Source organism: Oncorhynchus nerka, linkage group LG11 (genome assembly GCF_034236695.1).
Source record: "Oncorhynchus nerka isolate Pitt River linkage group LG11, Oner_Uvic_2.0, whole genome shotgun sequence".
Lineage (NCBI taxonomy): Eukaryota > Metazoa > Chordata > Actinopteri > Salmoniformes > Salmonidae > Oncorhynchus > Oncorhynchus nerka.
Window position 1 is genome coordinate 52,549,656 of NC_088406.1, and position 140,212 is coordinate 52,689,867.

General features: G+C 42.4%; 4 protein-coding genes across 8 annotated transcripts; all 4 read right to left on the reverse strand.

The window, feature by feature from the left end:
* Positions 1-2,470: 2,470 nt before the first annotated feature.
* Positions 2,471-74,434, reverse strand: arhgef12a (Rho guanine nucleotide exchange factor (GEF) 12a). The gene is given in 42 exon segments (XM_029673202.2): positions 2,471-3,431; positions 3,519-3,594; positions 4,776-5,002; positions 5,608-5,856; positions 6,062-6,289; positions 6,583-6,662; positions 6,792-6,869; positions 7,118-7,205; positions 7,509-7,676; positions 7,998-8,073; positions 8,327-8,404; positions 8,773-8,873; positions 9,753-9,867; positions 10,297-10,422; positions 11,139-11,224; positions 11,430-11,450; positions 11,453-11,575; positions 13,259-13,413; positions 13,681-13,713; positions 14,018-14,162; positions 16,432-16,638; positions 16,946-17,054; positions 17,165-17,279; positions 18,265-18,297; positions 18,510-18,647; positions 18,892-18,997; positions 19,786-19,828; positions 20,574-20,672; positions 20,870-20,980; positions 21,229-21,327; positions 21,634-21,771; positions 21,987-22,103; positions 23,466-23,585; positions 24,334-24,411; positions 24,652-24,854; positions 25,102-25,159; positions 25,623-25,672; positions 26,742-26,840; positions 27,590-27,646; positions 33,891-33,985; positions 34,723-34,743; positions 72,748-74,434. Coding segments are annotated over 42 exon segments (4,392 nt in total). The 5' UTR covers positions 72,780-74,434; the 3' UTR covers positions 2,471-3,420.
* Positions 74,435-75,590: 1,156 nt separating this feature from the next.
* LOC115137121 (TLC domain-containing protein 5-like) lies at positions 75,591-91,684 on the reverse strand. 4 transcript variants are annotated; one of them, XM_029673208.2, is made up of 3 exons: positions 91,666-91,684; positions 83,242-83,444; positions 75,591-77,391 (listed from the first exon to the last, which is right to left on the reverse strand). In XM_029673208.2, the coding sequence occupies exons 2-3, from the start codon at positions 83,435-83,437 to the stop codon at positions 76,835-76,837; spliced, it is 753 nt and encodes a 250-aa protein (XP_029529068.1). In that variant the 5' UTR covers positions 83,438-83,444; positions 91,666-91,684; the 3' UTR covers positions 75,591-76,834. The 4 variants fall into 4 exon arrangements, with proteins under 4 accessions (XP_029529068.1, XP_029529065.1, XP_029529069.1 ...); XM_029673205.2 differs by lacking the exon at positions 91,666-91,684 and adding an exon at positions 87,531-87,620; XM_029673209.2 differs by lacking the exon at positions 91,666-91,684 and adding an exon at positions 86,313-86,406.
* On the reverse strand, positions 86,430-91,659 carry LOC115137123 (TLC domain-containing protein 5-like). 2 transcript variants are annotated; one of them, XM_029673210.2, is made up of 3 exons: positions 91,390-91,659; positions 87,286-87,488; positions 86,430-86,970 (listed from the first exon to the last, which is right to left on the reverse strand). In XM_029673210.2, the coding sequence occupies exons 2-3, from the start codon at positions 87,479-87,481 to the stop codon at positions 86,438-86,440; spliced, it is 729 nt and encodes a 242-aa protein (XP_029529070.2). In that variant the 5' UTR covers positions 87,482-87,488; positions 91,390-91,659; the 3' UTR covers positions 86,430-86,437. The 2 variants fall into 2 exon arrangements, with proteins under 2 accessions (XP_029529070.2, XP_064880717.1); XM_065024645.1 differs by lacking the exon at positions 91,390-91,659 and adding an exon at positions 87,531-87,620.
* Positions 91,685-91,962: 278 nt separating the features above from the next.
* On the reverse strand, positions 91,963-119,299 carry oafa (OAF homolog a (Drosophila)). Its single transcript, XM_029673211.2, has 4 exons — positions 118,482-119,299; positions 107,384-107,518; positions 106,744-106,924; positions 91,963-94,604 (listed from the first exon to the last, which is right to left on the reverse strand). Exons 1-4 carry the CDS (start codon positions 118,710-118,712, stop codon positions 94,327-94,329), a joined length of 825 nt encoding a protein of 274 aa, XP_029529071.1. The 5' UTR covers positions 118,713-119,299; the 3' UTR covers positions 91,963-94,326.
* Between the last annotated feature and the right edge of the window lie 20,913 nt (positions 119,300-140,212).

Sequence of the window (140,212 nt, forward strand, 5' to 3'; positions counted from 1 at the left end):
TATTGAGTACATTTTTGAGTCATTTAGCAGACGCTCTTATCCAGAGCGACTTACAGGAGCAATTAGGGTTAAGTGCCTTGCTCGACATGTTTTCACCTAGTCGGCTCGGGGATTCGAAGCAGCAACCTTTCGGTTACTGGTCACTTAAAAAGGTCAGTGGTGTTAGATCTAGACACAAGGTAGTCGTTTTTATAAACATCGACACATTATACATACCTTATTACATGACATATAGAAAGGCTCGTACATGCTTTTAAAAAGTTGTAAAGAATTATACCTAGAGGCAAGTAAAAGTGTTACCAAAATGTGAACATGTTTAACAATGAATAGGATGTGGGGTGCCTGAACACAAGGAAATGTACAAAGAAACAAAAAATGTACAAAGGAACAAGGCAAACACACACAAAAAGACCTACCGCTCATAAAGCAAAGGCAGTGCGCCATTAATGACCATCTACATGCCTGAAAACTTCAAATCAACGTTTTATTTTTGGCAGCAATCAATTGCACGAGAGGCTTTCTTTCTCTTGTGGATGGTTACTAAATGTTGTTGGAAAGACTGTCCCTGATGAGCACTGCTCTACCAGAGTCATGTCGTTCTAATAATACAAAAACATTTGGATTGTTTACAGGCTAAAAGCCGTGGTACATTCTTTAGGACAAGTTCTTAGTGGATGGATGCTGCATGTGTGCAGTAGATTGAGCGTTGTCATTGTCAAGTGACAATGAATGTCAACGTCACATCAGGGTCAGAGGCAATGTTTTTAAAACACACGGCCTTGGTGGAACTTGTTCATACTTGCATGTGTCTATTCCGTGGGTATGTACATATCTATAATATTCACACAGTTGCCTAAGTGAAAATTGCTTCACTCCTGGTGGAAACGCGCGCGCACACACACGCACGTCTCCTGTCAAGCGAGTCATATCACCAAACATCCTTATCTTAGAATCAAGCCACACTTAAAGCGCTACAATTACCTGAATGTCACAAACAGCGTCAAGTTGAGCGTCAAGTAACATAAAAATTCCTGATATTGTCAAGATGACTCAAGGAGACACAAATCTCCTTGTGAGACACCTTGTAGGAAACTTTTTCCACTCTTTGTAAAATAACAGATGCAGCAAAGGTGGTGCATGGAAATTACAATTGTATATTATTGGCTAGAACAGGCACTCGAAGACAACACACCTTTACTCATAGATCAGAGTCGTAGATCCTATTTCCATCTTATGCTTTTGGCACAAGGGATACATCTTATACATTGGCAGAATGAGAAAAACGATGGGCTTGTCGGTAGCTCAAACTGAGATGTGACAGAGCACGCCTCTGTCTAGAACTTCAATTAGGTAATTGACAGGTGCATGTGGAAAGTGTGCCAATCAATTACCACCCCTCTCTTCTTGGTCTCCATTTCGGTGCAGAATGTTTTCAGGAGGATAGGCAGAGGCAGGAGATGTGTCACTCAAACGATAATTAATTAGAGCTTAACCCTTTGTAGAGGCTTCTGTCTGTCCTCTCCAGCAAGAGATGTAAAACCATCAAGTAATGTGCACACACTGTCACGTAGTATAGATTTAACCCAAAACCCTTTAACTACATAAGTTAAATTCCAAAGCAGATTTAGTTCTTCAGACATGACATTGCTTTGCAGTAACAGGGTACAATGGCATTTCTCTCTGGTATATTTAGCTATCAACCTTTCAGACAGTAACTGAGCTTTCAGACAGATGCCTGAAGGAAAAAAATGTCATTTGATAGTTTGAGCTGAATCATATAATGATAGACTAGATACACATCCAGCAGCAAAAGAACACCTTGTTTCAGACGGAGAAAACTGATGTCACTGCAGGTTTCAGGGTGGGTCCTCCTTATGTCCATCTGGTGGATGGTAAAAGCCTGCCCCCTACTGGCATTTGTCAGGTGACTGCATCTTCATATAAGAGGAAAAGGACAACCTAATTGCCTTGTTATTGATTAATTAAGTCATGGTATTGCTGAATCCATTCCATGTAAAAAAGTTGAGTTGAAATCTGAGAAATAGAAAACTACTGTGTATGGGATAACCAAATTTAGTTACCTAACAAAAGCTTAGCAACATGTTCCTGCATGGTCAAACTCATAGGCTGCATTATTTTGTTCACCTACCTAACCTGATTGGTCAGTATTGAGCAAAACTGTAGTGAAAAGGGCTGTACACTTATTGTGATGGCTACATTTCATGAGTAGGCTAACTCCATTGTCCTCCAATTGTTACCTCACTCTGACGGAAAACGGTGCTGAAAAAACTCCCACAGCCACAGGGCAGTACGCCCTGCAGTCCAAGTAACTTGGTGTTTCTTTCTGTCCCATCTTGTCTCCTTGTTCATCAAATAGTTTTAGTGATATATCTACAGGGTTAGAAGTAAGGGAACGTGAGAACATTTCAAGTCTATCACCAAGAGAACAGGACTAAATGAATAAACCGTGTTTAGGTTGAGAAATGTGTCATGGCATTTTTTTTATTAAAGTTATGCATAACCTTCCAACTTGATAGTTTGTGTGTGAACTTTATGACATTATCAGCTAGAATTGTCAGATCACTGGCACATCAGCAGTAGCATGGGCGGGCACAGGGAGGGGAAACCAGACATGATTACCAACAGAAGTAGAAGGGATGAGTTTTAGACCAGTTGTAAAAAAATACACTGAGGACCAGGACAGAGCCCCTGACTTTTCCATGCTGCTTAAACACCATCCTATGAGGGCTCCACGCAAAATGTGACTCTATACCCACTCGTATTATTCCTGTTCATTAAGGATAGGATAGTGTGATATGGGTGGAGCAGCCTAAAAGGAGGTCGAAACAGCCCACAAAAAAACACATGCAAGCAACATGGGAAACCACAAGAGAGAAAATAAATACATCATGGGATAAAAAACAAAAACACACAATACATTATCTTAAAATGTTCCTTTCACTTGTCGCTTCTTTTTGTGTGTTTAATATATATACTAAACACACGGCTTTGTACATTTTGGTGCAATTCTCCTTCTTGCAGGGATGACTAGGAGTAGAGAGAAATGGGAAGGGAGACAGGGCGACCCACAGCAATTGGAGTGGGGACACCCGGGGGGGGGGGCTGGATTCGGGACAGTCCCTCTTCCCTGATTGCCTTGTGCTGACGGAGAGGTGCGGGAGGAGAAATCCAAAGGAAACCCCCCCCCCTTCCTCCAACTGTCTCTCGCTCATGCTCAGTCTCTCGGGGAGAACCACGGTGGGAGGAGGAAGAGGGTACTCAGCAGTTGAGTGGACAAGCTAAGAGGACATCCAGGTCAACGAGACAGCAGGGAGGCAAGAAATCAACCCTTCCATCTTCACCGTCTCCCTTACGGCCTGATGCAGAGGCCTGGGAGGGGAAGGGGCTGACGTTCCACGACTATCTTTTATCTAGGAACAAGATAATAACAGTCACGTCTCACATGCTCATGGGTTTTCTAATAAACACAGAAATCGCTAAGACTAGACCCATGTTACCTTTGTTGATGTCCGTGCCTGTCGATGACCTGGCCGGCCTCTGGCGTAGTAGACTGTGATACTTGGCCTCTACCTCCTGATAGAAAACAGACAAGCAGGGAACAGTCGGCAATCAGATTTGATACGCATGAACGTAAAATCAACGTTACTAATTAACCCGTATCCTACAATTTCACTGTCCCGCGGACATAATAACATAATACACAAATCTCCACCAAAAATCTGTCTGTTTAAACTAGAGTTTCATGGGCTGCATCTTAAATCAACCGCATCCGCCGATATCACCCTTCCGTATCTGCGGCGAAAGGTGGCAGAGCTAGAGTGGTGTTTGTCAGACCGTGAGACATCCCAGAAATAGTTCTCACAGAAACGTCGCCAGCGTCCGAACAGTTTGGCCTACAAAATGATTATGACCACTCTATTGAAAGGGGAGGTGCTCTAGGACGCCCACAAGCCTCACCAGACTCGTCTGAATTCGGTACAGCCTATTCTACCAACTTCTGTGTGTAGTGTCCAAACAATTTTGTCTAGACACTATGACCCCTCTGTGGACATCTGAGACCCGATGGTGTCCTCCGTTTTGCTCTAGGACGCCCACAAGCCTCACAAGACTCGTCTACCAGTAAAAAAAAAAGGATGGAAGTATATATGGAGATAGTTTAGTGTCTAAAATAAGAGGATAAATAACATGTAAAAAAAACAACATTTAAATAGTTTCCTGAAGTCTCAGATATAGGACAGACACTTTATAACAAACCTAACTTAGATTTTACTGCCACCATCTGTTGTTCCATGTAGTGAATCTGTTATTCAATACATTTCAACGGCTAATAGCAGTAATGCCAAATTCAATGTTCCATATTTAGTATTTGATACCTTAAGGGTATCAAATGATTCTTATAGCTAAATGATCCTTGGTATGACCATCTTAAAACAATTCCATGTTAGCTTAGACCCCCCCCCCCCCCCAACCAACCAGTCAGACAGCCAACCAACCAACCAGTCAGTCAACCAGTCACCTAGTCAACCAACCAATCAACTAGTCAGTAACCCACCCACCCAGCAGTCATTCAAACAATACACCAGTCAACCAACCAGTAAGTCAGTCACTCAACCAACCAGTCAACCAACCAACCAGTCAGTCACAAAAGTTAGTCAACCAACCAACCCTTCAGTAAGCAAATCATCCAGTCAGTCAACCAATCAACCAGTCAGTCACAAACCAAACAACCATCCCACCCACCCACGTGTGCGTACCTTGAGGTGGTTGAGGTTGGTCTGCAGGTTGCGAAGGTGGGACAGGACCTGTCGGCTGAAGCTGGAGATGCTACCTGCCTGTGAGGCAGAGGAGAACCTCAGGCTGATCCCAGAGTCTCCTGCCCCGCAGCCCCGCGAGGCGCTCAGCTGCTTCCCGGTGGCCTGGAGGTCATCGTCCGTGCTGCTCTCCCCCGAGCCCCCGTAGCCCTCCAGGACCAGGTACCCTGCTGGGAAACGCAACAACAGGGCCCAACTCAATAATCAACAAACGGATGAAAACAGATTGAAACAACTTGTTCAGATTGAAACAACTTGTCCAAAAACGCTTGTTTTTGTTTTCCGTTGCAAAATGTTTTGCTACAAGGTGCCCAATTTTTTTTTTATACCTTTATTTAACTAGGCAAGTCAGTTAAGAACAAATTCTTATTTTCAATGATGGCCTAGTAACAGTGGTTTAACTGCCTGTTCAGGGGCAGAACGACAGATTTGTACCTTGTCAGCTCGGGGATTTGAACTTGCAACCTTTCGGTTAATAGTCCAAGGCTCTAACCACTAGGCTACCCTGCCGCCCCAATGAGCATGATCAAGCGGAGTCCCTGCTGTTCAGCACACCTACGCACTGGAGGTCCTCAAACCTAGAGTTATCTAGCACGGGGTTCTTTAATAATGGGGAACCCAAAGGTGACAGGGGTGCCTATTTCTGTTCTTCTCCGGCACTAACACTCTCTTTATTCAACACTGGGAGATTGGTTGGTTGAATCAGGTGTGTTGGTGCTGAGCTAGAACAAAAATGTGCAATCTCTCGCTCACTCACACACGACCGCAAGCTCACCATAATCCTCGGGGGACTCAAAGAAACCGGTGTCCCCAGACACCAGGTCCTGAGCCGGGTCCTCAGGGTGGCTGGCCTGGGTGCACATCCCGGAGCCTTTCTGCACAGCCACCCGGGCACGGCTGTCCACGGGGGTCCTCAGGGACGTGGTCCTGAGAAGACGCCCACCCCCCGAGGAGGAGCGTACAGCACGCTCACTGTCCTCCTGCGACATGAGCTGGGTCACCAGGACCTGCTTCAGCGCCGACACTAGAGGAGAGGGGACAGATACGGTTAGACCAATGGAGGAGTCTGTGTGATTCTAAATTAATTGATTCCCCACCAAATAAAATCTATATATGTAATGTATGTTTTGGGACGGAGCGCTATCCCTGACCAACCGGCCTGACCGGGTTCATATAACTAACTGGTTTTCCTGGCTAGAAAAGTCTTAGGTAGATGTTCTTTCACTCACATGTCTTTAAGGCATCGTCAGCCCTAGAAGGACTGAAGCCCAGCCCGTCCGATTCGCTGAACCCGTCTACGGCCATGCGGAAGGGCAGCCGATCTGCAAGGTCCGGGTCCCCGTAAAGCCCCTCCTCCCGGCTGGGCTCCTCCTCTTCGGGCTTGAGTCCTACAAAGGACTTGGCATCTGGGAGAGAGGTCTGCATCACGCCACCAGAGGCAGCGCTGCACTCTTTATCTGGGGAGATAACAAGGACAATCTAGATACAATCTAGATACTACTGGAGCGTGTTACTGGTGGAGGGTGGAACGTAGTAGCTGGAATGGAATACATGGGAAGGTATCAAACACATCAAGTCAGTTTCATACATTCCATTCCAGCAATTGAAATAAGCCCGTCCTCGATTCTAAAGCGATATCAGCCTCCACTGCACATTACGCAATGTCGCTAACTGCTACTGAAAAGTTCTTAAATACACTGATCACTCTAGACGGGGGAACACGGGAGAGGTGAGGTGCTAGTTCAGTTACCTATAGACTGGCTGCTTCCAGAGGAGATGCGGTCCGGGTCCTTACCGAGTCGGGCTACGTCTGCAGCGATGATCTCCACACTGACACGGTGGGAGAGAACGCAGAGACAGTATCAGGAGAAGCAAGGTCATGGTCATCATGATATACACTTGCTGATGAATAAAACCAAAAGAAAACAAAGACGTTTTATACTGAGAGGAGGAACGTACTCTGTTTGAGGTAAGTGGATGCCGCTGTGCGGCTTCACTTTCATGGCGTCCGCTCTCTGGGTGATCTGCCGCTGCCACCTGGTGGAGGGAGGATAACAATTCACAGGCAGACAGAGGCGAGTAGACTGTGGATAAAAAAAGTGTCCCTTACCTCAGACCTAGGACCAGATAAGCCTAACTGCATTGCTAACCGTAACCATTAAGACAGGTGAGAAAAACATCTGACCCTGTATCAGTGGTTAGGGGCAACTTCTACCTAGGGTGAATTAAATGGGTTTTTTAAGTAGGGGTTATAATGACTAAACCACAGTGTCAGGAGGACTCACATTCTCTGCTCTGATACGGTCTGGGCCATCAGCTCGTAGATCTGTGCCCCGTTGTCCGACATTGAGAGAACAAAGAACGACTTGTTGTCTGTTGGGAGAAGGAATAGCAGGAAAACAGGGTCAGACTCCTGGCTGCGTCTCTAATCACACCCTATTCCCCATATAATCCACTACTTTTGACCACAGTCACATAGGGCTGCCACATAAGGCTCTGGTAAAAGTTGGACTATATAGGGGGATAGGGTGTCATTGTGTTAACAAGGTTGGATCTAACAAACAGATTTCAATAGAACACTAGAATGGTTATTGGCATTCCATGGTAGCATGACTACAGTGCGGCCATCTTTGTCAGGGAAACTAATAGTATGATTGCATCTATATGGTAACTCACCTGTGGCCACAGAGCGCACCAGCACCGCGTTGAGCTTGATGATGGGGCTGAAGATGTGCTTGGTGTCGGCGGTGCCCGACAGGTTTTTGCTGTGGCACTTGAGGACGAGCCGCTCGTCTTGCTTCTGCAGCAACACCAGGATGTCCTCCAAGAGCAGGGTGTACAGCTCTGAGACCAGAAGAAGAGGGGATTTATCCACAGAATTACATAGAACACTTCAATGGATATAGACGTCACAATTATATTACTATTATATCTCATTAGGCGACAATCGTGTTTGTTTTGTGATTTCTCCCATGACATCATATGGTTTGTCTTAGGGGCCAGGAGTTTTTCCTAACCACATGACCTGACATGGAATTAGTTCGGGCCCTGTCTGCAGTTGTAGTGTACAACTAGGGCCAAGAGTTTCCACTGGTTGGATCACATTGGTCAGAAAAATCCTCCTGGCCTTATCCACATAAACGCCTGATGAAGTCATACGCGTACCAATAGTCTTGTCCTTGTTGACCTTCCATGACAGTGGTCCCTCGTGGATCATCTTCTTCTTGGTCAAGTCCAGGTTCTGAGTGTGGAGGGAGTTAAGGTCAAAGGTCAGATTAGCTGGGTTTATTTGTTTAGTCAGATCCCCATTAGCTTTCACTTTGGAAACAGGTACTCCACGCCAAAGAATGGAGCGGCATGGCCTAGTCTAGATCCCCCTTTTAATAACTGCAGTGGCTCCCTCGCAGAAACTGAAGCAAAAATGTTGCTTCAAGTCAATTGTGGGTAGTCTACAGACTAATACGCTTTGACAAATGCTTTATAGATCGCCTCACCTTGAGCTCTGTAATCATGGGGTTCTCCGTCTGCTTCAGAGACGAGAGGTCTAGCCGCCTCTGGTAGTCCTCCAGCCTCTGTGGAAAGAAAGAGAGAGAGAGAGACGGAGAAAGAGAGAAAAAGAGAGCAAAAGAAAGCGAACAAGAGAGGGAGAAAAAAAGAAAGATAGGTACACAGAAAAACAGCCGTAAGCTGGATGCTCTGCTGCTACAGGCAGTATTAGACTAACCAAGAGACACAAACCCCATATTCTCTCTGCAATAAATCACCTGCCATCATCTCTGCTGGCTCTAAGAGGAACAGTGGGAGGACAGACTTCAGAGTGGCTGAGAAGCTTTCTCGGCAGAACAGGGGTGAAATGAGACAGGGGAGATGTGGGAGACCGAGGGAATAGGCTGTGCTTCCGTACCTGCCGTTCCCAGATGACGCTAAAAATCACACCTACTTGTTTGTTTTCAGACTCCTTCACCGCTTGGTTGACGTGGTTGAGAATCTTCCTGCAGCAGTCGCCTGCCTTCTTTACCTTGTCTTTCTCCATGGTGTCATCTGAAATGAAATTACAAGAGAGAAAGGGTGATGAAGATTCTGTGGAGGAAAAACAGAAAAAAACACCTCTGTGGGGTACTGCACAGCAAATTGATATTTTCCTGCACCCATTAGCAGCCGATGATATTCGAAAATGAAGACCAAGTAGAGGTCATTAACATTCCTTAACAGCTGGTTCTACTTTATGTTTAGTGCATTTTATTTCCGCGAGGGAGAACTAAACCAGAGCCAAGATTAAAAATGATGGGACTCAAATAATGCGAGAACATCTCCCAAAATGTGCATTACCGACGTTGGAAAATGCCAAAATAATCATCTCAGTTTAACCGAGAGCAAAGATTTAATTTGAGCCGGGCTGGCAGCTCCTAACACACACAGGCGCGCATACACACACAGGCGCACTGACACACACAGGCGCACTGACACACACACAGAGAAAGAAAGGGTGGTCACTGGGGCACCACAGTGGAAGGACACTGCTATCATTAACGCTGCTGTAAGCGCGCTGCCCTGCATCACTGTGATGGCCCAGTTCACTTCGAGCCCAGTGCCATCACCTCATTGTCAGAGTCCAGTACGCTTTTTACATTATCATGCCAAACACAACCAACCCGTACTCTGCTGGCTCACAGGGCGGCGCACAATCGGCCCAGTGTCGTCCTGATTAGGGGAAGGTTTGGCCAGGATAGGCAGTCATTGTAAAATAAGAATTTGTTCTTAAACAACCTGCCTTGTTAAATAAATGTATTTGTATGTATTTTCACATTCTTGTACTAGCACGGTTCCAGCAAGTATTGTGGGTGTGTAGTCAGCCCAGTACAGTGCAGCTTGGCTTAGTAGAGTGGACGAGGTATAGGAGTGTGTGTGTGTGTGGTCTACCTGTGTACTTGGCGATGTTTTCCAGTAGGAGAGGGTACTTGGTGAGCCTCTGCATCTCCACGGGAATGATGTCCTTCAGTTGGAGTCTTCGACACAGTCGGTTACTCTCAGCCTCCTGCAAACGCACAGTGAAGTCAGGTCAGAAGGCCGCAGGAATGATGAAAAGAGCAACAAAACAGGCACGATGTATCCTTTTCGTTCATATATATACTTCGCCCACCAGTGACTGTGGCTTTGACAGAGCTACATCTTGAATGGTTACTTTCTACAACTTTCGTTAATGTTTAAATTGACTTAAAATGGATTTGAACAAATCATTTTCAAATGCTATCATTGAACTACACAAGCTTCCCTCAAACATCCCAATTCCCTGTCATATACATTGTACTGTACAATCTGCAGAAGTTGATTACATAGTCAAATACCTGACCTAAACCTCAAGTAACAGGCAGTGCCCAATAGCCCTGTGTGTGCACTCCAGTACATGCGCTGCCCTCCCCCTGTCCATATCTCCTCCTCTTCTCTCCTCCATTCCTCCACTTACCTGCATGAAGGAGGTGAAGCGCGAGTCCTTCTTCTGCCTGCTCTTGATGAGCTCCAGAGCAAAGGGCTGGTTGCTGCAGAACGTGCCCACCGCCTGCTTGATCTTCTCCTCCTCGCCCCCGCTGAACTGGAAAACAACACAGGCGAGCCAGGCGAATCGGGGTCAGTCGCCATGGCAACTCCCTGCCGCCAAGCCCTTGGTCCTTGCGTGTGTGGTGGCACAGTGACAGATCGATGGGGGGGGGTCTAAATCTGCCTCTACATGCTTTAGCCAATTCCCTCTGACTATCATTGCTGTCATGATTCTGTCATAGCTTTATGTTGGTTCTCATGGTTGTCTCCGCCCGTGATAGCTGATGTGTTGTGAGCGTTCTGGCACCACTTGAGCGGGTGCTTCACACTGGCGGTGGTTAAGGCGAGTTTCCCCTTTCTATGTAAGCACTTTGAGCATTTGGAAAAGCGCTTTATAAATCCAAAATAATTGTTATTAAACATGTATAGACAGAGGGGTTTTTGCTAAAGCACGTGTAGATCTGGGACCAGGTTAGTGGATGGGTTCTGCCAGTCCATCTGTGCCACACTATCGTTTAACAATTTTACTTCCATTCCGCAAAACACAGCACCCATCTTTACCCTCCAGTTCATTGCCAATTAAAAAGATAAGCAATCCCATAAAAGAAAGTGGGTGTTTATTCCGCAGTGAAAAGCAATTTCAGGCAACGCCACAGCTTTCGTGGTTTGTGTGAGAGAGAGAAAGACTTCTCTCCAACAACACAAATATTACATGAATCCTATTTCGTTGGGGAAAAGGCTTCAAAAGAAAAAGAAAAGAGCTGTACTCACCCAGGACAGCAAGTCGTCTCCTATTTGGTCGATTACAGACGTCTCGTTCCTTTTCCGGATTGTTGCCATTTGCTCAGATATCAAAACTGAAAAATGAAAGGGAATATAAGAGGGTCATTCTGACATTATGTCTCTCTCTGTGTGTGTGTGTGTGGGGGGGGGGGGGGGGGGCATGTCATATCAAAGTGGGAAAATGTGTGTGTATGTGTCCATGTTTGTGGTTGAGCATGTACATTCCTGTTTGTGTGTGTGTGTGTGTGTGTGTTTGCTTATGTCCACACGTGCAAGTACCATGCAGTTGAACAATGTCCCCAGGTTGGTGAAGATGTTCTTGATGTCGGCAGGAGGCAGTATGGCCTCTCTGGTGAGCTTCTGGTAGAAGATGTTGTCTAGCACTTTGAGCATCCGCAGGTGGGCCCTCTCAGTGTAGAACAGCTCTGTAGACACAGACCCACAGCACTCATCACTATTGTAGACTGATAAATGACTACAATTAGGCAACCATAAATAAGCGATAAACAGTGATAACGAAAACGGTTATTTCAGCTTGTTCTTCGGGCCCAAGTTCCTACTAGGAAAGATGCATTTGTGAAAGTGAAATATTAATAAAGTTTGTTTGATTGAGTTTGCAGTGTTTACACTGTTAGTGTATGTCTGTTCATTGCACTCTTTAACTCTTTACACTCATACCCATATATGGGTGAAAAATAGCAGATTTGGACACTGATAAGCCCCTAAATTGGAACGCAGTGGCTTTACAGTAACATGCTTGCTATACATGACGTCAGAGCTCAGGGTCTCCGCTTCACAGCGCAGGTTTTTTACTGACAGTGGTTCTGAACTTGAACACAATAGCGACAAGAAGTTGCTCCCATCCCTCCCGCTACCGTGGATTTTTTTTTTTGTCGTCGGAGTGAGGGAAATACTGTTAAATAAAGGCTTGATATATTTTGAAAGATGAGACATTGAGGATTATAATAAATACCACTTTGATGTCATACAAGCAAGCCAAGCACCCGTTAGTCCAAATGGGCACTTCATATTTCCATATCATAAAACTCATTTAATATACAGTGCCAACGTTTATGATCACTGCGCTTGATGTACAGTCACAAGATGACATGGCGTCATAAATGAATATTTCTGGTGGATCTCCTCGGACTTAATTGAATGCACTCTATTCTATGCGTACCAAAATGGCAATCTGCATCTCTGAATTGACTTGTGAAAGCCTAACACTAAGATTGTAATTTGAAATTTAGCTAGCCATGTTGACAATACAACACGCTTTCAAATGATGCCGACCTGACTAGATTGCGATTTATAATGGACCGTGTTTGGAATGAGTAAACAACAGTAATTGTGTAAAGGCGGGGACGCAGGGCTGTGTTCCAAACAAAATAACTACACGTCTGCTTGCTGTAGTTCCTCAACGGCACATCGAGGAAAGCTCAAAATGGCACCTTAAAGTTGAAGACTATTCATTGAGTTGAAATGACATAGGACCGGTTCACACTTTGGAGGTGTGTAGCCACTTGGAGACACCAGTTAGACCTCTCACTCAAACCCATGTCATTTTTTTGTCTTATGTTGAACCTAGCCCACATTTACCATGAATATTCTTGTTACTGACTGTATCCAGATTATTTTCATTTTTTTTTAAATCAACAAATGCGGCGAAAAGTACAGTAAATATAAAATTCTCATAAAATCAACAGTGTAACGTTTGGATTCAGTCTTGTGTCAGATTATCGGTTTTATCCTCACCTTCAGTCTAATAATGTTTTCATGATCTCCAAACGGTTCCCTTTTGATTGCTACCATGCATACCAGCATATGCTTTCCATATTTCTTCTGTAAGAAATGTTTCATTTTAGCCCTATCCATACAGACCAATTCCCACTTGTGTAAGGGGTCAACAGTAATTATTCCTTTGGAACAATAAACTGCCTACTAAAAAAATGAATATCTAACACAGACATACAGTATGTGCAGGGCCTTGGGTTTTTCCTAATCATGCAAAGCCAATCACTAGGGCCCAGAGTTTTTCCTGGTCAGGTTACATGGGCCTTATTTATTTATATTACGGTGACTGGGTTACAGTTCGAACAGGAAGTTACCGTTAATGACTTCCTGTCTCTTGATCTCGTGGGCCCCGAGTCCAGCCAGGACCTCACGTCCCACCAGCTGCTGCCAGTTGAGAGGGTCGTGCTCAGAGTCCGTGCCTCCTTGGTCGTCTTCACTCTGCACCTCCGTAGAACCAAGGCCATCCAACCTGGGAGATGGGCAGCAGCAGTTAAGACACTGGTTACAACCTTGAAAAATACACTGACTAAGAAATGCAGTCACGAAATATAACAAAAGATGTTAGGAAATATCTAAAAACTCATACGGTTTCTAACCATAGCCTACATCACTTTTGATAAAAGGTAGTCCACATTTTGACCGAAGAGGTTAAGGAGACTAACTAAAAACTATCTGACCATTGTCTTTATCAGAAATAGTAGTAGGTCAAGTCAAAAAGAAAACAGAAAATACTTACCTTCTGATAGACTTGGGTGTTCCTTCAAGGATTCTGTAACAAGAGGATACTATAAACTACGAGGCCTGAATGACAACGCTTCACATACTCATCAAGATGTTCTCCGCCTGCATGAAACAACAACTAAAACTGTGCACAATAGGGATAAAAAAAATATGTCAACGGCTGACTGGAAAAAACAGTTGTATCAACTGGAATGGAATGACATGTTATATATAGAGGGTAATTAAATAAAATGGCACCCTATTCCCTCTCTAGTGCACTACTCACCCTATTCCCTCTCTAGTGCACTGGGCCCATAAGCCCTACGCTTTCGCCTGCTTGGGGTCCATCTTACCTGCTCTCCCTGTCCTCCTCCTGCAGCTGGTCCAGGCTGTATGGGCTCAGGCTGTAGTCAAAGTGTGTGTTTGGAGTGTACTGTAGACTGTCCAGGTCTCCAAGACCTTCGCTCAGTTTGAGGAAGGCAGAGTTAGGGGTCAGAACTGAGGAGGAAAGAGACAGAGAGATCAGTTACATTGTACAACTATCAGGCCAGGTGGGAAGACCATTACTTCATCTTAGAACAGGAACGATAAACTGAAAATTGCCTTCCTCTTATTGAAACATTTAGCTGTAATTTTCAGTGATTTTGCTACACAATGTTTCTGTAGATTGTTCTAAAACCTCTATTTGGTCGACAGTAATAGCCAATGCATTATGTTGACTCTTGATATGAAAGCATCTGCCTGTCCCTGTTTCGCTGGGACAGGCAGCACATGGAGAATGTAGAGATGCATTCTGAGAAACACAAGAATATGACCGTTGCGCAAAATTGCTATTGCGGGGAAAAGACAGTTTTCAAAGCAACTACTGTTCTAGTTACAGAGTCATAACTTCCTGTGAGTATATTATGTATTTATCTTAATATTCAGTTCATGGCACCACTTTACAACCGGAGTAGGCTGTAGTGTAGTATAGTTTTGATGTGCTGTGGAGTGGATCCGAGAACTCCATTTTGGTACATACAGTGCATTCGGAAAATATTCAGACCCCGTGACTTTATTCTTTATCCTTATTCTAAAATGTATTATTACATTTTTTCCCCTCATCAATCTACACACAATACCCCATAATGACAGAGCAAAAACAGGTTTATATACATTTTTGCACATTTATTAGAAATAAAAAACAGAAATATCACATTTACATAAGTATTCAGACCCTTTACTCAGCACTTTGCTGAAGCACCTTTGGCAGTGATTACAGCCTTGAGTCTTCTTGGGTATGATGCTACAAGCTTGGCACACCTGCATTTTGGGGAGTTTATCCCATTCTTCTCTGCAGATCCTCTCAAGCTCTGTCATGTTGGATGGGGAGTGTCGATGCACAGCTATTTTCTGGTTTCTCCAGAGATGTTCGATTGGGTTCAAGTCCATGCTTTGGCTGGGCCACTCAAGGACATTCAAAGACTTGTCCCGAAACCACTCCTGCGTTGTCTTGGCTGTGTGCTTAGGGTGGTTGTCCTGTTGGAAGGTGAACCTTCCTTCCTGCTCTGGAGCAGGTTTTCATCAATGATCTCTGTACTTTGCTGCGTTCATCTTTCCCCTCGATCCTGACTAGTCTCCCTGCTGCTGAAAAACATCCCTTCAGCATGATGTTGCCACCCCCATGCTTCACTGTAGGGATGGTGCCAGGTTTCCTCCAGACGTGACGCTTGGCATTCGGGCCAAAGAGTGGCTTCCGCCTGGCCACTCAACCATAAAGGCCTGATTGGTGGAGTGCTGCAGAGATGATTGTCCTTCTAGAAGGTTCTCCCATCTCCACAGAGGAACTCTAGAGCTCTGTCAGAGTGACCATCGGGTTCTTGGTCACCTCCCTGACCAAGGCCGTTCTCCCCAAATTGCTCAGTTGGTCGAGCGGCCAGCTCTGGGAAGAGTATAGGTAGTTCCAAACGTCTTTCATTTAAGAATGGTGGAGGCCACCGTGTTCTTGGGGACCTTCAATTCTACAGACGTTTGTTGGTACACTTCCCCAGATGTGCCGACACAATCCTGCCTCGGAGCTCCACGGACAATTTCTTAGACCTCATGTCTTGGTTTTTGCGCTGACATGCACTGTCAACTGTGGGATCTTATATAGACAGGTGTGTGCCTTTCCAAATCATGTCAAATTAATTTAATTTACCACAGACTCCAATCAAGCTGAAGAAACATCAAGGATGATCAATGGAAACAGGATGCACCTGAGCGGAATTTCGAGTCTCATTGCAAATGGTCTGAATAGTTATTTGAATTACATTTGCAAACATTTCTAAAAACCTGTTTTTGCTTTGTCAATATGGAGTACTATGTGTAGATTGAAGAAAATAATTATTGAATCCATTTTAGAATAAGGCGGTAATGTAACATTTGGAAAAAGGGAAGGGGTCTGAATTCTTTCCAAATGCACTGTATCGCCCAGCTCTACTACAGCTACAATGACCCCAAAATAATAGGTCATATTGACAGCTAACAATTAGGACATAAAACCAAATACAAAGTTACAGAGATGTTGAGATTCAGGAATTTAGAGAGCGCCGCAGACAAACCGTGCTCCTCAAACACTATGGGGAGCATAATTGGTCTTGCGTTGCTTGCGCTTGATATAGTATGTGGTCTAGAGACTAGGGTACTTGGTTTAGAATTCAGTATGTGGGAATTGTGCTAGCTAGAGAGTTTAGTAGGTATGTACTAGCTAGAGTCTTGTACAGTATGTGGTAGTTCAGGGTCGCACCAAACTCAGAGTCTCTGCTGCCTCCATCTGAGGCGTGGCTGTTGGTTGGCGAGGTGGCGTTGGTATTGGAGGAATGTGTGAGCTCTGAGCCCTCGCTGGATTGACTGGCCGTCAGGCGACCCGCCTCCAGGTGCTCCACGGCCCCCAGGCAGGGCTGGGACAGCTGCTTCTGGGGCCGCGGCTTGTTGAGGTCCATGGCCTTGCCGACTGCTCACCCAGACAAGACAGGCAGACAATCAGTCGGAGAGACAGGCAGGAAGCACACATACAGACAGACACACAGAGGTGTAGTAGGAGTCAATACTATAGGATCTATTTACTTTTCTGTTGCTCCTCCTTTTTTCCATAGTAACACAATGATTTGTTTTGAATGATAACCATCTACCAATACAAATGCCTCTCCAGGGGTTCAGTAAATTGGGAGACCTATAGTATACTAGTGTTGGTCACTGATGTTTATCATCTTAAATTACTAAATGAAAGCCAGTGTTGTTTATAACGCAGACAGACTCACTGGACGTGGGGTCGACGCGGCTGGGCCGGCGCGGAGGCCCGAGGATACTGGGAAACCTGGTTCGTTTCACCTTCTCCTCCCCTCCCTCCTTCTCGGTCTTGACGCTCTTCTGTTGATCACAGACATCCCATGATCAGTCAGTAAGAGAGATATAGCAGGGTGGGTGATGGTTAACCGAGCTAGGTTAGCGCAGGGTTCAGTGTAAGGGTAGGCTCATACCTTGATCTTGGGGAGGAAGTTCAGGCGGACCCTTTTGAACTCTAGGCCCCGTGGCTCTTTGACTTTCACTCCAAGGCGCTTCATGTACGCGAGGATGACATACTGCATAGTAGTGCTGCAACAACAGACCAATGAGGATTCCCGGATTTAGAGACTCAGGCTCAATTGCCATGTTCTCGGTTTTATATCAATGGAACAGATTGGGATGAAGCTGAAGTGAACTACATGTTGACGTGTCTTTAGCGTGGCTTTGACCATATGCTGTGAAAACGAGTGACGGCGGCAAGATGTCGCGTCCATTCATTAATCATTTGGGATATGCCGGGACCATATGGCATTTGAAATAAGGTCGTTGCACAACGTCGGAAATAGTCCCTTATGAATCTAAATGAACTAGAGAAATGTCATTTGTTATTAAAGGAGGTTGGCCAAGAGCTCATGTAGCTAGATTGCCCCCTGGCAAAGAGATACTCCACATATACAACGTGACTTCTGTTATAATGTTAACTGCTCAACCTCAAAATCATCTAAAATTGTGTTCTTGTCCTCTTTCTGTGCAGTGAACTGAAACTAGGTGGTTTGTCTCCAGTGTGACATTGAGTAGAAATGACACAGACAGTGCTTAGAAAGGCCAAGAGTCTGCAAGGCCCCAAAGTGTCTTAAACCCCTCAAGGAGTGCAGTGCACTTCACCACATCCTTCCAAAAGCTCAACAGCCTGTGCTCCCAACTCTAGCTTTAGAGGATGGAGTGTTCTGTGGGGGTGTGCAGTAAAAAACACACACACAAAAAAACAAAAACACATTGAGCACTGAGTATGTTGTGTGTTCACAGCCACAAGTAAGTATTGGTTGTGTTCAGTGGGACAAGGAGGTTCTACATGAATTTGTCCAATAACACCAGGTTTTTTTTTCTGGCTGCAAAATGTTTTGCTCTGTTGTGCCCTACTGAACACGATCATGGTCTCCAGTCAGCCTGTGATCATAAAGTCTTACACTGACACTCCCCAGACATCACACCGACTAAAATCAACGGATAGTGTGAAATATGTAGGGCTCATATCTGTTCTTTCCAATGGATAAACAAAAGAAAATCCCCTCACCATTTCTCCTCCTCTGTGGATTGTGTTGTCAACCTAAAATATGTCAAGAAATTCCATTAGAACAAATTATATTACACAGAAAATGATTAACATGTCAGAGTACAAAAAGAACTTCAAACAATTAGACAGAAGTAGTAGACTTCCAATCAATATATTATCAGCCTCAATTAAAATGTGTCAGCAAGTAAAATGAATGTTAAAGAACTTCTACATTAAGAAACAAAGCTGTGAGTGTTGCTACTAACAGGACATCCTCGATCTTGGTGATGATGTTTTCAGCACAGGAGCGTTCTCTCTCCAGTGCTACCCGGTCTCTGACGCGCTCCGTGTCCAGCCGGGCCAGTTCCCCCTCAGCCAGGGTTAGGCCCATACTGCGCTTCTGCCTGCACACCCCACAAACCACGGTGTCAGATCCCACTTACAGTAGGTTGACTTATAACATGCTTACATCATACTTACATCGCATACTTATAACAGGATTATAATAACTTAACGTTTAGAAAGACAAACAGTTACACTGTCTACATGTAAGACTCACTTGCATCTATCTTTACATATGACTAACACATATGTACACACCAATGGGAAAGGCAGCCATTTTGGAAGAGCACGAGCAAGGTGACTGACCTGAAGTCCTCCAGGTTCCTCTGGATGTCAGGGAGCAGGGTGTCCTGCATCATCTGGACTAACTGTCTGTTCTGCTCCTCAGGGATCAGCTCCGTCCTCCGCCGGTCTTCACAGCCACCGCACAACAACACAGATAGGAAGAAGGTTGACACAAATTACAGCTTAAGCTTTGATTTCTCAACAACTGATGTGGGATAGTAGTATTAAATCAAGTAACAGTTTGTTTGTCACATGGTCCGAATACAACAGGTGTAGATCTCACCGTGAAACGCTTACTTACAAACAACGCAGTTCAAGAAATAGAGTTAATAAAATATTTACTACAAAAACTAGAGTAAAAATCTAATCAATCAAAAAGTAACAAGAAATGTACATAACAATAACAAGGCTATATACAGGGGTACCGGTACATGTTAGTTGAGGTAATTAGTAAAGTGACTATGCATAGATGATAAACAGCGAGTAGCAGCCAGCAGTGTAAAGGGGGGGGGGGGGGGGGGGAAATCACTGTAAATAGTCTGGGTGGCCTTTTGATTACTTGCTCAGCAGTCTCATGGCTTGGGGGTAGATGCTGATTTGGAGCCTTTTGGTCCTAGACTCGGTGCTCCGGTACCACTTGCCGCACGGTATCAGAGGGAACAGTCTATGACTTGGGTGACTGGAGTCTGACAATTTTTTTGTTTTTTGTTAGACTGGTTAAACAACCAACCACACACTTTGAGGCTTTGTGATAATGCTGCTAGTACACCGTTGAAGTAAGGGAACTTGAGGTGGCTCTATTTGGCATTCCATTAGATAACAATGGTCATTCCTCCATATACCCAGATGTGACTTGGCATGGATTTGTCAGCCAGGGAAACTAATGGAAATGAAAGCAAAGTCACAAATACTCACCAAGGTCAGAGGAGATGGACTCGGGAACAGCTACTTTTAAATTCTGTATGAAAATAAATCACATGTAGACGGGAATTGACAAAGCCAGACTTGTTTATATGTGGCTTACAGAAACACTAGAGTAAAAATACTTGACATTTAACAAAAAGAGTAAAATGACAAGTGCAGAAGAAGTCCTAAATGTATGCCGTGTGTGTGTTAGTAGTGCATGAGAAAACAAACTACAGGAGAAAATCTCTGGGTCCCTCAAGTACTGCGGTCTTAGGCACTACAATATATTGCATTGGGAGTCAACAGAACAGTGGATGAGAGAAATGACGGCTCCAGCTGAGGAGAAATGTATTACTGCAGGGAGAGGGGACTCCTGACAGAATAAACCAATCAAACAAACACACTGCTCTATAGTAACACTAGTGTTGCATATCATACCAACACTGTCAGGGGATGTAGGTGTTTAATCACAACTGGTGTGGGGGGAGTCCATGACTTCTGCCACAGCGCTGTGGGGTTTGTTTAATAACAACAGTGCACTGTGCATGTCTGTGCTGGCTTGGGCCTGCAGTTTGGATAAAAGCTAGCTGGGATCATGTAGTGACTGTGGATGAAAGCCACTTGAGACTACAGGGCGCCGTATTCATAAATAGTCTCCGAATAGGAGCACTGGTCTAGGATCAATTTATCCTTTTAGAGCATACTAAATATGAGTTACATGATCTTAGATCAGCACTTCTACTCTGAGACTCTTTGTGAATGTGGGCCCAGATGTAGGCTAGTTCAACTCAACTCACAGCTCCCCGGTCTATGAAGAAGCTGTGGAAGTCCATGAACACCCGTCTGGTTTCTTTGGAGTTAGTTTGCTTGCACAGGTCAGCGAAGAGGTAGCAGAGCTGGAGAGAAACATTTCACATGATCAATGAGAGGTGACACAAACACGTTCTACACCATCATGTCTTTGTGTCAGCACTGTACTGACATCCCTGTATTTTTGTATTTTTTTAAATAAACTTCTATTGTTGTCTGTAACTGGTCACAACACAAACATGGTCAGGTGAGGGTGAGTGTGTGTGTGTGTAGGGACTCTTACCAGCGGTGCAGGGTCAAACTGCGAGACAACGTGATGCAGGAAAGCTGCCAGGTGAGCAGGTCTGGACTTGAGCAGCTCCATGCTCTGGAAACAGCTGCACTGGCCATTGACCTGAGATACACACAGTGTGTGTGTGTGTGTGTGTGTATGTGTGTGTGTGTTACGAGCTAGCTTAACCCCATTAGAAAATCCTCAGTGAGGCTTGTCAGTCTTTCACCCTTTTAGGACCAAAAAACTCCAGCACCCTGGTATGTTTCACAGTGTTTGTAATGAATGTTAAAAAACAAACGTTTGGGTCGATAGGCCATAATGCAAAGAAGTTATATTTTCACCTTATTTTGGATGTATTTAGGGCCTACCTGTTCTTGATCAGAGTCAAAGTAGTCATCCTCAGCTCCAATGATCTGGGAGACGAAGCGTGAGGAAGGGCTGTTTACAGCAGAGGGGGACAGCGAGTCCTGGAGGGGTGGGGAGAGGAGGAACACAGCCCTTAGATCTCGCACTCATTGAGCGTTGACTGCTCCGTTCTCTGAGGTAGCTAACAACCTCATATACCATCAAAGGGGTGTTTAATGAAGTTGGCTCCACATCTGCAGGGCATGGGTCATGTTCATTAGACACCAAATGGAAGAAAATGGACTGAAACAGGGAGGGACAACCTGGACAAGTCCAATTAGAAACGCTCATTCTGGTTTTACGTGGCAAAACATTTAAGTGTTTTCAGTAGCATGCCCAAATGAACTTTAGCCAGGTCTCGATCTCACCAGGTCTGGAGTGTCTTCTGGGTCGGGGGAGTGGCAGGAGTTGAAGCTGTCTCGGGGCGTGCTCTTTGGGCTGTGGTAGGACAACATGTCTCTTTGGCACAGGCTCTCCGGGGAGGCAGCTGCAAAACTGCGGAGAACCTGCAAAAGGATAACATTTGGTAAGCTATCAAACATTCACCTGGCTAGACCTGGGTGGTGTTCATTAGGAACCAAATGGAAGAAACTCAGCTGAAACAGGGAGGGATTATCTGGACCGTTCCAATAACAAACACTTGTTTGGGACACAGCAGTGGGTTGCGGGTTTGGGTTGTAGTGTACTGTCTGCTAGGTGCAAAACTGAAAGTAACACTTACAGGGGACATGGTACTGCTGCTCCACGAGAGGTCATTGCTACTGTCTCCCCTGGAGGAAGGGGTGTGGTCCATGTCCACCATGCTACCGTCATCTCCGTCACCCAATTGCAGGGCATCCTTAGAATTATATCACAGTCAATCACACGCAGAAAATATAAATATTCCCCAGAATTGAAAGCGAAAACCAACAAGTATTTTGTATACATCTATATTGTTATGATTTCAACACACACAGTCTACAGAAATGGAGCAGAACATGCACAGATCAACTACCTATAAATATCATTGCTTAGGGCAAGGCTAAAACTCAGGCAAAAAGTTTGTCCTGGTAAGGTTACATAGTCCGGGAAAACTCATTGGACTGATTATGGCACTCACAGAAAAGCATAGATTCTCACACTAGCTATTAGTTATTAATACTACATATTACAATAGCCAGAAGCCACTCCTGCGTTGTCTTGGTTGTGTGCTTAGGATCGTTGTCCTGTTGGAAGGTTACCCTTCACCTCAGTCTGAGGTCATGAGCGCTCTGGAGTAGGTTTTCATCAAGGATCTCTGTACTTTGCTCCGTTCATCTTTCCCTCGATCCTGACTAGTCTCTCAGTCCCTGCCGCTGAAAAACATCCCCACAGCATGATGCTGCCACCACCATTCTTCACCGTAGAGATGGTGCCAGGTTTCCTCCAGACGTGACGCTTAGCATTCAGGCCAAAGAGTTTCATCAGTTTCTCATGGTCAGAGACCTTTAGGTGCCTTTTGGCAAACTCCAAGCGGGCTGTCATGTGCCTTTTACTGAGGGGTGGCTTCCATCTGGCCACTGTACCTTAAAGGCCTGATTGGTAGAGTGCTGCAGACACAGTTGTCCTTCTGGAAGGTTCTCCCATCTCCATAGAGGAACTCTGGAGCTATGTCAGTGACCATCAGGTTATTGATCACCTCCCGGACCAAGGCCCTTCTCCACTGATTGCTCACTCTTTGTGGTTCCAAACTTCTTCCATTTAAGAATGATGGAGGCCACTGTGCTCTTGGGGACCTTCAATGCTTGGTACCCTTCCCCAGATCTGTGCCTCGACACAATCCTGTCTCGGAGCTCTACAGACAATTCCTTCGACCTCATGGCATGGTTTTTGCTTTGACATGCACGGTCAACTGTGAGACCTTATATAGACAGGTGTGTGCCTTTCCAAATCATGTCCAAATCAATTGAATGTACCACATGTGGACTCCAATCAAGTTGTAGAATGATCACGGATGTGCGAAAGGTCTGAATAGGTATGTAAATAAGGTATTTCTGTAATTTTTTTCTTTTTCCTGTTTTTACTTTGTCATTACGGGGTATTGTGGACTGTTAAGAAAATGTTTTTATTGAATCCATTTTAGAATAAGGCTGTAATGTAACACAAAGTGGAAAGGGGAAGGGGTCTGAATACTGTATAATATGTTTGTTTTCTTTTTTTATTCGGGGGGGATGCAAGTTACCTGTGCTCCTCCAGTGGCCTTACTGAGCTGCCACTGCAGCTGTGGAATGTGCTTCTTGGCTTCCTGGATGTCCTTCAGTAGTTTTGGCGTCGGATTCCTGCTGTACTCCTCCTTCATTGCCTGTAGGGAGGGAGAGAAGGAGGAAGGGCGGCAGAGACACTCAGTCAGACAGTCATTGGAATCCAAAGTAGCCAAGTCCATAAAAGTATTTTGGACTTTGAACGGTATAGACTTGCACTCCTTTTCAAAGGTGTTTCTCAACACACTTGCTGTGGCTATACTGTCCTGACCCTGTCGTGTTTACACACGTAGCAGCAGTAAAGTGTGCTTAGTGGAGTGGGTAATGTGGCTCTGTGAAGCACAGAGAGAATTATTGGAGGGGAGGTGGTGGGGTTGACTGGTTCTCTTCTGAGTGGCTGTCTGCTAGAGTGACTGTTCTAGTCCAAAACCACAGGAAAAGTTCTTATAGTCAGTTATCTACACAAGCCACACAGCAGTGTTGTTCTGAACGTCTCAAAACCTATTCAAATACAATTCTAGGACAAAGACCATGACTTCACACGCGTCAAAATGTAACCTCATCCAACTACAAAACATTGCTTTTCTTGACAGTATTTGACCTCGTATGTCCAGAGTGAGCAGTCTCTGAAAAACAATTCATAGACTATGACCCATATATATTCACCGTCTCGGGTAGAAGTGGTGATCTAGGATCAGGTCTCCATGAATTCTTAGTCATTATAATGTAAAAGGCTATACTAAAATCAGCACCCCTACTCGGAGACAATTCATGATTATGGGCCCTGAATTTAGCATATGCCCAAATACTAAAAGAGATGGTTTCTCCTGCATCAGATAAAATGCTCACCTGCAAATCTTGTTGCTCCTTGGACAACATCTTCTGCAGGATGTCCACCTTTTGGCTGTGTACGCTGTTGTTCTCTTCCTGCACAATGGGAAGGAGACAAACAGCGCTTGATCAGGACATGGAACCAAACACACAGTAAAAGAAATTAAGTGAAGTAGCAAGGGAGGACAACAGAGTTTTAGTGAACAGACAAACGTAAACTATGGAAACAAACACTGAGGACAGACAGGCAAAGAGGGATGACATGGAGAAGATGGAGCACAAAGGAGGAATGCATCTCAGAAGACGGTAAAAGGCGAGGAGGAGGCGCTCTCATACCCATATCGGTAGAGGAGAGGTGATGCGGTCATGGGGGCTGTATGGGCGCTCCCCCGTTGGCTGTCCAGGAGTGTTTGGAGAGGAGACAGGGGACGACCCAGCCTGGGGCCCCGGGAACCCCAGCTTAGCCTCGCACTCCGATAGGGGGATCTGGGGCAACCCAGGGGGTCGCCCCAACACTGTGAGGGCCACATAGGAGCCCGCTGAAGAAATAAGACGGATACGGAGATATGCTTAAAAAAAAAGTGTATTCGGAATACTAGGCCTAATTCTGATTATCATTGCATGACTTTCCTAGCCTGGTCCCAGATCTATTTGTGCTGTATTAGCAACTTCTATGGTCTTTGGAACAACCACAGCAAAAATATTAGTTGGAAATACAGCACAAATAGGAACCAGGCTATGACTTTCCGGTGTCAATTACGAACAATAAAACTTCACAATGCTTACATTTGATGAGCTTTACTACTTCCACGTGGTTTGAATGTGTTACTAGGGTCCCGTTCACCTGGAATGAAGTAAAACAGTCATAATGAGAAAATTCATTCAACGCTGCTTGGAAATCAAACGAGTTAATGTCCTGTCCGGCCTAATGTCAATTCAGTATTTCATTCATCCACCCCTCTTCGCACACACCCCAGTGACAGCAATGTTTAGGTTTTTGTGTTTTTTGATGGGATCTAATCCAACCAGCAGGTGGCATAGTGGAGCTGGTGTTTTGGCTAGAAGCCTCGGTTCACAAAACAAGCTGTGACTGGAGACTATAAGGAGATGGCAACAAGGCACCTGGGTCGTGATCAGTAACAATAACATCTTGTTATTGGATTTTCAACATTGCAGAACCAATTGCAACTTAAAAAGGCAACTCCACCAATGTTCTAACAACAGCAAACTTATTTGAGAATAGGAGTTATTTAAGAAAAGTGCAAGGGTGCCAATATATTTGGCCGCAACTGTATAGATTAGTGTACCTTGATGATCCGGTCACCTGTCTGTACACCCGCACGCTCTGCAGCGCCATCTAGGAAACAGAGGGGACGAGAGTCAGGAAAACACAGAACAACCCTTTAGGGGGGAAAAATAACAGTGTATAAGATGAACAATGCCCAATATACCCATTACAATACCACTGTTTGCCCTATAAAAGTAATGTCGAAGTACATCGTAACATATCGTACACCATAATTTGGGGCCTGAGTTTTTCCAGACCTAATCGGGAGGAACTCCGGGCCCCTAACCATCACAGTGGTTGTGTGGTGCTGAAGGAGCCCATTAGGCTGCTCCTCCCCAGACATAGGGCTTTAGGAGCCAGAGAGAGGGTTCATTATGGGATAGGATTCAGAGGAATATTATAGGGTCAGGAGACAACCGAGACATAGGTGGCACCAGAAATGAGTGCCCGTGCCGTCACAACATAAACACCAGTGCGGCTTTGTACACGTCAGTCTGGAGCTTAGGCAAGCAGGCAGAAATTCCTACCATGTCACACTACTGCGTTATATGGGGAACTGTAATATAGCCCTGTCACAAAGAATATACAGGTATTTTAAACCATCTTAAATGTAACATTGAAAGTGTGGGGAAACAGAAATGTGACTGAAAGGAGTGATATAGCGTAAACTTGTATATAAATGCAATACTGTATGTTAACACCTTTGGGCTGTGTATGGGATACTGAAAAGTAGCCTACACCACTTGTATCTGCAGCATAGACAACATCCTTCGTAACTTCAACTGGGAGAAACATTACCAAGCCCATCCATAATAATACACACACATTGAGACCCCGAGCTTCTCTTCCTCTCTCCCTCCCTAATGTGTGCAGCTCACTACGCACACATCAGCCTCTATAAGGGAAAAGACAAGAGCTGCCTTGGATTCAGGGCCTGTTAGAATTCCCATCTCTCACACAGATGACATGGCAGTACACCAGAGCCTCAAACTAACTTCCTGGTTAGTTCCTGACTTTTTTTATACCAGTATTTGGCTGATGATCTGATGCTAAGATTTGGCCCTGAGACTATTGAGGATGATAAGTAAGTGAAGGCAAAGACAACGGCTATTTCCATTGTGTGTGTGTGCGACCTTACCTTCCTTGACGAGCTGCACAAAAACTGGGTTGTCTCCGCTCACCGTCAGCCCAAAGCCATTCTCATCTTTCTGAATGATCACACATCGCTGGACAAGCCCTTCGCAGGACAGAGAGAGAACAATGATTTCACAAACAGGGGCCTCAGATTCAGTTCGACGAAGGCCAGTTTGGTAGGTGAACCCAGACACCCAGTGGTGTCCTGTGAAAGGAGAGGTAGCAGGCCGAAAGAACAACACCGTGAACCGAGGGTGAAGGATTCAAATTAAGACGACCACTGCACCCATTGGTCACTGTAAAGGTTAGGGTCAAATAATTGCAGAGATTTCTTGAAATCTGTAGGCTAATGTACATACTGCTGTTAGCGAGTGGAGAGTTAGTAGAACAGTGTATGTAGAGGGTTGAGATGTCAAGGCACTGCAATCAAAACCACACAAAAAGTCATTGAAACAGAAGGGCACGCACACAAACACGTGCATGCTTGATGCGCACACACACCTAGACCTCTTGTACTGGGATATGAGGGAAGACAGGTGTTTGGAGGGCAATGAGGTAGTAATTAACTGGGCTGGAGAGGGTCAGGGAGTGGGAAAACTAGTACGGTGCCCTCCTTGAGCTCTTCCAACAGGCAGGCTGTGCTTGCCTGGGTCTTGTAGGGGAGAGCCATGCTCATGACATTCAAAACAAAAGAGGCTGGGTCAGGCGAGATTTGAGCTCCAGGCTGGGGGAGGGTTTTGAATCGGGAGGAGCAGAGGGGGTCAGAGTGAGAGAGTGTGAGTGTGAGAGAGGGCGAGAGAAACAGCCAGCAGAGAGGCAGGCAGCTAGCGACACCAACCAGGAGCAGCTTACCACAGGACTCGGGCTTCCCCTCCACTAGAACACAGTCACTCTTCTGCACCAGAACGTCTGGCCCACCAGAATGCAGGCGGGCAGGCAGAGCAACACAACACCCAACAGAACAACAACCAGCGCAAAAAGGAAAAAAAGAGACAAATAAAAAGAAAGGAAATTATAGGAGAAAACATGGAGACAGAGAAATCTAAATAAAACATTAGCTAATAAATAATGGGATGGAATGACAGTAGTGTAGCTGTCTGAGTATGAATGAAAGAGGTAGCTAAGACATTACGTTTGACTACACCTACATGTTTTAATTACACCAGTTGAAATGTAGGCCTATCACAGGTTTGGAACCAAATTTAAAAACAGCATAGATTTCATAGCTTGTCATCATTCTTTTTTAAAAGACAATACGGTGCAGTGTCCGATTTGGATGCTGGGGGGCAAGGATACCCCCAGCCCCACTAAACCATTGACAACTACGTTGTTAACTATTTGGTTGTAATATCATAACCTCTTGAAGAGCATAGTAGGAACTAAGGAACTATCAGAGTTATATAGCCAGTAACTATCTGCATGCTTTTCATGAACCATAAACACCAAGTGATCATGCAATTTCAGCTACATGAGGGTAGCCTATCCATTTGACATGTAGCTAGCTAGCTAAGCAAACAACATGTGTTATTTTGCATGCTTCATCAGAGATAAGGCTTTTGGAAAGAGCTCGTCGTGGGCAAGTCCTCGTCCTGGTAAAATTGTCAGTTGGACTATTCTCATCATCACTATAGATAGAAAGCAAATCAAACACTATTTGGATATAACCGTCTAGTTTATCTCCTGAAAGTTATCTTGTTTAATTAGCCATATTGACGTGATGTTATTAGCTAGCTAGCCAACTTGACATGGTCCATCAATCAATGTAGCCCATCATGTCTGTCAGCAGCAAGCGTGACTAAACACTCTTAAAAACAATGTTGAAAAGGGGATGTTAAGTAAATTCGCTATGTAGGCCTACATTGGTTGGAGAAAAGTACATTAGGTCTACTTACCACTATGTTTAGCCAACTGTACAACGTGTCTACCGGTAGCTTGCAAAGTAAACATTATCAGCTAACAGTACATAGGAAAATGCACCCTTCTGCTGCTTGACAGGTAGAGCCCACAAGGATGGGAAATGAACGTAAACCACTTATACTTGTCAGGTATAGTTAACTTTTATTTTATATCACTCAAACATCCAATTAATGGTGGCCAATATTGAGAGATATCGTGAGGTTACCCTCACGTATCTGAAATGAGATGATCAATTGATGTTTACTAATCATGAAATGCATGTAGTTGCTTTGTTGTATAACTCTGATGATAGAGCTAATGTGACAAATAGTTTTGCATGGAATAATCAGACAATTTTTTATTCTGACTCTGCTCTTCAATAGGTGATGATAGTACAACCAAATAGTTAACATTTCTTTAACAATCTCTTGAAAACAGCACGCAGTTGTCAATGGTTTTAGCAGAGCTGGGAGTTTCCTTGACCCCCCAGCAGGCAAATTGAACACTCTGCATCTTATTGTGGCGTTTTATTGATGACGACATATATACAATTTGTAAAAGTAATAGCTTACATGATATTTCAAGGATGCTTACATCATCAACAAATTTAGCTAGCATCTGGGCATTTCCATCTAAAAGGAGCCATGAACACCAACATGTGAAGTTCATAGGAGCATATCAAGTTGGCTGTCAAATGAAAGCGAAGATTCTATATTTTTGTGAAATGAAGGCATATATACATTTTTCAACCATTTCCCATCCTAAAAATGGAATAAGCAAAAGCTTGATTTCTGGTCAAACAGATGGAAAAGGGGACTAAGACAACATCTAAACATAAAAACTCTTAAAGGGTATTAGAAATACATCAAAACACAATAATGTTGAAGTAAAGACCCCTGCCAACTAATATCAACAATTCAATTTAGTTTTGGAGAAAGTTTTTGCATTCTGTAAGTTTAAGAAACATTGCCTTGTGCCTTCAAATTCCATTACGGAAAACCCACAATATCTTTAAGATATTTTCTAATCAACTACCTCATGAGGGGGGAGGATAATGAAAGTGCACAAAAATAACAAGGTAGACCTACCAATTAGTTAGTGATTTTACTGGGTAAAGTTCTGATTCCAAATCGGTAACGGAATTACAGAAAAATCTGTAATGGAATTACTGCAGTTGAATTAGCTACAATGGGAAATCATAGAAACCACAGTTGGGTCACCTGCTACTGTCCTCCCTTCCACTGACATACTGTTATGTTCAGCTCATAACTGTTATCTTTCTGTCATCTAGTAGTCAAAACCCACTCTTTCTCCTCTCCCGGCCCTTACTGACACTTACTATAACACCTACCGCCTACCCTTCAGCACCCCTCATTGCTGGCTCAATAACCCACATTTGAAATGTAACATCGGGAAATATTCCAAAAGTATAAAAGGCAGCTTATGTGCGTGCTGGCACTCCATAAGAGTGGGGACCAATGTTCCCTAAAATGTTTTTGGGCACTGAGCAAATTTTAGGTCTCGTGAGCAGAAACATGAACATTGTGAGAATTATGTGCAACTTCCGGTGCGCGTTTATAATGAACACTTAGGCTGTACCCTTACAGTTTTAGACAGTAGCCAATAGGCTATTGTGGCTATTTGAGCATAATGTAGGCCTACCAACAAAACCAATGGAGCAAATCCCATAACATTTTCACATGGAAATAGCTTTGGATTTCTATATACAGTAGCCTATATGCGATGTTCATTGTATGCCTACATTGCATGACACTTTTCAAAACATTTTTACATTATGTAGGGCTTGACACTAACTATTTTTTTTTTTGTTGGTCTGCAACACCAAGCCTTTTCACAATTGCAGTCTGATTTCCAAGTGCTACAGAAGTCACTCTTAGATCTTAGTACTTAACGCAAACCAAACAAAAAAACATGCTATTTTCTAGGTCCCATAACTTAGACATAAGCGACCTAGAATTTACTAGCCTGAACAGAACACAAATTGAACGAGTTCCCTCTTATAAATACCTTAATATCTGCCTAGATGATAAATTGCCATTTGAAATTAAATGTTTCTGAGCTGGTAAAGAAATTCAAGATGAAAATGTGATTATTTTACAGCAGTAGAGCATGTCTGTCTTTTGATAATAGTAAGGAAGTTGTCCAGACCACTTTTGTCTGTTTTAGATTACGGGGATATAATCTACATGCACGTAGCAGCTTCCACACTTAAACTTCTAGATGCTGTTTTCCATTGTGCCCTTAGACTCATTACTAGTGATCATTTTAGAACTCACCACTGTGTATTGTATCAAAAGGTGGGTTGGGCATCTCTTTATGTAAGAGGAGAGCAGCGTTCCCTTTAGTTTATTTACAAAGCGCTCTGGCAGAAACTTCGGATGTATCTGACAACACTCGTCAAGGTCAAAACAATAGGATACAATACAAGAGCACAAGATTAGATGGTGCTATAGGTTCCAAGGATGGTTTCTGATTTAGGGAGAGCTGCTTTTGGTTTTTATGCTCCACAGATGTGTAATGTGTTTCAGGGGAGGCTCAGGCTTGAATGCATGTTGCCCTTTAGGGGATTTAAAACAATGGGGAACGCTCTATGTGAAGATTGTGTTAGTTTATGATCTAGTTTTGTAATGTAGTATTTTATTATGTTTTGTACTGATGTGTGTTTGTACCGCGCATGGCTCATTTGGAAAATGTAAATAGTCTCAATATGACACCCTGCCAAAATTTATTTACAGTAATAAGCATTCTCACCCACTAGAGTAGAGTACAGTATAATGTACTGTACATATCTACTTTACTGTACTGTACTGTGCTGCAGGGGTATTCAACTGCAGGGGGTCCTCAAAGAAAATAATAATATAAAAAATAATTACAAAACTACAGTATAGAAAATATAACATTCTTTCTAATGATGCCAACTTTATTTCTCAACTCCTGATATTGAGGAAATTACACTAATTGGAGCCAATTACACTCACTTCAGTATCTAGCATAGGCTTTGGAAAAGCACCCACAAATAGGCCACCAGTGCAGCAAGTGCCGTTGGCTAGCTGACTAAACTCCACCATGGTGAGTCTTGTCACAACACAACTGACTTGCTCAAAAGCATTAAAAGGAAAGAAATTCCAAATGTACTTTTAATAAAGGCACACCTGTTAATTGAAATGCATTCCAGGTGGCTACCTCATGAAGCTGGTTGAGAGAATGCCAAGAGTGTGCAAAGCTGTCATCAAGGAAAAGGGTGGCTATTTGAAGAATCTCAAATATATTTATTTATTTGTGTCACACTTTTTTTTGGTTACTACACAAATCCATATGTGTTATTTCATAGTTGTCTTCACTATTATTCTACAATGTAGAAAACTGTAAAAAAAATAAAAAAATAAAGGAAAACCCTTGAATGAGTAGGTGTGTCCAAACTTTTGACTGGTATTGTATATTAATATCCAGAATTATGCATTGCTGTATAGTACAGATCAGAGACCCATGATGTAATTCCATAACCATAAATCCGTTACTGGATGTAAATCCACTTCACCTACTGTCGTTCAATAACCATAATAATGTTTTTCAAATTCAACGTGTCATGTCATAGCTGACACTCCTTTCTACAGACATCTTCGGAGCAAATATTGAACAACGTTTTTTAAAAACATTATTTATTACCGTAAATCTTTTAACAAACTTTACATCTGCACAGTTCTTCCAGTAAATGTGTTTTTGTGAAATGTTCTGTGTAAATTGTCTTTGTGCATAGAGTTGTATGGTTTGTTAAACTTTGAATTCAATGGTTTTTGTTTGGCATACATTTGAAAGAATCAAAGCGTAATTCCGTTACTGTGGAATTGCCCATCTCGACTCATTAAAACTAGTGAGAAATCCAAGGGGTATGAATACTTTTGCAAGGCACTGTATAGAGAAAGCCAGGGTGCCTTTGTAGGCTATGGGCAACATTTTCATAGTGCAAAATAATTGTACAAAGTGCAAAACTCAAGCTGGCAGCGACAATAGAGTTAAAATGGTAGTATTCTATCCAAACCCAAATCCAATCTCAAGTACACTCTGTTGTTATTGTTAACTATTAACATGCCAGTGAAAGATCATGTCTTGAGACTAGCACTGAGACAATTGACTTAAACCCCAAAAAACAGCCAATTCATTTAGATCACGTTAAAGAAAGATGATGGCGCTTGAAAACTATTTGGGGATATCATTGTTAGGAACTAGGAATCATGCAACACAAAAAGGCAAGCCAAAAGGTGAAATACAGAGTAAGAAATGTGGACATGCAAACAGGGGTAAAGAAAAGTCCATCGGAATGAAACCTCATCCAATCTCTAATTTTTCAACCGGAATAATCATTTGATAATATTACTCCACTAAAGATTGGAAGTCATTGGGGGCGGCAGGTAGCCTCGTGGTTAGAGCGTTGGACTAGTAACTGAAAGGTTGCAAGATCAAATCCCCGAGCTGACAAGGTAAAAAAAAAAAAAATCTGTCTTTCTGTCATTCTTAACCCACTGTTCCTAGGCAGTCATTGAAAATAAGAATTTGTTCTTAACTGACTTGCCTAGTTAAATAAAGGTCAAATAAAAAAATATCTAAAATTGCTTGCTGCTTCTCTACTGTAACTCTGCTTTAGGCTGACAAAAATGAGACTAGAGCGTGGGCCTAAACATCAGAAGAAAGTGAACAACCACTCTGAGACCTGTCTTGGGGAACCTCTCGCTGAACACGTCTTGTCCATGTTCGTTGCGTCATTCTGAGATAAGTTGGAGGGCATGATGAGAATTCTATCTTTAAATCGCCCTGGTTGTTTGATGAGAATAAAAGAGAGCTAGTGACGAGTCATCATACCCAAACATAATCCGTGCCTTTTCTCTTATACGCCCAGATTTCAATAGTGTGAATGAACAAAAAAGTTGTCTGGTGTTTTTTCACTTGGCATTAAGGACACCAAACAGTTTGTGTACAATAACACTGAACAGAAGATGTGATTGTGCAGAACAAAGATCTGCGCATAATCAAATAGAGCAAGACTTCTGCAAGACCTATTAAAGACATGGTGGCCTTAAAGGTTCAGAAATTCAGGTGCAGAGATAAAAAATAAACAGTGCATATCCACACAGTGAACATGAAGCATAGTGCATAGCATACACCATCGACTCTCACCATCCCATCATGCCGATTGCAAACCATTCATCTGTACCGCGTGTGTGTGTGTCAGAAGGTTTACCTGTAGGGTCAAACTCATGTGAAGAGGAGACTGCCGGTTTATCACTTTTGGGTTTCTTGTCAGGGGGGTGGTCTTTACTGAGAATGCTACTGCTTCTGAAAAGAGAGAGCTTTGTAAAAAAACAAGGAAACATCGGAAAAACGTATACCATAAGAGTTAACCTGATGAGAATTAAGGAGCACAGCAACTGTGCTATCGAAGAACACAATATGTTACTTGTGCCGCTACTAGGCGTACAACACTGACAACTGTCCTTTTCTATAGGAAACATAACAATTTTAAATGTCGTGGAGTATCACCAATGACTGCAGTGCCGATGGGAATATCCACAAGCATAAAACAGAGAAACTCAATTGTTCACTCAATGGCCACCCCATCAACGACGAGGTGACATCTTATGAATCATGATAATAACTGCATTTGACAGATGATCTTGGACTGGCTGTGCTGCTGAGTAGGTCTGTAAGAGCTGGAGGAGCGAGTGAATGGGCCCTCGTCAGAGGAATGTCGTAAGGCCAGAGCGTGGGCCCTGCTCTGCATACATGTGGCTGTAAAAGGCCTCTGTTTTCTCGCCGGACTAGGCAGAGATGGGCCGTGCTAAAAGAAGGACCCCTTTGTCCCCCTCCCATGAACTCAGTGAGGAGGACCACTGTGTGTGTGTGTGTGTGGCAGGCAGGCAGGCTTCTCCTAAAGATCGCTTCATTTCCTTCATCTGGCCTGTGAGTTCTGTTGGTGGTTAGGCCTAAAACGTTACTTCTGTGTTGGGTAGAAACGTCAGGAACACACGTATAAAACAGCTTACCGCTTGGTTGTATGAAATGAGGTTTCTTACCTGTTTGCTTTATTGGAAAACCTGCAAGGCAAAAGAGGGGAGAGTGTCAATCATCAACATAATCCGATTCGAGCAACATCACAGAGTGATGACAACATCAGCAGACAGCAGATTCAAACAAGAACATGTAAGCCTGTACAGTACACTGCAGGTACTTTGCAAGGGGTTTTGGGAGCAGCAAAAACAAGAGACTGACGCTGGTAAACATCATAATCCTGGTGAAACTACACCAAGCTTTCTTTAACACAGACAGCAGCAGCTAAAAGATTAAAGGCTTTGCCAGGTCAACCCCCCCCCCCTCTCAGATCTTATCCAATTGTGTCCTTTACAGTTCAAAAACAGACCACTGTCATGATCATAAAATCTGAGTCATGCTCTGCTCAGTCTGTCCACTGGGATGCAGACTGGCTGGCTGCTTGTAGTGCCTTGCAGGGATTAGTGTCCATAAGTGGGGTAGGGGGTAAAGTAGGGAATCAATTGAAATAGGGAACTTTTCTAGAGAAGCATTGGTTGCTTGATTGGAAGGGCTAAGACCATTAATCACAATGATTGACTTTAAAATACAAAAAGCAGATTCTATGCTGTTCATTTCAGCTCCATCACATCAATAAAGAGGCATGTTCCAGCAGTTTGAGTCTTCTCATGGGGAACCAACGGACGAGGAACTGTCATTGATCTTTGCTGGCCAATGTGTGGATTCGGCTAGTTCTTTAGAAGTTAATTTCCTGTGGCATGCGGAAGGCCGAATAGGAGCTTCAGCTAGCCATTATAGCTTACGTTAGCATTGGTAACTAAGTACCAATGCTAATAATTTGAATGATCCATTTTTATAACCCAAATTAATAAATAGGCTATCCCATGAAGGATAAAAAAAAAAAAATCCATATCATGCCATTTCCCCCCTTTTTATTTTCCTTAAACAATGGCCCTGACCCAGACTTGGGGGGAAAGCCAACCTCACCAGCCCCAGCAGCAAGGCTGAAAACAGGGACAGATTCCCAGAAAGAATGAGCACTCCTGGCATAGCTCCCGTTTCCTGAGTTAGAAACGTCCAGGCTGCAGAGGTAGCAGGCAGCACTGCGGCTCCGAGGAGAAAAAGCAGCACCCGTCAGGATTTGGAAAATCTCACTCTTTCCCTATTAACTTTTTAAGCTTGCTTCAGTTGTCAGCAAACAGTGCTAAGCCTGCATTATCACAGGGTCCAGGAAGTGAAAGAGACCACTTGAAGGATTAGCCATTATGATCCAGTTAAGTAGGGCCCTATAAAATCTGTTGAATGTTTTTGTCTTATTCTCCCCAAATTCAGTTCCCTCCATTTTGTTTTTCCAGGTTTCCGTTTCCCCCTGTTTTTTCAGGTTTTCGCTCAAAAATCACAAGATTTTAATAGAAAAACGATTAACTTGGATTTTCTAAGTCCACAACAATGCTTAAAACCACATCAGATGACCACTTTTGAGGTCTGGGAAAATTGGTATATAGCTGTGTTTTTGTAGTGCAAGTGATGGTAGAGTTCGCGAAACAAATGCCCACTGGATTGATGCAAATAAATCATGATATAATTCTACCAGGTATGCATAGGCTAACGTAGTTGACATTAACGCTTTCCAGCCCATTCATTAAAAAAAAATTCTGAAACATGTTTCCGATGGTTGTGACATCAATATCTCTGCAATACAATAAAGAATCTTTTCATAAAACCCCTCTTTTGATGGGTTAATGCAGACATTGTAACCCATCAGAGTCGAAGCCATGTCTTAGCCAAGGGAGGGGGGTTTCGACTAAGCTACATGGAATTATTTTAAGGTCATACCAAGGATCACCAAGGATATGCAATTGATAACTTGTGGATACACTTCACTTTTCATTGATGATTTCCTTTTTTATTTACATAAATGTATTCGGAATTTAACTTCATTAATCTTAGGCTATTCTTTGGAGGGGTTGTCACTGATTTACATTTAAAAAATGTTCATTTTCATTGTTTGTCTTTATGTTTTAGAAATGGACAGAGACCAGCACTAGCGGATAATGCACTTCCTGTCCTTGAGGAGGAGGACACTGACGGCAGATGAGCTGCGGGGACCATGAAGGCATGGCCTTCTTAGAGGAAGATGACCTTAAGGCTGAGCTACTCGGAAAAGACGAGGATGAAGAGAATGAAATCAGCCTCTCAGCCAAGCTCTTCAACTGGAAGGCAACTATAAATGACGTGTTATTGTTATGTATCATCAGGCCTTGATATATTGGACAAGGACCATGTTTTTAAAAAATAAATTATTAAGTATACTAACAATTATCTATTTTCTCTCATCTTGTCTTTACGTTCGTGCTCCACATCCCCGTAACTGTAAACACACCGTCTTGCCCAATAGCATGTTTCAGTCCTATGAGAATGTTGATATAGGTACCGGAATCTATCCCTTTCAGGCCAGAACGTCCAGTTGGTTTAGATCTAGGTAGTAGGACCTTCATTGATACTGGGGTACAAAGTCTCTCCAGGGTTCTAGGGTAATCGCTTCAAAGCTCTGTTGACTGCTTTACATGTTGTGGATCCTGCCTCTGAGGATAATGCAGTTAGGCTTAGAAAACCACAGAACTTACTGGACCACCTGAAAAATATTTGTTAAAAGCTATATCAGCACACCACAATGAAGCCATAGATGAGTGTTTTAAATTATGGGTCATTGCTTGTTCTGACACAGGCTACATTTGAAATGTCCATGTTTACACCGGCAGTCGGGATGGTTGTGGTTGACTTTCAAAAGTGGGAGCATCAAACTGAGGGTGGGGATATGCATTTGTGTAGGTTAGATGGCAATGCATTGGCCATACAGTGGAGAGAGACACATACTGACACTTGCCTTTCCAATTTTCCAAATGCAAAGGATTCCACTCAAGTAAATAGGCTAGAGGATGATGTTTGGAATAGGAAAGTGGGTCTGCCAGCCTGCTGTAATCCACGATTAAAATAAACAGATGGGTGGGGTTGACAAGTCTGATCCAAGTGATCAACTCCTACAATGTTTTGCAGAAACACTTTTTACACTGTATTCACATTGCAGTTGTCAAACTGTTTACTGACAGATTACATTCCGAAAGTACTTTGCTCATCGGTTAGGAGGTATTGACGTTAATGACAGGTATCCATCTTTCAACACACCTTTGTCTGTGAAAAGTGTAAGCTCATCTTTTCAGACACAGCACGTGCCTAGTCTACAGGCCCCCTCTAGAAATTGTTACAGGAAAGATAAAGGACAACAGGACCCGGTTTGTTTGTGTGGCACTTGAATACGAGGGCAAGCGGTTTTGCATCGGAGAGGACCGAAATTGTTTACGGTTGTGGCATTCCAGTGACGGACTCATTGCGGAAAAAGGCACGAGTAAAAGGGACTCAGATGTAGCTCAGATATTAAGTAGTAATTTTGCCTCTCTTGTATGTTTCCCTTTCCTGTATGTTCCTTCTCCCTTGCATGTTCTCCCTTTCTTCATGACTAATGGCCTTGGAGATATAAAGGACTTGGAAATGTAATGACTGTAAAGTAATGCGGTGCTTTTGGAATTGTTCCCGTTCTGAATCTTTGTGTGGTAGAAAATATGCTAGTTGAATGTAGAAATTGAAGATGTAGAAGCCAATTGTTGATATATGCCTGGTTTTGTTTCAGATTTTGTAATCCCAGTAAAAATGTTGATTAAAGTAGCCCTGAAATGAATGCTTTATCATATTATGGTTATGATAGGGATATAAATTAGTCTTCATTTTCAGGCTTGTATGAGAAAATGTATTCCCTCTAATATTATTCTTGTTTTATTAATACACTGCTCAAAAAAATTAAGGGAACACTAAAATAACACATCCTAGATCTGAATGAATGAAATATTCTTATTAAATACTTTTTTCTTTACATAGTTGAATGTGCTGACAACAAAATCACACAAAAATTATCAATGGAAATCAAATGTATCAACCGAAGGAAGTCTGGATTTGGAGTCACACTACAGGCTGATCCAACTTTGATGTAATGTCCTTAAAACAAGTCAAAATTAGGCTCAGTAGTGTGTGTGGCCTCCACGTGCCTGTATGACCTCCCTACAACGCCTGCTCCTGATGAGGTGGATGGTCTCCTGGGAGATCTCCTCCCAGACCTGGACTAAAGCATCCGCCAACTCCTGGACAGTCTGTGGTGCAACGTGGCGTTAGTGGATGGAGCGAGACATGATGTCCCAGATGTGCTCAATTGGATTCATGTCTGGGGAACGGGCGGGCCAGTCCATAGCATCAATGCCTTCCTCTTGCAGGAACTGCTGACACACTCCAGCCACATGAGGTCTAGCATTGTCTTGCATTAGGAGGAACCCAGGGCCAACCGCACCAGCATATGGTCTCACAAGGGGTCTGAGGATCTCATCTCGGTACCTAATGGCAGTCAGGCTACCTCTGGCGAGCACATGGAGGGCTGTGCGGCCCCCCAAAGAAATGCCACCCCACACCATGACTGACCCACCGCCAAACCGGTCATGCTGGAGGATGTTGCAGGCAGCAGAACGTTCTCCACGGCGTATCCAGACTGTCACATGTGCTCAGTGTGAACCTGCTTTCATATGTGAAGAGCACAGGGCGCCAGTGGCGAATTTGCCAATCTTGGTGTTCTCTGGCAAATGCCAAACGTCCTGCACGGTGTTGGGCTGTAAGCACAACCCCCACCTGTGGATGTCGGGTCCTCATACCACCCTCATGGAGTCTGTTTCTGACCGTTTGAGCAGACACATGCACATTTGTGGCCTGCTGGAGGTCATTTTGCAGGGCTCTGGCAGTGCTCCACCTGCTCCTCCTTGCACAAAAGCGGTCCTGCTGGGTTGTTGCCCTCCTACGGCCTCCTCCATGTCTCCTGATGTACTGGCCTGTCTCCTGGTAGCGCCTCCATGCTCTGGACACTACGCTGACAGACACAGCAAACCTTCTTGCCACAACTCGCATTGATGTGCCATCCAGGATGAGCTACACTACCTGAGCCACTTGTGTGGGTTGTAGACTCAGTCTCATGCTACCTCTAGAGTGAAAGCACCTCCAGCATTCAAAAGTGACCAAAACATCAGCCAGGAAGCATAGGAACTGAGAAGTGGTCTGTGGTCACCACCTGCAGAACCACTCCTTTATTGGGTGTTGTCTTGCTAATTGCCTATAATTTCCACCTGTTGTCTATTCCATTTGCACAACAGCATGTGAAATTTATTGTCAATCAGTGTTGCTTCCTAAGTGGACAGTTTGATTTCACAGAAGTGTGATTGACTTGGAGTTACATTTTGTTGTTTAAGTGTTCCCTTTATTTTTTCGAGCAGTGTATTATATCACTTGTTTGTCTTTCCTTATCATATGTAAAACTATATGCTATTTGTTTTTTTTGAGGGCCAGATATGTGTTTAATATACTATACAGATAAGATAAGTGTCTGATCACAGAAAAATATAACCGGTCACAAAAACGTCTTACTCATTCACAGTAAAAGGTATTTCTATTCTGATTTCAGATGATCAAACATGACAAAATAAGGAAGACTCCGTTTTTCTCGATCGCCATTAGAAAGTAAGGCAAATGGCAGTTGTTGGGGAGAAAAGCATTGATTTTCATATAAGATACACATTTTCACAAGTGTTTTTTCTTGACTGATTACAATTTGATTGATGTGGTGCTATTGTATGTCAGATCACTTGAAAGAGCGGTTTCTCAGATTTCAAAATACGTATCATGGCTTCATTCAAGGTTTGACACCAGCAAATTATTCTCATTTACGCACACAGGAGTGACGATCCAGTAAAAAAATTGAACATTTGGGAAAGTTTTCCATCTACCAGAAGACTCTTCATTAGCATCATCGCTACCTGCTACACTAAATTGGTAGACGCGAGCACAACACATACACAGACGGGGAATTCTTGTTGCCTCCTCAGAAAGTGGCATGAAATATAAAACACCGATGCATTCTATTCATGTCTTATGATAAACATGGGCAAATTAATTACTTTTCAATACATTTAATTAATTCCCTAAGTTCAACTTTTATTTACAGTGCATTTAGAAAGTTTTCAGATCCTTTTGCTTTTTCCACATTGTTACATTAAAGCCTTATTCTAAAATGCATTAAATGAAATGTTTTACTCAATACCTCTTTATGACAAAGCAAAAACAGGTTTTAGAAATACCTTATTTACTTAAGTATTCAGATCCTTTGCTATGAGACTTGAAATTGAGCTCAGGTGCATCCTGTTTCCATTGATCATCCTTGAGATGTTTTTACAACTAGATTGAAGTCCACTTGTGGAAAATTCAATTGATTGGATATGATTTGGAAAGAAACACACCTATATGAGGTCCCAAGCCATGAGGTCGAATGAATTGTCCGTAGAGCGCCGAGACAGGATTGTGTCGAGGCACAGATCTGGGGAAGTGTATGTGTACAAGAGCACAGTGACCTCCATAAGTCTTAAATGGAAGAAGTTTGGAACTACCAAGATTCTTCCTCGAGCTGGCCGGCCGGCCAAACTGAGCAATCGGGAGAGACCCGATGGTCACTTTGACAAAGCTCCAGAGTTCCTCTGTGGAGATGGGCGAACCTTCCAGGAGGACAACCATCTCTGAGGCACTCCAGCAATCAGGCCTTTATGGTAGAATGGCCAGACGGAAGCCACTCCTCAGTAAAAGGCACATGACAGCCCACTTGGATTTGGCCAAAAGGCCCCTAAAGGACTCTCAGACCATGAGAAACAAGATTCTCTGGTCTGATGAAACCAAGATTGAACTCTATGGCCTGAATGCCAAGCGTCACGTCTGGAGGAAACATGGTGGTGGCAGCACCATACTGTGGGGATGTTTTTCAGCGGCAGGGACTGGGAGACTAGTCAGGATCTAGGGAAAGATGAACGAAGCAAAATACAGAGAGATTCTTGATGAAAACTTGCTCCAGAGCGCTCAGGACGTCAGACTGGGGTGAAGGTTCATCTTCCAACAGGACAACCCAGAGCACACAACCAAGACAACGCAGGAATAGCTTCGGGACAGGTGTCAATGTCCTTGAGTGGCCCAGCCAGAGCCCAGCCCAATCTGATCGAACATCTCTGGAGAGATCAGAAAAACAGCTGTGCAGCAACTGCAGAGAGGAATGGGAGAAACTGCCCAAATACAGGTGTGCCAAACTTGTAGTGTCATACCCAAGAAAACTCAAGGTTGTAATCGCTGCCAAAGGTGCTTCAACAAAGTACTGAGTGAAGGGTCTGAATACTTATGTAAATGTAATTTCAGTTAAAAAATGTTCATACATGTTTAAAAAACAGTTTTTGCTTTGTCATTATGGGGTATTGTGTCGTTTGATGAGTTTTTTTTTGAGTAAAGCTGTAACCTAACAAAATGTGGAAAATGTGCACTGTATTTGTATTTTTTGCCCTTGTTTTACCAGGTAAGTTGACTGAACACATTCTCATTTACAACAATGACCTGGGGAATAGTTACAGGGACTGACCCTGCTTAGCTTTAGTGGCAAGCCAGCAGTGGGATGCAGGTTGTTGAATTCCATTTTAATGTCTGGATTCCGCGATTCTGTCTACGTTCTCTGTATCGCAGATTTGATAGAGCCCTAGTTAAGATTCAGAGAGTTTCCTCCAGTCTGTGGGTACAACTTATTTTGTTGACTACGGTTTTCAAACACGAAGCCTAAACAAGCTACTTAGGAATGACTTGGGTAAGCTGCAGCCTTCTTAGGCATGACTCGAAATAATAACTCAATATAATAATGAGGCTACCTCTTGAAATCAGACCTATACGTGAGTTTAGGCTGATTAAGTAAGCTAAATCATTGGTACTGTCTCATAAAAGGGGTGATGGGTTACAAATATAAAGGGTAAATAACCTTTTGACAGCATGTCTTGATTTAAAACCAAACTTTCCATACATGTTTTGCCATGGCAATGGCAGTACTTAGATCATTTACATTTAAGGTATAACTTTTTTTATTAATATTATTAATATTATTTAAGAAATAAATAATTTAATAGTCCTTTTTGCAAACTTTTAAATTATATCAATCTCAACCGTTTATCTTTTCCAGTGATGAGGACATGGATGTCTCTCAGTATGATGGGGTATGCAAAATAGGTTTGAGCACCTTTATCTCTTGAATGTTTTGGCATTCAAGCCCAAAAATGCACTTTTTGAGTATTTCTACAATGGGAAAATATGTATGGAAGGTTTCGTTCAAATCAAAAGGTGTTCCATCCAAAAGTGATCGAATTCAAATTGATTTACACATGAAGCTGAACTAGTAGGCTAGTTCCTCTCCATCAATACTGAAGTGAGACCACATTTTGTATTGTGGTTTGTAAGATTCAATGTCGACCGTATGGGACATTTGTCTCACCAAGTAACCATATTAAATATATTTTCTAGTGACACTGTATCCCATTCAGCAAGGCAATGACGAGCTGAATGGCCCATTTATGAAATGTTCTCAGACTGTAATAAGTTCCAGAGACGGCTGCCTGCAACTCCATCAAAAAGCCATAGAGGAGAAATGGAAAAGCAAGCACAAACAACCTCAATGAGGTTAAACCCAGGGACTTATAATCATAGCTTGAAGATGTGTTGTTCTCTCCCTCAGTGAATCATAGGAGAAATGGAAAGAAAACGAAGAGCAGTTGCTCTCAAAACAAATATACGCTACCAGTATCTGTTAACTTTCAAAACCAACATTCATCATCACTGAGCAAAAGCATTTGCTAGAAGACTTCCTGAATGCTATATAAACATTTTGGGCTGTATTTCAAGTAAGCAGGGCTCTACAGTGCGACCATTTTACTTGCATATGCACCTAAATATTTAGCTGTGTGACCTGGAATTTTTACATTTAGGAGCAGCAGAGCACCTATTAAAAAAATTATCACCCAGATAATAGTTGTTGCAAAGATTACTTCCCTGTACCGCAGCCCCCGAGTGCCATGTAGAATACACTGAAAGCAGATTCATGACCGTCATGCTTGCACCATTATTACAAAGAAAATGCTGTTGCATAAAATATTTGTAAGTTCTTTGTGAGCTCCTACATTTTTTCAACATAGGCACACACGTGCTCTTTGTAAAAAAAAATATATATATATATATTTTTTTAAGTCAGTGTAGAGCCCTGGAAAGGTTCAGGAAAAAAATATTACAAAGACAAATGTCTGTTGTGAACTCATGGCCTTCTGCCTGAATGTCCCTGGATGTTTTTGCCAGGTTTCTCACTGCACTGTTATGCCAGCGGGGCAGAGTCCTCACAAAACACCCAGCTATAGGTGCCCGGACCAGGATTCACATTGGAAGAAGCGGTGGAGAAGGGGGGAGTTTGTAGGAAGAGGAGGTGAGGACAAAGTGGGAGGAACTAAAGGGAGCAGCAGAGAACAAGGTGGGGAATGGGAGGGGCAGTAAAAGGAGGGGCCAGACTTGAATACTCAATTGAGGTTTTGTGTTTTCTTGGAAACTGGCGGAATGGGCCAAGAGGGCCTGGTTCAGGGACACCCCCAAACAGAGGAGGACGCTGAAAAACAGAGCTTGTCTGTGACTCATTTTTGACAAGAGAGTAGTGGCTGGGGGGATAGAAAACAGTGAACTGTAAGAGGAAGTAGCAATGCTGTTACCCTGATTCATAGGAAAAGGACAACAAAGTCAAGGTATCGGAGTGGCCATCACAAAGCCCCGACCTCAATCCTGTAGAAAATTTGTGGGCAGAACTAAAAAACGTGTGCGAGCAAGGAGGCCTACAAACCTGACTCAGTTACACCAGCTCTGTCAGGAGCTTATTGTGTGAAGCTTGTGGAAGGCTACCTGAAACATTCAACCCAAGTTATACAATTTAAAGGCAATGCTACCAAATACTAATTGAGTGTATGTAAACTTCTGACCCTCTGGGAATGTGATGAAAGAAATAAAAGCTGAAATATAATAAATAATTCTCTACTATTATTCTGACATTTCACATTCTTAAAATAAAGTGGTGATCCTAACTGACCTAGGACAGGGGATTTTTACTCTGATTAAATGACAGGAATTGTGAAAAACTGAGTTTAAATGTATTTTGTGAAGGTGTATGTAAACTTCCAACTTCAACTGTATGCTAAAATGACCAAGAGCCAACAAGTAGGCTGCTACTTAATAATCTGAATGGGGGTGTTATTTGTAACTATAGGACATGGAGAAAGCGAATACAGCCCCAAGTGAATTGAAATGAATTAATTAGGCCCTAATCTATGGATTTCACATGACTGGGAATACAGATATCCATCTGTTGTTCACAGATACCTTAAAATAATAAAAAGGAGGGGCTTGGATCAGAAAACCAGTCCGTATCTGGTGTGACCACTATTTGCCTCTTGCAGCGTGACACATCTCCATCACATAGAGTTGATCAGGCTGTTGGTTGTGGCCTGTGGTACCTCTCCTCTTCAATGGCTATGCGAAGCTGCTGGATATTGGCGGGAATTGGAATGCGCTGTCGTACACTTTGATCCAGAGCATCCCAAACATGCTCAATGGGTGACATGTCTAGTGAGTTTGCAGGCCATGGAAGTACTGGAACATTTTCCACATCCAGGAATTGTACACAGATACTTGCGACATGGGGCCGTGCATTATTATGCTGAAATATGGGGAGATGGCAGAGGATGAATGGCATGACAACGGGCCTCAGTATCTCACCACGGTATCTCTAAGCATTCAAATTGCCTTTGATAAAATGCAATTGTGTTCGTTGTCCGTAGCTTATTCCTGCCAATACCATAACCCCCACTATGTGGCACTCTGTTCACAACATTGACAGCAGCAACCCGCTCTGTCCCACGATGCCAAACATATTTATTTAATCTGCCCGGTACAGTTGAAACCAAGATTCATCCATGAAGAGCACACTTCTCCAGCGTGCCAGTGGCCATCGAAGGTGAGGATTTGCCTACTGAAGTCAGTTACGGTGCCGAACTGCTGTCAGGTCAAGACGAGAATGCAGCTGCGCTACCATGAGATGGTTTCTGACAGTTTGCGCAGAAATTCTCAGCTGTCCGGGTGGTTGGTCTCCGGCCGGATGGACGTACTGCTAAATTCTCTAAAACAACAGTCTTTTGGTAGAGAATTGAACATTCAATTTTCTGACAACAGCTCTGGTGGACATTCCTGCAGTCAGCATGCCAATTGCACGATCCCTCAAAACTTGAGACATCTGTAGCATTGTGTTGTGTGACAAAACCGCACATTTTAGAGTGGCCTTATATTATCTCTAGCACAAGCTGTACCTGTGTAATGATCATGCTGCTTAATCAGCTTCTTGATATGCCACTCCTGTCAGGTGGATAGATTATCTTGGCAAAGGAGAAAGGCTCACAAACAGGGATGTAAATACATTTGTGCACATAATGAGATAATATTTTTCTGCAATCTTTTATTTCAGCTCATGAAACACTTTACATGTTGCGGTTATGTCTTTGTTCAGTATAGATGGCAAATAACCTAGCTATGACAAGCTAGAAGTTAGTCTATAGGCGCGAGTCGGCTTGGTATGGTTGGTTGCGGTCTCCCCTCCCTCTCCCTCCTTGCTACCCGTGTCACTCACACACACTGCAAGGCCCTTCCGCCGCCTGCTAGAGTGTTTCTCCCTTGTGCTTTATCAGCTCTGGGCCCGGTTTCCCAAAAGCATCTTAAGTCTAAATGCATTGTTAGGAGAACCATAGGCTGCTGCTTCCCTCACTCAGATCGGATCCAGACCCGGTCCAACCAGGTCCGTTAGGAAAATGTCTCTATATTTAAAATAATATATTTATGGATATTGGGTCCGGGTAGGAAAGCCCCAGGTCCATTTCATTTCGGAACGGTTCCATGAAGACTGCTACTCGAGAGGCCCAACATAACAATCCCTGTCACAACAGACAATGCAAGGAATATTGTAAATGCTGTCACAGAAACTGGACTTGGGGTAGGGATTAGAGGTCGACCGATCCCGTTTGGCCCTGTCTGGGGTGATCATCGGATGGGGCCACAGTGTCTCCTGACCCCTCCTGTCTCAGCCTCCAGTATTTATGCTGCAGTAGTTTGTGTCGGGGGGCTAGGGTCAGTTTGTTATATCTGGAGTACTTCTCCTGTCTTATCCGGTGTCCTGTGTGAATTTAAGTATGCTCTCTCTAATTCTCTCTTTATCTCAGAGGACCTGAGCCCTAGGACCATGTCTCAGGTCTACCTGGCATGATGACTCCTTGCTGTCCCCAGTCCACCTGGCCGTGCTGCTGCTCCAGTTTCAACTGTTCTGCCTGCGGCTATGGAGCCCTGACCTGTTCACCGGACGTACTACCTGTCCTAGACCTTCTGTTTTCAACTCTCTAGAGACAGCAGGAGCGGTAGAGATACTCTTAATGATCGGCTATGAAAAGCCAACTGACATTTACTGCTGAGGTGCTAACTTGCTGCATCCTCGACAACTACTGTGATTATTATTTGACCATGCTGGTCATTTATGAACATTTGAAAATCTGTTATGTTCTGTTATTATCTCCACCCGGCACAGCCAGAAGAGGACTAGCCACCCCTCATAGCCTGGTTCCGCTCTAGGTTTCTTCCTAGGTTTTGGCCTTTCTAGGGAGTTTTTCCTAGCCACCGTGCTTCTACACCTGCATTGCTTGCTGTTTGGGGTTTTAGGCTGGGTTTCTGTACAGTACTTTGAGATATCAGATGATGTACAAAGGGCTATATAAATACATTTGATTTGATTGATTTTTCAATTCCGATACCGATTATTGGGGGACCAAAAAAAGCCGATACCGATTAATCGGCCAATTGATTTTATTTGTAATAATGACAGATACAACAATACTGAATGAACACTTACTTTAACTTAATATAATACATCAATAAAAATCTATTTAGCCTCAAATAAATAATGAAACATGTTCAATTTGGTTTAAATAATGCAAAAACAAAGTGTTGGAGAAGAAAGTAAAAGTGCAATATGTGCCATGTAAAAAAGCTAACGTTTAAGTTCCTTGCTCAGAACTTGAGAACATATGAAAGCTGGTGGTTCCTTTTAACATCGTTTACACCAGCCTAATCTCAGGAGTTGATAGGCTTGAAGTCATAAACAGCGCAATGCTTGAAGCACAGCGAAGAGCTGCTGGCAAAACGCACGAAAGTGCTGTTTGAATGAATGCTTACGAGCCAGCTGGTGCCTACCACCGCTCAGTCAGACTGCTCTATCAAATATCAAATCATAGACTTAACATAATAACACACAGAAATACGAGCCTTCGGTCATTAATATGGCCGAATCTGGAAACTAATAATTTAGAAAACAAAACGTTTATTATTTCAGTGAAATACGGAACCGTTTGGTATTTTATCTAACGGATGTCATCCCTAAGTCTAAATACTGCTGTTACATTGCACAACCTTCAATGTTATGTCATAATTACGTAAAATTCTGGCAAATTAGTTCGCAACGAGCCAGGCTGCCCAAACTGTTGCATATACCCTGACTCTGCGTGCAATGAACACAAGAGAAGTGACACGATTTCACCTGGTTAATATTGCCTGCTAACCTGGATTTCTTTTAGCTAAATATGCAGGTTTAAAAATATATACTTCTGTGTATTGATATCAGCTATACTGCTGATTTAGGTCTACACCATCGCTAGTATTATCAGGCTGATAATACTAGTGATGGTGTAGACCTAAATCAGCATGTTACTTGTGCAACAGTATCTCCTAAATCAAAGAGTGAAGCATTAAGCAAGAATGTTAGCTACATGAGAAAACAACTGTAGCCAAATATTATAGGGTCCCCTAGGAAACATTTAACACTTTGGTTCCTATCCTGTCACAATAACGTTGTTATTATGTCAAACACTGTAGTCAAAGTGCCCACAATTGTATTCTAACTGTAGAATTAGAATAATCATTCTTTTTACATGATTCCAACAGTTCACCAAGTGTTTCGCTCTAAATCACAAGCCAAATCACAACTGCAACATTTGGTTAAAAATAAGGCCTAGATTGGTTGCCAATATCGCACAGCCTTACATGGTAGTATGGAAATGATCTCAAATGAGCACAGGAAATGCCAAAATGTATGAATATGTTAAATTATTTGGGGTTGAAGTTGAATTTAAAAAACAGTATAAACAAATCAGAATGGAGAAAGACCCATTGAAATCACTTAGAATGTGTGCTGCCACCCTAGGATCACGAACTACTCATAAAGCAAATGAAGAAACATAAAATACTGTTAAACTGTCCATCTATCGCCCATCCCTAACCTGGGCCACAAATAGGGTGCTTTTTAATTTAGCGTCTTTTGCCAAATAAACAAAAACTGGACTACAGAAACGGTTGGCATTTCATTTTTCCGCTGTACCGTAACCAAGGTACCTGACAAACAACTAGGGCTTAGCAGCACAAAGGTAGCTGCAACACATACCTAGAACTACTTTTCCATCCAGGACAAAGTGTAGTTTAAAACTGGGCTAAAACTTGAGCCAACTGCTGTAATTTTAAGGAAGGTTCCAGCAGCAGTGTAGTAGTGCACAGGCAGGAGTTGTCGTGAGAGAAAGGGGCCCTTCCTTCTGTTCTGACATCCTCAATGATCTGAGAGCTGCGAATGGGTGATCTCAGGGCTGCTGGCCAAAGGGGCTGGGAGAAAAGTGACTCATGTTTGCAGAGCCAATGTGGGCGAGAGAGAGAACACATGCTGTTTGTATCAGACTACACACACACACCAACATCACACTCACAACTATGACATCACCTGTCTTTCCACTAACAGAGGAGAAGTCCTCCCGCAAACACACACACAGCTTTTGATTTGAAAAACTCTCTTGGGGGATTCAGGTTGATAATGCAATGTCTGATTGGACAGACAGGTGACAATATTATATATGGTTGATATACATTACATACAATAATGTGCAAAGAAATGCTACCTTCATGTGAACATAATCACAAAGCCAATAAGCCACGTTTCAAACTCACTCCACGGAGGGCAGACTGTCTGCGGGTTTTTCCTCCTCCCTTGTAGTTGATCGATGAACTAAGGTCACTAATTAGTAAAGAACTCCGCTCACCTGGTTGTCTAGGTCTTCATTGAAAAAAAAAATTGGGAAAAAAACCTGCAGACATTAGGGCCTCCATGGAATGAGTTTGACCCCCCCCCCTGCAATTAGCCAATGAACCAATGTGACCTATGGACGTTTAGGCTAAAGCAATTGGTTGACTTGTGAAGTAAGAGGAGTCAAAGTGCAACGTTCAAAGAGATAATGAGATGCCATATAATAGGCTACCTGTCCTGCACAGCTAAAAGATATGTGCTACAAGATCCAAGTCAAGATGAGTCTTTGGAAAACGTGAACCTTGTCTTCTGCCTGTAAGATTCCATGTTGATTACCGAGGACAGAGAGAGGGAAAATAGAGCCAGTGGATTGGCTACCAGGCTGAAATGGCAGGGTCAAAGCTAAGGCACTGTCAGGCACAGCCCCTCCCCAATTATGGAATCAAAGCATTGCCTTGGTGAGAAGAAAAGTCACAGTCACAGCCGGAGGGGGGGGCAAGGCACCATTTCTGCCCCAATAAACCCAAATAAGGATTTCTGACAGAGCTTGGGGACAGACATTTTTTCACCCTAGACTGTCTGGAACTATGCTTTAATATTGCAAGGCAGGGTGTGAGAAACTGGCTTTACCTTTTGGCCCAGGCAGTGCAGTCTGAGGGCGAGGTTGAACCTGCAGTGAAAACAGTAAACTCCATACGGCACTAGTATCAGTCTGATCCAAAATACAAGGACTTGAGATCAAGCCACAACATTTATGTTTTGCTTGAGGAGTGATAAGCTCTTGGACCACCTTCCACCATCATAGCGCAACCGTGACTTTGCGTCAGTCACAGTGCAACGACACTGGAGGCATTCGTGTTCGCTTATCAAAAGCAGCCCGTCGTTGTAGGTTTAACTTTAAAACTGGAAGCATATCCCAGAGGAAGCGCAATCCACTAGGCTACATCAAGTGTTTACCTTCACGAGCTGTGCGGCAATTTGGAGGAAATATAGGCTAGTTGAAGCACATGCATCGCGTCCAGTGTTGCAGTCTGTTATGCACTTGCATAGAGCTCTAAAGAGGTTTGCAATTGAATGGTGCTTTTCCAGTCTCTCCACATAATTCTGATTGATGAGAGGTGTTTCAGACATACATTACCAGTCAAAAGTTGACACACCTAACCATTTAAGGGTTTTCTTTATTTTAACAATTGTTGTAGTGAGCACATTGCAGAATAATAGTGAAGACATCAAAACAATGAAATAACACATATGGAATCATGTAGTAACCAAAAAGTGTTAAATCAAAATATATTTTACATTTGAGATTCTTCAACGTATCCACCCTTTGCCTTGATGACAGCTTTGCACACTCTTGGCATTCTCTCAACCAGCTTCATGAGGAATGCTTTTCCAACCGTCTTGAAGGAGTTTCCACATATGCTGAGCACCTGTTGGCTGCTTTTCCTTCACTCTGCAGTCCAACTCATCCCAAACCATTTCAATTGGGTTGAGGTCAGGTGATTGCGGAGGTCAGGTCATCTAATGCAGCACTCTCCTTGGTCAAATAGCCCTCACTCAGCCTGGAGGTGTGTTTTGTGTCACTGTCCTTTTGAGAAAAACAACATATTATAAGCGCACTAAGCCCAAACCAGATGGAACGGCGTATCGCTGCAGAATGCTGTGGTAGTCATGCTGGTGAAGTGTGCCTTGAATTCTAAATAAAATCAGACAGTGTCACCAGCAACTCCCCCACACCATCACGCCTCCTCCTCCATGCTTCACGGTAGGAACCAGACATGAGGAGATCATCCGTTCACCTACTCTGCGTCTCACAAAGACAAGGCGGTTGGAACCAAATATCTCACATTTGGACTCATCAGACCAAAGTACAGATTTCCACTGGTCTAATGTTCATTGATCTGGTTTCTTGGTTTCTTCAGGTGTGTCCCAGGATAAATGCACCTCTTCCCCATTCATTGGAGAGACTCTCGTACTTAGTTTACTTTATTTAATAAATAAATATATTTTGTTATTCCTTGTCTCCATGTTGTCTCCCTTTTTTTACGACCTTCAAGCCGATTCGTGACAGATGTGTCTGATACTTGAACTCTGTGAAGCATTTATTTGACCTACAATCTGAGGTGCAGCTAACTAATGAACTTATCCTCTGCAGCAGAGGTAACTCTGGGTCTTTCTTTCCTGTGGCGGTCCTCATGAGAGCCAGTTTCATCATAGCGCTTGATGATTTTTGCGACTGCACTTGAAGAAACTTTCAAAGTTCTTGACATTTTCCAGATAGACTGACCTTCATGTCTTAACCTGTAGGGGGTAGTATTTTCGTTTTTGGCTAAAAAACGTACACATTTGTAACTGCCTTATTTCTCAGCCCCAGAAACTAGAATATGCATATAATTGTCATATTAGGATAGAAAACACTAAAGTTTCCAAAACCGTGAAAATATTTGTCTGTGAGTATAACAGAACTGATATTGCAGGCGAAAACCTGAGGAAAATCCAATCAGGAAGTGCCTCTTATTTTGAAACCTCTCTGTTCCTATGCATGCCTATCCTCCATTTAAAGGGGTATCAACCAGCTTCCTTTTTCTATGGCTTCCCCAAGGTGTCAACAGTCTTTAGACATAGTTTCAGGATTTTATTTTGAAAAATGAGCGTGAAAGATCACATTGCGTAAGTGGATAGGTGGGGGCTCTCAGAGTGAGTTTTGCGCTACAGAGTAAAGCGGCCATTGTTTCTTCCGGTGTATTTGAAAAACCTACACACCCGTTTGATATATTATCGAATATATATTTTAAAAACAGCCTGAGGATTGATTATAAAAAAACGTTTGACGTTTCTGTGGACATTATGGATATTATTTGGAATATACGTCTGCATTGTCGTGGCCGCTCTTTCCTGTGGATTTCTGAACATAACGCGACAAACAGAGGTATTTTGGGTATAAAAATACTCTTTATGGAACAAAATCAACATTTGTTGTTTAACTGGGAGTCTGGTGAGTGAAAACATCCGAAGATCATCAAAGGTAAATTATTCATTTGATTGCTTCTCTGATTTTTAGCTACTTAATGCTTAGTGTACATAATGTTATGTTAGGCTACCGATAAACTTAAACGCTTGGATTGCTTTCGCTGTAAAGCATAATTTCCAAATCTGAGATGACAGGTGGATTAACAAAAGGCTAAACTGTGTTTTGCAATATTGCACTTGTGATTTCATGAATATGAATATTTTTTTAGTAATATTATTTGACTGTTGCGCTATGCTATTCAGCGGTTGCTGATGAAAATGAGCCCGCTAAAGGGATGGGTAGCGTCAAGAAGTTAATGTAATGATAGACTGTTGTTTCTCTTTGCTTATTTGAGCTGTTCTTGCCATAATATGGACTTGGTCTTTTACCTTGTCACTACACAAGTGAACTTCTAACAAGGCACACCTGTTAATTGAAATGCATTCCGGGTGACTACCTCATGAAGCTAGTTGAGAGATTGCCTTGACAGCTTTGTACACTCTTGCCAAAGGTTGGCTACTTTGAAGAATCTAAAATCTAAAATATATTTTTATTTGTTTAATTAAGACTTTTTTTAGTTACTACATGATTCTATATGCGTTATTTCATAGTTGAGGTCTTCACTAATTATTCTACAATGTAGAAAATCTCTGGAATGAGTAGGTGTGTCCAAACTTTTGACTGCTACTGTAATTATGCACTATAGTTGTATTTGTATTTTTTTTCCATGCCAGGTGAGTTCAACCAATGATGTCATCGGTTGATTGAGCCTGCTGTCTGATCTAAAAATGTATGGAGTCATTGTTTTGTGGCAATTATTGTGGCCTTTGTGTTTCACCGATCACACTAGCAGCGAGTTGATATGGTTGTCCTTGTTCAATAAAGCCGTTGCACTTTCTCAACAACCTATCTGCCAGGACACTGCAGGTTATCAAGGTTGACACATTTTCTCTGGCTTTATAAAGCCTACAGCTGACGGGAGCCATACTTCCTTGTCCAACTGTGTCCCCACCCTCGAAGGCGTCCTGAAATTTCTATGAATTCTGGATATTGTGGTTTGCTAACAACCAGGAAAATGTAGATGGCTCATTTCTACCTGTGAGATGCAGAAACGCTTGTATTTGTGTGAGGAAATGATTGATTTTTATGGCACATTATATGTTAACATATTCATGGCCATTTACAGTGAAAGAGCAGAGGTGAAATTTCCCTTTAAGTGTATTTTGCACATCAAGTCTAATGCACTTCCTCAACTGACGCGCATGGGGGTTGGCTCACGGCAGCATCTGTGCCGCCGGAGAGTGTGGAAATGTATTGTTTCCTAATGTTCTGCATTGGTGAGTTAATCTTCGAGACCACAGGAATTCTAGGCTCTGGTCGGTCATTAAATCACAGTGCAGCCACTGATAGTCTCCGCTCTGCTCCACACTACCCCTTGAGACCGCATTCAATTTGGGCATCCTCACCAAGATGCAGGGAAAGAGAGCCGGGCAAAATAAATCATGTCTAATCGGCCTCTGCAGAGAAGCAGACCCTGCTCCCTCACACAAACACCTTCCCATATGCCATTGTCGTAAAAGTGTAACAGAACCTAGTGGAAGCCTAGATAGAGTAAAACAACTAGGAGGCTGGTTGTGTGGTAAAGGGTCAATCCGCAGTTGAAACAATAAGAAAGTGTCATCCCCGCACCTGTTTCGGTAAATGCTGAGGGATAGGGTTTGAGAAATGTACCCACTCATGTTTTGAGGCTATATAGTGTTTGTTCACATTTACTTTGTTTATAACATAGGAGTAAAACAAGCTTATATTATGGGTTCTGATGGAGTACAACAGTTGAACTAAGCTCATGAGGCATTTACAAGTTATATTCTTCAAGAGTCAACGTGTACATATCGTTCATTTAAAAATCCAAAAAGGTTTGTAGCAACTGCAGATTGCCCATTTAACATATATAGGCCTAAAGCATGAAAGGGGGAGGCCGTTTCTTCTCTTACTAGAAAAAAAGCTGTGTGCCGACCCGGTAGTGACGAACCTACCGATTCTTCATGTAGAACCGCAATGCTCGTCAGTTGCCAACAACTTGACTTGAGCAAATCAAAGATCACGGACCCCCAAGTGGGGGAGCCAACAAAAAAAAATACAGAAATTCTCTGTACATCCACAGATGAGCCTGTCACACTTCATATGCAATGTAGGCTATGGGATGGTATCTAAGCTAAGTGCACAGATGCAATGCACAGAGCACTAATATTTCCTCCAACCACTGTAACTAGTATTGACATAATTAAACCACAATGGACTAGCTAATGGACTAGCTTTCCATGAAACAGCTGCCTGTGTTGGTGCAGTGTCCTTAGCTAGCTAGTTAGCATATTCACTAGCTAGCACAACATAGCTAACTTTAGCTAGCTAGCTAATCACTTGTCTATGAGCTGGCACTGGCCGTATATGTTAGTGAATTATATAGATCTTTGTCATCTTGCTAGGAAGTCATCTAGATAGTATCAACAAGGGCTTTCTACAAAATAGCAACATTAGCTCAGATAGCTTGGAATCTAGACCATAAGCAACACGCACAGATATGCATTGCCAATCAACGCTACTGCTACCTTCTGGTTCTGAGTATTTTAACAAGGCTGAGTGGCTGACAACTTCCAAGATCTTTGCTGTGTGAACACAAATAAGATTGACTGCCGGCACCGTTCAGAGGTGGTCAGTACTGTCACCAGGCAAACCTACCGGTGTGTCTGAGCTTTAACTGGCAAGACTGCTTCCCTGGTCTTAGTTTGTTTCTGATTTGCAGTATTTTGAACATCCAAGTCAGGAAATGAGTCTTTCACTGAAGTAAGAAATGCAAAGTTATCTGTCCATGCAGCTCTCAGTTAAAACGAGAAAGTTCCTAAACTCTTCGGGTAAAAACAGAGAGCTGACAGTCCTAAGTGGCAAAAACAACAATTACTTGCAGAGTCATGATAATAATGCCTTGAATGGGCCTATTTTTTCTTGGTCTCTGAAACCACAGCACAGACATGTGAAGACTTGACACATTGGCAACGCTGCCTTCCACCGTGTCCTTCTCTCCATTGTTGCGATCCTGTCTTCTGTGAAGTGAAAGTAATGTTGGGCCCTGCAGCACTTCTTTGCAAATAAGAGATTGCAATGTGTCCACTAGCATCAGCGTCACAAAGCGAGATGCGCGGTGGTGGTCCCCCACCCCTTAGCCTGGGCTCCTACCCCGCCCCCTTTCCACCACCAGCCCTGGGGCATTGCCTAGATTTATCTGAATCTCCCAGTATATCTCTCTCTCGCTATGCTGGCCCAAACAACTCCCAAACACCCACTGCTGAGAAAATACTAGGCTACATAATTATAGAAAATACTGGGAGCAGATGGTATTCTATTTTATCCACTCCTTACTTTCATTTGTTCCACTAACTTGTTAATGGATAAAGCGTTTTTTTGTTTTTTGCAGTGCAGTAGGCTCTAGGCAGCATGTATTTTTTTCTGCAGTCTAAATATTAGCTCCACTAACCTAACTCTAGGTAAGAAAGTTATCTAACAGAAGGGATGGGCAACCAACCAGGGCTGGGATTAAAATCCTGGGCTCTGACTTGAAGAGAATGACTCACCGCTGTCTGACAAAACATATTTCCATCAGGCGGCTTTTGAGTTACCAGCTATGTCTTCAGACTGTCAAAGAAAGAGCCGGCACTAACACCTGCATACTGCTTTCAATATTCCCTCTAAACTGCGTGCAGTCGCGCAGCTCCCCTCGGATTGCCATGCAGAAGAAATATGAGCCTGCACAGAGAAGCACTAGATTGAACTTTACTCAACTTTCTAGAGATTTCCCTTTCAGTTAACACAAATCAACATTTCACACTACTATTGGAATTGTGATTGAATGAACACAATATTAGCCACTTTCAAAACTATGCAAGACATAGTATGCAAAACTAACTTTGCAAAATATTATTTCTACCAGCATGTCAAATGTGCAACCAGAGAAAAGAACAATTCTAATAATATATATATATATATATATATATATTTTAAACTCTGCACAGACCTGTGCATCATTAACCAAGCAGAGCTGCAATAGGCCTATATGCAAATAGCCATTGCCATATATGGATCTGTGCCATTTGTTTAGGCTACAGTATGACCGGTCGCGAGTAAAAGAAAGGGGGATACCTAGTCAGTTGTACAACTGAATGAATCTTCCGCATTTAACCTGAATGATAGAACAGGTACTTCCATGTTAAAATGTTATGGGATGCATTTTCTCCATTGTTTTTGATGGTAGGCCACTCTGGTAAGCCTACATTATGATCAAATAGCCAAAGTAGCCTACTTGACCACTTAAAACTGCAACTTAAAGCAGGTACAGCCTCACTGTTCACAGTAAACGAGAACTACAAATTTGTGCTCAGCAGACATGACATTTTCTGAGGGAACATTGATTGCATTTATAGGTGTGGCCCGCCTAGCCTGTCATTCTTCAACATTACAGTAATCTTTTATAATGTACTTGTTCGCTCTAGAGCTGCTGGGGCTGGTGATAGGGACTGGGAGCTTGCAGTGGTAGGGGAGCTGATGTGTGCCTGTCAAAGTGGCAGCAAGGTGTTAGGCAAGCCCTCCACAGCTCCTCATTTACACCCCAGTGAGAGACTGAATCGATCTACGATGAGTCTCCAAGGCAATTAAACCCACAGGAAAATCAGGTGCCCAACCCAACGTTGGGGAAGGGTAGTGAGAGAGCAGACTGGATTATTATGATTTTTTATTAAAACTCAAGAAACAGTAGAATCACTACGAGGTTTAGCGGCACCCTGAGAACCTAGACAGAGGAAGGGGAATAGGAAACTACAACTAAAATAACAACGTAGGAGTTGAGAGTGAACGGATGGGACCGCTGTGACGGCCATGTTGCGTCACCGGCCATCGCCATAACATTCCATCAGGAGAGTGAAAGGCCACATGAGGAGGCATCTCTAGTAAGAGGGCACCCACCAAACTGTGTGTCCAGTAATTCCATCTGACTCAATAACTATTCCAGGCATAATAAGGGTATCCAGTCATAATATCTAGGCTACCTTGCTAAAGCGTTGCATAGCTTAGAACAGACCTTGATTTACATGAAATCGCTTGCTCAACAAGGTTCACTGTTTCAGATGTTCTGGCCTGTAGTGTTTAAGTGTGTGCTAATAGTAGTGACGAAAATAATAATCTATACAGTTGTATACCGTGATGTTATTTTAGACAATATTATATCGATACTTTGACTTCAAGACAAAAGATGAAAGCATTTTTTCTAGGTAGTGTTACCTACTGCTAGTCGGCTGTACCTGCGACAAAACGCTGGTATTTTTCATCATAAAGCTTGTTCATCTTCTTCTTCAAAAAAAAATAGTTAGCCAACATGTTTCCAGCACTTATTTCCATGACTGATCAAAACTCATTATAATGTCTCTCGTCTCTCTGCAGGAGACTTATAGTGAGCAAAATGTTGGAAAATCGAATCACAGTATCGAGTTGCAATACATATAGAATCGCAATATATATATATCGAATCAGCACCAAAGTATCGTCATAATTAGAGGTCGACCAATTATGATTTTTCAATGCCGATGCCGATTATTGGAGGACCAAAAAAGCCGATACTGATTAAATCGGACAATTTATTTGATTTGTAATAATGACAATTACAACAATACTGAATGAACACTTATTTTAACTTAATATAATACATCAATAAAAATCAATTTAGCCTCATGTAAATAATGAAACATGTTCAATTTGGTTTAAATAATGCAAAAACAAAGTGTTGGAGAAGAAAGTAAAAGTGCAATATGTGCTATGTAAGAAAGCTAACGTTTCAGTTCCTTGCTCAGAACATGAGCACATATGAAAGCTGGTGGTTCCTTTTAACATGACTCTTCAATATTCCCAGGTAAGAAGTTTTAGGTTGTAGTTATTATAGGAATTATAGGACTATTTCCCTCTATACCATTTGCATTTCATTAACCTTTGACTATTGGTTGTTCTTATAGGCACTTTAGTATTGCCAATATAGCTTCCGTCCCTCTCCTTGCTCCTCCCTGGGCTCGAACCAGCAACACAACGACAATTAGTGCGCACTAACTAGCCAGCCATTTCACTTCGGTTACACGAGCCTCATCTCTGGAGTTGATAGGCTTGAAGTCATAAACAGCGCAATGCTTGACGCACAACGAAGAGCTGCTGGCAAAACGCACAAAAGTTCTGTTTGAATGAATATTTACGTGCCTGCTTCTGCCTACCACCGCTCAGTCAGATACTTAGATACATGCATGCTCAGTCAGATTATATGCAACGCAGGACATGTAATATCATCAACCATGTGTAGTTAACTAGTGATGGATGATGATGGATTGTTTTTTATAAGATAAGTTTAATGCTAGCTAGCAACTTACCTTGGCTTACTGCATTCGCGTAACAGGCAGTCTCCTTGTGGAGTGCAACGAGAGAGGCAGGTCGTTATTGCGTTGGACTAGTTAACTGTAAGGTTGCAAGATTGGATCACCTGAGCTGACAAGGTGAAAATCTGTCGTTCTGCCCCTGAAAGAGGCAGGTAACCCACCATTTCTAGGCCGTCATTGAAAATAAGAATGTGTTCTTAACTGACTTGCCCTAGTTAAATAAAGGTCTAAAAAAAATATTTAAAAAAAATATAAAAAAATACAGATTTCCGATTGTTATGAAAACTTGAAATTGGCCCTAATTAAATCGGCCATTCCGATTAATCGGTCGACCTCTAGTCATAATATCAGATCGTGAGGTCCCTGGCAATTCCAAGCTCTAGCTAATAGTACCAGTGAAATATTGATTCAATATTGACATTTCCCCCTCCATGGAGCTGGAGTCGTCACAGCTCATCACGAGACCTCCCTTTTTACTTTGACCCCTGCATGCTCAGTTCACACCTGCTAAAAGAGCTTACTCTGTATAAACACGGACCAGTGGAGTGCACCACAGGCTGGGAGTAATGTACACATTCATGTTTTGCTGTCATTTAGTAGGCCAACACGAAGTTCAAAAACAAACCTGGCGGAGCGAACCGTAGTCAGATCCCAACTCACAGGGTCTCTGATTGTGTGTCCTAGGCTTTCAACAGCCAGGTAAGAACAGACCACTCCAGCCTCCCTTACACTGACAGACAAGCAGACCTATGGGAGAGGGCCGGGAGGTAGTGTGATCCCACCAGGCCTTGAATATCCCAGCCATGGCTGTCGATGCACCCTTGTGTGGCTGTAATGGCCCCTAAAAAGTGGCCCTTGTGCCCTTAAGTTAAATATATAATAATTATTCTCCCGGCTGCCAATAGCCGTGCTACGAAGCAACTCACATGGGTCTCTCATAGGGATATGCAGCTAGCTCTCCTTTAAAAAAAACAAATCGATACGCATCTAGATACATGGGCTCCGATATGATACATGATACATTTTTAGTTTGAAACGATTCTGTGCGATTCGGGGAACTAATTGATGTGATTAAATACCTTAATTAATTATTAATTAATTAATTAATTACCTCCAGGTTCCCTCGGAGAGTTCATCAATGAGCTTGATGCCTTGATAAGCTCCTTTCCTGAGGACGGCTCACCTCTCACAGTTCTGGGCGACTTTAACCTCCCCACGTCTACCTTTGACTCATTCCTCTCTGCCTCCTTCTTTCCACTCCTCTCCTCTTTTGACCTCACCCTCTCACCTTCCCCCTCTACTCACAAGGCAGGCAATACGCTCGACCTCATCTTTACTAGATGCTGTTCTTCCACTAACCTCACTGCAACTCCCCTCCAAGTCTCCGACCACTACCTTGTATCCTTTTCCCTCTTGCTCTCATCCAACACTTCCCACACTGCCCCTACTCGGATGGTATCGCGCCGTCCCAATCTTCGCTCTCTCTCCCCGCTACTCTCTCCTCTTCCATCCTATCATCTCTTCCCTCTGCTCAAACCTTCTCCAACCTATCTCCTGATTCTGCCTCCTCAACCCTCCTCTCCTCCCTTTCTGCATCCCTTGATTCTCTATGTCCCCTATCCTCCAGGCCGGCTCGGTCCTCCCTCCTGCTCCGTGGCTCGACGACTCATTGCGAGCTCACAGAACAGGGCTCCGGGCAGCCGAGCGGAAATGGAGGAAAACTCGCCTCCCTGCGGACCTGGCATCCTTTCACTCCCTCCTCTCTACATTTTCCTCTTCTGTCTCTGCTGCTAAAGCCACTTTCTACCACTCTAAATTCCAAGCATCTGCCTCTAACCCTAGGAAGCTCTTTGCCACCTTCTCCTCCCTCCTGAATCCTCCTCCTCCCTCCCCCTCCTCCCTCTCTGCAGATGACTTCGTCAACCATTTTGAAAAGAAGGTCGACGACATCCGATCCTCGTTTGCTAAGTCAAACGACACCGCTGGTTCTGCTCACACTGCCCTACCCTGTGCTCTGACCTCTTTCTCCCTCTCTCTCCAGATGAAATCTCGCGTCTTGTGACGGCCGGCCGCCCAACAACCTGCCCGCTTGACCCTATTCCCTCCTCTCTTCTCCAGACCATTTCCGGAGACCTTCTCCCTTACCTCACCTCGCTCATCAACTCATCCCTGACCGCTGGCTACGTCCCTTCTGTCTTCAAGAGAGCGAGAGTTGCACCCCTTCTGAAAAACCTACACTCGATCCCTCCGATGTCAACAACTACAGACCAGTATCCCTTCTTTCTTTTCTCTCCAAAACTCTTGAACGTGCCGTCCTGGGCCAGCTCTCCCGCTATCTCTCTCAGAATGACCTTCTTGATCCAAATCAGTCAGGTTTCAAGACTAGTCATTCAACTGAGACTGCTCTTCTCTGTATCACGGAGGCCCTCCGCACTGCTAAAGCTAACTCTCTCTCCTCTGCTCTCATCCTTCTAGACCTATCGGCTGCCTTCGATACTGTGAACCATCAGATCCTCCTCTCCATCCTCTCCGAGTTGGGCATCTCCGGCGCGGCCCACGCTTGGATTGCGTCCTACCTGACAGGTCGCTCCTACCAGGTGGCGTGGCGAGAATCTGTCTCCTCACCACGCGCTCTCACCACTGGCGTCCCCCAGGGCTCTGTTCTAGGCCCTCTCCTATTCTCGCTATACACCAAGTCACTTGGCTCTGTCATAACCTCACATGGTCTCTCCTATCATTGCTATGCAGACGACACACAATTAATCTTCTCCTTTCCCCCTTCTGATGACCAGGTGGCGAATCGCATCTCTGCATGTCTGGCAGACATATCAGTGTGGATGACGGATCACCACCTCAAGCTGAACCTCAGCAAGACGGAGCTGCTCTTCCTCCCGGGGAAGGACTGCCCATTCCATGATCTCGCCATCACGGTTGACAACTCCATTGTGTCCTCCTCCCAGAGCGCTAAGAACCTTGGCGTGATCCTGGACAACACCCTGTCGTTCTCAACTAACATCAAGGCGGTGGCCCGTTCTTGTAGGTTCATGCTCTACAACATCCGCAGAGTACGACCCTGCCTCACACAGGAAGCAGCGCAGGTCCTAATCCAGGCACTTGTCATCTCCCGTCTGGATTACTGCAACTCGCTGTTGGCTGGGCTCCCTGCCTGTGCCATTAAACCCCTACAACTCATCCAGAACGCCGCAGCCCGTCTGGTGTTCAACCTTCCCAAGTTCTCTCACGTCACCCCGCTCCTCCGCTCTCTCCACTGGCTTCCAGTTGAAGCTCGCATCCGCTACAAGACCATGGTGCTTGCCTACGGAGCTGTGAGGGGAACGGCACCTCAGTACCTCCAGGCTCTGATCAGGCCCTACACCCAAACAAGGGCACTGCGTTCATCCACCTCTGGCCTGCTCGCCTCCCTACCACTGAGGAAGTACAGTTCCCGCGCAGCCCAGTCAAAACTGTTCGCTGCTCTGGCCCCCCAATGGTGGAACAAACTCCCTCACGACGCCAGGACAGCGGAGTCAATCACCACCTTCCGGAGACACCTGAAACCCCACCTCTTTCAGGAATATCTAGGATAGGATAAAGTAATCCTTCTCACCCCCCTTAAAAGATTTAGATGCACTATTGTAAAGTGGCTGTTCCACTGGATGTCTTAAGGTGAACGCACCAATTTGTAAGTCGCTCTGGATAAGAGCGTCTGCTAAATGACTTAAATGTAAATGTAAATGTAAATAAGATTCAATGCAACAACAAAAAACATTTTGCATGAACACATTCATTTTCCAATTAAAAATGAATATCTGCTGCTGATGGGAACTCAGGAGCTGGGCCCCTCTGAGCTGGATCTGTCTGAGAGCACTTCACTGAGCTGAGTGGCTCTTTGTTAGTGTATGTGTGTCTGTTAGGGCTGGGCTATATATCCAATTATATCCCATGTATGTTTTTGTGTGATATTCGAGTGTCTTTATCGCAAGAATCAAGGATATTTCTTCTATTTTTAATGAGCGTTTTATGTCCGCTTTTTCTCATGCCTTTTTAATCTCGTCTCCTTCGCTTCTTCTGTGCTGTGTGCACCTCCCATTTAAGCCAGGGATCTGTACATAATGACGAGATTCTCATGTCTCCACCCAAACAATGGGAGTCATTGTCCAAAAGGCAGGCGACAAGGTTAGGTCCAAAATAAGCCAATAGAAACACACTGGGCTTATTTTGGACTGATTTTGGGAAGTGTAACTTCTTGCCTCGCCCTTTTCCTCTGTTTATACACACACACCAAGCCCCTCCCCTACCACTAACAACAAAGATGAGAGCTCACTTCTTCCTCTCTGACAACTCACCATTTGCATTTCAGTTTAGGTCCAACAGTATCCGTCATATGGACACCGAAACACAATATTACAGTAAAATAATGTCTCAGAGGTGAAGTTACCCTTTTATGTTTAAAGTATCAATTAATATTGATATGGGGAAATTCATGCTCACTTTGGTACCACGTAACGCTAGCATCATTTTAGCCAAAGGCTGTAATACTAGCTGTTTGGTCTGTGATTTACAAATGTGCAATAAGCATAAAATACAATTATATAAGGAATTGGCAACTCCTCATTCTGAGAAATAAGGTAGGCCACTTGACTTCAACATCTGAACAAAGTGGACAGGCTAGCATGCTGTTCAAACAGCTGGAGATGGACAGAAGGGTGTGTTCCTAGCAACTCAACTGTTCTGCCTTATTAGCTAGCAAATAGATCCAAGTTGGCAAAACTTGAAATATAAAGATTATCTGGTTACTCACTAGTACGTGGGCTTGTGCTTGTTTTATGAGAGCTATGTTAATTAAGCAATAAGGTATGATGAGGTGTGGCATATGGCCAATATATCCCGGCTATGAGCTGTTTTTATGCAAAACGCAACGCAGAGTTCCTGGATACAGCCCCTAGCTGTGGTATACTGGCCATATACCACAAAAGAGGTGCCTTATTGCTATTATAAGCTGGTTACCAACAGAGCAGTAAAGTCAAATGCTCTGTCATACCCGTGGTATATGGTCTGAACATGTGTTGTGTAACTGGGAGTCTCGTGAGTGAAAACATCAAGACAAGATCAAAGGCAAGACAAGACCTTTGATCAAAGGTAAACGATTAATTTGAATGCTTTTCTGATTTGTGACCTAGCTACTTAACCTGTTCAACCTATGGGGGCGCTATGTCATTATTGGATAAAAAGACGTGCCCGTTTTAAGCGCAATATTTTGTCACGAAAAGATGCTCGACTATGCATGGAAATGACAGCCTTGGAAAGACAAAACTCTTGACGTTTCCAAAACTGCAAAGATATTATCTGTGAGTGCCCCAGAACTAATGCAACAGGCAAAACCAAGATGAAGTTTCATACAGGAAATGCCCCAGATTCTGAAGGCGCTGTGTTCCAATGTCTCCTTATATGGCTGTGAATGCGCCAGGAATGAGCCTGCCCTGTGTGTCGTTTCTCCAAGGTGTCTGCAGCATTGTGACGTGTTTGTAGGCATATCATTGGAAGATTGACCATAAGAGACTACATTTACCTGGTGTCCCGCCCGGTGTCCTGTGTGCGTAATCTGTAGGTCCATGCGCGATTCCATTTCTTCAGAAGAGAAAGTAAACTGCCACGATGGATTTTATCGTCGATAGATATGTGAAAAACACCTTGATTGATTCTAAACATCGGTTTGCCATGTTTCTGTCGATATTATGGAGTTAATTTGTAAAAAGTTTGCGTTTTAATGACTTAATATATATTTTTTCCCCCTCCCCAAATGTGATGAACAAAACGGAGCGATTAGTCGACACAAATAATATTTTTTGTAAAAACGGAACATTTGCTATCTAACAGAGTCTCCTCATTGAAAACATCTGAAGTTCTTCAAAGGTAAATTATTTTATTTGAATTATTTTCTGTTTTTTGTGGAAAATGTTGCATGCTGAATGCTAGGCTATCAATACTCTTACACAAATGCTTGTTTAGCTATGGTTCAAAAGCATATTTTGAAAATCTGAGATGACAGTGTTGTTAACAAAAGGCTAAGCTTGAGAGCAAATAGATTAATTTCATTTAATTTGCGATTTTCATGAATAGTTAACGTTGTGTTATGCTAATGAGCTTGCGGATAGATTTACACAATCCTTGATACAGGTTTTTTTTCGTAGCTAAACGTGACGCAGAAAACGGAGCGATTTGTCCTAAACAAATAATCTTTCAGGAAAAACTGAACATTTGCTATCTGAGAGTCTCCTCATTGAAAACATCCGAAGTTCTTCAAAGGTAAATTATTTTATTTGAATGCCTTTTCTGGTTTTTGTGAAAATGTTGCCTGCTGAATGCTAACGCTAAATGCTACGTTAGCTATCAATACTGTTAGACAAATGCTTGTTTTGCAATGGTTGAGAAGCATATTTTGAAAATCTGAGATGACAGTGTTGTTAATTAATTGGAACTATCCATCCCGGATCCGGGAGAACTGTCATCAACTACACTAATTAGCATAGCGCAACGGTCAAAAAATATTACTAGGAAATATTCATATTCATGAAATCACAAGTGAAATATAGTGAAACACAGCTTAGCCTTTTGTTAATCACCATGTCACCTCAGATTTTGAAATTATGCTTTACAGCCAAAGCAAGACAAGCGTTTGTGTAAGTTTATTGATAGCCTAGCATAGCATTATGTCCAGCTAGCACCGTTTACCTTTGATGATCTTCGGATGTTTTCACTGACGAGACTCTCAGTTAGACAGCAAATGTTCCTTTTGTTCCAGAAAGATTATTTTTATACCCAAAATACCTGTTTGTTTATCATGTAATGTTCAGAAATCCACCAGAAATAGCGGTCACGACAACGCCGAAAAGAAAATCAAATTATATCCATAATATCGACAGAAACATGGCAAATGTTTTTTTTATAATCAATCCTCAAGGTGTTTTTCAAATATCTATTCGATAATATATCAACCGGGACAATTTACTTTTCAGTAGGAGCGAGAGGAAAAATGACTACCTCTGTCTTTTACACAAGAATCACTCAGAGAGCCCTCAGCTGGCCACTTACGCAATGTAGTCGTTTACGCTCATTCTTCAACAAAGGCGTGAAACTATGTCAAAATGCTGTTGACACCTTAGGAAATACGTATAAAAAGGAATCTGGTTAATTAATCACCATAATTTGCAAATAAATTAATAAAAAAATCCTGCAATGTGATTTTCTGGATTTATTTTTCTCATTTTGTCTGTCATAGTTGAAGTGTACCTATGATGAAAATTACAGGCCTCTCATATTTTTAAGTGGGAGAACTTGCACAATTGGTGGCTGACTAAATACTTTTTTTGCCCCACTGTATATGTGAGCCCAAGCCCGAAAAAAAACCTGAATTAAAATAATGATTGTATTGTAATTTTATTTCACCTTTATTTAACCAGGTAGGCAAGTTGAGAACAAGTTCTCATTTACAACTTTGACCTGGCCAAGATAAAACAAAGCAGTTCGACATATAAACAACACAGAGTTACACATGGAGTAAAACAAACATACAGTCAATAATACAGTAGAAAAATAAGTCTATATACAATGTGAGCAAATCAGGTGATAAGGGAGGAAAAGGCAATAAATAGGCCATGGTGGCAAAGTAAATACAATATAGCAATTAAAACACTGGAATGGTATATTTCACAGCAGATGAGTGTGCAAAGTAGAAATACTGGGGTGCAAAGGAGCAAAATAAATAAATAAATACAGTAGGGGAAGAGGTAGTTGTTTGGGCTATTTATAGATGGGCTATGTACAGGTGCAGTGATCTGTGCGCTGCTCTGACAGCTGGTGCTTAAAGCTAGTGAGGGAGATAAGTTTCCAGTTTCAGAGATTTTTGTAGTTCATTCCGGTCATTGGCAGCAGAGAACTGGAAGGAGAGGCAGCCAAAGCAGGAATTGGCTTTGGGGGTGAAAAGGGAGATATACCTGCTGGAACGCGTGCTACGGGTGGGAGCAGCTATGGTGACCAGCTAGCAAAGATAATTGGAGATCATTATGGATTGGAGATGTTTTATGTGAGTCTGGAAAGAGAGTTCACAGACTAACCAGACACCAAGGTATTTGTAGTTGTCCACATATTCTAAGTCAGAACTGTCCAGAGTAGTGATGCTGGACAGGCGGGCAGGTGCAGGCAGCGATCAGTTGAAGAGCATGCATTTAGTTTTACTTGTATTTAAGAGCAGTTGGAGTCCACGGAAGGAGAGTTGTAATGGCATTGAAGCTCGTCTGGAGGGTTGTTAACACAGTGTCCAAAGAAGGGCCAGAAGTATATAGAATGGTGTCATCTGCATAGAGGTGGATCAGAGACTCACCAGCAGCAAGAGTGACATCATTGATATATACAGAGAAGAGAGTCGGCCCAAGAATTGAACCCTGTGGCACCCCCATAGAGACTGCCAGAGGCCCGGACAACAGGCCCTCAGATTTGACACACTGAACTCTGTCTGAGAAGTAGTTGGTGAACCAGGCGAGGCAATCATTTGAGAAACAAAGGCTGTTGAGTCTGCCGATGAGGATGTGGTGATTGACAGTCAAAAGCCTTGGCCAGGTCAATGAATATGGCTGCACAGTATTGTTTCTTATTGATGGCAGTTAAGATATCATTTAGAACCTTGAGCGTGGCTGAGGTGCACCCATGACCAGCTCTGAAACCAGATTGCATAGCGGAGAAGGTACGGTGGGATTCGAAATGGTCGGTGATCTGTTTGTTAACTTGGCTTTCGAAGACCTTAGAAAGGCAGGGTAGGATAGATATAGGTCTGGAGCAGTTTGGGTCAAGAGTGTGTCCCCCCCTTTGAAGAGGGGGATGACCGCAGCTGCTTTCCAATCTTTGGGAATCTCAGATGACACGAAAGAGAGGTTGAACAGGCTAGTAATAGGGTTTGCAACAATTTCGGCAGATCATTTTAGAAAGAAAGGGTGCAGATTGTCTAGCCCGGCTGATTTGTGGGGGTCCAGATTTTGCAGCTCTTTCAGAACATCAGCTGTCTAGATTTGGGAGAAGGAGATATGGGGAAGGCTTGGGCGAGTTGCTGTGGGGGGTGCAGTGCTGTTGACCGGGGTAGGGGTGGGCCAGGTGGAAAGCATGGCCAGCCGTAGAAAAATGCTTTATTGAAATTCTCAATTATAGTGGATTTATCGGTGGTGACAGAGTTTCCTATCCTCAGTGCAGTGGGCAGCTGGGAGGAGGTGCTCTTATTCTCTATGGACTTTACAATGTCCCAGAACTTTTTTGCGTTTGTGTTGCAGGAAGCAAATTTCTGCTTGAAAAGGCTAGCCTTGGCTTTTCTAACTGCCTGTGTATATTATACAATAGATAGCCTACCACATATTGTACACAGCAGAAAAAAACAGACTTAAAATGTCTGGTGCATAATTGATCTAGCCTATAACTCCAAAATTAAACAAATTCTAGTAAAGTGTGGACTGTATTATTATGCATAATGGATGTACTGGTTACCTCATGCTTCGCTCCAAACTTTCTATCCATGAGTCTGGGAGAGAATGTATAGACCTAGGCGACAGTTTGTTTATTGCTTGTGAAGGACTGCTTACAGAGTTAGCCTACAATGACAGTGAATTTGTATTTGATTTTGAATAGCCTAGTAATAGGGCATTTTTTATATTTTCATAATTAATAGAGTGACATTAACTTTAGTTACAGAATAAATAGCTCACCACCAAGTGTTCCCATCTCCTCCAGTCTTTCCTTCATTCCTTTCTAAAGCTAGTAGAGAAGGGGACGGTCAACAGTTTAACGAAATAGCTTTTGTTTTGCGAAAACTAGTGATGCACAGATATTACATTTTTGTCCGATACCAATATCCGATATTTTTCTTGCCCAAAAAAACGATACCGATATTTAACATTTTTGCGGCCTTAAGCATTCTAGTACAGTTAAATAGTTCACGCACACAGAGACACAGAGGTCCAAGGCACTGCATCTCAGTGCAAGAGGCCTCACTAGTCTCTGGTTCGAATCCAGGCTGTATAACATCTGGCCAAGATTGGGAGTCCCATAGGGCGGTGCACAATTGGCCCAGCGCCGTCCGGGTGTGGCCGGGGTAGGCCGTCATTGTAAATAAGAATTTGTTCTTAATTGACAAAAAAAAGTAATTTTGTTGGCATTTACATTTGTCCCCATTACCAGTACAACTTAATATTTCTTACCTATTTCTTTCACTTACTTATTGTGCTGTTTCGCTTTTCATTTGATCAGTGGCTTCATTCTCAACCAGGATTTCTATGGAACGCCGTTTGGGTCTTTGCGTGTCAAAAAAGGTACCGTTCGTGGCCGGTGTTTGCACAGCTTGACTGTGCTACTGTATCTTTTTTGACACGCAAAGACCCAAACGGAGTTCCATAGTATGTATGTCGTGAAGCTAATGACGTGACGCTATTACTGTGTAACTCCGGTAGGGAAACATCTGAAAAATAGCGCACATGATAGTGTGTACCGGTGGTCGACCAGTCGGCGAAAGCCATCATCACCCACAACAGAGAACGGTTGATTGTCAAGGGCAATGGATTTCATTATCTTGGCTTTAATGGATTTCGCCTTTAAGTTGTAACGCTGAAATGTTGTTATTCTTTCAAATAACTGCTCGACTTGTTGACTGCTCGATCCACACAGCAGACATAGAGGGCTAGTTTAGGAATGCTGTGTTGCACGTATAGCGTAAAATTTTACGTAGCATCATTACATTATATGGGTATGTACAACAGTTTTGACATAGGTTTTGCAAATCGGCGTTAAACTAGACATCGGCCGAAACATGTTGCCATTTTTAGCTAATATCGTCCGATTCTTGCATCCCTCGTGAAAACATGTTACTTACGATGTTCCCGAACAAATTTCACTTGGTTTCCCAAATTAAAAACACTGGGAAGCTGCAGGAACAGGGTAGGGGAGCCCATGGCATATGGAGTTTGGCCAGAATATCATCGGTCATGCAGCGAGAGTGCATGCTCCTCACACAGTGGTTTATGCATGGAGTGAAATAACTGGAGTAGCCTACCTGGCATGATTGAAAAACAAACATGCAGAAAAGTGGCATCTGTCTTTTCCCCCCTGCCCATTTGATAACGAGACATTCTAAATCTAAACTAATTTTTCAAAAGTATGTGGACAGCCCTTAAAATCTGTGGATTCATCTATTTCAGCCACACCCGTTGCTGACAGGTGTATAAAATAAAGCACACAGCCATGCAATCTCCATAGACAAACATTGGCAGTAGGATGGCCTTACTGAAGAGCTCAGTGACTTTCAAAGTGGCACCATCATAGGATGCCACCTTTCCAAGAAGTCAGTGTGTCAAATTTCTGCCCCGCTAGAGCTTCAACGGTAATCAAATTATTGTGAAGTGGAAATGTCTAGGAGCAACAACGGCTCAGCCGCGAAGTGGTAGGCCACACAAGCTCACAAAACGGGCCAAACGAGTGCTGTAGCGCGTAAAAATGGTCTGTCCTAGCCTACAGCCTATGGGATGGTATATAACCAGATAACATACAGTAAGCCAAGTAACTAATTCTGTTCTTCTGAAATAGATTTTCTTCATATCATGTTTCTTTAGACCTGCCTAAAATAAATAATTAATTTATTGTGATGTATATTAAATTGATTTTTATACTTTAAAAAATGTAGATGTTCCAAAAGGCACGCATCAGCGGCTTATATTTGTGGAGGCCTGGAGATGCTAAAAGTGTTTATGTTAATTAAAGGTCAATTACTGTGACATTTACTCAATTGCATGACAATAACCGGCTGACAAAATGTATGTCCGCCACAGCCCTAGCTCTTATTTCTTAAATAACAAGAAATTGGTTTCAACACTAAGCCCTAGTTGTTAGTAAATCAAATTAAAATGAAGCCTAATTTCAGCACCCATGCGCTGTCCATCTCTGATTGATTGTGCCGCGGCTGCCACTTCAATGTAATGCAAGTTGTGTAAGTTACTCAAATCTGGCTTATTGTGACGGCAACATCTCTGATAAATAGCTTAACCATGGGCAACAAAACATAGTGTTTATTCAAATCAATTATAGCAGCAGCAAGCTATCAAAGTTTACCTCCAGTACTCATCTTCGTGCTCTCAAACTGAACAGGACATCAGTAATCCACGTTGCGTTGCGTTCCTTCTATGCGCATTGTTATGCTTCTTCAGTTGCTATGATGGTTTCCTTACTAGGCCTGCACATGTGCAAACCTGCCCAGCAAGTAAAGCCTGATTCTGGCCCAATTGTCCAAATCGTACTGCCACAGAGGTGCGGCCAGGTGTATGTACTAAACCGATTACTAGGTCACTACAATTTGGACTGACTGAATCGTTAAATGTGAGGTTCTCTGATGGTTAGAGCCCGTAGAAAGCAAAATTGTCTAGTGTATTGTTGCCTTTAGACAAGCCAAAGCATAAACAAAATGCAGCTCACAGAGGAGAGAAGAGTGAATTATTTTTACTAGGCTTGACCAAGTAGCATCCTATTCATTCAAAACACCCCATAAGACTACTCATGTTGGAAACGTAATTTCTCTATTTTGGATAAGATGAATGAAACAGCTTCCAGTACAGGCTACAGGGTGAGCCTACACACAGAATATCTGGTCTGTTAATTTCCTTCTTTGCAGGAAAGTGGATTTCAGGTGCAGAGGACACAATTGCACCATTCCTTCATTTGGCTGTCAGGCCTCATCAGCTCTACTACTGCCATGATTGTGGCTGATGCTCTTGGAACAGATCAAATTCCATTTTCACTCTTGGTGGTGCAAAAACAACCTGCTCAAGACCTCTTTCTAACTTAAAATGGTTGTTTGTGCCAAAATCATGGTAAATGGTCAGAGGTCTGCCCCTACCAAAAAGGGCCATTTCAGTGGTGTGACAAATTGGAGAATTGAGTAGAGTGCTGGGTTGAGAAAATAGATTGGGGGTTATTGTGCTACTTAAAAACAACACTGCAATGAAAAATAAAGCCCCACATAGAACTGCCTTTTGGTTTATCATTTTGAAATAGAGCAACATTACTTGCCTGGGTTGATGGAATACATATTGAGTTACATTCAGTACTAATACACATTTAATACAAATTACTTACATACAGCTTGGTATATAGCTTAGGCTATTCCATATGGGAGATAGAAAAAAATCTATAGCTGACTCCAGAAACTAACAATTGGCCATAACATAACATGAGAAGAATTGCCACTTGCATGCAGCCGGTAGAAAATTCCCATAGTGGCCATAACAATCCTTGCAGGCTTTCACAAGACTTGAGATCAAACATAACATGTCTGATGAAGCAAAGGTGCATAAGTACAGGAGCCAAGAGGCACGCAGCCTTCAATGACATTGTGAAGTGTGTTTACATAATGCCTAGAAAAGGTTGTACTTACCTATCAGTGATACTGGACTGTGTGTCACTCATTGGGCTTCCGTTTCTAGATTTGCTGGGATTTATATCCAATTATCATTTTCCAAAGTATGATAAGACAGACTCTTTGAATAGCCCTCCCCTAACATCCGTCTATGTTGAAGAGATGATTGAAAAAGGTGATGACATCAACAACAACAAAAAATCAACAACATTGAGAGCGGAATCTCCAAATAACAATGTCATGAAAACACCTTCAATTGTCGGCGATAGACTCCCAGTGAAAAATAAATGTCTGGGTATGTCCTAATACTGAATTCAATACCTCAATGTAAGAGTTTTGCAATCATGTGCAGTGAAATGGTACGTATTCAGTGAAGCCACTGACGATAATGCTATTTTCGCTACTGTAGCAATTTCTTGAGATAAATCAGGACCTCTAATAAGCTCTAGTCTTACGTCGTGCAGCTCTCCACTTTATCGCACAAGACACCAGGGTCGGGGATGATGTTCCTATTGACAATGATGCGTTGTATCAATATTTTCCAAGGGAACAGGCTCCACTTTAACTGTTTCCGCCCTATAGAAAATACAACCAGTTTACCTGTGCCTGGTGTAGTAACAGCCAGCGTATCTTAAAAAAAAAAAAAAAAAATTAAAGATGTTGAAAATCGAGTCAGTCCCATTTGGTGTTCCCAGCCTCCAGGTTTGCCTTTATCCGTAGACGAGCAGCCAGCCCCTCGTGACCATGAGAATTTCTAAAAACCGACAAGTCTGAGTTGAAACCCGTGTTGGGAATTAACTAGATAACCATTAGTAATTATTGCATCAAAATAACAAACTACGTAATATTCCTAGCTTGATCAGCTAGCTATAGCAAATGCATTGTTTCCCCCCCCAGCTAGCTATTGCACTATTTAGCTTGCTAGCCAATGTGCCCCTCTAAATTTGTTGGGAGCTTCAATTCAGATAGCTTGAACGCTAGCTAGCGGTTAGTTAACTCCAGGGAGTGGAACATCCAACGGCTTTTCCTCCAGTAGACTCGAAACGTGTCCAATAATATACGTTTTCCATAAAAGTTAAGAGTGATAGCTGGCTAAGAAACAAAGTAAATCATTGAAATTCAGCCGAATGAATACATCAGCTAACTACTGTACCTTGCTGCCGAGTCTCGGCCAACGATGGCTAGCTAGCTATCTACTGTACCAACGAAAACGGGATCACTTTCAGTAACTAGAAAACTTCGCTTCTTATGCTCCGACAATTCTGAATGTCATTCCCAAAAAAAGAATTCCCAAAACAAGCGTAGCAAAAATTATAAAACGTGTCCCGGCGAATATATATGAAGTCCTCACGACCTAAGGAACCGTTTCAAATGTTTTTGTAGATCTCCTTCGGGTTGCAAACATCCACAGAACTTAACAGAGCGCAGTTTTCGTTGACTCCATGTTTCCAGAATTCAGACAAATTGAGTTGTTCCTCTGCAGAATTCCCTTGGACGTCTATGCTAACAAGGATAGCTAGCTAACAAAATAATTATCTCATTTACAAAAAATAAACACTGAGCCGGTTATCACTTTAGAATAATGTGATTATTAGAATGTGTTTCCAGATGTGTTATTGAGGAGAAAAATACACGACATTCTACAATTTCACTAAATATCAGGATAACTACGCCCTGGCCAACAGCTCCCAATTTGCGTCTGTCTACTTCCGCCGAAAAAAAACATGCCAGACTATCATAAATAATAACAATAATAATAATAATACATTTGCCTTTTTCATTATGGTGTCTAATTGGATGCCATTGGCAGATGGGATTCAAATAAAAACCTTGCCAGACTTTCATAAATAATAATAACAATAATAATACATTCGCCTTTTTCATTATAGTGTCTGACAGATAGGATTACACATATTTTACTGTAGACCAAATCTATTTTGAATTTAAAATGTAGATACATTTTCCGTGAAACCTAAAATTATCATTGTTATTATTGGCCTAATGATTATCACATTGGTATTCTACAACACCATCTTATATTCCCCTCATTGTGTCTACTTATATATTTGTGTTAGACCACTCCTAAAACTTGAAAACATCTGACACTCCAAAATCAAAGTTTTCAGATGATTTTAGGTCTCAGAAAGTGGTCTAATGTCAAGAGGAGTCCATGTTAACCGTTGTATGCCTCCAACCCAAATGAATGAAAACAAGGCCCAGAATAAAATAAGATCCCTATACCACACCCATTCATTTGGGATTCAAGTATACTGTATAAATGGATCTACACAGCAGATGGTTAGGATGTGGACTCATCAGGACTCACCTTTTGGGGTGTGACAACTTCTGACAAACTTTAATTTGTGGGTGAACTGACCAGTTAATAAAGTACAATCATGTCCTGGTGTGACAATCATAACTCATAAATCATAACACTTTACAGGGATAAATGGTTATGGCATTTAGCAGCAAAACGTGTTCAAACATTTTTGGTTGAGGACTATACTACAGTATAATGGAGGATTTGGTGATTTACATATGCCACCATGTGGACAATTTGAATGCTTCAAGCACAGAGAACTCTGTGATGGCTTTTGCACAATAAGCCTACCCTACAGTACGGGACAAGGTTACACTACATCTCTGATTGTAATGTAGACTAGTACCTCTTTAAAATTGTTGTAATAAAAAATAAATACATGTAAAAGTTCATTGCAACAAATGGCAAACTAGTAGTTCCCTGAGTATAAAAAAAAACTATTCAAAATGTTCAAAAACATTTTTATACTCTATAGGCCTACTGGGATGCAATCATTTTTGGACTAATTTACTTGATATTACAGCACATATTTTTATACCAGTTCTGTATTCAGGGTATTTATTGAACACACGACAAAAGTAAACATTACATTTGAACATGTATAAAGTCACACTTGTATGATTCTCCCTTATCACAGACACAGGGATGGTGAATGTTAAAGTTAATATAGCATTCCACAGATCTAACTATTTAGGCACCAGATTTAAATATTTAATATAAAAGTAGTGATTTTCAAATATGAATGCATACAATATTGGGAAATGTGACCTTACGTCATACTGGAACATTTCAACCAATACAAAACATTTAGCACAAATCACTGTTTACCAGTTGATATTTTCAATTCATTTACAATGACTAATGACTCATATACCCAATCAAGCAATGGAATGCCACTAAACATATATTTATTTTATTCCAAATTTGTTACTGATTTGTTGTTGCTGTGAACTTAAACAAAAAACCGTTGTGAAAAGCATTATTGTAGCTAAATCGAAAGACAGAGATAAGAAACTTTGTTTTTTTACTGAGTTTTATGTTATATAAAAGCCAATGTCATGTACTCCATATGAATATGCATACAATACACAATCTATAACACTGCAATCTCAGCGAGCGTTTATAAACATCTTCCTGAAAACAAAATGGAACGTAACATGGGATATTCCATGGCTTATAAGGAGTACCACAATTTAAATTAGACAAATTAGACTGAAATTAGAAACAAATTGCAAAAAAGTTGAATTTCTGCAGGAAAACTACTGCATACAATAACAACATAAAAGTAAGGAAACAGTCAGTATTGGTTCAATTTCACTGTCTCAAAACAGGTGTGGCCTAACCTATGATGGTTAGGGGATGTTATGTCATCTGGATGGAGGGAATCAATGGATGGATATCAAAAGTGTCTGTTTCCCAATAGTCAACTTATTGCTGGATACAAGGTTAGAAGAATATACTATTAGGTTACAGTTCATTGCAGTAAGCTTGTGAAATACATCTGTTCATCATATTGGCACTAGGTCCTTTGGTTTCAATGACACACTATGTCTCAATTGCTTTTGCTACAGTTGTACATTTTTCAAGATGCTTTTGCAACATTCTCTTGCACTTGTTTTTAATTAAAAAAACAAACAAAAAAAATGTACAAGTGTTAGCTAAATACCAAAAAATAGTTCCCAATAATCATATAGGCCCAAAGAATGGCTTGACTTTGACCCCATGCTTACAGTATGCACAACCAATTGTATAAAGGTGGTCTATTAGTATAAACATTGGATGTTTTTATTCATCATGATAAGGAAGTCTTTCAGTCTGTTTTCCGTCATGTCCGTTAGCTGCTGCCGATCTGTGTTGGTTTCTCCAGCGTCTGTATTTGGATTGACTCTTGCGGTAGGCGAAACGACCAATGTCCACCATGAACACCCAGGATAGCACATACATGGCAACTCCCTCACACTTTATAATGAACCTGGGCCATGGGGAGATGAGCTCGCAGTACAACATCCTTCCGCCAACCACTATGCGCATAAACACAAATAGCACTACAAACAGAACATCCACCGCCTCCCCTGTCAGGCTCTCATAGCGACCCAACTGTCTCAGGAACCAGCGAGCTTGCAGAAGGGGGTTGGTGATCTCACTGGCAAAGATTACGGCGCATGACTCAATGCCTGATTCCCCCAAGCTCAGGGTCAACAAGATACCCAGGATGCTCATGGTGTGGTGGATCAGCATCACCGGGCCCTCTGTGCGGAAGTACACACACCAGCCCATGTCAAAGATGAAGTAGCCCAGGCTAATGACCATAGCAGTGATCTGAAGGGGGGTGTTCTTTGTGCCTGAAATCAAGATCACAACGTTAATGTAAACACTCTTCATGGTTAGTAACATCGTCATACACACATCAAATTATACTAGGCAAGAAACTCTACATGAGAACATTTGGTTATGGATGTAAGCCTTGGTTCTCTGAGTAGATTAACGGGGTCACCAAACGACCTATGGAAACTCCTTCCCCTTCACGCGATGAGATGCTTAATATCAAAGATGTTTACAGTTAGGCCCCTCCCTTACTGTACCCATGTGACCTGTCAATATAAAAGGCGGTGAGACGTGGCACACTGTCTATTACTTCACTTGAATTCCACAGAGGTGGAGGAAAGACATGAAAAGCTTGGCGATCCGTTACTCTAGTCAGAGAACCAAGGCTAAATCCGTAATGTTCTCTTTCGTTTTTGTAAAGGGGCTGCTGTACCAAAACAGGTGGTTCAGGCAACAGAGTGGGATACCTCACTCACCATTAAACCTTAGTCTAGATGAGTCCCTGGGAAGTCCTTGTATGTACCACAGCAGGGTTTCCAAAACCTGTCCTCAGGCCCACCCCCCCAGACATTTTACATTTTTGTTTTAACCCTAAACTGCCAAACCTGATTCAGTTAGTCAAAGGCTTGATGATTAGTTGGCTAATTGAATCAGGTGTGCCAGTTTAGGTGTAAAAATAAAAGGAGGGGGGGGGGGGGGACGAGGAAATGGTTGGGAAACCATTTGCAACAGAATATATTAACCCAACAGGGTGGATTAAATGCCAACTGTAGTATACAACTGTAAGCACAAACAAGCTGAACGCTAGAACTTAAAACATGAGGCTTCAATTAGGTGTAACATCACCAAGAGTAAAAGGCCTCTGTATAGAACATCCATCTCACTGATGGTTGATAAGTATGTACAAGGTTCACAGTATGCTCACTTATCTGGGTTGAGAGACTGATGGTGTGGACATAACATTGAGTCTTGAATACCTTGTGAAAGTAATGGGTGTTGATTCCAGGGAGGCCCCTCTGAACAAGGCCCATGAGGTGGCCGTACCCCTAGTGGAGTGTGCTACCATGCCATCTGGAGTTGGTGTACCTACTGCAATGTATGATTTTGAATAACACTGCATTGGTAATCCAATGTGCCAGTCTCTGCTTCGAGACAGTGCGACCTTTGGTGTTCTCTCCATTACACACAAAAAGCTGTTCTGTTTGACGAACAGTTCTTGTTGTGGCAAGATGGTCTCTCAATTCCCTAACCATGCAAAGTCTATGCAACTCACGACTCTCCTGTGAGAAGTGGGGAGGCTGTCATATACACATTCAATGTAGATGGGGACTTCCCTGCAGAAATACGCTTCTGGAGAAAAGACAAAATGTCAGTAATTGGGCAGGAAGATGGCAATTCTGCATGGGCAATACACCACTTCCTGAACACGTTCCACTTGTTGGAATAGAGTCTTTGTGTAGAGGACCCCCTTACTGCACGTATTGTATCAATTACCAAGGAGGGTACAGCTACAAGGCGGTCACGTTCAGGGGCCACACACACACACAACTTCAGTATGCTGGGTTTGGGGTTTGGGGTGAAAAAGCTTGCCATTTGCTTGTGACAGGAGGTCTGCTTGAAGAGGGAGTTGCTCCAGTGTACAGTTTCAAACCCAGGAAGAGCACACACTGAGTAGGGACCAGATAACTATTTTCCAAGCTCATTGTTAGTCCCAACTCGGAGAGGTGATGCGAGACAAGGGATGTGTGTGCCAAGGCTTTGTGACCCTACACATACTAACCAATCATCTAAGTACTCCAGGACCCCGACTCCTGCTTGGCAAAGGGGTATTGACGCTGCGCTTATGCAATTTGTGAAAGCGCAAGGGGCAAGCGAGAAACTTGCGGTAGGACCAAGGCTCTGTGTGCTGTTGTGCAGATTGTACTTACCAATTTGTAAGTCGCTCTGGATAAGAGCGTCTGCTAAATGACTTAAATGTAAATGTAAATGTACGTGGTCTGCATGTGGTGCATCTCTGCCTTTTCCGAGGCCCTCCACCTATTTGGTATGGCTGAGAGTGTCCGTTCCCCCACTGCTGAGCAGGTGCAGCATGTCTGAGCCTTGTAAGTGGGCCGCTGCTGAGCCAAAAGTCTGGCCAGGTAATATGGGTATATCTAAGAGTGGAACTTTCTTTGTCAGGTAGCTTGGGACTGCGCTAACCATAAATGGCGCTGTGCAACACTCAGTGTGGCCAAAGTTTTCCCAACCATCTTAGCATTGCCCTGAAGGCACTGGATGAGCAGATCTGTCACTGTCAACAGTTCTTTCATGGTCCTAGTGTCGTAGATTGCGGAGAGGCGTGCCTGCAGCTACTCCTGAAAGGAAGCCAGTATCGTTGCTGAATTGCCAAGCCTAGCGGCTAGAGAGGTGCTGTCATGTGTCCTGCGTAGGAAGCAATCAAATGCCCTGCATTGTTTGTAAGCCAGCTCTTGGTCTGAACTGTGACAGAGAGAAGCAGGCAGAACAAGTGAAGCAAATTATTTATCCATACGGGGGAAATGGCCAAAACCATTCTTGTCTGCATCATGAACTGTAGCTAAGCGAGTGCATTTGCTTGGCATGGCAGGGGTTCTTTGATTTGGCGTGTTTCATGTGCATTGGAGCTCACGCACAAAGTCTTTGAACAACAGGAGGCATACCTCAGTCTTTGAAGAACTGAATTCATCAAACTTGAATGTGGACACCATGGCAGAAGGGGCGTGCTCCACATTGAGGTTCCTGTTTGCCCTCTCAAAGATTTCAAAGGATATTTTCTGGTCGACTGTCACTGCCAGTAGCAACGGTCATCAAAATTGTTAAAAGGTTTTACTAACAATTCTAATAAATGTAACAGTAGGACAATGGATGAAGATACTCCAAACTGTTTGAATCCATCAATTATTGACTCAATTATAGCACATAAAACATTTTACTGGCACAGACAAATAATGAATGGAGTGGGATTTTGGTGTGGAATTAAGGTGTTCAATTTGTCAAATTTCACTTTTGTTTTCATAGAATGCACTCATATATACTACATTTTCTAATGGTATCAGGTATTTATTTTATATTTTGTGTTAAAATAAAGAAAACTATAAGTGCCTAATTTGCATAAATACACTGGGTGTATTGGCATATATTAATACATTAAGATAAAGGGGTAGGCTGCAACCACAAAAATGTCTAGGCCTACCTGCACTCACCTGTGCTGTCTAGACTGCCTCATTCATTACTGTTGTTGTCCCATTCGGTTGCATAATTCAACAAGTGAGTCAATAGCAGGATACACCGATAAAAAAAATCAACACACTTGGCTCTATATTACATATATCTATACATACTTTACATTGTTTGTGAGATCAGACATAATATCACTCACTATAAGTCTTCATTTTCAGAAGTTGCTTTCATTTCAGTGCATCTAATCATTATAAAAATTCTAACTTTTTTCAATTCAACAAAAAATGAACACCCATCAAAATAAAGTTCTTTCTTCTCTTCCTTGTGACGCAGGTGTCAAAATGATGTGTTAAATCCAAGATTAAGCTTTAGCGTTCTTATAAATGCAACGGAAAGAGAATGTATTCCATTGAGCCCATTTTAGCCACCTGGGTGTGTTTGACAGGTCCTTACAAGCATTTCCACGTTGTCACGTTAACGGGAAAAAACGTCAGGCACAAGCAAGAGTACGAAAGAGTTGCAGGAGTAAAATGAAAGCAATCAATCCAGGGAAATTTAAGCAACAAGTGGATTTTGCACCCCTCGAACAAAGTAAATTGATGGCTGAAAAATACACATCCTCAGGTGGGCGGGGCATGAGCGTGGCTACTGCCAGGCCGACAGGCTGGGACTGGACGATGCTAGAGCCATGGTGCATACCATCATCATCATCAGAGTGATCATAGTCGGTGGCATAAGACTGGGAAGCTCTTCTGGACAGTACATCAGTGTCGTCCGATTCAACAACCACACTCTGTTCAGAGGTAGGGGTTGGGTTTGGTACCGGTGGAGGAAGACTGGCCAGGATGTGCTTGAGGGTGGACTCAAATGGTTCCCATGTGGATGCCCATCTCCTTGCGCACCTCCGTATGGCGAGATTTGTGCCCAGGCGAGGATAAGAAATGGTGTTTATTTGGCGGTGGATCACGAGGTGAGTGAGACCTGTCATTTGACCTGGAGTGTTTGAAATAATCTGCAGAGGAAGGTCTACGATCAATGATCTGTGTGGCAGACTCAATCTGATGACAGTCCGGAGGTTCCGCCCACAAAGCTCTCAAGTCGAGATTTTAATACTCTCTGTTTGAATTTTTGACACTGAGTACAACAGCTGCTACACTGTGAAGCCACTTGAGCATGTTCAGCTCCCAAGCAGATGAGTGTGCTCATCTGAGGCTGGGAGACGCTTCTCACACTGTTGACACGGGTGGAATGACATTCTGAGTACAGCACTGAATCTGTGTGCAAGGAATGGATGTCACACAATTGGATACACAAGAGAAGTGTGTTCCAAGAAAAAGTCGCTATAATACAAAAATATATGCTAAATAGCTTTGTGTCTCGATGTGCCTCAGTGTCTGCTTTGCTGCTGCGTGCTCTTGCCTCGGTGTCGGTTTCGGATGCTTTGAGAGAATAGCTAGCAACACTAAGCATCAGCTCTGATCTGTAGAGCTTAGGGGGCGAGACTCCTGCCAAAATATGTAGCGAAATTCTGTCTCGAGACTCTGCCTATATAGGCGAACTCAATACATTTCATGCACGCTTCGACAAAAACAACACAGAGCCATGCACGAGGGCCCCGCCGTCCCAGAGGACTGGGTGATCTTGCTCCACAAGGCCAACGTGAATAAGATTTTTAATCTGTTCAACATTCGCTCACAGGCATCTCCATGGTCATTTTTAAACTCTCCTGACCACCATCATTCCTGTTCCCAAGAACACTAAGGCCACCTGCCACACTGACTACTGCTCTGTAGCACTAACATCTGTAGTCATGAAATGCATTGAAAGGCTGGTCATGGCACATATTACCTCCATCATCCCAGACACCCTAGACCCTCTTCATTTTGCATACTGCCCCAGCAGATCTACAGACAATGCAATCTCAATTGTACTCCACACTGCCCTCTCCTACCTGGACAAGAAGAATACCTATTTGAGAATGGTGTTCATCGGCTACAGCTCAGAATTCAACACCATAGTGCCCTCCAAGCTCAGGACCCTGAGACTGAACACCTCCCTCTGCAACTGGATCCTGGACTTCCTTACGGGCCGAAACAAGTAGGCTACAACACCTCCGCCACGCTGACTCTCAACACGGGGGTCCCACAGGGGTGTGTGCTTAGCCCCCTCCTGTACTCCATGTTTATCCATGACTGTGTGGCCACGCACATCTCCAACTCCATCATCAAGTTTGCTGATGACACGACGTGGTAGGCCTGATCACCAATGGAGATGAGACAGCCTACAGGAAGGAGGTCAGAGAACTGGCTGTGTGTTGCCAGGGCTGTGTGTTGCCAACTGTGTGTTGCCAGGACAACAACCTCTCCCTCAATATCAGCAAGTCCTAGGAGCTGATCATGGACTACAGGAAATGGGGGGTGAAGTTCAAGTTTCTCAGTGTCCACATAACTGAGGGCTTAATATGGTCTCTTCACACCAGAACAGTCGTGAAGAAGCCCTTAGGAGACTGAAATGATTAGGCATAGCCCTTCAGATCCTCAGGAACTTGTACAGCTGCACCACTGGTTGTACCACTCCCAGAGTACCTTTAGAAAAAGGTGTTCTAGAAGCAGCATTCTACATGGAAACGATTACACTGTTTCCGTGCAATTAAATAGTGAGCATCTTACCTGGATGTGTGAAGGGCCAAGGTCCTTCCACATAACCTATGTAGGCTGTTATGCAGACTGCCAGGATTCCATGGAACAGTGTGACCAGCCTACAGTTCCACTCAGACCCACGGCTTCCATTGGTGTTACACAGTAGTGTGTAGAGAGTGATCCAGCCTGTAAGGCAGAGGACCACGCCAACAGACAGTGATGTCATCCCTCAGCTAAATACACAAAAACAAGACAAAAACAACTTAATGACCAACAAACACATATATAAGTTTTAAAAGATTGCATGATGCACTTCAATTTCTACCATCACCAAAAATATTAGCTATGCTCAAGATGTGTGTGAGCAAGTCTGATTAACCTACATTTTATGTTCAGGTAATGTTCTGTAAAATGCAGCATAATTGCAATATGGAAATACAGTGCCTTCAGAAGGTATTCGCCCCCCTCAACTTTTTCCACATTTTATTTAGTTACAACGTGGGATTAAAATGGATTTAATTGTTATTTTTTATTTTTTTTGTCAATGATCTACACAAAATGCTCTAATGTCAAAATGGAAGAAAAAGTATATATAAATAATAATAAAAACATTTATGAAAAATAAAACACTAATATATCTTGATTAGATGTATTCAACCCCGAGTCAATACTGTACATGTTAGAATCCCCTTTGGCAGCGATTACAGCTGTGAGTCTTTCTGGGTAAGTATCTAAGAGTTTTCCACATCTGGATTGTGCAACATTTGCCCGTTATTCTTTTCAAAATTCTTCAAGCTCTGCTGATCATTGTTACACAACCCATTTTCAGGTCTTACCATAGATTTTCAAGAAGATTTAATTCAAAACTGTAACTCGTTCACTCAGAAACATTCACTGTCTTCTTGGTAAGCAACTTCAGTTTAGATTTGGCCTTGTGTTTTAGATTTTTGTCCTGCTGAAAGGTGAATTCATATCCCAGTGTCTGGTGGAAAACAGACTGAAATAGGTTTTCCTCTAGAATTTTGCCTGTTTTTAGCTCCATTAGGTTTCTTTTTTATACTGAAAAACTCCCCAGTCCTTAATGGTTACAAGCATACCCATAACATGATGCAGCCACCACCATGCTTGAAAATATGGAGAGATGTACTCAGTAATGTGTTGTATTGGATTTGCTCCAAACATAACACTTTGTATTCAGGATAAAAAGTGAATTGCTTTGCCACATTCTTTGCAGTATTACTTTAGTGCCTTGTTGCATCAGGATGCATGTTTTGGAATATTTTTATTCTGTGCAGGCTTCCTTGTTTTCACTCTGTCAATTAGGTTAGTATTGTGGAGTAACTACAACGTTTTCTCCCATCGCAGCCATTAAACTCTGTAACTGTTTTAAAGTCACCATTGGCCTCATGGTGAAATCCCCGAGCGGTTTCCTTCCTCTCTGGCAACCGAGTTAGGAAGGACGCCTGTATCTTTGTAGTGACTAGGTGTGTGTTGATACACCATCCAAAGTATAATTAATAACTTCACCATGCTCAAAGGGATATTAAATATCTGCTTTTTTCCCCTTTTTTTCTCTTCTTCTTCTTTTTTTTTTTTTACACATCTACCAAACAGCACCCTTCTTTGCGAGGCATTGGACAACCTCCCTGGTCTTTGTGGTTGAATCTGTGTTTGGAATTCACTGCTCGGCTGAGGGACCTTACAGATAATTGTATGTGTGTGGTTAATGAGGTAGTCATTTAAAAAAATCATGTTAAAAACAATTATTGTAAAGAGTGAGTCCATGCAACTTATGTGACTTGTTAAAGCACATTTTTAATCCTGAACTTATTCAGGCTTGTCATAACAAAGGGGTTGAATACTTACTGACTTAAGTAGTAATTTACACCACTGGTTTTAAGTAGTTTTTTGGGGCATCTATACTTTACTATTTATATTTTTAGCAAATTTTACTTCACTACATTCCTAAAGAAAACAATGTACTTTTTACTCCACACATTTCCCTGACACCCAAAGGTACTCGCTACATTTTGAATGCTTAGCAGGACAGGAAAATGGGTCCAATTCACGCACTTATCAAGAGACGATCATCTGTGGTCATCCCTACTGCCTCTGATCTGGCGGACTTACTAAACACAAATGCTTTGTTTGTAAATTATGTCTGAGTGTTGGGAGTGTGCCCCTGGCTATCCATAAATAAAAAATATATAAATAAAATTGTGCCATCTGGTTTGATTAATAAAAAGCCATTTGAAATTATATATACTTTTACTTTTGATGCTCAAGTACATTTTTGCAATTACATTGACTTTTGATACTTAACTATATTTAAAACCAAATACTTTTAGACTTTAACTCAAGTAGTATTTTACTGGGTGACTTTCACTTTCGTCATTTTCTATGAAGGTATCTTTACTTTTACTCAAGTATGACAAGGAGGTACTTTTTCCACCACTGCTCAAGGCAATTCAGCTTTCATTTGTAATTCTACTTTGACATTATGGGGTATTGTGTGTAGGCCAGTGACCAAAAATCTAAGGTTAATAGATTTTTAATTTAGGCTGTAACACAACACACCCACCACATACACTGCTGCTACTGTCTATGGTCTATCCTGTTGCCTAGTCACTTTACCCCTACCTATAATTACAGTACATAGCTACCTCATTTACCTCGTACCCCTGCACATCGACTTGGTACTGGTACTCCCTGTATATAGCCATGTTATTTTTACTTGTTATTTTTATTAATTATTCACTGTGAATTTATTCCTTGTGTCAATATTTAAAACATTTTTTTAATTTTTAAAAAGTATTACATTGTGTATCTTAACTCTGCATTGTTGGAAATGGAACCGTAAGTAAGCATTTCACCTGTTGTCTACGAAGCATATGACAAATAGAAATGGATTTGAACAAAATGTGGAAAAAGGACGTGAATACTTTCTGAAGGGACTGTACATTACCTTCCAGTGTACCTGTGTTATAATCCAAAGTGACTGATGAAAAGTGTATGTCTAAACTGAGCAGCTTGTTTTTTTCTGAACTGAGCACAAAAAAAGTGTAAACTGAATACCAAAGACGTCTCCCCAATAATCATACTTAAAAAATGACGTGACTTTGACCCTCCTCTTACACACAACCATGTGTTAGTTAATCATTTGTTAAAGGTATATTAGTATAAACATTGGATGTTTATATTCATCTTCTAAAGATCAGGAAGTCTTTCAGTCTGTCTTTCCATCATGTCTGTTAACTGTTTCCAATCTGTGTTGGTCTCGCCAGCGTCTGTATTTGGATTGAATCTTGCGGTAGGCGAAATGACCAATGTCCACCATGAACACCCAAGACAGCACATACATGGCAACTCCCCCACACTTTATAATGAACCTGGGCCGTGTGGAGATGAGCTCGCAGTACAACATCCTTCCGCCAACCACTATGCGCATAAATACAAATAGCACTACAAACAGAACATCCACCGCCTCCCCTGTCAGGCTCTCATAGCATCCCAACTGTCTCAGGAACCAGCGAGCTTGCAGAAGGGGGTTGGTGATCTCACTGCCAAAGAGTACGGCGCAGGACTCGATGCCCGATTCCCCCAAGCTCAGGGTCAACAAGATACCCAGGATGCTCATGGTGTGGTGAGCCAGCATCACCGGGCCCTCTGTGCTGAAGTAAACACACCAGCCCATATCGAAGATGAAGTAGCCCAGGCTAATGACCATAGCAGTGATCTGAAGGGGGGTGTTCTTTGTGCCTGAAATCAAGATCACAACGTTATTGTAAACACCATTCATGGTTAGTAGCATACATACAGTACCAGTCAAAAGTTTGGACACACCTACACATTCAAGTGTTTTTCTTTATCTTTACAATGTTCTATATTGTAGAATAATATTGAAGACATCAAAACGATGAAATAACACATATGGAACCTTTGACTGGTACTGTACACATATCGAAGTATACTGATCAAGAATCTACATTAAAAAAGCATGTAGCTCATATACCAACTTTACAGAAAGCTGATACAGGAGCAACACTACATGGGATTAGATAGTGAGCATCTTACCAGGATGTGTGAAGGGCCAAGGTCCATCCACATAGCCTATGTATGCTGTTATACAGACTGCAAGGATTCCATGGAGCAGTGTGACCAGCCTACAGTTCCACTCAGAGCCATGGCTGCCACTGGTGCTACACAGTAGGGTGTAGAGAGTGATCCAGCCTGTTAGGCAGAGGACCACGCCGACAGCCAGCGATGTCATCCCTCAGCTAAAAATACAAAAACATAATTGCAATACGGAAATACATTACCTTTCAATGAACCCTTGTTATAATCCAAAGAGACGGGGCGGCAGGGTAGCCTAGTGGTTAGAGCGTTGGACTAGTAACCGAAAGGTTGCAAGTTCAAATCCCTGAGCTGACAAGGTACAAATCTGTAGTTCTGCCCCTGAACAGGCAGTTAACCCACTGTTCCTAGGCCGTCATTGAAAATAAGAATGTGTTCTTAACTGACTTGCCTAGTAAAATAAAGGTAAAATAAATAAATAAAAAATAAATAAAAAGACTGATAAACAAGTGTATATCTGAACTGAGCAGCTGTAGTGCTCTGGCCAGTCTGAGTAGTGAAGGTCTGGTGAGGGGGACGTCTCATGTCGTAGGATTGGGAAATGAGACCATGATTCAACCTCGTTGGTGAGGGGAAATTTCATGCTAGCTCACTTCAGGGAGTTTCAAAACTAGTCCAAAAGTAATTGTGTCTGGGGCAGTGGGGCAGCACATCCTGGTCTCATAGACAAGACGTAACATAGTAAACTCAAATCAGTATCACACTGTATGTTACATTTGGTATGCTTACATAAGACAGAAGGTTATTTAAGGCAAAAAACAAGAGGGTGGTAGGTCGGGATGGATGGGTGTATAACATAAATGTCTTGCAACCCAAAGGTTGCATGTTCGAATCTTATCATAGACAACCTTGTCACTTTTAGCTATCCCTTCTTCTAACCCTTTAACCTAACTCCTAAACATAACTCTAAACGCTTGACTAGCTAACGTTAGCAACCTAGCTAACGTTAGGCACAACAAATTGGAATTTGTAACATATTTTGTAACATGTTTAGCAAATCCATAACATTGTACGTTTAGCTAATTCGTAACATGTACGTATCGCGTAACATATCATACGAAATGGATGATGGACATTCACAAATGAATACTTACCATACTAAATGGAGTCCCGGTTTTACATACTGAATAACACAAAATGCTCTGAGACCAGGTTGCGCTGCAGTGCAGACAGTAGCCATATCTGCCAGTAAACTGTCATAAAGCATGCCAGAGTACCTATTTATTATTTATACTTGCACCTTTATTATGTACATTATGTTTTAAAAAAAAGACAATATCCAAATGTAAAGGTTTATTATTAATATCATGAATTTGGCGTACTATTTATAGAGCTAGCTATGATTTCCCCTGTTCAGTTGTTTTGACATCAGTGCAGAAGGGGAGAGAGCAGCTAGTTTGCTAGTATAGAGTAGAGGTCGACCGATTAATCGGAATGGCCGATTAATTAGGGCGGATTTCAAGTTTTCATAACAATCGGAAATCTGTATTTTTGTCGATTTTTACCTTTATTTAACTAGGCAAGTCAGTTAAGAACACATTCTTATTTTCAATGACGGCCTAGGAATGGTGGGTTAACTGCCTTGTTCAGGGACAGAACGACAGATTTTCACCTTGTCAGCTCGGGGGATCCATACTTGCAACCTTACAGTTAACTAGTCCAACGCTCTAACCACCTGCCTCTCATTGCACTCCACGAGGAGCCTGCCTGTTACGCGAATGCAGTAGAAGCCAAGGTAAGTTGCTAGCTAGCATTAAACTTATCTTATAAAAAACAATCAATCAAGCATACTCACTAGTTATAACTACACATGGTTGATGATATTACTAGTTTACCTAGCGTGTCCTGCGTTGCATATAATCGATGCAACGCTGGGGGATGATTTAACAAAAGCGCATTTGCGAAAAAAGCACAATCGTTGGACGACTGTACCTAACCATAAACACCAATGCCTTTCTTAAAATCAATACACAGAAGTATATATTTTTAAACCTGCATATTTAGCTAAAAGAAATCCAGGTTAGCAGGCAATATTAACCAGGTGAAATTGTGTCACTTTTCTTGCGTTCATTGCACACAGTCAGGGTATATGCAACAGTTTGAGCAGCCTGGCTCATTGTGAACTAATTAGCCAGAATTCTACGTAATTATGACATAACATTGAAGGTTGTGCAATGTAACAAGAATATTTAGACTTAGGGATGCCATCCGTTAGATAAAATACAGAAAGGTTCCGTATTTCACTGAAAGAATAAACGTCTTGTTTTCGAGATGATAGTTTCCAGATTCTACCATATTAATGACCTAAGACTGCATTTCTGTGTGTTATTATGTTATAATTAAGTCTATGATTTGATAGACCAGTCTGACTGAGCAATGGTAGGCACCAGCAGGCTCGTAAGCATTCATTCAAACAGCACTTTCGTGCGTTTTGCCAGCAGCTCTTCGCAAGCACAGCGTTGTTTATGACTTCAAGCCTATCAGCCTAATGGCTGGTTTAACCGATGTGAAATGGCTAGCTAGTTAGCGGGGTGCGCGGCTTTTGTGGAACGATGGGTAACGCTGCTTCGAGGGTGGCTGTTGTCGATGTGTTCCTGGTTCGAGCCCAGGTAGGGGCGAGGAGAGGGACGGAAGCTATACTGTTACACTGGCAATACTAATGTGCCTATAAGAACATCCAATAGTCAAAGGTATATGAAAAACAAATGGTATAGAGATAAATAGTCCTATAAATCCTATATTAACTACAACCTAAAACCTCTTACCTTGGAATATTGAAGTCTCATGTTAAAACCACCAGTTTTCATATGTTCTCATGTTCTGAGCAAGGAACTCAAACGTTAGCTTTTTTACATGGCACATATTGCACTTTTACTTCTCCAACACTTTGTTTTTGCATTATTTAAACCAAATTGAACATGTTTCATTATTTATTTGAGGCTAAATAGATTTTTATTGATATTAAGTTAAAATAAGTGTTTATTCAGTATTATTGTAATTGTCATTATTACAAATAAATCAAATAAAAACCGGCCGATTAATCGGTATCGGCTTTTTTGGTCCTCCAATAATCGGTATCAGTGTTGAAAAATCATCATCGGTCGACCTCTAGTATAGAGTACCACACCCATAAAACTGAGCTGTCAAACAGGGAAATGGTTCCAATCATATTTCCACCATTCATTTTTCCCATAAGCGATTTTAGAAACACTTAAACTAAGGGCTGTGTTTCGTGTAGGCTTGGCGTGACATTTTGATAACCTTGTAAATCTCTCTAAGACATTGTGAATTTTATCAATGTATTAGCCTGTATTTATCCCCCAAAAATGAAATGCTAATGTGGCTATCATAAAGAACTACAAATGCAATGATCTTGACGAGTCTGGCAAATCGAGGCAAAGGAAAGAATCTCTGGATTTTATCTAATGTTAGTTAAATGTAGTAATTAAATGGGGAATTTTGTGAACCGTCTTGTGCACGTTTTGAAAAAACACAATACCCGTTTGCAAAGATGATATTAAAGAGCTTGCAGGGACTTGTAGTTTTGCATGTCTACTTTGAAGCGAACTAGCATTTTCGAATCAGAGTAAATGGAGTTGGATATATTTATTTAAAAAGTCACTCGTCAGAGAGATTTACATGGTTACCAAAACGTCACGCCAGGGTAAGCCTACAACGAAACACAGACCTTATTTTAAGTGTTTCTAAAATCCCCTGTGTGAAAAATGTAAAGTGGAAAAACCGATTGGAACCATTTCCCCGTTTGACCACTATGTTTTAGGGGTTTTATGACAGCTCCACTGTAGGGCTCTATAGCAAAGATAGAAAATAACACTGCCAATATAGCTCCAGACTGAGCCATTTATAAAGATGCGAATATTTTAGCTAAAAACTCATTTAAAAAGGGAATAAAAATGAATCCAGATTAGCTGTCTAGACAAATTTCATAAGGCAGGCTAGAAGACAGCAAGCTAGATAGACAAGAGCTTGGCTCCTCAAGCTATCAAATGTTGGCAAAGCAAAAAAACTATTTTGTAACATCACCTTATTTCTGCACCGCTTGCACGTTCATGTCGGTGACATCTCTAGTCTCTTTGTGGCCAGCATGGTCCCTCGGGTGACAGTCACTTCATCTTCGGTTCTTTGTGTCCATTACGTTACTCGGCTCAAAAACAAACAATTGAGTCTCGAGTATCTAATCTCAATAGCCAAATCCCCCACCTTGCAGTGTCAGCAAATGGTGCTGCAGATAGCTACCCAACCCTAAACGAAATTAGTGAATTAGTTTCCAACACTCAGACAAAAACAAAATATAATTACTGCTAGCCTGGTTCCCGAATGTAGGAGTAGCTTTACCGTGGTCGGGTGGTGTCTACTTGTCAACTAGAATGGGCTTGTGGCGCCATCTGCTGGTAATATTTGTGTTTTTTCCATCAGTATGTGGAGGTGAAAAGGTAGGATGCAGGTATAATAAGCCTTCTGCAGAAATGCTCTTTCTGGTACAGGTGGGGAACATGAAAGCTACACGAAAATGGATACTGTACCTGGCGCATGGTAGGTGTCAGTGAATCTTGTTCTGAAGTCAGATTTTTGCTGAATAAAGACCACCCACACAAGTGCAGTGCAAAAGAGGTGCCTTTATTGAACCCTTGCAGGCAAAAATGTACTTTTGAATTGTAAATGACTTCATTTTCTGTGGTATTGCTCTTTGCAAACATACACAACTCTTACATAGAAAAATACAAGAGACTTTACTCTAGTTTTACATTGCAAAAATATCATTTAAAGTGTTAAGGCACATAGGTTACCATAGAATGGCCACAGTTCGAAGGGTTTTTTCAACAAACAAAAAAATACATTTTGGTTTGTGAGTTAGGAAGAGGTCATACACAAAGTGAACATTAGCATAACGTGACAGAATAAAACCAGGAGAATTAAACAAAACAATTAGGTACCAGTTACTACTGAATATGATTAAAACACATTAAGCTACTCGAGATGTAAAATGCCGTAATGAGGTATAGGAATTGGATAGCAGACAAGTGATCGTATTGTGGAATAAAATTGGACATTTCCCTACTGATTGCTGATTATTTTAGTCCTACCTGAACAAAGTGTTCTGTGTGGAATGGAATCACATATCCAAGTGATAATCAGGAAGGCCCTACACGTACATTTAACAAATTGTGAAGTTAATGAAATGAACCGACATGAGAAATGTAATAATGGTAAAAGGGTTTCACTGACTATGGTTAGATCCCCCCCCAATAATCCATGTGTTGAACGTTGAATGGAAGGCATTGCATTAACGGCATTGCTTCAAACGTTTATCAGATCCATTCCATGAGAAGTGAAAAGAGTGAACACAAATCAAATAAGTTGCAACTTCAGCCCCTTCCTTGGAGAATATTTCCTTTGTGAATCTTTACTGTGGTTTGCCCCTAACCTTGAAAGAATAATGAAATATAAGCAAATGAACTTGGAGACCTTTGTCAAAATGAAATATATATATATAGTGTGTGTAAAAGAAAAATCAATCATGGCCGTCAGTGATTGAGCTGTGAATGATGTTCAAGTTAGTGGCATTCTCTCTCAAACCCAGACGGTTTACAGATACCAGGTGATCTTCCATTGTGAATTGGGATTCATGAAATTTGGTCCCAATAGAAAAAAAAAAATGTTTTATCACATTGACAGAAGAAAAACAACATTGAGGCTAGAAAGAAGTAACTTGCTCTTCAACAATGTACTTTAAATTAGCATCAGCATCTATACTGTTAACTAAATACAATGCCCAGACATTTTCACAATATACTGAGGGTACAAAACATTAGGAACACCTGCTCTTTCCATGACAGACTGACCAGTTGAAAGCTATTTTCCCTTATTGTCACCTGTTAAATCCACTTCAAATCAGTGTAGATGCAGGGGAGAAGACAGGTTAACAAAGGAGTCTTAAGCCTAGAGGCAATTGAGACATGGATTGTGTATGTTGCCCATTCAGAGGGTGAATGGGCAACACCAAATATGGAAATGCCTTGAAAAACAGGGTATTGTAGTAGGTGCCAGGCACACTGGTTTGAGCGGGTCAAGAACTGCAACGCTGCTGGGGTTTTCACACTCAACAGTTTCCCGTGTGTATCAAGAATGGTCCACCACCCAAAGGACATCCAGCTAACTTGACAACTGTGGGAAGCATTGGGGTCAACATGGGCCAGCATCCCTGTGGAACGCTTTTGACACCATGTAGAGTTCATGTCCCCGACGAATTGAGGCTGTTCTGAGGGCAAAAGGGGGTGCAACTCAATATTAGGAAGGTGTTGCTAATGTTTTTTTTTACAATGTGTATATAATCTGTCTGTTTTTCTACACAAATCAAAAGACAAAATGGGATGAAGTTTATATAAAGAAAACTTAAGATTAGTCATTTTATACATAAGAATCTTCAATAAATTCACCTGGCAACCAAATAAATAATCCCAGCAATCAGAGAAACATTGTTGATTGCAACCTGAGTTGCCGTCGACCAGGAAGAGAGCTGGCTAAAGCGGTGTTATTGACGTCATAAGTCACTGTCCGACTGACCGTTCCGATCCGCATCCCACGGTTTCCTGTGACAACATAATGGGAACGTTGTTCCTTCACCAATCATCCCACTGGGCAAGAAATGTAGAAAAAAAGGCTGCTCTGTCCAGCCGTATGCATAAACGTGTCCTTATGAGAGGAGGTTCTTGTAGTCATTTTTTTATTAGCTGGGCACAAACGTGTGAGAGTAACTTTAGGTGGCACGTAGGTACCTGGACACTTCGGCAGCATCAGCTTTGGTCTCAATTTCAACCTAAACTGTCCCATTTAAGGCATAAAACTACTATCATCTCACGACAGGATGAACTGAACTCCAACGTGATATCCAAATTAAATAAGGGAGGAAAAGAAAAGCATTGGGGGGTGAGGGGGTCTGACTGCACAGCCAGTGTGCTGCTAAGTCTCCTCATCCCAGAGACAGAGCTGTTTGTGGGGGACATAGTAGGTGAATTGGTAGCCTTTGCTGCAGCTCTTGATGCCGCACTTGTAGGGGCTACCTTTGCCTGTGGTGTCGCGGTTGCGGCAGTACTTGAGCAGGCAGGGGTACCACTCCAGACGCAGGCTGAAGCTGCAGGAGCAGGGCTGCCACACGTCTCTCGTAGAGCGGCACGACAGCAGGACCGGGACCACGTCCACCGACTGGGGCAGGATCTCAAACACGGAGCCCTCCACTCCTACAGGTGCAGCAAGCAACATATTTGTGAGTCAATGCACTAATTAAGGTAGCCTGGTCCCAGATCTGTTTGTGCGGTCTTGCCAACACCCACTGTGACAATGACCATAGGATTTGGCAAGACGGCACAAACAGATCTGGGACTAGGCTAGTAATAAGGAGCTTTTTCATGCAAAAGAGTGCTGCTATCTCTATTCAATCACAGATGGTTCACCGTGCACTGCACTGACCATTAGGCTACATTTTTTTTAACAGTACATTATCTACGACTAGACACTGTTGACTTCATATAAACTAAAAGATACAGGGCTCTTCAGTCAGCTCTCATAAAAAAAATTAAAAACGATCACAAAAAGTGATTGCCTAAAGTTGAGCAAGAGAGCTATAGGAGCAAAACAGACTCTCAGAGAGAGAACGTTTCAGTTTACAGTCAATTGCGTAATCTTTTTCTACATTGTCAAATACTAATAGTGTTATTGAAGTAGAACTGGGCTAGTTTGGTAGTGTACATATAGAGCTAAAATGTATTGAGACCAAGGGTGGCCACTGAATTCCTGGAGGCCATAGTGTGTGCAGGCTTTTATTCCAGCTCAGCACTCCAGTCAATCATTCTTCACCGAGGGAGGGGCTGACCTCTCCAAATGAAAAAGAGAAGCTGGGAGGACAAAAATGAAAAGGCCATCTGCATATTTTATTCCACGTCCACACAAAGGTGGACTAATGTGCACCTTGTCTTGAGAAAGGCCACTAAGGCCAAAAACATTGACTGTGAACGATACTATTCCCCAGTGGTGGAAAAAGTACACAATTGTCATACTTGAATAGAACTAAAGATGCCGTAATAGAAAATGACTCAAGTAAAAGTCACCCAGTAAAATACTACTTGAGTAAAAGTCTAAAAAGTATTTGGTTTTAAATATACTTATGTTTCAAATGTCAATGTAATTGCTAAAATATACTTAAAGTATCAAAAGTAAAAGTATAAATAATTTCAAATTCCTTATATTAAGCAAACCAGGCCGCACCATTTGTATTTATTTACAGATAGCCACGGGGTGAGTCCACCTGATCAGAGGCAGTAGAGATGACCAGGGGTGTTCTCTTGGACACTTTCTGTCCTGCTAAGCATTCAAAATGTAAATGAGTACTTTTGGGTCTTAGGGAAAATTTATGGAGTAAAAAGTACATTATTTTCTTCAGGAATGTAGTGAAGTAAAAGTAGTCCAAAATATAAATAGTCAAATACATACCCCCACAAAAAACTACTTAAGTAGTACTTTAAAATATTTTTACACCACTGCAGATCACTTTTTATTATTTTCACCTAACAGACTCTTAAATGTATTTTTTGCTATTCGAGTATTGTTTGTTTGTATATCTCAACGTGCAATACTATTATGGCTTTAGCCAGAGGTTTTGCTTTGTCGTTTCTGATTTATTCTACAATTCAAACATGGCGATTATCCTAAACTCCCATTCCACCTACACCGAAAGACGTGGATGGAAATCTTCGTTTTCATATTGTGAACTTCAGCCATGAGCAACTGAACAGGTGATGTGCCCGAAAATCTCCAACCTGGCAGAACCCCCCCCCCCCCCCTTCTAATTTCCTTAATTCTGTGGCTAGAGTCAAATACTTTCTATAGAACAAACTTCACGTCAGGCAACAGAATTCATAAATGCTTATTATATTAAACATAGAGGGAGTAATATGTTGGCAAGCAATAAACATTTCAGAACAATTATAGCGGAATTATCCTTCCACTTTAAAAAATACTAGTTGAATAAGACATGGGAGAGATGGCAAATTTTGGCAAAGAGATTGATTTATAGACTAATATAAATTAGTAGCGGATTTAGGTACGGGTGACATGGGCAGCCACCCACCGTAGCATCTTGCAGGGGGCGGCACGGGTGCCCCCGGGTGCTGAGGGGTGCCATACAAGCTAGAACCGCCACATACACTTGAAACAAATAGCCAAACCGAAAACTGCAGACAAAAAAAATGCTAAGATCAGTGAAATGTAGGCTAAACTGACAACGGTGTGAAGAGCAGAAATCTCAACTAGCAGGCAAGTCCCAGCAATGAAGAACGCGAAGGGGGGGGGGGGGGGATTCTGGCAGGGGGGACATTTTCCAGCACAGCACCAGCACCTGATATCACCTTTCCTACGGCAACAGCTGAGCCGCTCGGGGAAGGTACACAGTAAACACAGCTGAGACCGGTGTTAACTCCAACAAGCTGCGTGTTACATTAAGCCTGCTACGCTGTACACCCGTCCTGGCCCAAACACCACAAAGCAAGCTAAACAACTATGCCCAAACTGTGGTAAGACCAAAAGGAAGAATTCAAAAGCAGTGGATTGTGACATTTGTTTGTTCACAAAGTGTGGAAGTATCAACCCCTTTGTCATATGATGAAGCTGTAAAGTCTCAAAGTAACATTTTGCTTGTGTGGAATGTATGCTGTTTAAATGTGGTGCCAAACGTTGGGATGCCGGACACAAGCAGGGATGATGAGTGCAATCTAGAGGAGATCGTCGATGTATCAGCAGTGGGCACAGAAAAGGACATGTTTGACTGTTTCAACCAGAGAGGACTTCACTTTATCCATGTGAACGCAGAGCCTGCTGCCGAAATTAGAGGAACTCAAATTCCTTGCTTCTAAACACACGAGATGCAGTAGTTACTGCGACATCGTCCTCAATTGACCCATCCAACCATGAGGTTGAACTACCGTGTTCACAGCGTTCATAGAATTGACCGAAACGGTGGTGGCGTGTGTTTTTTTTACTAGGAATGATGTGCATTTTAACCCTCTTTCAGATCTGAAAATGGATGGTCTTGAGATTTCATGGGTAGATATACTTCTTCCTTAATGTCATCCTATACTTGGTGTGTTTTATCGGCGATTTTAATACAAATGTGCAGTTATCACCCAAGAAACGTACACTAGTAAATGCCCTGTATAACTTTAAAATCAGCTATTTGGACTAGAACAACTAATTGTTGAGCCAACCCAGGTGCGTATTGACAGTAAATCGACTTTGGATTTGATTATTGTATCAGATCAAGAGAATGTCTGCCAGTCAGGAGTCTTAAATATTGGTTTTAGTGATAATATGGTAACCTACTGTACCCGTAAGAAATCCATAATGCTGCTAGAGCTGGTAATATATTCATGAAGGTACGGTCTATGAAACAATCCTTAAAAAAAAACGTTATGTAGAGGTCCTGGGAATTTTGGATTGATCTCATGTACTAAACTGTGATGTTGATCAAGCTTGGTATCTTTTTAATGATCTGTTTGTCTGCACTCGACTCTGGCTTCGATGAAACAAAATCAAATCAAACAGCGGTCAGGGAAATGGATCACTTCCGAGATCTTAGACCTCATAAGGAAAAGGGATCGCTACCTGGCCAGATTCAGAAGGACAAATCTACAACAAGATTATGATGGTTATATTAACTGTAGAAACCAGGCAAGATACAAAATGGATAAGACCAAATCCCAACATTATAAAGATGCCGTTAATGACAACTTACATCAATCAGCCTTGTATACTTTAGAACTTTTTAAATGGACATTGGCTTAAAAACTCCCCCTGATGTTTTATGTTATGACCAGGCAAAAGGTTGCAAATTATTTTAAAACATTTTTTACCACTATAGCTTCATCTCTGGTTCAGAAGTTACCCTTCTGCTCTGGACACTATGGCCAGTCTTTCATTAACTACTTTTACCATAGCAACGGTCTCACAAATGATTTGTCTGAGCTGTGCTCATTAAGCATAAACAAAGCAACTGGGCTGGATAACCTTCCTGCACAATTCAAAGAATAGTGCTCGTGTCACTGCTAAAATGATAACATATTGTAAACCTTTATTAGTGGTGGTCCATTTCCCAAGGATCTCAAAACAGCCCGGGTGGTTCCACTCCACAAGAAGAGCAGTAAAACAAATGCAGGAAACTACAGGCCTGTGTCAATCCTCAGAACATCATCCAAAATGGTTGAGAGATTAGTTTTTAAAATCAACTTGAGGGATACCTTCTTGAGCACAAACTTATTTATGAACTACAATCTGGCTTTAGAACAGCTCATTCCACTGATACTTGTCGTATCCACATTAAGCAGGAAAGTGAGAAGGGGAACTATACAGGTATGGTCATGTTAGACTTGCAGGAAGCTGTTGACACTGTGGACCATAATATTCTCCTGATGAAACTGAAATGCATGGGTCTAAATGATGTAGCAGTGAACTGTTTTAAGTCTTATCTGACCAACAGAACACAAGTATGTAATGTTGTTGATGTGTCAGAGGCATTTGGAGTACTGCAGGGATCAATTTTAGGGCCTCTCTTATATACGTTAACGATATGCCAGATAAAGCAGGAGTTTGCACTTTACTGTATGCTGATGATTCAGCCATACTGGTATCAGGGAAGGATACAGTTTACATAGAGGAGACCCTGAGTTAAGGAATTGTATTTTGTTAGAGATTGGTTGTCTGACAAAAATTGTCACTACATTTGGTAAAAACTGAATCGATTTTGTTTGGAACAAAACAGATTGCTTAGGGCTGACAAGATAACAGTAAACTGTGCAGGCAAGGAGAGCGAATCTAAAACAAGTATCTTATCTTTGTGTCCCTAGATAAATCCCTTTCTGGAGACCTGATTGCTGCTGCTAAAAATTTTAAAAAATGGCAAACAAATTAAATTTACATCATAACACTAGATATTTTAACATTAAAGTTAAACTGCTCGTCTCAACCTTGATTCAGTGTCATGTTGATTATGCCTGCTCTGTTTGGTATAGTGGGCTATCAAAAAAGCTGAAAAAGAGAACACAGGTCTTGCAAAATAATGTTCAGGTATATGCTGAATGTCTCCCCTAGGACCCACATAGGGGTAGGGGAGTTCCTGAAGGTGGGCTTGTTGCCTTTGGAGTCCAGAGTGGACCAACTTAAATCATATGCTTGACATCTTGAACGATCACGCCCCAGGTTACATGAAACACATTGATATGGTCTATAACCAACACAGTCACAATACCAGAGCTTGTGTTATGTCTTGTAAAATCCCAAGAGTAAACAGTACTGCGAGGAGCACGTTTTTCCATATAGGAATTTGTCTATGGAATAGACTTCCCTTGGAGATCAAGCAAATAAAAAGTAAAAATAGCTCTAAAAAGCAGGCAAAGTTTAATTTAGTCATGGTCGTAATTGTAAGGGAAACCACTCCACTGACCCTTGTGCCCCCTACTGCTGGTCAGGTGTATTTATTTTAAGGATTGGTATGATGTGCAATCATTATCATACTCATCACTATCAAACGCTCCCTGAAACACTTCAGCGAGCAGGCCTTTCTAATCGACCTGGCCCGGGTATCCTGGAAGGATATCGACCTCATCCCGTAAAAGATGCCTGGTTGTTCTTTAAAAGTGCTTTCCTCACCAGCTTAAATAAGCATGCCCCATTCAAGAAATGTAGAACCAGGAACAGATATAGCCCTTGGTTCTCTCCAGACCTGACTGCCCTTAACCAACCCAAAAACATCCTGTGGTGTTCTGCAATAGCATCGAACAGCCCCTGTGAAATGCAACTTTTTAGGGAAGTTAGAAACCAATATACACAGGCAGTTAGAAAAGCCAAGGCTAGCTTTTTCAAGCAGAAATGTATTTCCTGCAACACAAACTCAAAAAAGTTCTGGGACATTGCAAAGTCCATGGAGAATAAGAGCACCTCCTCCCAACTGCCCACTGCACTGAGGATAGGAAACTCTGTCACCACCGATAAATCCACTATAATTGAGAATTTCAATAAGCATTTTTCCACGGCTGGCCATGCTTTCCACCTGGCCACCCCTACCCCAGTCAACAGCACCGCACCCCCCACAGCAATTCGCCCAAGCCTTCCCCATTTCTCCTTCTCCCAAATCCAGTCCGCTGATGTTCTGAAAGAGCTGCAAAATCAGCCGGGCTAGACAATCTGGACCCTTTCTTTCTAAAATTATCTGCTGAAATTGTTGCAACCCCCATTACTAGCCTGTTCAACCTCGTGTCGTCTGAGATTCCCAAAGATTGGAAAGCAGCTGCAGTCATCCCCCCTCTTCAAAAGGGGGGTGGGGGGGACACTCTTGACCCAAACTGCTACAGACCTATATCTATCCTACCCTGCCTTTCTAAGGTCTTCAAAAGCCAAGTTAACAAAAAGATCACCGACCATTTCGAATCCCACTGTACCTTCTCCGCTATACAATCTGGTTTCAGAGCTGGTCATGGGTGCACCTCAGCCACGCTCAAGGTTCTAAACAATAACTTAACCGCCATCAATAAGACAATACTGTGCAGCCGTATTCATTGACCTGGCCAAGGCTTTCGACTCTGTCAATCACAACATCCTAATCGGCAGAATCAACAGCCTTGGTTTTTTAAATGATTGCCTTGCCTGGTTCACCAACTACTTCTCTGACAGAGTTCAGTGTCAAATCTGAGGGCCTGTTGTACGGGCCTCTGGCAGTCTCTATGGGGGTGCCACAGGGTTCAATTCTTGGGCCGACTCTCTTCTCTGTATACATCAATGATGTCACTCTTGCTGCTGGTGAGTCTCTGATCCACCTCTACGCAGACGACACTATTCTGTATACTTCTGGTCCTTCTTTGGACACTGTGTTAACAACCCTCCAGATGAGAAGAACACCATCCCAAACATGAAGCATGGAGGTGGAAACATCATTCTTTGGAGATGCTTTTCTGCAAAGGGGACAGGACGACTGCACCGTATTGAGGGGAGGATGGATGGGGCCATGTATCGCGAGATCTTGGCCAACAACCTCCTTCCCTTAGCATTGAAGATGGGTCGTGGCTGGGTCTTCCAGCATGACAACGACCCGAAACACACAAGGTCTTGGAGGAAGGAAGCACAAGCGTCACACAAGGAAGCATCTCAAGGTCTTGGAGTGGCCTAGCCAGTCTCCAGACCTGAACCCAATAGAAAATCTTTCGAGGGAGCTGAAAGTCCGTATTGCCCAGCGAGAGCCCCGAAACCTGAAGGATCTGGAGAAGGTCTGTATAGAGGACTGGGCCAAAATCCCTGCTGCAGTGTGTGCAAACCTGGTCAAGAACTACAGGAAACGTATGATCTCTGTCATTGCAAACCAAGTTCTGTACCAAATATTAAGTTCTGCTTTTCCGATGTATCAAATACTTATGTCATCCAAGATGGCGTAGCAGTGTAGACGTGTTTTGTTTGTCCTCTCGTGTACTTTTGTATTTTTCATATTTTTTGTATATATTTCAACAACAAAAAATTCTCTCTTTTCGATTTTTAATTAGATTATACCTTCCGGTAACCTGCCTCACCCAATGTGATACGGAATCGCTATTATTTTTAACTTTAGAACACATTCAAGAACCTCCAGTAGCTAACCAGCTAATTAGCTACAAGCGATTTAGTCATTGTTAGCCACTGCTAGCGGCTTTTACCTTCTGCACAGATACCAGCCCTGTTCTTAGTCTGGATATTACTCGCCAATCTACCTGTATCGGACTGTCTCTCCACAACAACGCCGGATTCCTGCCGTAATCCCTGTGCCACTACTTCTAATCTTCACAGCTAGCTTGCACCCTCCGTGGCACCCAGTACCGAAGCTATCCCTGAGGCCCACGCCCCGGCCTAGTCAGCTGTTCACCCGAACCCCACTCATACACGGCTAGAGCCCAATACTCCACCGGATCCTTGCTGTAAACTCTGGACCTTGGCACCGGATCACCACTGCTACCGATTGGCTATAGTGGCTAACACCACTGCCACGAAGCTAGCACCAGTTATCCGTGAGCCAGGCACATCTCCCGGCTAGCAAACAAAATTCTACAATACCTCTTTCGCCATCTGGCTTGGATTCTCTGTTGACATGGCACCCAGACACATCACCACGTCTGGTCTGCCGACGAATACTCCATCCGCTGTGCCTTCAACCGGCCTCCGTCTGAGCAGACTCCCCTACCAACCCCGGGCTACTAAACACTGTGTCGCCCGCGTGCTAGCGTAGTGGCGGCTTCCCCGTTCCATCTACTGCTGCCCCCTGGACACTATGATCACTTGGCTACATAGCTGATGCCTGCTGGACTGTCCATTAATCACGGTACTCTATTCGGTTTATTTATGTTTTATCTGTCGAACCCAGCCGCAAACTCAGGCTCTGTGTGTAGTTAATCCGACCCCCTCTGCCTAGTCATCGCAATTTTACCTGCTGTTGTTGTGTTAGCTGACTAGCGGTTGTGGTCTCACCTGTTGTTTTAGCTAGCTCTCCCAATAAAGACCTGCGATTACTTTATGCCTTGCTGTATGTCTCTCTCAAATATCAATATGCCTTGTATACTGTTGTTCAGGTTAGTTATCATTGTTTTAGTTTACAACGGAGCCCCTAGTTCCACTCCTCATACCTCCTTTGTCCCACCTCCCACACATGCGGTGACCTCACCCATTATAACCAGCATGTCCAGAGATACAACCTCTCTTATCATCACCCAGTGCCTGGGCTTACCTCCGCTGTACCCGCACCCCACCATACCCGTCTGCACATTATGCCCTGAATATATTCTACCACGCCCATAAATCTGCTCCTTTTATTCCTTGTCCCAAACGCTCTAGGCGACCAGTTTTGATAGCCTTTAGCCGCACCTCATCCTACTCCTCCTCGGTTCCTCGGGTGATGTGGAGGTAAACCCAGGCCCTGCATGTCCCCAGGCACCCTCTTGTTGACTTCTGTGATCGAAAAAGCCTTGGTTTCATGCATGTCAACATCAGAAGCCTCCTCCCTAAGTTTGTTTTACTCACTGCTTTAGCACACTCTGCCAACCCTGATATCCTTGCCGTGTCTCAATCCTGGCTTAGGAAGGCTGTGAATTGATCGCCCCCCATCTAACTTCAGAGTTTGTTCTGTTAGGTGACCTAAACTGGCATATGCTTAACACCCCGGCAGTCCTACAATCTAAGCTAGATGCCCTCAATCTCACACAAATCATCGAGGAACCCACCAGGTACAACCCTAAATCCGTAAACATGGGCACCCTAATAAACATTATCCTGACCAACTTGCCCTCCAAATACACCTCTGCTATCTTCAATCAGGATCTCAGCGATCACTGCCTCATTGCCTGTATCCGCTACGGGTCCGCGGTCAAACGACCACCCCTCATCACTGTCAAACGCTCCCTAAAACACTTCTGCGAGCAGGCCTTTCTAATCGACCTGGCCCGGGTATCCTGGAAGGATATTGACCTCATGCCGTCAGTTGAGGATGCCTGGTCATTCTTTAAATGTAACTTCCTCACCATCTTAGACAAGCATGCTCCGTTCAAAAAATGCAAAACTAAGAACAGATACAGCCCTTGGTTCACTCCAGACCTGACTGCCCTCGACCAGCACAAAAACATCCTGTGGCGGACTGCAATAGTATCGAATAGTCCCTGCGATATGCAACTGTTCAGGGAAGTCAGGAACCATTACACGCAGTCAGTCAGGAAAGCAAAGGCCAGCTTTTTCAAGCAGAGATTTGCATCCTGTAGCTCTAACTCCAAAAAGTTCTGGGACACTAAAGTCCATAGAGAACAAGAGCACCTCCTCCCAGCTGCCCACTGCACTAAGGCTAGGTAACACGGTCACCACCGATAAATCCGTGATAATCGAAAACTTCAACAAGCATTTCTCAACGGCTGGCCATGCCTTCCTCCTGGCTACTCCAACCTCGACCAACAGCTCCCCCCCGCAGCTACTCGACCAAGCCTCCCTAGCTTCTCCTTTACCCAAATCTAGATAGCAGATGTTCTGAAAGAGCTGCAAAACTTGGACCCATACAAATCAGCTGGGCTTGAATCTGGACCCTCCATTTCTGAAACTGTCCGCCACCATTGTCGCAAGCCCTATTACCAGCCTGTTCAACCTCTCCTTCGTATCATCTGAGATCCCCAAGGATTGGAAAGCTGCCGTGGTCATCCCCCTCTTCAAAGGAGGAGACACCCTGGACCCAAACTGTTACAGACCTATATCCATCCTGCCCAGCCTATCTAAGGTCGCTGCCTGCACCCGCACACCCGACTAGCATCACCATCCTGGATGGTTCCGACCTAGAATATCTGGACATCTATAAGTACCTAGGTGTCTGGCTAGACTGCAAACTCTCCTTCCAGATTCATATCAAACATCTCCAATCCAAAATCAAATCTAGTCGGCTTTCTATTTCGCAACAAAGCCTCCTTCACTCACGCCGCCAAACTTACCCTAGTAAAACTGACTATACTACCGATCCTCGACTTCGGCGATGTCATCTACAAAATAGCTTCCAATACTCTACTCAGCAAACTGGATGCAGTTTATCACAGTGCCATCCGTTTTGTTACTAAAGCACGTTATACCACCCACCACTGCGACCTGTATGCTCTAGTCGGCTGGCCCTCGCTACATGTTCGTCGCCATACCCACTGGCTCCAGGTCATCTACAAGTCTATGCTAGGTAAAGCGCCGCCTTATCTCAGTTCACTGGTCACGATGGCAACACCCACCCGTAGCACATGCTCCAGCAGGCGTATCTCACTGATCATCCCTAAAGCCAAAACCTCATTTGGCCGCCTTTCCTTCCAGTTGTCTGCGACTGGAGCGAATTGCAAAAAATCTCTTAAGTTGGAGACTTATCTCCCTCGCCAACTTTAAACATCTGCTATCTGAGCAGCTAACCGATCGCTGCAGCTGTACATAGTCCATCGGTATATAGCCCACCCAATTTACCTACCTCATCCCCATACTGTTTTTATTTTATTTACTTTTCTGCTCTTTTGCACACCAGTATCTCTACCTGCACATGTTCATCTGATCATTTATCACTCCAGTGTTAATCTGCTAAATTATAATTATTCACTCCTATGGCCTATTTATTGCCTACCTCCTCATGCCTTTTGCACACAATGTATATAGATTATTTTTTTTCTACTATGTTGACTTGTTTATTGTTTACTCCATGTGTAACTTTTGTCTGTTCACACTGCTATGCTTTATCTTGGCCAGGTCGCTGTTGCAAATGAGAACTTGTTCTCAACTAGCCTACCTGGTTAAATAAAGGTGAAATAAATAAAAATGACCAAATTTAAAAATGTTACGCAATAAAATGCAAATTAATTACTTAAAAATCATACAATGTGATTTTCTGGACTCTCACAGTTGAAGTGTACCTATGATACAAATTACAGACCTCTACATGCTTTGTAAGTAGAAAAACCTGCAAAATCGGCAGTGTTTCAAATACTTGTTCTCCCCACTGTATATCTCACTTGTCACCCCCAAAGCCAATTCTTCCTTTGGTCGCCTCTCCTTCCAGTTCTCTGCTGCCAATGACTGGAACGAACTACAAAAATCTCTGAAACTGGAAACACTTATCTCCCTCACTAGCTTTAAGCACCAGCTGTCAGAGCAGCTCACAGATCACTGCACCTGTACATAGCCCATCTATAAATAGCCCAAACAACTACCGCTTCCCCTACTGTATTTATTTTGCTCCTTTGCACCCCAGTATTTCTACTTTGCACACTCATCTACTGTCAAATCTACCATTCCAGTGTTTTAATTGCTATATTGTATTTACTTTGCCACCATGGCCTATTTATTGCCTTTACCTCCCTTCTCACCTCATTTGCTCACATTGTATATAGACTTATTTTTCTACTGTATTATTGACTGTAGGTTTGTTTTACTCCATGTGTAACTCTGTTGTTATATGTGTCGAACTGCTTTGCTTTATCTCGGCCAGGTCGCAGTTGTTAATGAGAACTTGTTCTCAACTTGCCTACCTGGTTAAATAAAGGTGAAATAAAAAAAAACAATAAAAAATAGATTTAATGTTTTAATATGGTTGATCTTTAAGGTTAGGGAGAAGTGCAGTGAATAGTGCCACTTTTTAGGATGTCAATATAAATGAATATTTATGGTTGTTCGTAATGTTGTCTTGTATTTTAATCATTATGTGTTATTGTTTTTACCATTGAGGACCACTTTGGAAATAAGTGTTTTAATTAATACTTTCAAGCGATATCCTCTGGGTCCACATTGTGCATTTTGTTGTATATGTCACATATTCATTCTATTGACCTCTCTCCAGCCAATGTTTGACGTCCCTCTCCCGGGTGTAGATAGCCTCCCGGGCCTCGCTGCACATGTTGTGGATGTGGCTGCTGAGCTGCCAAGCCTGGCTCAGGTTCACTGCCACGTTCATGGTCAGCTGGTCCAGGCCCCGCCTCTCCTCCGCCATGCGAATGGATTGAGGGTTTTTCTGGTGGACCGCAGGACAAAGTCAGTCATGTCACCATGGTCACTTTATTTATCAAATGGGATAATGCTCATTCACTTCCCCTCCCACACTCCCAGCAAGGGTACCCACTGGCCTTATTTGTTATTCCCTGTACCCTTCCTTTGGCGTTATCACTGATCTGACATAGCAGGAATAGGTGGAAGCTACATAAGAACCACTTGCCAGCAAGTATCATGTTAGATCAGTGATTACCTGAAGGAGAGGAAGGATACACTTTCAACATATTCAAGCAAGGCAACTCAGAAAGTTAATTTCTCTGTTACTACTAGTGCACATGTAGCAGAGGAGGTTTGGATCCACTCTCATGCGTTGACTAAACAGAAATATTCAGGTCTCAGGCAAGTTAAGGCCTTTAACTCAGCAACTAACAGCCTTGAAGCACCTGAGACCTGGGTTCGAACCCCAGTGGGTGACACATACCTGTCTGAGTCGGGCCATGGACTCGCTGGGGATGAACTCATTGTGGTTGAGGTGCGAGATGAAGCACAGGGCCTGGTACTGGCTCTGGCCCCTCTCCAGCTCCCCAAGGATGAGCGCCCGGAAGATCTTCACATGCTGAAGGGGAGGGAAGGAGGGAGACCGATTGTGAGGCAGGGTAACTGCATAGGATCTGGGTCGTGTTCATTATGCACCATATGGAAGAAAACAAAACAAACAATTGAAACAGTGAGGGACTTCCTGGACTTGTCCAATAAGGAAGATTTTAATTTACCATTTTTAAAACGTTTTGCTCACATGGTGTGCTATACCGTTTTGGACCAGTATAGTAGGCTTGAAACAAGGTTGAAATGCAAGTTAAATAACTGAACCCTTCATTCTGCATCTGCACTGTTACACACTAAACCACATTAGAATGAGAGATTTGGAAATAAATTCACATTCAGTCTCCATTCACTAACACTGCTTATTTACAGTCAAATCGGTGCCCAAAGAGTTCTTCTTAATAAACTATAACACCCATAACTTCAAAAGATGAATCATCTCATTATACTCTTCATGTGAACGAAGTAGAAAAATGAAGATGTTGGAAGGAAGGTTTACCACGACTTTGTTGCTGTTGGCAACCGAACGAGAGATCTGGCTGCAGCCCCAAGGCCATAAAGAGAAGTTCCAGCCGAGGACAGCAAAGCCACAGACCTGTCTCCCCCATTCATCAGCTCTCCCTTCCCTGACGTGTCTCACACACACACACACACAGTCCGAGGAGAACCAGACAGCCCGCGGAGGGACTGCTCCGGGCACACTCAGGGTAATTACAGGAAAGCAGCACTGCTCTTCTCCTCTGAAACCAACATCATAGGGGAGGAACCCAGGCAGAGAGCAGCAGGGGGGTAGTACAAGGGGAGGACATGGTAATGCAGCCAAGGCTTCTCCAACCCCAGCATTGTGTTATGGCGGGTGTTAAGACTGGGTAACATCTATGTGTTACATTTAACATCCTGCTCTAAAGTATGCTGGAGACCTACTGTGTGTGAAGTTCATAAAATAAATGTTTTTTTTTTGCACTTTATTTTAAAACCATTTATGGCATTTTTGGAGTGGTTTCACTAACCCGGTAAAATGGCTATAATTTGTTAAAAACAAATAAGATGGACACAATACAACAGCACCAGTAGGATCATGGAGTAGTCCTAACTTTGGGCTGCAACAGAAGCTCCGTGCCAAGCCACACTAGGTTGGCACCCTCCCAGTCCCAGGCCTAACTGCCACAGCAACACTGTGCGCTCGAGAAGACAGACATTAGGTTACAGGATAAGTGAGAAAATGTGCAACCAATGATGGGCGGTGTCAGAAAATGGCTAAAAGGCAGTACCCCTGCTCATATGATGACAGAATGCAAACAAGCCATGTCAAGAGCAATGCACCATGCGAGAGTGTATTGAAACCTAAGCGATCAAAAGATAGATCCTACTTTTAAAAAATCTGGCAAGTGGGTTGGTCATGTTTTTTTTTAAATCAGTGCATTATGCAAATACCTTGTCAGCAAAGGCAAAGTTCTTTAGCAGCACATGGTGACTGAGCACAAGCTACTGGCCACCTCAAATCCATTTGCATAGATAGTCGGCTCCAATTCTCTCCCTACCATTTACCTCTGGCCCTAACCCTTTGACTTGATCTGTAAGGTGGAAAAAATATGATGGAAGCTCCACCTGATTTAGTTGTCCAGATTCGAACAGCTAAGGGGCTAGGGCCAAAGAGCTAATCGATCGATAGGAGCTCTGCACGTCAGAGACTGCAACTGGTGGTATCCACAGCTGCCCAAACCTAAAAGATTGACAATTAAAATGACAAAGATAACTCAACTCGTTGACACATCTGTGTGATAGGACTGTAACAACTGTACGGCTTGTCATTTTTATTCAAGCATTTTCATGTTTAAATATACCCCGAAACTGAAGTTTGTTTTGTACACTAGTCAGGAGAATCTGTAATAATTTTTTTAAATTAAATTTAAAAAAAAAATCAGGAGCTTTGTTCTATCAGAACCAGTAACTGGGTTTCTGTGAACAAGTTTTAAAAATGCAATCTGATTGGTACATCCATTTGAATTAATGATTTATACCCATTGATTATTGAAATAAGACTTATTCCTCATGAAACCCCATCAGAGCCCAAAATATAAGATTGATTGACTCCAATATTTGTAAAAAATAAAATAAATTAAAGTTCTAAAATGACATCATGTATGGTCTGTCCTTACAGCCATAGCCGTTTATGAATTTGAGTGGTTACATTTACATCCTTCAGCTTTTTACCAAAACTACATATTTGTGCTTTAAATTAAAATGTGCCAAGTGCTATGAGAAAACACGATAAAATAAGCCCATCTGCTAAAAGCAGAAATATGACCACATAATTATATAGAATTATGCGTTTTACCCAACATTCAGCAACATCCCTGACAAAATGAGTGTGTTACTTTGATCTAAAATGAACAGACATGTCTTCTCATTTGACATTCAGAAAATTAGCCTTTCATTTCCTAGGAGTCCAAGCCCATTTGTTATCTAATGTTTTAAAATGTCAGTGCAATGATTGGCACACTTAGTTGGTGTAGAGGAGCAGAGGAGTTTCCCTGATGAGACTGAAGATGACATAGCAAATGAACAGAAGTCAGACACTGGATTTCACAAGTGTTTTGTGGCTCTGGATAGTTCAATCAGTAATTTGGACATGCGGTTCCACACGATTGAAGCTATATGCGAGGAGTTTACACCAATTCAGTCATTTTCATAAATGTAAGTAACAGAAAATTTGGTTATCTTGCCATAAATTGAGAAAAAAAAGTACACCAAAGACCTCACATAATGATTTGAAAATGAAGTGCGATATTAAAGATGATATGGTGCCACTTTTTTCAGATGGTCTTCATCCTGTAGAGCTCCTAAATGCCATCCACAAGCTGCAGCTACAGAGCATTTTTGGAGAGGTGTGCGCTGCGACTCTGCTGTACAATGCCTGTAACAGTTGCTGGAGGCGAACGTTCCTTCAGTAAGCAGATTTTTTTTTTTTTTTTTTTTTAATAACTAAAATATCTACAATGTGCCAAGACAGGTTGAACAGCCTTGCCATCCTTTCAATTGAAAACCAGTTAGCCAGAAAGTTACAGCTTTACATACATAGAACGTATCTCTTAGTGTTGATTCTACAAGGTGCCTTGCTTTCCTTGTTGAGCTGTAGTCCAAAAAGGGAATATAGATGGGCTAAAACAAGCAGAAACCAGATCCATTGTCATAAAAATCAAATAAAAAAAAGGTCTAGTGTTGTGGAGCATTTGATTGTGAAAAGTTCAAAAGGTATTTGGCGTTACTGTGCCTGCCCTTTCCCCTCCTGCCTGTCTCTGACTGTGTTCCCCTCCTGCCTGTCTCTGACTGTGGGAACGACAGGAGACCTTTTTTATTATTAGCAGTGTTCAAAGCCCAACATCTGCCTGGCGACCCAGAGCAGAATAAAGACATCCGCTAGTGGACGAGGCCAGGAGGCAGTCCTCAGAGAGAGCAGCCCGGAGTAGAGGACAATGAGTATGGGAGAAAGGCTCTGTTTGTGCTGTGTAGCCAACAACCACAGGAGTGAGTTGGCTACAGCAACACAAAAAATAAAAATGGGAACAGGCTCTGAAAACAGCAGGCTAAAAATCGCCAAAACAGCAAACTTGGCCTAGAATAACAATGTAGCCCAAATGATTTTGCCACACCAAAACAAGGCTACTGTCAGAAAGCAGCTTGTCTTAAGAGAAAGAAACTAGACACCATTCTTCCTCCACACCTCCCTCTTTAGTGTGCATGCTGACTGTCTGCTAAACTCAAAAGATATTCTGAAGAAATGCCCTGCAGGTCCTGTGTATTGAGCAACTACCCATTTCTTATCTGTGGAGCAGATCTTCCACACAGGGATCAATACATGGTGGGAGTTGGAGTCCATATCCTTCCCATATGCAGTGCAGTAGTGGGACCTTACACAACTGCAGTGGATGGATTCACTGGATGGCCCCTGTGGTCCAAGAGTTCTAACCTTGTATGGCATCCACTCCTAAAACAACAACATTTCCTGGAAAAGGTGACACTGCTTGCCCGTTAAAAAAAGGCTGACAAGTTTGTGCAAGTGACAAAGTGGGATGGCCTCAGTAGAGCATAAGATCTGGTAAATGAGTCGACTTCGGACGCATTGCACACCGAACCCTACTTCAACGTTCACGAGGAAATGCTGAGAGAAATTTCACAGAATTCCCACACGAGCAACCGAATAACGTGTAAGCCACCCAGATAATAATGAAAAATTGGAAACAAAAAAGGTGCAATGGTAATTGTGCTGCAACGGGGTGTCCAAGTTTCCAACTACTTGTCCAAGGTTACTGGGAGATATGCGATGGCTATGAAAGGATAGAAAAAGGATGGGCAGCCGCCATACGGGTCAGAGATATATCGCAATGGGAGTCTGCTCATAAAAGGATAACCGCCGTGCTCGCTGCTCTTTACAAACAAGTGGGTGTGTGATAGAAATAAATCAATTCATCCCAAGAGTTGCTTACTGTTTGGGCGTATTCATAATGACCTTTTCTTTGAAGAGAGAATATCTAGACATAAGACAGCCGGCTGAGGGAGTTGTGAAACACAATACATTTATGAACACTGATAAAAGACTTAAGAGAGAGAGCTAATGTTCCCGTTCACACGACCGTGGCATTGTTGGTACAGGGGCATAGTAAATTTAAAGTGATAGTGTGTCAGGTATATTCCCAACATCTGTTGCTCATCTCAACCAGTGTGTATGTGTGAGACAAATAAGCAGCAATTATAGTATCGGTCACACATACAATGCATTTAGAATATATTCAGACCCTCGTCTTTATCCACATTTTATTACGTTACACTCAATTCGTCTAAAGGCCAGTTTTATTGCTTCTTTAAAATCCTCACAACCGTTTTCAGCTGTACTAACAATTGCAAAAGGGTTTTCGAATGATCAATTAGCCTTTTAAAATTATAAACTTGGAATAGTTTACAACGTGCCATTGGAACACAGGAGTGATGTGTCATGACGTGGTCCTTTTTGGGTATTCTCTCTCACACACACACTTATCTCAGGTTGTAAATTCCTGGAGGAGACCCTCTCCCCCGGGCCATGCAGAAAGAGACAGAGAGAACAAACGATTTCACATGGCGAACTCCTAAACGTAAGGGTATGACGAGTGTGTTTCATTTGGTGACCTCAGAGAGGGCAGGAAACACACATGACTATCTCTGAATATGTACATTTCTCAATTAGGGTGTTTGCATCTAATTCTTGTATAAAAATGAAACTATTTGTGAAAAGTTAACCAAGTCATCGGGCCCACCCCCGTGAGCACAGACATGATCTAGCGTCATGGAACAGCCCTTTTCTACTGTTACAAATAAAAAACCCTCCTGAAGAAATCCTTTTCAGACCACGCGTACCTCGATGGACACCGAGGGGGCACAAGTTGAGTTTAGACCACAAAAACCCCAGTTTAGGCGAAGGTTGTTGAATTCCTAACCATACCACGTGGAGCATTGGCTACACGGCTGTTAAACACTGAGACTATCGATCCCGACAGAATAAGAGCAAATCTTAGATATTAATTACTAGTCTGCAGCTAGAAATTATATCAACCTGGGATGCGAAGACCGACAAACGCTGAAACATCTATTCTATAAGAACATTTCTGAATGGTACTCTGAAGTATCCATTCTAACCACGAAAGACTTCAGGGAAGCAGAGGGAGAGAGACGCTCGGATGAACTTTCCAACAGAAGGGACTGACGATTCCAACAGAGACCACGATGACATACTGGTGCGTAAATATATTGATTGCGATTATTCCCGAATGAGTGATCGTTCAAGTGCAAAGGATTAGCATTTCAATTCATATAATTATCAACTGTATAGTGAGTGTCTTTCCCGCCCTTCTCAGTCCACACCCTTTGTCCGCCAAGCCGTCATATCGGCTTAGTCCACTAGGGAACCTCCCCTATCATTTCATTGTAACCATATCTACTGTGTTTGTTTATGCATTTTTGTTATTATTTAGTTAATCATTTATTTACTAAGACAATTTATGTATAGATAACTCATAGTAAAGCCTGGGGCTCGTGCAGATAACCAACAATTTACAATGTTTGGAATGAGACTAAACATGAGGTAAAGAATAATTCATTAATTAGAAGACTAATTGATCAGATGTTAAATATCTGAAGTTATATTAGGAAAATTATAACTTTATAATCTCAAGATTTTCCTTAGTGCCCCAACTTCCTAGTTAATTACATTTAAATGATTAGTTTAATCATGTAATAATAAGAGAATTGATTTGATAAAATAAGTCATCAAATTTAATGATGCCATAGACACGACAGATGGTTGCTGATAATGGGCCTCTGCACGCCTATGTAGATATTCCATTAAATCAGCCATTTCCAGCTGCAATAGTAATCTAACAGATTAACAATGTCTACACTGTATTTCTGGTCAATTTGATGTTATTTAATAATGGACAAAAGTGCTTTTCTTTCAAAAACAAGGACATTTCTAAGTGACCCGATACTTTTGAATGGTAGTGTACAGGTACATGATGTAATGACGCCACGTAAAAGGTTGCACTACACGTGTAACACAGCATTCCTAACCTAGCCCACAATGTCTGCTGTGTGGATCGAGCAGTCAACAAGTCGAGCAGGCATTCAAAAGAGGAAGAACATTTCAGCGAGAACTCAAAAAGGCAAAATCCATTAACGTCAAGATAATGGAAATCATTGCCCTTGACAATCAACCATTCTCGGTTGTGGGTAATGTTGGCTTTCACTGATTGGTCGAGCTCCGGTACATACTACCAAGTGCACTATTTTTCAAATGTTGCCCTACCGGAGTCACACAGTAATAGCATCACGACTGACATTTGGACCAGTAAAATATCAGCCCATGAGCATGCCAAGTCTGATAGCACAGTGGGTCGTTGAGGATTTCGTACTGAGGAAAGTCGTTTTGCATGCTCATGAATATGCTGGTTATCATACCGCTGCTGCCATTTCAATGGCACTTGAGAACATGTTTGAAACTTGCACACGCTAGCTAGCTCCACTCGAACAACTGACTTGAGAAATAAGCTCATCAACTGCGCCTGCAGAATACGCGATACTCTCGGTCATGGCATTGAAACGCCTGCTCAACAAAACTGCCAACACAGGCTGTGGACAAGCGATTCGGTGGCATTCTCTCTTTACTGTGTCGCCACCATGCTTGATGCTATGTACAAGGACCGCTACCTCGAGGCAGACAAGAAACAGGGTTTACGTGAAATGTTACATACACAGCTGAACAATATGGAAACGGACACAGTGACAGTGTGCACCGAGGAAGAGAAGCCACGGACAGAGAGAGCTGAAACTTCACTGCTTGACATGTATGATGAAATCCTGGTTGAGAATGAAACGACTGAACAAATGAACGACGAAACAGCACAGCAAGTAAGTGAAAGAAATAGGTTTTGATGATGTTTTACTGGTAATGGGGAAATAGTTAACTCTAAAAAAATAACTTTTTGGTCAGTGTGTGTGTGTGTGTAACCTTTAACTAGACAAGTCAGTCAAGAACAAATTCTTATTTACAATGGCGGCCTAGGCCTACCCCGGCCAAACCCGGACGACGCTGGGCCAATTGTGCGCCACCCTATGGGACTCCCAATCACAGCTGGATGTGATACAGCCTGGATTCGAACCAGGGTATACTTTAGTGTGTGTGTGTGTGTATATGAGTACATACCCCACCAGACAAGCCACTATGGTTTCGTTACAGTACCCAAACCAAAAATAGAGATTTAATGCGTTGCTCAGTTATGTATAGAGCCATGTCATCGTGGAATGCTCTGCCACCAGAGGTTACTCCGGCAAAAAGCAAAGTTTAGCTTAAAAAAAACAAAAAAACATATGGTATCCTCTATCTAAAGATCTAATTTAACCTTACTGTAAATAATATTACGTTCCCTTGTGTAAATAGTATGTTTGTTGTCTCCTGGTGTTTCCCCTATATACACTGAGGATACAAAAAAATTAAGAATACCTGCTCTTTCCATGATGGGTTCACCTGGTCAGTCTAGGTGAAAGATATGATCCCTTTAATCCACTACAATCAGTGTAGGTGAAGTGGAGGAGACGGGTTAAAGAAGGATTTATAGGTCGAGACATTGCGTATGTGTATGTGTGCCATTCAGAGTGCCAAAGGGCAAGATATTTAAGTGCCTTTGAAAGGGGTATGATAGTAGGTGCCAAGTGCACCGGTTTGTGTCAAGAACTGCAACCCTGCTGGGTATTTCCCCATGTCAAGAGTGGTCCACCACTCAAAGGACATCCAGCCAACTTGACAACTGTGGGAAGCATTGGAGTCAACATGGGCCAGCATGCCTGTGGAACGTTTTCAACACCTTGTAGAGTCCATGCCCCGACAAATTAAAGCTGTTTTGAGGGGACAGGGTATACTCAGCGTTTAGGGAATAAGGTGCCTTTTGGGACACAGCCAAGCTAGATCTGTGGTTCACATTCAAACTGTTGGGAAAGACCACAAACATTCTCTCACTGATGAGTGTGTGTGGGCCTGGCCTGCATCATCGTGACCATTCCAAGATATTTTTCCCCCTCAAAAATGTTAGACATTCCCAGTTGATTGTCTTCGAAAAGGTGGGACTGAAACTCTATTTTATTCCACCCGTGTCGTGGGCTGGAGAGTGAGGTTGTGCCCTGAAGTGAAACTCTGGAGAGATTTCGCTTTTCAGTCAAGGTAACAGTACACTTGTTTTCATATTAGGTCATCTTAGACTAGAGACTAAAAAATACAAGAATTAGGATAGGATGCCCTACTTCAGGGATCATCAACTTTTTTTGAGAGGATGGTCAGGGGGCCGGAACATAATTACAAATAATTTGTCAACTGCAAATTGACCGCAAGAAGCCCAAACTGATATAATATTTAACTAAATCAATATTTCAAACCTTGCTTACATTTGTACACAATCATATACTGTTTCTCTCTATTATGCGTGGGAATACTTTGGAACAGATTTCCAAAATTAAAATAACTTTTTAATAACTTTTTTTTTTTGCTGGTGTTTTTACAGTCCAACACACACACACACACACACACACACACACACACGTAATCATTATATATAAAAAATAAAACACCAGCGGGCCAAATTCGGTTGGGGTACCCTGCCCTACTTGTTTTAATGTAATCATTACCTTATCAGGTTGGCAAAAGCAATGTTATGATGGCTCTAGTTCTGTTATCGTAACTGCTACGTCTGGGTAATTCTGAATGTGCCACAACATTGGAGTTCAACGTAAAGCAGTGGTCTTTTGATTTTAGTAGAGAGACTTTGGCAATTGCATCTCCCTTTTTAGTCAAATTACATTTTGGGGAATCGGGGGCTACATTTTGGGGTCAAGTGCTTGCTTGAACATGGCAAATTAATATACACATTCCAGCTGTTTTCATGCAAATGGGGAATAAGAATAATCCATTCCTACAGATTGAGGTGTGGTTTGTTTGGTAGCCATATCATTTCGCCACGTGTCCATGTTCGTGTAAAATGTTCAGTTCATCCCCCCCTCTTCTTATCACGGAATGACTCATTCCGATTCTCATAGTTGTGCTGATCCCATAGATTACAGGACTCCTGTTCCCACAACCCATGCCAACTCATGGGGATTTTGGCATGAGGCTATGACTGATAAAAACAGCATCTACACACCTAGCTGGCTGGTCCCGTGAACAAACTCATTACAGCAACAAATCCATTCATATAGATCTACTCGGTCCATTTACTGCTACCCATTGTTTGATATGCCCTGTTTAAGAGCTTTCCTGTCCAGATGCGGATCCGAGCAGTAAATTCTTCCCATAAATACTTGAGATAGAGAGTTGAATGAGAACCACATGTAAACGGAATGGAGAGGCAGGCCTCCAAGTGGAACTGATCAAACAGAGAGGAAACCAAGAGGAAAGAGCCCTGTGCCTGTAGCTAATTTGGCTAAACAGGCTTCACCACCATGGTGTGATGTGCTCAGATGTGTCATCACCGATTTGGCAACGTGCCCGGCCTCTTTTAATCACAACATTTCCCATTTGATTTGTGAACCAAACCACAGATCAAAAAGGTCAGACATGCCCACTTAATCCTAGAAAATCTCCCCCTTCACTTCTTGCCAGGCTGTCAGTTTCTGTGGGACTGCAACAATCAGAGACGCATGCCTTTGGTCTGTGTCTGAGAGTAGTGCACAGTGACCAGAGGCACCCGGAGAACAGGCTGCATGTTTGCTGGTTCACATGTCACACTGAAGCAGTGAGTAGATCAGTGTTTCTCAACCTCTGGCCCATGAACCAGCACCAGTCCTGGAGATATTGCTGACGGGTCCCTTATGGTTAGCGGACAGTGGTTTAGTCTTAGTCGCTTATTTTGTGCTAGTTTTAATGTAGCCATTTGTTTAATGTAACTGGTCCTGCAAGAAAGAAGGACCATATATTTCCGGTCCCTGGCACAACCAAGTTTGTGAACCACTGGAGTAGATGGATGCCCTTGCTCTCCGACTAGGCCCTTCCGTGTTGATAGGACTGAGCAGGCTCAGAGTAAAATACATTGTTGAGTTGTATTGCAAAACAGTAAGAATAGCATTCCTAAACCGATCCTTACAAGTGAGAGTCTAATTCAATATTCAGTTTGTTGTGCCACCTCACATTATCCACTCATGCATGTTGAGGAATTTACCAGCATGAGGAGAGGAGGGCCTATGGCCAGGGAGTCAACTCATCAGCACTGAAATGACACAGGCTAGACTAACACGATTAGGCTATGGTGTACTGTTTTCTAAATGAGTTACATGGAGGTATAATAGTCTTCATTCAACATCTGCGTTACCGCTGATCAGGCTGGCAACATAGGTGGTCATTGGGCAATAACCCAACACAAAACAATGAGGGTGTGGGGCAAAACACATTTGGTACCGCTCACCTGTTTGAAGTCAGCGACAAACGTTATGAGAGTTCCATCTTCCTGTTTGAACTCAAGTGTGATGGAGTCTTTTTCACTGTCTGCTTCTAGAACTTCCTCTGTGATTTGTCCATCAGCTAAACGAACACGAACTTTCAGCTCTGAACAAAGTCCGAACGTTGTTAAGAATATTAGTGCCCAGAGAAATGCATTTATTCGAGCTGAAACCGGTGGAAAACAACTCCCAAACATTCCAGAAGACGCAGAACTGAACTTGACAGAGGAGAAATACTAAAGTCCAGGAGAAATCCAACCGTCTCTATTCAATATTAACAGATAATTATTTAGTAGCATTTCAGTTTCAACAGGTAGCCCCTTTGCGATCTATTCTTTGTAAAAAAATATATATATATATGAAATCCAACCAGTTGTTCGTCTTCCATGCTTTACGCTATAATTCATGCCGTGATTGATTTGATTGTGTACAAACATTAACGCGACTCGGGTGAATTGTCAAACGCATACAGTAACGTTAGGTAGGTAAACACACCTCGATCAAGAATTCAATCTCTGCTTTTCATTTCACAGCTAACGTTACTTTGTAACAACTAAAAAAAACTTTGACCCGCACGACTTCAATGCATATCAGAATCATGCGAGAACCACTCTCTCTCTTGATCGTACACACGGCACGTTGCTTCGTATTCTGCTTTCTGTTTTTATCCTCATATTATTTTTTCTTTTTTTTCTCCCATTCAGTCCCGTCACTTCCTTCGGTATCCAAACTACAGCAGAGTATTCTACTTGCATTGCCTCAAAACTTTCAGCGACGGCGCTGTGAATTCAACGAGCGTTGCAAACTTTTAAAGGCACAGCACCCTCGAAATGTAGCAGAAGGGGGTGTGATGATTTGGTTGTGATCCAACAAGAAAATCCAAGCTTGCACAATAATTATAGCATATGGTATGGTATAGGCCACAAGAGAAGGTAATTTTTATAATACCGTTTTTTGTTATTATGAAGCATTGTTGCCACTAGTGAACAAGAAGATAAACCTACCGCAGTTGCTATAATAGTTTGTGTGAATTTTTTTGTGTAAATATGATTATGGATTTGAATGAACCTAATCAAAATAGTCCGTATTCTTTTCTGAATTTATATATGGAGTTATATAAAAGTTGTGGCTAAAAACTTCTCATGATTTCAAAAAATACAGAGGCATTGTTTTTATTTGCGCTTAAAAGCTATCTTTTTTTTTTTTTTCATTCATTTAACTAGGCAAGTCAGTTAAGAATTTTTTTTTTTTTAAATGATGGCCTACCAGGGAACAGTGGGTTAACTGCCTTGTTCAGGAGCAGACCTACAGATTTTTACCTAGTCAGCTCAGGGATTCAATCCAGAACCTTTCGGTTACTGGCCCAACCCTGTAAACACTAGGCTACCTGCAGCCCCAAAGTCATCCACTATCTAACCCAATGTCATCCATTGTTTATGAGACCATTGAATTATAGCTTGTGAACTTCAGATAATTACTAGTTGTGTCAAGCCACATGGGGTATTCACTGATTTCCTTGTTGGAAAAAGTCACTCCTCTTTCCTACTCACTCATGTTATTATACTTTTATGATGTCCTTAAGGGGGAACTTTGACAATACAGAGGTGTGTGAAGGAAGTGCCACACACAGAGAGCAACATCTGGAGACCGGTGGCTCAATCAATGTGCCACATTTAATGGTAGATTACCTCTGAAGGCAGTGATGTTCCACAGCCAGACCTCACCATCAGATCTCTTATCTCCAGGTGATGCACTGCCTGCTGGGTGGCCTCCAGGTTGGTGACCCTGTGGAGGAGCACTTACGCACTGCTGCAACCAAGTGGTGGTGCGCTCCACTGAAGGGGAAAACAAATAGCCAGGGCTCTAAACCTGAACAAACAGTGTCAGCTGGTTAAGCACATTGATGAATTTGTGAATTGGTGAATTGGAAGAGCCAAGAAGGTCAAGCAAACAGATCCTTTGTGGTGTGTGCAAACCTCAAGCATTTATGGGCTTAGCGCAGAGCCTTGTTGAACATGCTGATTTGTCATAAAATGTATTATTATCTGATCTCTGCATGTGTTTAGTATGGGATGACTACTTTTGGCGACTATGGTTTAAGCTGCGTCATGCAGAAATTGCTCTGCCATTTCCTGGTTGCAAAAATTCAATAGTTTGCCTAATTTTAGTTTATATGATAAAACAAGCATAGATAATTCAGAGAATCATTGTACCATCTAAACCGCTGTGAAATGTCTTTTCAATAACCAAAAATATTGTATTTTCAGATGTTTGAAGCTGGTGTATAAAACTGAAAGTAAAAGATGCAAAAACTAAACTTAAGAATGGAAAGCATAGATATTAGAGCACATAGAACAGATCTACTGCTTCTTAGACTTGCTTTCAATGATAATGACAGATCTATAACTCACGTTTCTATGTGAATTTGGTAGGGTCGCCCAAAAAGTTACATATTGCGGCTTTAATGTTCTTACTTGCTTAAGAGCGTAACACCTGTCACATCAGGCAAAGGTTTTGTAACAAACTCTTGACCTAAGTGTCGATAATACCAAGGTTTTGTAACAAGCTCTTGACCTAAGTGTCGATAATACCAGTATAGCCCATTATGAATCAATGATACAAATATAAAGGCTTACAACTGCGTAAGTCACAGAGTAAACAAAGGTCACGCCAGAATTATAACCCCTCACTTCCCCTGAAAGAAGCTTGAGAGATACAATTTTATACTGTTTTTTCAGCATCAGACTTTCTTTGTTTGCTTGCCTTGCCTTATATGGCATGTTGTTCCCATTTACTTAATAATTCCCGTATTGTATATCCAAACATCTCAGTCCAAAGTGCAGGACTGTTTGACTTGCCAGTGCACAGTACACAGGTTAGTCACGGCCGTGTACAAAAGGTGTTCATGATTAACTAAGCATTTTAGTGATCCGGCTATCAAAAGAGCACAAAGGCCTGTCTGTGTGTGGATGATTGTTCGACTTTTGTATAATTTCCTCTCTACATCAAAGGACCTCTTTGACCAATAAAAACATATACAGACCCATAAAAGTGTTGAATTATTAGTCTGTGGTCAGACAAAGAGTGGATGTCAGGGACCAACTGTGGTGGGAAAACACTCGGGTCATTCAACCTCCCTCCTCTGCATGACTGGGGAGAGAACCAAAACAACAGCCTTTCAAATATTGGGTTGCGAAATCACTAGCTATTACGTCTCAGTTGATTTAAGCATCCTACGTAATAGGTAATGACACTGAATGAAGCTCTGTGATTGTCATGTTTAATCTGCATGTTGTTCTTACAACTAAGAGCTACAGTTTGTTTATAATTCATTTGACAAATTGTGCCACAAGCTGTGTCTCTTGTGCTACAATGCACCGTTTTCACAAGCAATGTCTCATTCCAACATTGCTTCTGACATTGTTGAGAGGAGGTTTGTGTAGAATTGGTTGGCCAAGAGATGTAGATGGAGGAAACGTTTTTGCAGTCCTGAGGTAGGGACCTGCATAATTGACATTATGGTTGTCTACTTGGTCTGTGAACTCATCAATGTTTTGCATTTTGTTATTGTCACAGTACAGCTACAGATGTTTCCTATCCTAGACATCACACTTGAACCGTACCAGTTCTGAGAAGAAATGATCACACCCAACTCTCTGCTCTGCTCTACTATATACGTACATGCATATTGCATCTCTCAGTCTAAACGGTGCCTACGGGTGTTTTGTGGTATCTGGGAGTTAAAAAATATGAGCTCATTACAGTGGGAAGAACAAGCGGTAACTAGCATCAATACTGTTTGTGTTCTATTGTACCCCACATTATCTGCCCCACACACACACGCACGCACGCACGCACACACACACACACGCACGAACATACACATGCATTCACTCCATGCACACAAGCACACACACTCTGACATACACATTCACACACAGAGTCACATAAGGATCTCCTCTTTATGCAAAGAGGGCTTGTGGAGACTCAGCTCTTTATCAAGGTGCCACATAAACATGACTCAAGGTTGAAATGTTTTACTTTAAATGGTCACCGCCAATCCACGGCAATGGGGGAACTTGTTGCTGTCCCTTCTACAAGAGAATTCTACACGATATACACAATTGTGATAGAGCGTCTGCTAAATGACTTAAATGTAAATGTAAATGTACTTACAGCCCTACTCAATTGTGATCGAACATATGCATCCCAGGGTATACTTACAGCCCTAATAATCTTTCAACTATTAATAATACCTCTTTATACACAATTTTCTGAGTATTGTATTACTCAAAATTACCACGTTTGAATTGTTTTGAAGCATTCCCTCTTGTTTAATTACGGATAACTAATATGCCTATTTGTCAGGTATTTGGGTTTAGCTGAGACCAGGGCGATAATGCTGCATTCCTCTGAGGGAAAGTATGAATGAGAAACGCCTACTTACTGGGGATTTAAACTGCAAAGTGTTGTTGGCCCAAATGGTACGCTTCAAGTTTGACCCACTCTGTTTTACTCTGCTGAATACCAACCATTTTTAATACTGATAACGATCAAATGTAGACACTGTTGGGTTTAAAAGCAGGATATCATATAACAATTGAGTCAATTAGTTATCACATTGTTTTTCAAGCAGTTTTTAAGCCTATAAATAACCATCTCTGGAACACTGGACAATGATCGTGATCCATGCGCTCATCTGGTGAGTATATTTCAACCTCTTTTTAGAGATTGGCATTTTTGCAGAGGAGTACAGCATATATAGAGCAGGCTGACATGGCAAGAGTCAATAAGCAAGTATTTACATTGGGGATTGAGAGCATCACATGGGGCCCAGATCGTTCTCCAAGCTCTCTTTAACCTTCTCTGTTAAAAGCTAATGATAGCCTTGAAAGAAAAAGTGAGCCTCTACATTTTTGCAGTTGTACTTATAATATATAGCCAACAACTCATAGCCAACATTCTCCCACTCTCTAGAAAACATTGGGAGACCATGATCACGTAACACAGGATGCAACCTCCCTACAGCATGAAACCCTTTACCCTTTTCCAAAATGTCTCCCAAAACAATTGGCCAGGAACTGTTTACCTCCGGCCCCATGAGTCAGTCTGTCGTCTTCCACTCCAGCATGAGGGAGCAGGAGGAGAAGGAGAGCCTGTGGTGGTTGAGAGAGCTTGATCTCTATCCCAGACAGATGTTAGAGGAGTGGGAGGCTGAGGCTGACTGACTGTCTAATTTATATAAGGACTGTAGGGGCTCAGATTAAGTTGCTTTCCAGTCTCCCAGGTCCCTGGCTCGGATACTTGGAGCCCGCCGTGGAACTGCGAGCTGTGGGCGGATATCCTCTTACACATGTCTCTGATGGTGGAGCTGTACTCTTAGCTACAGTAGCTCACCTCCTGGAGCACAGGCTCGCATGGTGGAGAGGAGAACAGCAACAAGGCAAAAGCAGCATTAGAAATACTGTATATGGAAAAGAGTGGAGAAGTGAGTGTAGTCTGCAGCAAACAGTGATAATTGGAATACAGTTTGACTTGTATATCTTGGCCGAAAATCCATGTTTAGATGGTCATCTCAGCTCTGATGATGAAGTGACGTCTCCTGAACTCACTAAGATGTGTTCAGGGCAAAGAAGGTGATTGGTAGAATGGTAAATGGAAGCTAAATGGCAACGTTGTGAAAGTCCTTTATTTAGCAAGAACACATACTCCAACATAATTTGTATTTTATTTAACTAGGCAAGTCATTTAACAACAAATTCTTATTTACAATGATGACCTACCCCGGCCAAACCCGAACGACTCCGGGCCAATTGTGCACCACCCTATGGGACTCCAAATTACATCCGGTTGTGATACAGCCTGGAATCAAACCAAGGTCTGTAGTGACGCCTCTAACACTGAGCTGCAGTGCCTCAGACCGCTGCGCCACTCGGTAGCCCTAAATGTTAGCATTAAACTCTAAAGGTCCCCTCGAAAATGAAACTACAAGAAAAGGAATAGACTTCCTGTTTCAAACATCACATTTTTTGACTTAAGTGATGACAGTAGATAATGACACAGACAAGGACATTCATTGACTGTTATGAAGGTAATAAGGCCACTCAGAGAGTGGAACCATACTAGCCTTAATGTCTGCTCCATTAACTTTGCCAAACGTTGACTAAATGCATGAAAATTCCATTGTCAAGAGGTTGTTTACAGATAAATCAAATGGTTCAACTCTTGCAATACTCAATTGCCACATTTTTCCTTCCCTGCCTGCCTGTTGTTTACCCAACAGCCTAGACAAGTGGTGTCCAGATGGGATCCTTCCAGCAGCAGCTCATCCAGGGAGAACAGCTCAAAGCAAAGACAGAATGAAGAAGAGAAGAGAGAGAGAGAAAGAGAGAGAGAGAGAATCTTACTCTCATTCTAAGGGATACGCACGCACGCACACAGCTCCACAGAAGGAATCCTAAACATAATTCCATGGAAATTCCCGGAGTCGAAAGGGAGAGAAAAAATCTTTAGAATGATAAAAATAAACAAACATGTTTGGACTCATTGTGGGAGCATTACACCCCATGGAAGCCCTTTACTACCAGACCCCAATGCACGAGGAAAGACTATCCCACTTTAAACACGGCCGGTGAAGGTATCATTTATCTTTCCCCATTATGCGAGGTCAAAGCAGTTATAATGTAATACCTGCTAGGACTCCTCTCATGGCCTATCTTTAGACTGCTGCGAAGACTTGGTCTTCAGTTTCAACCATCGACAACTTCCTAATTACAGAATAGGGAGAGGCTGTCATATACTTGTGTGTTTTTTTATTTTAATTTTACCTTTATTTAACTAGGCAAGTCAGTTAAGAACAAATTCATATTTTCAATGGCGGCCTAGGAACAGTGGGTTAACTGCCTGTTCAGGGGCAGAACGACAGATTTGTACCTTGTCAGCTCGGGGGTTTGAACTTGCAACCTTCCGGTTACTTCCGGTTACTAGTCCAACGCTCTAACCACTAGGCTGTACACATCAGATGGGCCTTGATCCATCAGTCCTCGGAATGATTATATCTACCGACACCCAAAGTTATAAGAGCTCACTGTGAGGGTTGAAATGAATAGCCAACAAGAGGTTTGCACGGGATGTCGGCTGGACTTCCTCTGGTAATTTTCTAACCAGAGGAAACTATCTGCAATACAGCGGTGCGGAGCTGCATGCAGGACTGGTCTGCAAAGAATCTCCTGCAAATCCTCAGGTGCTGTTGATTAAATTAGGGTGCTGTGGAACTGAAGCACATGATCCCGGCCCATCTGCTGTGGATGTTAGGATAAGCAGCGTTTAATCAAACTCATGGAACGGTTACCACAAATGACATTAAAGACTCGAAAGGTCAAAGGAACAATTATGTACTGGGGGAGGTTGATCTGGAAGATGTTGCGGCTGTGTTGGGGTCATTCTGAGGGGACCTTTTGACACACTTTTCTTTACTCAACTGTTTCTTCTCATTTAGGATAGTTGTATACATTTATTTTTTGTGTCGTAGGTTTTTCCCAAATTTCATCGAAGACACTAGTTGTATAAAAAGATATGCAATGAATAAAAGGATAAGAAGATTGTGTACTGAAATACACTTCTCCAAATGCTATCCTATAGTCTTCTCCATTGCACTGTAAATCCCAAAATAGCTTTGGTGAGTGAAAGTCCCCATAAGTATGAGAGAGGTCATGAGTGGCCGGTGACAGGAATGACAGAGTGCAAGGCGAGTATTCTGCAATAAGTGTGCTTTGATGACCTGAGAGAGAGAGAGACAGAAACAGACAGAGAGCACGAGAGAGAGAAAGAGAGAGAGAGATGTATAGTAGTATCAGGACAGCCCAGAAAGAGTGCATGGTTACCTGCTGTTAAGCCCGGGCTGACAACAGGCCTGCTATTCATTCTGATAAGAGCACAGTGTAATTGCCGCTGTTGTCGCTGCTGATGTTTTGCCAACACACAATCAAGATGCCTGCAGGAGATTATCGCGGCATAAACCATTCCGTCTGTCCGTTTCCTTTAGCAACCAGATTTTTTAGCTCTGAACAGGATTAAGCCGAATCTGTTCCGTTTTTGGAGTCTTCTGGTATTCTAATTTGGATTAAATAACCACTCATTTAACAGTCTGCAGCAGCAGACGTTGTAAAATGTCTGTTTTTAGACTGTTGCAAAAGAGGGCAAGCGCTGACGTATGCTTTTGAATGTAGATACTGTAAGTCTTGCTATTGCTAGTTGTAGACCTAATAGAGTTAAATAGCAGGCTGATCTAATACAAACACATAATATGTGGATGAATAAAGATAAAAAAAATAAAGATGCTCTTTGATAAATGCAAGAGAGTTACTCTTCACGGTCATCGACCCATGCATACATCACGCCACTCATAGACTGTTGTGTCACGTGAACTGGCCATTTCCCTCACGTTTTTTTCAGTGGAGGTGCAAATGAAGATATGATGGGGTATTTCAGAACCACCATGACATACATGTCAGCTCTCGAAAAAGAAATCTTTTCCATGTTGTTTTTTTCAATGCCCTACTTGTCCGTTTTAAATCGATCAACCGGTTCCAATATCCCTCCCGAAAACGAATGAGTACCGTGTGAACGTTCCCGCAACGTTTTAAAGTGAAGTTGCATAAGACCCTTCACCGAGTCTAAAAATAGAGGTTGGAGAAGAGGAACATTCAATTACAGGACGACTGTAACTGACATTTAGTTCCAGCGCTTCTCCTACTAACTAAAGAAAGACGTTTGAGAAGAGGAACAGAAAAAGAGAAGCTCCAAGATAAGACCATTCCCTGAAAACATCTATTTCCTGAAACAGAAAGGGCACCCTTCTTGAAAATCAGGGTTGTTTGACCTGCATGTGGGATGTTATGCAATCACATGTTGTGGATACAGCACTGGGAAATGCTGGTATGCATGACATGTATACTTTAAGATGGATTAGCCTCCATAGCCACCAGAGCTCTTTTGGAAACTAGACCTCTCCATATTTTCATAAAAGAATGTTGCCTTTGAGATTTGCCTTATTTATGAAGAACTGAGATTTTATAGTCAAGGGATAACTCACACGCTGAATAAACTGCTCTCATATGTTATAAGAAGCTGAGATAAATTAAATGTTGAACGGGAATATGAGAATGGACCTGGTTTAATTAAAAAAACGCTATATGCTCTCTGTTTAGCAGAATCCTATGCTGCATCCTGACATCCTGTCAAGTTAACGACTTGGAGTTGACACAGGTGTCCTTGTGAGGTTTTCCAATCTTGTCAAACATGTAGAAAGTGTAACAGTTCAATGAGTTGCAATGCTGCCATAAATAGCATAGAGAATGGCTCTCCCAGGAAGAGGGGCGTGCTACTTTTATCTGTATTTATCTTCTCTACCTCCCTAGCCCCTACCCAGAGATCAGTTGGAATCTGACATTCTCGTGCATGTGGGAGTCAAGAACAGAACATCCGTGAGTTTAAACAGCGGTTCTCATAAAAACACACCTTTGTCTCTCATCTGAGAACTTGAAATGGCCTGTGTCTGGACTGGTCAGCACTGAGTCGTCGTCTCTGTCTGCATGGCCAGCAATGAAAAGGGAGTGACTCACAAGACCGTATGACCATTACGCCTGGTCTGAAGATGACAAACAACCCCTTTTTAGCTGAAATGCAGAGAATCTTAAACGTCATCTTCACTGACCGTTCTCCGAGAAAGTAGTTGGCATGTACAAGGCACGTAAAGGTTGCTCTGTGAACGTGAAGAATTTGGGTATGATGGCTATAGGTTCATGGGTCATGATAGGGCCTGCAGCTGCAGCAAACATTCCCCTGGAAGAAGGCCTGCTGATGGAGGGGTTTAAAGCAATATCGCTGTCATCCAGCCCACACACTGACCTTTTACCCTAGTCATTTACAGAAAAACAGCCACGGAAAAGTATCTGTGCCTCGGGAATGCTCTGTGCAGAGAAAGAAAGAACAAAAGAAAGAAATAATGGGGAGGAGAGATACATGTACTGGGCAGTGCAAAATGGATCTGCAACTTCAAATCATTTGTGTTGCTCCTTTAAGCTAAACAAATTGCCAGCTGCTACACATTGCCAGCTGCTACCTATAATTGTTGTCTCTAAATGCACATACTTCTCTTTTCCACAAGACATAATTCTTTTGGATGAAAATAGGACTCCAGGCTACACTTGTGAGCTCCTTAAAGTTGATATACAGCATGTATGAATTATAATCGAGTTATATTGAAATAGCTTCCCTTTTTTCAGCCTGCTAATTGATTTTGAAATACAAATCGGTAAAAAGAAAAGGTCTGCGTGGCCCTCTGTTGAATTTTGAAATCTGAATGTGGCCCATCCCTGACCTATCCCTGATGCATGAGTAAAGATAACCCTTTTTTTTCAAAGAAAAACTAAAACATGTAGACAAAACTATCTGGCAGTCTCACTTGATGCGTTTAGTTCCTCTATGAGTTTCAACTATTGTGGTGAGTGCAGATTTAATCTCTTATGATTAACATTCCAGAGAGCATATCTCCAACACACTTTCACTGACAAATGCAGTTTAAAGAACAACGTTTATTTGATAAATGATAAGGGCCTGTACAGAGCTTCTAGTGAGGTCAGATTACCACAGGTCCCTTTTTACTGAGAAGCGTTACGTCTCTTCCTGGTTCCCTGTTATTAGGGACGCCATTTCACACCCCCTAAAACACATCTACTTCTTGGAGTTTACAATTCTCTGACAATTGTTTGACTGAAGAGTTTCTGGAAACAAGTCTCGAATGACGTTGAATAAATGTGTTATGAAGATGGTTATGAATGATACTGAAACACTCATGAAGGTGATGACCGGTTTTTATAAAGGTGAATGCCTGTGTTACCAAGTTACTTTGTCCATTTTCTTGTCCTGTATTCGCCTTATGTAGTCTTGCCCACTTGACCCAGTTCCCTTTCGAACGCGATTGTGTTTCCGTTTCACAACTTCCGTCAACGCTAGCGAATTACCTCCGAGCGGTGGCCAGCTAACAATTAAAAACGCGCAATATTAACACATCTTAACAAATACACAAAAACAAAACATGGCTCACATTTGAGAACACACACAAATGGCTTTTCGTAGGGTCGGATGGTATCACCGTACCCCATTCGTCCATGATTAATAATTGGGTGGATGACATGATAAAGTTACATATGGGGACATTTTTTATTACTTCATGCTCTCCTTGGGAGTGGATGGTTCCACTATGAAAAATTAATACAGAGGCCTGTCAGTACCTCCACAGTGGTAAGGTGGGCCGAGTTCTTCTTCACCAGGAGGAGGGAAAAGGATTGGTATTCGCAGAAGGCCGATGTTCAGCCCAGCCAATCAAGCAGCTCTTACCACTCTGCATGGGTACCTGTACCTCCAACAACGGATCAGTAGAGAGGGCTGGATGGGCTTGCATCGCTGGCCTTGGAAGGTCATGCAGCCTCAATTATGTGGAAGGTTGGCTAATAAGCAAAGGCGCTAGCATTTCTATGTGTAACATTACTTAACAGAAGCGATTACACCGTCCAAGCAGCCGGCGTGTGTTGTGGTGACAGACACTATAATCCATAGGCTAACGTTAATGATAGTTCTCAGATGATATCTATGCTCAATCTCCGCATTACTTGGTCTTGCAATTTATGCGCATAGCCTATTTTCTCTGTTCCTTTTATAGATGAATGTGCGCAATACTGCCTTATCTAGACACAGAATGAAAAAGTAGTCATGCTTAAACATAGCAGTTGGCCCAAACGTTTTGTTGGATGAAAGCTGAATTGAGAATGTCATGATTTATTGGTTATGTTAACATGTATTTGTGGATCAACAGAACTGCTGTATTCATGTGGGTAATCTGTAAGTATCCTGTCAAATCTCATGCCTGTGAAGCAAGTTAGGTTTATGGAATCTAGGCGAGTAAGGTATTAACATGTATTTAAACATGTCAGCATCACATGTATTTCTTTAGTGTTATTGTTTTTCTGGGTGAATAAGTTGGTCAAATATCCTTGTGGTTGGGGGGGTAATGCCTAAAGTATGGTCAGTATAAGTCATCTCACTGGGAACAATAGCAAGGTACGTTTTTGATAAAAACGTGCATGTGTTTTGATTAAGTTGGATCACATAGTCCTCAGTCACACAGTTGTTAATAAGGGGATTTTCTCTGAATGTCTTTTTTTGTAACAAACATTCTATCACGGGTGCAGAATGCGGTGTCCAGTAGGCTAACTGGCATAGCCTGCACAGATAAGCAGAGACAATGGTATGCAGGGACTCGGAGGAACCTTGAGCCAATGTGGTTAAACAGCATTGACTTCACACACCAATATGTGACCAATATGCCGAAAAGCGTCCAGAATGTCCACCCCTGCCTCCCACTCCTGCATGTGAATCTGCCTGTGGGTCGTCTGCTCTATAAGTGTGTTAATGCTGAACCGACAATAATATCACAGCCAGTAGCATCCCAGGTAAAATTGGACAGAAAGCAATATTTACTCGTGGCTGTACCATTTTAATGTATTTGTAACTGATGTGTGTCTCTTCTGTTCAATGCTTTCAAACTCCATATAATAACTTAATATAGATTCTCTACTCTTTCACAGCCACATGGAGCATGTCAGTTCCAACTGCCAGAAGTGCCTGTCCTTCTACAATGAATTTGTGAAACTTGAGCCAACCCAGTCGACTGTTTTGGAACAGATCACAAAGGAGCAGAGTGCCTCACACTTGTGGCATGACTCAAGGAAGCTTCGAGTTACTGCAAGCTCAGCTCAGTCCCCGACAGGGAATCAACCAACCCTGGTAAGTTTCTCCAGGAGCATCTGTATCCCAGGTTCCGAGGGAATGCAGCCACATGCTACGGGAAAAATAATGAGCTGATGGCCACCTAGTGGCTGGAAGACTGTGGAGTCTCTGTGGACCACAGAGGCAGTGTTGTCAGTGTTGAAGAGCCACGGCTATCAGCAAGCCCTGACCGAGTGCTGAACTCCAAGGAGCTGATGGCCACCTAGTGGCTGGAAGACTGTGGATACTCTGTGGACCACAGAGGCAGTGTTGTCAGTGTTGAAGAGCCACGGCTATCAGCAAGCCCTGACCGAGTGCTGAACACCAAGGAGCTGATGGCCACCTAGTGGCTGGAAGACTGTGGATACTCTGTGGACCACAGAGGCAGTGTTGTCAGTGTTGAAGAGCCACGGCTATCAGCAAGCCCTGACCGAGTGCTGAACACCAAGGAGCTGATGGCCACCTAGTGGCTGGAAGACTGTGGATACTCTGTGGACCACAGAGGCAGTGTTGTCAGTGTTGAAGAGCCACGGCTATCAGCAAGCCCTGACCGAGTGCTGAACACCAAGGAGCTGATGGCCACCTAGTGGCTGGAAGACTGTGGATACTCTGTGGACCACAGAGGCAGTGTTGTCAGTGTTGAAGAGCCACGGCTATCAGCAAGCCCTGACGGAGTGCTGAACTCCAAGGAGCTGATGGCCACCTAGTGGCTGGAAGACTGTGGATACTCTGTGGACCACAGAGGCAGTGTTGTCAGTGTTGAAGAGCCACGGCTATCAGCAAGCCCTGACCGAGTGCTGAACACCAAGGAGCTGATGGCCACCTAGTGGCTGGAAGACTGTGGATACTCTGTGGACCACAGAGGCAGTGTTGTCAGTGTTGAAGAGCCACGGCTATCAGCAAGCCCTGACCGAGTGCTGAACACCAAGGAGCTGATGGCCACCTAGTGGCTGGAAGACTGTGGATACTCTGTGGACCACAGAGGCAGTGTTGTCAGTGTTGAAGAGCCACGGCTATCAGCAAGCCCTGACCGAGTGCTGAACACCAAGGTGCTGTTGGAGATCAAGTGTACTGTCATGGGGAAGGGCTATGATTCTCTGGATGATGTCTTCAATGGGAACGCCTGTGATGTAAAGGTGGTGGAGGGCACACCCCGACTGCAACCACATGACTGCAACCACATGGGCCACGTGGCTACTACATGCAGGTACAAATTGGTATGTTTTGCACAGGACTGAGAGAAAGTAAGGTGCTCCTCTGGACTCCGTCCCAGCAAGTTGTCATCCCTGTTCCCTATGACGCACAGTCCTGTGCAGAGGCTGTCCTGAGGTTGAAGGCATTCTACTTTACACACATGCTGCCATTTATTGTTGAGGAGCATCAGGCAGGCAGATTGTCACTGAGTGACAAATATATGCAGCTCTGTAGAAGTATGTAGTCAGATGTCTCTCCTGTTTGCAGTTACTATTAACACATTGTGTTTCATTTAAAAAGCTTCGACTTAATGCGTCAACAGTCACAGTATTGTGGAAATTGTTTTTATGGCTTTGTTTTTTTATTGATATTAATGAGTATGTAAAACAAATAATTAAGTCGAGCTGTTATAGAATGAATTGAAATGTATTTCACGTAACTTTAGACAACTGTAATTCATATTGGGAAATCGACACTGTGAATGGCATTTGACTGGTCAGTTCATTCAGGATCTTCATGAGTGATACCACCACACAGGCTACACAGGGCAGCCCAGATTCAAAGTATTTTGTCCATTTTAGATGAGACGTTGATTGGCACTGTCTGTGAGATGATCCGAAACCGTTTGAGCCTTTGAATTACGCGTTCCACATGAACCCTCATGTTTGCTATCCGTCTTGTACTTCTGGTGTCCTCCTGTGACAACTGTGCGCCATTTTTTGTGAAGGCTGGAATTGTTCATTTGACCTTCCTCTCTTGTAGCCGATCACGGACTGTGAAGCCCCGGTCAGCCATGACCTCATCACCTGGAGAGAGGTACTCCAGGAACCCAAAATCCGATGTTATACTGTATATTTGTCGCTACATCTACCTCCATACTGTATGCTGAGGAGATGAACACCACTAGACCACAAGGAGCAATGGCCACCAGGTACTTGATAGTGTTCTGGGTGTAGTAATGGCTGAATGACTCCCCCCTTGAATCCAGATTCTTGCTCTTCTGTAAAGCCGTTTCTGAGCAGTCAATAATGCAGGTTGTTCCTGGGTAGTGGTCCTTAAAACATTGTGGCACGGATGGTCTCCCTTAGCAACCGTGGAATGTAACTCCCTCGGATTCTCTTCCATCATGTCAATCAAATAACTAATCACTCGACTGACAATCCTCTGGGAAACACCAAACCTTTCTGCTAGGTACTGTTGCAGCAAGTTGAGCTTCAGCTTCATCAGTGTCACTGTCAGGTCGAACTGAAAACTGCCTTCGTAGAGCGGTAGGAGATGTTTCGCTTCGTACCAGGGCAGGGTTTTGTAGAGAGGTGTTTCTGGGCACTGTACCCCTGCCTCACAGGTAGTGGGCTTTACATGATCACCTGAGCAGTAGTTATGATCACTTAGAGATGGGTCTTCCCATTGGGCATCCTTCTCTGAAGGATGAAGGATATCCATTCCTTCTATCTGTGTTGTTTATTTTACCTTTATTTAACCAGGCAAGTCAGTTAAGAACACATTCTTATTTTCAATGACGGCCTGGGAACAGTGGGTTAACTGCCTGTTCAGGGGCAGAACGACAGATTTGTACCTTGTCAGCTCGGGGGTTTGAACTCGCAACCTTCCGGTTACTAGTCCAACGCTCTAACCACTAGGCTACGCTGCCGCCCCCTCAATGGACAATTAATAACAAAACCGTACAATAAAACACCATACTGCATGGACACTACTAATAATATTTAATAATCATAATAATTAAGTATATATAAAATGGGAATGTTTTATTGAGTTCTGGAGGAAATAAATTGTACTATTATGAGACTGTGCTTAGATACAAGAGCAAGACACAAAATTACTTACCTGTCATTGATGACTGCCTGACTAACACACAACGCTTCGTCATGAGTGGAGCATCGTAGCCAAGCCATTTTTTCTGGGTAAGGATGCTCCACTGTAGGCTTCTTGACAAAGAAGTGTTTGGAGCACACAAATTGATGTTTTGGTGGTTTCTTTAGGTTCAGCGCTTTAAGCCAGAGCCTCAAAGACTCTGCGTCTTCAGGAGGTGGATGCAGGTCGTATGGGGCTCCACATGTACATTCAGATCGACCTAGAGGTTGGTGTTCAAAACATTGCTGTTGTAAAAACTGCCTCCCCTTATCCACTTATTGTGACAGCCTCGTACTGAACATATAATGCATGTCATGTTGATCGATTTTAGGATTTTGTGCGGTTCTGTCAGTGTAAGACTATCAAGCTCTCAACGAAAAGTAGCACTTTATGCGCTAGCGTCGCGCAAATTTTGCCGGAAATAGAAACACAATTGCAACTAACTCACCGCGATCACTGTGACGTTCCAGAAGGGATTTCATGCCCTCAAATTTGTTCTGTTTAAAATTGTAAAATGTATATATATTTTTTTGCTACCGTTTTTGCTGTTGTTTCTCAGTAATAATACTAGCCACCTACCAATTTTATGAAAATGGCTTTAGGGAGCCCAGATAGGACCCCAATCTCCCAACCTCAAAACTAGCTACCAAGAAGACATTTCAGGCTATCAATGAAGTTAGACTAGCTAGCTTGACTAACTATCTTAGCTGGCATGCCTGCTGGCAAGGCCGTTATACTTAAAGAAAAGCAAGCAATTACAGTGAATCATATTTATTTTCTTTCAAAAAATAACCACAAGTCAGGAAGGTACAGACAGCTCAAGAGGTATGCTTAGATATGCATAATTATATATATGTTTATTTATTTATTTTACATAGAATTAAGCGTAATGATTATGGCTCTAGATTGCAGGAAAAAGGTGTTTCAGGTGTTTGAAAAATGCAAAATTCTCCACCTTAGTCACCAGGTCTACTTATCAAATTCTAACAAGTTTAATGTGAAACCTCAGACTTCTGGTCTTCCTTCCCTCTCCTCGCCCCAACCTGGGCTTGAACCAGGGACCCTCTGAACACAGCAACACCAGTCACCTCAAAGCATCGTTACCTATCGCTCCACAAAAGCCAAAGCCCTTCCAGAGCAAGGGAAACAACTACTTCAAGGTCTTAAAGCGAGCGACATCACCAATTGAAATGCTACTAGCGTGCACCGCGAACTAGCTAGCCATTTCAGATAAGCAACATTAGCATGTTAGAAAGAAAAATGTTGCAAACGTTTTGGAAAACCTTTGGAAGGTCTTGTTGTTTTTACTATGGAATGTCAAGCTTTCTTTGAAAGAGATACAGTAGTTAACCTTTTTTAAATCAACAAAAATACCTTTAAGATGTGACACTTGCCCAAGGCACTTATAATAGGGTATGATTGCATTCTTAAAAGCAACTTCAGTAATGGGTTGTTGTTCAATTAAATGGATGTTAGAAGTGCCAAAGAAAATAAATGCCCCCCTGGAGTCGATGTCCACGCCACCGCTGAAATTTAATGAGCATAATAAAATCTCCGTAAAAATCGGTTAATTTAAAAATAATATTTGATTAGACTTTCAGACTAAACTTTGAATATTATCACTCAGTTTTTTTGTTCGAAACAAAAAAACGAATCAGCTGTCTCCAATGTTTTTAATCAGAAAATAATCACAATATCCAAAAGCTGTGGTGACATGTTCTCTGTCTTCAGTGTCTACTGTACATCTTCATCCTCTTTTAATAGTTTTACAAGGCAGCAGTGAAATACACATGGTTGATGACAGTTGCGATTTTAGCATGTAAATCTTGGTGGGGCAAAAAAAAAAAAAAAAAGTGGGATGCATGCCAGCAAAGTCAAAACACAACACAACACTAAACAATACATTAATTGTACTATAACGGTGACGAACGATACCCACAAACTAGGGCCTACATGAAGCTGTCCCAACAGCAGAGTCCCAACACCCGCTACATCTGGCTATCAGTGGAGCCTTGTCTGGCAGCAAAACAATTCATTCAGCCTCATTTCCTGCCTTTAAAAAAACATAGCTGATATGGCTGACTTGCTTAAACAAATGTGGTTTCTACTGACAATTGAGATGTACAAACTATGGCATAAGGAGACGACAAGCAGATAAGAGGCAATCCGTAATTTCTAGTAAGACTTTAATGAACGAGCCAGGATGGACGTAGTCAATATAACTATTTGTTCAGTACTTTTGAAATGTACAGCGACAGAATTCAGAACATGGGCCGTTCTTACAGTGTTTTCCCTGTATACCAAGTCAGAACCCCAGGATAAATTAAGTGGGCATATTAGCAGACAATGAAAGCTCTTACAATATTCAATGATTACATTTCTCTAAAACAGGTTATAGGCTACATGTGCACCACCAAGTCAGAACAGTAGGCAAAATTAAGAGGTGAAAATAGACCAAATTATTAGGGTGAGGCACATGGGCTACTAACAGCTTACTACGCAACATATACTTAGTATTACTTTCTTAGCTACAGTATACATATCTCCCTGGCATATCATTTATGCAGTAACATATAAGACATTTTTGGACTCACCTTGTTATGATGTGCTCTCTTGAACAGGAAGGTGGCGCGGCGGTCCTTAGTGGGCAAATTTTGTCATCAAATAAAGAGAAAGTGGCCAGATTTACAATTCCAAGTTGGATGACCATTCAAAACATATTTTCACAGTCTGAGCTCGTTAATTCCCGACTTCCCAGTTGCAATGCTTGTAGTTATCCACTGTCACCGATTCCTTCCAAACCACTCATTGTTGAATTTACGATTTCCAACTTGTTGTGTAATGTTTATATCCAATGGCCGATGAGCACCGATACCTTTTATCTATAATTTCTCTTAATTATTTATCTTCCTATGACAAGGATTTAAAAGGATTTGCCAGTACATTGTCAAATTGATTCATGATGCTAGCTAGATTTTAAAAGTAAGATGTTGACATGATCAGTCCAATCAAAGCTACTGTACATATAATGTGATTTGACGTAATTTTATCTGTGACCAATGACCTTGAGCCTTCTTGGAAGGGCACTACTAATGGTTGGATTTTCGATGTCTACCCTTATTACTTGGCCGTGACGTAGTGTCCCCATGAGTGACAGAACACTGAGCCAATCATGGCACAATGCTCCTATTTTCTGCTGGCTTGCCCCACCACCACCGAAAGCACTGAGCTAGGCTGCATCTTGGAGCTGCCTTACTCAAGAAAACAAAAGAGAGTCCATGTTTGTATGTGGCTATATTAACTTAATGATATATATATTTTTACATTGTTTGCAAACTGATATGCAACTCTTATTAATGCCAAAATATTATGCCAAACAGGTAAGGTGTATATATATATATATATATATTTTTTTTTTTTTGGGGGGGGGGCTAAAAATATGGGGCTCAGAACAGATGGGTCTCTACAGTATATTAAACTAAATCAATATGTCCCTTTAGCTCTGCTTGGCAAAGCAACAACATCACCTTCGTGATAAGAGTATGTCATAGCTAATTAAAGCATTCCTTCTGGTTAATGTAAATACTGTGTGTCTTGATATCTCGCACGCAACTGAGTAGAACAAAGGAGGGAGGTAGGGAGAAAGAGTGGGGGGGGGAGGGGCTGGGGGGTAATTACTCTCATTCAAAAACTTAAGACGTGTCTCTCAGTTAGCTGAGAGCTGTCCTTTCATTGAAAAAACTTGAGTGAAGAAAACGGTTAGAATTGTCTCGGGGGGTCATCTCTTGCTGCCTCATCATCAACAGAGTAGGACATGTCTAAGGGTGTTTATGAGTAATGGAAATGAATGAAAAGGGCAAAATTATACTGCAGTGAGAATCAAACAAAGAACTATAAAACAACCAGTTTACATGCAAAGTGTAATTTATCAGAAAGATACAATGTTGGGGGGAGAGTGAGATAGCAAAGCATGGTGGTTACTTTTGTCAGATCAAAATGCAATTTTATTGGTCACATACAGTACACATATTTAGCAGTTGTTATTGCGGGTGTGGCAAAATGCTTGTGTTCTTAGCTCCAACAGTGAAGTAGTATCTAACAATTCACAAAAATACACAAATCTAAAAGTAAAATAACGGAATTAAGAAATATATAAATATTAGGACGAGCAATGTCAGAGTGGCATTAACTAAAATACAGTAGAATAGAATACAGTATAAACATATGAGATGAGTAAAGCAGTATGTAAACATTATTAAAGTGACTAGTGTTCCATTACTACCTACATATTACCTCAATTACCTTGACTAACCGGTGCCCCCGTACATTGACTCTGCACCCATACTACACCCCTGTATATAGTCTCACTATTCTTATTTTACTGCTGCTCTTTAATTACTTGTTGCTTTTATTTCTTATTCATATATTTTTTTTTACTGCATTGTTGATTAGAGGCTTGCAAGTACACCTTTCACTGTAAGGTCTACATCTGTTGTATTCGGCGAATGTGACTAACAACATTTGATTTGATTATTAAAGTGGCAAGTGATTCCATGTCTATGTACACAACCGTTCAAAAGCTTTAGAACACCCACTCATTCAAGTTTTTTTTTTTTTTTTAACTATTTTCTACATTGTAGAATAATAGTGAAAACATCGAAACTATGAAATAACGCATATGGAATCATGTAGTATCCAAAAAAGTGTTAAACACTTAGCCACCCTTTGCCTTGATGACAGCTTTGCACACTTGGCATTCTCTCAACCAGCTTCATGAGTTAATCACCTGGAATGCATTTCAATGAACATGTGTGCCTTGTTAATTTGTGGAATTGAATTCCTTCTTGATGCATCTGAGCCAATCAGTTGTGTTGTGACAAGGTAGGGATGGTATACAGAACATAGCCCTATTTGGTAAAAGACCAAGTCCATATTATGGCAAGAACAGCTCAAATAAGTAAAGATAAAAGACAGTCCATTACTTCAGGTCAGTCAATACTTTTGAAAGTTCTTCAAGTGCACTCGCGAAAACCATGAAGTGCTATGATGAAACTGGCTCTCATGAGGACCGCCACAGGAAAGGAAGACCCAGAGTTCCCCCTGATGCAGAAGATAAATGCATTAGAGTTACCAGCCTCAGAAATTGCAGGCCAAACAAATGCTTCACAGAGTTCAAGTAACAGACACATCTCAACATCAACTGTTCAGAGGACACTGTGAATCATGTCTTCATGGTCGAATTGCTGCAAAGAAACCACTACTAAAGGACACCAATAATAAGAAGAGGCTTGCTTGTGCCAAGAAACATGAGCAATGGACATTAGATAGGTGGAATATGTCCTTTGGTCTGGAATCCAAATTGGAGATTTATGGTTCCAACCGCCGTGTCTTTGTGAGATGCGGTGTGGGTGAACAAATGATCTCCGCAAGTGTATTCATCACTGTAAAGCATGGAGGAGGAGGTGTGATGGTGTGGGTGTGCTTTGCTGGTGACATTGTCTATGATTCATTTAGAATTCAAGGCACACTTGACCAGCATTTCTACCACAGCATTCTGCAGCGATACATCATCCCATCTGGTTTGGGCTAAGCGGGACATCAGTTGTTTTTCAACAGGACAATGACCCAAAACACACCTCCAGGCTGTGTAAGGGCTATTTGACCAAGAAGGAGAGTGATGGAGTACTGCATCAGATAACCTGTCCTCCACAATTCCTCGACCTCAACCAAATTGAGATGGTTTGGGATGAGTTGGACTGCAGAGTGAAGGAAAAGGAGCCAACAAATGCCAACAAGTGCTCAG

Coding starts and splice junctions, on each gene's coding strand:
- LOC115137121 (XM_029673208.2), bottom strand. CDS start 83,437: ATGACATCACTGTCTGTTGGCGTGGTCCTCTGCCTTACAGGCTGGATC. Junction 77,392..83,241: donor TTGGCCCTTCACACATCCAG/GTAAGATGCTCA, acceptor TCTTGATTTCAG/GCACAAAGAACACCCCCCTT.
- LOC115137123 (XM_029673210.2), bottom strand. CDS start 87,481: ATGACATCGCTGGCTGTCGGCGTGGTCCTCTGCCTAACAGGCTGGATC. Junction 86,971..87,285: donor TTGGCCCTTCACACATCCTG/GTAAGATGCTCA, acceptor TCTTGATTTCAG/GCACAAAGAACACCCCCCTT.
- oafa (XM_029673211.2), bottom strand. CDS start 118,712: ATGTTTGGGAGTTGTTTTCCACCGGTTTCAGCTCGAATAAATGCATTT. Junction 107,519..118,481: donor TTGTCGCTGACTTCAAACAG/GTGAGCGGTACC, acceptor CCTCCCCTTCAG/CATGTGAAGATCTTCCGGGC. Junction 106,925..107,383: donor CCATGGCCCGACTCAGACAG/GTATGTGTCACC, acceptor GCGGTCCACCAG/AAAAACCCTCAATCCATTCG.